The sequence below is a fragment of the Ovis canadensis genome, chromosome 1 (assembly GCF_042477335.2).
Source record: "Ovis canadensis isolate MfBH-ARS-UI-01 breed Bighorn chromosome 1, ARS-UI_OviCan_v2, whole genome shotgun sequence".
In the NCBI taxonomy this organism is placed as follows: Eukaryota; Metazoa; Chordata; class Mammalia; order Artiodactyla; family Bovidae; genus Ovis; species Ovis canadensis.
In genome coordinates this window covers 146,836,595-146,980,773 of record NC_091245.1, presented here as the reverse complement: position 1 = coordinate 146,980,773, position 144,179 = coordinate 146,836,595, and the positions used below count along the sequence as shown (strand labels likewise).

Sequence of the window (144,179 nt, the reverse complement as noted above, 5' to 3'; positions counted from 1 at the left end):
TTATCACTTTAATGAATGAATCATATGTGAAAATGATTTTGTAAAGCCAATATTCTACACAAATACATGTATTTGCTGGCATTGTGCAAACCTGCGTGCCCATGCAGAAGACATAAGAGATGAGGGTTTGCACCCTAAGTTGGGAAGATCCCCCTGGAGGAGGGTATGGCAACCCACTCCAATATTCTTGTCCAGAGAATCCCTTGGGGGAACTTGGAGGGCTACAGTCCACAGGGTCAAAAAAAGTTAGACCCAACTGAAGCAACGTAGCATGCATGCATGCCATCTGTGTTGATTCTTACTCACTGATGCTTGTTAGGGGTCAGTGTAGCATCATGGATAAGAGCAACCCCTGTGGACATACATCTCAGCTCTCCTATTGACCAGCTGGTTGTCTTTGATCCACTTTCTTAACCATTCCCTGCCTCCTTCCTCAACTATAAAGTATAGATAATAATTGCATCTAATTCATGAAGTTGTTGTGAATGTTAAAGAAATGAATCCATGTAAAGCACTGAGGGAATGATGTGGTTTAGACCATTTCTCCAGTTACATCTCAAGCTTGGTAAATCATCTCCAGATATGCAGTCAGGCCATGTTCCTTCATCACACTCAGCTTACTTGGTTAGTGGTCTCAAAAGGGATCCTTCAAACTCTCTAAGGTCCGTCATGTTCCTCGTCTGCTTTTCCCCTTCTCTTTATTCCTGCTGTTGACTTTGTCTTTTTGTGGATGTCAGACTTTCCTAATGGCCATTTCGTTTCTGCTCCACTTTTTGCCCCACACAAAAACACTCTTCTGGCCCTGACTCACAACTCATAAAAATATCGCTTTCTGAGGGTCTTCTGAACCTACCTGATGTGGCTTTTAAAGCACCTGTAGGTCTGGTTTCACATATAGAGGCAGGGTGATAAATAAACAAGTAAGAATATATATTTTTTTATTACCATGTATTTTATAGCCTGTTCTAAAAATCATCTTTCTTTTGCTATGATAAATGCTTTTAAAACTGGTGACTGGAATTGAGACATTTAAAATACTTTGTTCTGACTAGTTTTAAGAAATGTTCCCATTGCAATTCCCATCTTGAGAATTACTATTGTTGTTCAGTTGCTCAGTTGTGTCTGATACTTTGCGACCCAATGGACTGCAGCACACCAGGCTTCCCTGTCCATCACCACATCCTGGAGTTTTCTCAAATTCATGTCAATGGAGTCAGTGATGCCATCCAACTATCTCTTCCTCTGTCATCCCCATGTCCTCCTTCCTGTCCTCAATATTTCCCAGCATCAGAGTCTTTTCCAATGAGTTGGTTCTTCTCATCAGGCGGCCAAAGTGTTGGAGTTTCAGCTTCAGCGTCAGTCCTTCCAGTGAATATTCAGGACTCATTTCCTTTAGGATGGTCTGGTTTGATTTCCTTGCAGTCCAAAGGAGTCTCAAGAGTCTTCCCCAACACCACAGTTCAAAAGTATCAATTTTTCAGCACTCAGCCTTCTTTATGGCCCAACTCTGACAGCCGTACATGACTATTGGAAAAACCATAGCTTTGACTAGATGGACCTTTGTTGCCAAAGTAATGTCTCTGCTTTAAAATATGCTGTCTAGGTTTGTCATAGCTTTTCTTCAAAGGATAATCTTTTAATTTCATGGCTGCAGTCACCGTCTGCAGTGATTTTACAGCCCAAGAAAATAAAGTTGTTCAATGTTTCCATTGTTTCCACATCAATTTTCCATGAAGTGATGGGATTGGATGCATGATCTTTGTTTTTTTGAGTGTTGAATTTTAAGCCAGGTTTTTCACTCTTCTTATTCACTTTCATCAAGAGCCTCTTTAGTTCCTCTTTGCTTTCTGCCATAAGGGTGGTGTCATCTGCGTATCTGAGGTTATTGATATTTCTCCTGGCAATCTTAATTCCAGTTTGTGCTTCATCCAGCCTGGCATTTTGCATGATGTACTCTGCATATAAGTTAAATAAGCTGGGTGACAACACACAGCCTTGAACATACATATAGTTTCTTTTTCAATTTGGAACCAGTCTGTTATTTCATGTTTGGATCTAACTGTTGCTTCTTGACCTGCATACAGATTTCTCAGGAGGCAAGAAAGGTGGTCTGGTATATCTGTCTCTTTCAGAATTTCCCACAGTTTGTTGTGATCTACACAGTCAAAGGCTTTAAGGTAATCAATGGAGAAGAAGTAGATGTTTTTCTGGAACTCTCTTGCTTTTTCTATGATCCAACGGATGGGGCAATTTCATCTCTGGTTCCGCTGCCTTTTCTAAATCCAGCTTGAACATCTGGAAGTTCTCCTGGGCTTAATTACAGTTATGGCAATCTTCTAAACATCTTGCGGCATCATACCCCATGGCCTAAACAAGTAATATTCGTTTGAAAGGTTCAGTGCCATAATGCATATATCTTTGTCCTTTCAGCAAGCTAAATAAAAATGCCTTTCCACAGTCTATTCAACTAGAGATTTGATTAACACATTTTTCATTGCATTGCTATGAGGACAGCAATGGCTCTTCCTGCAGTTTAGCATAACAGATGAAGAGATGGGTCATACAAATATGTTGGTTAGTTTTTACCTCCAAAAATTGGATATCCATGTGTTATGAATTTATTGGACACATTTTTAGTACATATTGCAAGTATGTTGCTGAAATGTATTCCTGAAAAATCTACCCTTGTGATTTCATTTCTGGTTAAAGCACTGCTGCTGCTGCTGCTGCTAAGTTGCTTCAGTCGTGTCCGACTCTGTGCAACTCATAGAGGCAGCCCACCTGGGATCCCCGGTCCCTGGGATTCTCCAGGCAAGAACACTGGAGTGGGTTGCCATTTCCTTCTCCAATGCATGAAAGTGAAAAGTGAAAGTGAAGTCACTCAGTCGTGTCCGACCTTTAGCGATGCCATGGACTGCAGCCTACCAGGCTCCTCCATCTATGGGATTTTCCAGGCAAGAGTGCTGGAGTGGCTATTTTAGTTAAAATGGTCTCTGAGTGATGTGAATCTCACAGCGACACTATTCATGTGAGAGTATTGCTCTGTTCTTGGTATATTATTTCCAACTTCTAATTTTCATTTATTTTGAAGATTCACTATTATTTTTCACATTTTGTTTCATATTTCTATGGACTTTGGTACGGATTCTGCTCTAACTTCTCTCACAGTGATGCAATCATCTTTAGTCACCATTCATTAAATTTGCAGAATGCCAAAGAAATGAATTAACAGATAAGGCCCCGGGTACTTCCTAGATGTAGTTGAACAGGTTAATGCACAAAAGCAAACACAATATGTGATAGCTTGGAGGTGACAAAGGAACTGAATTTATCATTTCCTTCCCAGAATCTATTTGTCAAGTGTTCAACCAGGAGTTATGTATAATCTCATTTACAGATGAGGACATTTTAGGATTTTACTGTGTTTAAGTGACTCCTCCAGTGCCACACAGAGGCTTAGTGACAATTCATGTTTATAGCTCACAGTCTAACTTTTCTTTGCTATGCATGTTGGAAGCTTCCAGTTTCTAGGACAGATAAAGGGGGTTTGCCAACATGGCACAGAGACAGTCACAATTAGGAATGTGTCAAATGAATGAATGAATGACTAATTGTGTCAAGGAAGGAATTTTTTGTGTGGTAATTTGTGGAAGTATTTCTGTATATCACTTCACATTTCCTCAGGCAAATGCCTTAATATTTTAGCCCAAATCTTAATAATACAGGGTGAACATTCTTTCTGTTGTAGCTGGCTGGCTAGCTAGCAGTTATTTCTCAATTCTAACATCTTGACACAAGCACACGCTCACACGGTAGAAAGAAGAACATGTAACTCGCGATCTGATAGCACAGTTGACTCATTTGCTCCCCTTGGGTGGACCAGGGAGGTGAGACTACTTACCAATTGTCTTAGTCCCCTAGGGCTGCTCTAACAAAAATTCCAGAAACTGGGTATCTTATGAAGAACAAATCTTTATCTCTCACAGCACTGGAGTTGGGGAAGTCCAAGATCATGGAACCTGAAGATTCAGTGTCTGGTGAGGACCCAATTTCTAGATGGCCATCTTGTTGCTATACCTCCTATGGCAGAAGGGGTTGGTGAACTCTGTGTACTCTATTATATAAGTGCACTAATCTTACTCATGAGGGCTCCATCCTCATGACCTAATCATCTTCCAAAGGCCCCACCTCTTAATATTTTCACACTGGGCGTTAGGTTTTAACATATGAATTTTGAGGGGGCAAAACATTCAGTCCTTAGCACAAACTGGATGAGAAGTCAACGTTAGTAATAGTTGGTTTTTCCCAATACTATATAGCCAGCAGCCAATAAGAAGGGATCCTTGACATCCCACTCACACTCCAAATCTATGCACAGGACGGATTCCCTTCTTTCATTAAAACACTCTTTCCAACATCCTCCTGAATTCAGTGAGATTCATTTTTATGATCTTGTCTTATGTTTATAATGGGGTTATTTCCTGCTTCTCTAGTACTCACATTCAGATGTTGGAGAGCATCCTTTTGGTCCTACCTCAGACACCAAATCCCTGTTTTGCCTTATGCCCTTGGGATTCAGCATACTTGCTCTTTTCCTCATAAACTAGAGAATGGGCATTCTGTTGCTACTGTCAGAACAAGTAAAACTTTACCAGTGGCTTGTGCATTTTAAGCACTTATCAGGTGGCTCAGATAGTAAAAGGTCTGCCTGCAATGTGAGAGACCAGGTTCGATCCCTGGGTTGGGAAGATCCCCTGGAGAAGGAAATAGGGACCCACTCCAGTATTCTTGAATGGAGAATTCCATGGACAGAGGAGCCTGGCAAGCTATAGTTCATGGGGTTGCAAACAGTCAGACACGACCGAGTGACTAACAATTTCACTTTCACACTTGTGCATTTTAATGCTTAACAAAAGCCTGGTAGGCTGCAGTCTATGGGGTCGCTGAAGAGTCAGACACTACTGAGTGACTTCACTTTCACGCATTGGAGAAGGAAATGGCAACCCACTCCAGTGTTCTTGCCTGGAGAATCCCAGGGACTGGGGAGCCTGGTGGGCTGCCATCTCTGGGGTCGCATAGAGTCAGATACGACTGAAATGACAGCAGCAGCAGCAAATATGATAAGATTTTTTTTTTTCTAAAATTTGTGGTTTGTTTCTGTCCTAAGCTGAGCATCAATATATAAACTATTGTTTTGGTACTTGGATTCTGAAAGATACTCATTTTAGTAACTAACAGTATTTCATTGAATAGAATTGAAATAAGAAGTGCCATCTCCTTCCAGAATAAAAAAGAGACCAGAATAGAATAATACTTTAGAATAATAAACTATTAGAGCACATCTTTTAATCAATTATATTTATTATTTCACCTTATTTTCCGGAAATTCTGGAAATTAAAAAAAGTTTAGATATTAAAAACAGACAAGAACCCACTAACTGCTGAAAGATCCTGCAAAATTTACACATTTATACACACATTCTCTGGTTTGTCGTCTCTGTGTTTAAACTCAGTATTTAAATTCAGCATAACATCTTAAAAACTGTGCTGTAGATTTATAAGTTTCTCATTTGTCTCTTGATGTAAGAAGTCACTAAATTTAATTTTAGGATAGTTTTAGAACAGACGTGGTATAAGGAATCTGTAGCAGAGATGCAGATCTAGCTACCAATATTCTACGTGCTCTCAGATTCTGTTGTTTTCTAAAGTTACTTATTTTTAAAAATATATTTATCCTATAACTGAAGTAATTTTTTATCAGCATCCCCACTTTCTCACTTTTGTCAGTTTATCTGTTTACTATTCAGGTGGCTTGGATCAAAGTCTCTCTCCAATATTAGAGGAAGGAAGGGTATAGAGAAATGAGACAAAAGAGGAGGCAGTAACAGAAACAATTTCTCAGGTGCTCAGTGAATTGGTGCCACCTGATTCTATTAAAAAAAATTGGAGAAAGATGAGAAAACACAAAATGGGGATACATCAAGCATGCTAATATGACAATGTCAACTTTCAGAATTTTCAAATCAGGCCTGTAACCTTGGAAGAGGTCTTGTATGACTTGTATTGAAGGTATATTTGCATAGATATGTATGTATTCTGGGAAGATGTATCTATTCACATTTTACCAAAGACTAAAGAGAACACCAGCTGTGTATAGTACAACATTTTTGTTACTATATTTAAAGAAAGATAATTTGGATTTTGGGTGGAGTTAACCTTAAATTCTCCTCTACCCGTGATTTTTTTGGTAACCACAATGGCACCCCACTCCAGTACTCTTGCCTGGAAAATCCCATGGATGGAGGAGCCTGGTGGGCTGCAGTCCATGGGGTCGCTAAGGGTCGTACATGACTGAGCAACTTCACTTTCACTATGTTATAGGGCACAACCAGATATGCTAGTTACTAGGAATTAGTTTCATCTAGTTCCAACTCTTTCAAATGGGCAATATTCATTTCAGGGGACTTCTGATGAGATAATTATAGTCAGTGCTGTTACATAACCAATTCTGCAAAACCCACTTTACTTTGTACACATTCAGCAAATCTGGTGTGATGAGTACAAGTACTTACATTCTAGAATGAAAGATTCTCCTACTTTAGTAGCTTATATTGGGATTGTTGATTTTGTAACTAACTGCATTTCAAAAACTTCTGAAATATACATTCCCCTGTTTTTGTTTATAGAGGGAATGTTGTGAATTACACATTGGAAAACAAAAAGGAAAACATCAGATATTTCTGGATATGAGCAAATAAAATATAAGCATTCCATCTGAAAAGGCAGTAACTTTTGACTAGATTTTCACAATTGTTTAAATAGCAAAAAATCTTAGATAAAAGTAATAAAACTTTTTAGATCAGTTGGGAAAAAGTATTTTCTTTTCAAAGAGATATAAAATGACATAGCTGATAAGACCTTGATTTGCTTTTAAAAACTGAATTGATAAAAGTGAATATTTTCATCTTAACAATCGGCAAGGACGAGCGGGGAACTAGAAAAGCACAAAAAGATAACCCTAGTGAATAAAAGGATTACATATCAAATAGAAGAGGCAAACATTTTATCTGACCCATTTAAGGTTTGGAAATCATTTCAGGTTGAGTTTAAAACAAAAACCTTTATTTCTTCTAACTTACATTAACTCACATACTGTATAATATCTTTCTTTCTGTCCCAAAGGACTTAAAACTATGACTGCCATAATATATTCAAATAAACTAATTAATTTGTAATCATCAGTCATTTCTGCCATTTTTTGGTATCCATTTATGTTTCTAGATTTAGTTTCAGGATTACAGCCAAAATTCACACACATCAGAAAAGAATATTAAACAAGGAAAAATATCCCTTAAACCACACAAGGATTAATTTCACGTTCAGAGACACTATTTGCCTCACTCCCACCGCAGAAATAATTAATACAAGCAAATGGGAAAGCATCCCCTGAAATGTATTTCATTTGCACACCACACTCCTCTTACATTTCTCTTCCCTCCAAATAGAGTCCTTCAGTGTTTATGACACCTTAATATAGGTCTTTCCTATGAGTTTTTTAATCAAATAAAACAATCCTTCAAGGAAATTGAAGCTTAGAAAATGTAAATTTTATTAGTTATGCACAAGGATTCTTAGCTATGTATTAGCAGTTTGAGGGATTAGAGAGTTGTTTCATCTTCTTATAAATTTGAACTGCTACGATATGACAGTTGATGTGAGAAATTTCAGAGCAGCCGTCATCTGCATGCTAACGCCAGTAGCTTTCATACTTGAATAATACGCCTATCTGGGGGCATAGCTAAGCAGTTCTCTTTATCCTTTGCATCCTGAATACGTGGGACTCTCTCACTCTTTCTGGAACTGTTAGACACAATCCATTTAGATTTGCTCTTTGAGGTGAGCTACAGAGCTCAAGCAAAGATTTTGTATTTCAATAACTGGCACCTAAATGCAGAGAGGGTTAGGTTACAGTGTAGAGCAGCTCAAGTTAAACCCCTTAGTCAGTAGGTTCAAGAGAGGAATGCAAACTAAGGAAGATGAAAGAGGTAACAAGCAAACTGTGCTTACCTGTGCGTTTTTCAAGTTGGACAACCTAGACTGATAAAATGAGAAATACACCAACTACCTCTAAAAGTGTTTTGAGCCCTTTCCAACTCCTTACAATAAAAGTATATTAGGAGTCTAGGTGAAAATAAGTTGTGAAAGAGACTGCACTGCCTTCTGAGCTAGATGATGGGTAGATAATGTTGGCTTTATTATTATCCTTACTTAAACCACACATGCTATGTGTTTGTGCCATTTGACCTTGTAGCTGCATTGGACATATTTTTCCACTTTCTCCATGAAATGCTTTCTTCTGCCTCTTGTTTCTTTCTTTCTTTCTTTCTCTCGTTTTTTTTTTTTTTGTACTTTTTTGCTTCATTCTTTGTTGATATCACTTCCTCTTCTTAATCCAGAACTCATCTCTCTGACTCTATGCTTTGCTGTCTACCCTCACTCACTAGGTGATTGCATCCAGGCTCAGCTTCTAGACATGCCCTTTACACTTGAGACTCCCCAGGTCATATTTCTAGCCCAGGTCTCTCCCCAGATCTCCAAATTTTTACATCCAACTTTCCTCTCACATCTTCACTTCAAACTTAGCACATGTAATACTGATGCTTGACTTTCTCCCTCAAAACTACTCTTCTGACAGTGTTCTCCATTTCAGTAAATGGTGACTCCATCCTTATAGTTACTCAAAACAGAAACCTTAGAATCCCATTCTTCTTCTTCCAATCGCTTTACAATGTTGTGCTTGTCTCTATTGTATAACAATGTGAATCTGCCACACATATACATATGTCTCCTCCCTCTTGAACCTCCCTCCAACTGCCCCATTCCACCCCTCTAGGTCACGACAGAGCACCAAGCTGAGCTCCCTGTTCATCCCATTCTTAAATTTTTCTTTTTCTTTTTTGTTTAATAATTTCCAGACCTACCATCAAGCTATGCTGGCTGTATGTGAAAATAGATGTGATTTGAGGTATTTCTCACTAATTCCATCTTTCAACTGGATCATTTCACTGGGTCAATAGCCTGCCTTGATATTTGCCCTTTCCTCTCAGTTTTTTTTTTTTAATTTAATATAGAAAAGACAAATGGATCCTTCCAAAAGAATAATATTTTTCCTCTACTCAAATCCCTCTAGTGACTTCCCATTGCACTCTAAGTAAGGACCAAGGGTTTTATACCAGCTAACAAAGTCCTCTATTATCTCAACCACACCTCCTTACATTAGCACAAATCCCATAAAGAATATCTCCTTTATTTATTCTGTCATACTGACTTCCTTGCTGCTCCTCAGATGTGTCAAGCATATCAACGCTTCAGAGCCTTTGCTCTGCCAGGAGAGCCTTTTCCTTAGTTATCCACAAACTCCCTCCTTTACCACTTTCAGCTCCTGCTCAAATGTCACCTCATTAATGAGGCTTTCCCTTACCACTCGATTTACAACTTATTACTGAACCTAATTCAGGTTTGCTTGCCCGATGCACACACAGAAAAGCCAGTCTACTGATGCAGGCTTGTGGTGCACGAAAGTACAGTCCTCACTGCATGGAGCCAAGCAAGCCAGTGGGAGACCTGCCTCAGATCCATTCTAACTCGATATTTAAGTTAGGGATTTTTAAAGGGAAAAAGCAAAGAGCGTGAGAAGAACCACTGTCTTGTGACATTTCTTAATGATACTTTCAGAAGTCAGGAAGCCTCTCATTTACATTATCAGGCCAGGTGAACCATGGCTGGAGGTCTGTTAGCTTATCTTTCCCTGGAAAAGCCAGCTGAGTTTGTAAACTAATGATAATATCTACAATGGCAATTTTGGTACATTAATGATATTATCCACAACAGCAATTTCAGTCATCTGACTCTGGTTGATGAGTGTTCATTTAGCACTGGATTGAGGTCAGAGGGAATAAGAAAGGGAATACTTTTTTTATAGAGAGAGTAATCATAAACTCAGGAAAGGAACTCAATTTTGAAAAGTGAAAGTGTTAGTTGCTCAGTTGTGTGTTTCTTTGCCACTCCATGGACTGTAGCCTGCCAGGCTCCTCTGTCCATGGGATTCTCCAGGCAAGAATACTGGAGTGGGTTGCCATTCCTTTCTCCAGGGAATCTTCCTGACCTAAGGATCCAGCCCAGGTCTCCTGCAGTGCAGATGGATTCTCTACCGTCTGAGCCACCAGTAAGGAGTAAGGGAACTCGATTTGGGGAGGACTCAATTCATATCTCCCTCTTACTGCATTTTCATAATTGCTTTACACTTAATTGTTTCCTCATTGCACTTGCTACCATTTGACTCAAGTTGTTTTTCTCTATTTGCTTATTTATTTTCTCCCATGCTCCATGAATGTTCCATAAGAAGAGGTATTTCTGGCTTTGTTTATCATAGTAATTCCCTGGCTTAGAACAGAACCACACTTAATATCTTAACAAGCTATCAAATGAGTACATTTCATATACTCTTTATATAAATATTTCACAATACAGACTTCAAAAAAGGAAGGCAGTATAAAAATAATGAAAAAATAAGGGAATTGGCAGTTTCTCCACAAAGGCCTATTTGAGAGGTTTCTTACTTCTCTTAGAGAGAAGGCAATGGCACCCCACTCCAGTACTCTTGCCTGGAAAATCCCATGGATGGAGGAGCCTGGTGGGCTGCAGTCCATGGGGTCGCTAAGAGTCGGACACGACTGAGCGACTTCACTTTCACTTTTCACTTTCATGCATTGGAGAAGGAAATGGCAACCCACTCCAGTGTTCTTGCCTGGAGAATCCGTGTATGGGGTCGCACAGAGTCAAACACGACTGAAGTGACTTAGCAGCAGTAGCAGTTACTTCTCCTAATAAAAATAAAATGTCGTTATATAATGAGGAGTTTGATTAAAAGTAGTGTTTCACAACCAGCTGTTTTTCTATCATGTAGACAAACTAGGATATCCAAAATTAATAGATCAAGTTATATAATTTTACTTGAAAAGAAATGAGGCAAGGAGATGAATTAAGGCAACTTCATTAAGTGGATTATGATGAGAGAAGATAAATAAAAACTGATTATTAGAAGCTATAGTATTAGAAATGATTTAGTATTGCATTAGTAAACTTGAAAAATGTTCCACTTTACATTATTTATTTTTCTTAGTGATTGGACTAGTAAACAAATATCTCTTAAAATTTATCTTCCAGACACTACGGTTTTATGTCTAGTGGATATTTGTGTGATGGCTTCTGGGTAGTCAGCACTTTTGAAATACCCTATCTATGGTTGGGGAAATTCTAGGTTTATGAGTTAAGAAGGAGGAAGAAAACCTGGATTGCCTCACACCTTGGAGGCTGAGGTTCAGTCATGTGCTACCAAGGAGACACCTGTATATGGTTTTGACCTGGACGGAAGCCAGTTGAGAAAATAAGCACGCCTTGCCCAATTCTGTTCTTACTCTAAAGTGAAATTAATAAATGTAGGTTGTATATAAGCAATCTTTATATCTTATATTGCTTATTAAAGTTTATGACACATACAATCAGATCTTATAAAACAGTTTCAAATAGTGGTTTAAATGAATAAATTAGCAGCTCTTTTTCCTGCAACAACATCTATAGTTCTTTCAGGTGAGAATTTTCTAGTGTTCAGTCGCTCAGTCATGTCTGTTTGTGACCCTATGGGCTGCAGAACAGGGAGGACCGTCCTTCACCATCTCCCGGAATTTGCTCAAACTCATGTCCATTGAGTCGGTGATGCCATCCAACCATCTCATCCTCTGTCGTCCCCTTCTTCTCCTGCCTTCAGTCTTCCCCAGCATCAGGGCCTTTTCCAATGAGCCGGCTCTTCACATCAGATGGCCAAAGCATTGGACCTTCAGCATTAGTCCTTCCAATGAACATTCAGTGTTGATTTCCCTTAGGATTGACTGTTTTGATCTCCTTGCAATCAGGTGAGAATACATAAATTTTTCTTTAATGGAGAGAGCCCAAGTCATATGATTTTTGTAAAAGTCAACAGCTCATTACACAGTCTTGGGTAAGTGTTCAGTAGAGAATTGCTGACTGATTAAATAAAAATATTAGCTGTAGTAAATTTATACTCACTAGAAATTAAGTGAGACGCTCTGCCATCATGGACAGAGGAAGTATTTCAGAATCATCCAGCCCTACTGTACGATCTTGAAAGTTCCATTAATTGCTTTTACTTTGCTTTCCCCTTCCATAAAATGGGGATAATTATGTCTTCTTTTTCAGAACTAAGATAATTAAATTAAACACTACATTTTAAACCAGCTGGCATCTAATAGGTACAAAATGGTATCTTATGCTTATATAGTTACAGATTTCAGAATAACATTTGGTCTAGATATACACATATAATCCTTTCTGTTTGAGGCTGAAAAGCATGTCATATATAATTACCTAGAAAGATACTTCAGAACATAGATTGGACAAAACATGTCAGGCAGGCAAAATGTGTAAATTGTTGAAAAGTGTTAGTCACTCATTGCATACGACTTTTTGCAACCCCATGGACCGTAGCCCACTAGGCTCCTCTATCCATGGGATTTCCCTGGCAAGAATATTGGAGTGGGTAGCCATTCCATTTTCCAGGGGATCTTCCTGACCCAGGGGTTGAACCTGGGTCTCCTGCATTGCAGGTAGACTCTTTACCATCTGAGACACCAGGGAAGTCCATGTAAATCTTTATGAGAGTCTGAAATTACTGGTGTATATTAATAAATACTTGAGACTTGGGCCTAAATGTTTTCATCTGTACTATGATATAAACAATGTAACAGAATGCAAATTATTTAACAGCAATTTAGCCATGATTTCAGAGTAATAATATCTATCTCTACCAAGGTTACTCTAATTAGAACCAATGAGACTCATTAAAACTCTAAAACTCATCTAGTGCACCAACACCTTAGCAGACAAAAACAAAATCAAGCATATTGTAAGATCTCTCTTTTTTTCTCACGTCAAAGTTAGATGTTTCTACAGTTTCTCTTTAGCAATTTGCATCCCTCAGTATGCTCAACTACATGTATAAAAATGCTCTAATCAATATCCATATTGAAAAAGTGTTTAAGCCAGAATTTTTTTTATTCAATTGCAAGAGCAAAAATCAGTACAGTAGAAAAGGCTATAACTCTATTTTATGCTTGAAGGATTTCAGACAGTACATAGATTGATGCTTCAGTGGTTTTTCAGTGAAGAAAGTGAACAGTATCAGAGGAATGAGAAAGGAACGGTGAGATGGCAAGGTCTGTGGAGCACGGCAGCATGTCACAGTGGGCCTGAATGGGGGAAGGAGGGGAGGGATGCCCTTCAGCTTCAGAGGAGCCTGTCACAGGTTGTCAGGACCTCAGCACCTGCCTGGGCATTGATGGTAGGATTTCCTTTACTGACAGCTTCCTGGAACACATGCAGTCTCCTAGCATAGTCTTCTGGTAACAGGAATCTTATGGCTTACACAGAAGCTTGGCAGGTAGAAAAGATAGAGATTCTAGGCAAAGGAACATTATATGTGAAGTTCTCAGAGGTTTGAAAGAGAAACGTTTTGGGAATGGTTAGTGGTCAATAGCCAGAGCTGAGGTGGCATTAAGGAAAGGATGGGGAATGAATCCAGAAAGATAGACTTGGGTCAGATAGTGAGGAATCTTGAATGCTATGCTCTCTGGATCCTTGGCTTTTTGAGTGATGTGTGACAGGGGACAGGAAGGTTGATAGATCTCATTAAATGATATCTCTTTTCTCCATGGAGAAAGATGCAAGATCAGAGGATAAAGGAAATGATCAGTAGCAGCTCTTTAAAGATGAATGGTTTGAATGTGTAGAATAGTAAGAAAGAAATGAAAGGGGGATTGTACCAGAAGAAAGGAGTTATGTGTGGAAGACTCAGCCTGTGGTGATTTCAACAGGTATATTTGTATGAGTAATATTTGACAGGCATTTCACCATAATTGGCAGCTTTGTTTTGTATTTCAATGTTTTATGGTCAAATTATGAAGTTATTTCTCTATGTACATTCTGAATTAATAAAACAATTTATAAAGTATATTTATAATGATTTTACTTTGAAAACCCCTCAGAATGAAAACTAGTAACTGTGATAATACTTACATGGCACCTATTTTTAGGCACAAAGTGCTTTGCAAATACTGAATATTTAAATTTCATAGCAAGTCATACAAAGTCATAGAGATGAGGAACTTGGGGCTCAGAAAGGTTCAAAAAATTGTCCAACATTCCATATTTACTCGGTGTTGAAATTAGGATATGAATTCAAGCAATCTATCCATTAGTTCTTAGCCACTAAAAAGCCCTTACTATGTAATAGGGTTTAAAAACATCCAGTTAGTTGGAACCACCTAGACTAGACACCATTTTCATCCTGTGTTGTGCTGTGCTTAACTGTGCTGTTGTGTCTGACTCTTTGTGACCCCATGGATTGTAGCCCACCAGGCTTCTCTGTCCCCAGGGATTCTCTAGGCAAGAACACTGGAGTGGGTTGCCACGCCCTCCTCTAGAGGATCTTCCCAGCCCAGGGGTCAAACCCAGGTCTTCTTCACTGCAGGTGGATTCTTTACCATCTGAGCCACCAGGGAAGCCCAAGAATACTGGAGTGGGTAGCCTATACCTTCTCCAGGGGAGCTTCCAGACCCAGAAATTGAACCAGGGTCTCCTGAATTGCAGGCAGATTCTTTACCAGGTGAGCTATGAAGACTATTATATTCTTAAACTTAGTACACACTCAGGAGCAGTATTTTGTTATTTTCTATGTATAATATAGGATTAGAACTGGTCTCTAAGGTATTTATAGGCTAATTGACAAGCCATAAATTTGCCACTAGTCGTAATGTATATAAGTATTTATACAAATATATAATATAAGTAGATATGTTTTTTTATCACAACTTTGTATCTACTGGTGCACTTAATAGTAGTCACTAAAAAACGTTAGTATAGAACAGATAAAAATTTGTGTTAGAGAATTAAATGATGCTTTTGGTCAGCTTTATTCTCACTTTTATATTCCTATACTGACTTAGGAGCTGAAATACCCTCAGCCATGTAAATCACAACAACTACAAACCCCCAGACTAGGGTTCAAATGAGAGTTTTATCTTCAAACACATTCTTTTTTGCTTTGCAATAAGCCTTTTATTTACAAATGGGTTTTCATTATCCATAGAAAATGCAAATGATGCAAGTTAAACTCATTCAAGATTAATTTTCATTTGAGAAGTGCAAGATTTGTCGCTCTTCCTTTTCACAGGCAAATATCCATAGCATACATTAATGTTTCATGAGAATAAACAGCATATTAAATGAACCCTCCTGGACAAATGGCATTTGGTCATATCATATACAAATAATTCTGACATTTGGTAGGACAAAGAAACATCACTTTGACATTACCCTCAGTTAAGATTTTAAAATAAAACATGGTGTTGTTATCTCTTTAGCTTCATTTAGATAAGTTCGCTCAGCTTCACTGATAATCTCCCCTATGTACTCGTGGAAGCGTTATGCACAAAAGTATCCAAATGTTCAATTTCTACAACTCCAAATGGTTTATATTTGGACATCTTAAGTTGAGCATCACTGAAAATTATAATTATTTTTATTATTATTTAATTTGTATGAGTTTTGCCTGAGCTGACGTAAGATAAAATTCCTTGGGAGCTTTATTTGAACTTCTATCTGAATCAGAAAACAGAGCTGTTTCTCACAGAGTAAATATAAGCATGGAGAGCTCAAAGTGCTGTTGGGTGCCAATCATGGGGTCTGAGTTCACCTCAGCTGAACGATTTAACAATTTTGAGTTATGTTACCCAGGAGGGCCAGGATGTTATGAATATATCCTCCCCAGTAGGATCTGCAGTTGAAGCTCCTGTCTAATGGTGTGTGCTAATACATAATGATAATGTCCTTCACTGAGCCTCTCTCTAATGGTGTGTGTTACTTTATAACGATAATATGTTGGAATGAGACAATCACTTTAATATCCCTCCTCTATTGAGAATATACTCCAAATATTATAGCGCTCATGAATGAGCTCAACTGGTGGCTCCTTCAAATTGGAAAACAGCGAACAAAACACACACCCAATATCTCTTTTTAAATTCACAACACAAGGAGAAGAGAAATCACCCCATGGCATTTCATTAGGATACATAGTAGTCTGAAAGACTAGAAGTGGATTTTTATTTTGTCTTTTCTCTCACTTTCTCTTTTAACATAGATGCTTGGGGGTGTATGATCACTGACTCTCCAAGCGGCCTTTGAAAATGTTTCTTTTTCAGGGAACAGATGTTAAGGGAATGACTGTGCTGAATCACTCCTGGGGGTGAACATACCATAGTTTTCCTTGTAAGTTCTCCCATCACCCTCTTCAATTAATATAGTAGCATACTAGAGGTAAAAACAATGCTATTTTTATGCCAAAGTATTTAGAACTTTATTTACATTGGAAAAGTCATCTAATGAAAGTACTCATATCTTCACTTTTTATTGTGGTGGTGGTTTAGTCGCTAAGTTGTGTTTGGCTCTTGTTACCACTTGGAATGTAGCCCACTAGGCTCTGTCCATGGAATTTTCCAGGCAAGAATACTGGAGTGCATTGCCATTTCCTTTTTATTAGGGTCAATTTAAATATAATATAGTATGAGTGTCAGGACCCAATACATAAAGATAAATACTTAGGTTAAGTGATGGTAGTTATTTTAAAGGAATATATATATATATATATATATATATATATATATATATATATATAAAGGAAAACACTTATTTTATTCCCATTGGAGCATTATGTCATAGGAGTTAGCAAGTGAGCATGAAGACTCAGATACTAAAATATTAAAAGCTGTCAGAAATGTTAGCAGCCATATATTTTATAGTGTAAGGGGAGACTTAAGTAATTATTTTTATGTAAATATATCCAAGTCTTTATTTCCTGATTTTTTAGCTTCCATTTTCTTTATATAATGGTGTCACTGCTGCTGCTGCTAAGTCGCTTTAGTCGTGTCTGACTCTGTGTGACCCCATGGATGGCAGCCCACCAGGTTCCCCCGTCCCTGGGATTCTCCAGGCAAGAACACTGGAGTGGGTTGCCATCTCCTTCTCCAATGCATGAAAGTGAAAAGTGAAAGTGAAGTCGCTCAGTTGTGTCCAACTCTTAGCGACCCCATGGACTGCCCCCTACCAGGCTCCTACATCCATGGGATTTTCCAGGCAAGAGTACTGGAGTGGGGTGCCATTGCCTTCTCTGAATGGTGTCACAATACCTCAATTAATAAAATAGTGTTTGTGAAAATCATTGTAAATAATTAAGCTTTATTATAATGTGTAATAATAGTAAAAAAAAATAGCAGCTACTTCCTGAAAATTTATGAAGTACTTCCCTGATTGCTCAGTTGGTAAAGAAGCTGTCTGCAATGCAGGAGATCCCAATTCAATTTCTGGGTTGGAAAGATCCACTGGAGAAGGGATAGGCTACCCATTTCAGTGTTCTAGCCTGGAGACTTCCATGGACTGTATAGTCCATGGGGTTGCAAAGAGTTGGACACAACTGAGAGACTTTCAATTCAATTCAAACATAAGTAGTACTTTTATATTTATTATTTCACTTAAATCTTAAAAAAATTATGCTATCAATACTGTTCCTGCTCTTACTTTAGCTTAGTATCATGCTCAAGGTCAAACCATTAGTATAAGTGAAACAGGGGTGACAAACAGCTTATCCTGACAGTCTCTGTGTTGTGAGTCCTTACTAAGAAGGAAACCAATATAAAGACATTCCTCCAGGAAGTCTTTTAAGGTGTCTTTTAGGCTCAATTTGCCACACCTCTTGTGTGGTCTATAGATCTATCTATCGATCTTTAATCATTTACAGTTGACCAATGGGTTCTGTGTCTGTGAATGCAATCAACTGTAGATCAAAACTGTTTGGAAGAAAGCTTTCCAGAAAGTTCTAAAAATCAAAACTTTAATATTCTGTGCACTGGTAACTATTTATATAGAGTTTGCAATGACTCATAATAAAGCATGTAAGGTGTTTCTACTTATAGGACAAAAAAGAAGTATTATAAAGCAGACAATCCACACCTGACTTTTTATAGCTTCTAAACTGGTTTGACTTTAGTAATTTGCCAAGTTGCAGATATTAGGCATGACTGCAGAGAAAGAAGAAAAAATTACATTTGGGGAAAATCAGTAAAGTAGTGCATTTTTTGGTACTGTTTTATAAAATATATTAGGATGTCAATTGTCTTTTGAAAAGTTAATTTTTAAGAGATTTTGAGGTACAGTTGTTGAATATATGGTTTATTAAATGTTTATGTGTCATAGTATATCGGAAGAAAGGGACTCAGTGTTAAGAGATCTGGTGTCTAGCCTAAGCTCAGCAACCTCTTAACTTCAAACAGGGTGATTGAAAAAAGGTCTGAACTATATAAAACTTGGGAGGATTCATCGGAGACCTAACAATCCCAATTGTTAGTTTTGTAAATTGGGCAACTGATTTATAATCTGAGCCTGTAGTCTCATTCAAAAATAAGAAAACTTAATTGTATAGCCCATATGTTGTAAGTCTCAAAAATGGCAACATATATAAACCTGTTTCCATAGTACAAAGAAAAATGCAAATACATTAGATTGTTTTTACTGGAGAAGGAAATGGCAACCCACTCCAGTAATCTTGCCTGGAAAATTCCATGGACTGAAGAGCCTGGCGGGCTACAGGCCACGGGGTTGCAAAGAGTCGGACATGACTGAGCAACTTCACTTTCTCCCTTTCTCACTGTTAGTAAAGTAAAAATGTTTGGTTTAGTTAATTATTAGAAGATTATGAGATATCAAAGGCAATAACAAGGTTAAAGCATGCATCCACATTTATTGACAAGGTTGATTGCATTCTACCTACTCCAAAAATTTTTTTTTTTTTTTTTTTGGTCCTTGTCCATCACAGAGAAGATCTCACAAAGCCTTTGTTTTACACCTCTCTTGCAACAATATCTTACTTTGCCTTTCTATATTGTCATTTGGATGCCCTTACGTAAATTCATTGAGAACAAAGGCTGTCTTGGATATTCCCTGGGCACCTAGAACTGCAAGTTCAAAAGGCAGTCCCAAAACTTAAATGGGACAATTTTTAGTATTAAACAACCTGATCTCACTGACGAGCTAAGTAATCAGAACTCTGTGTTACAGCTGGAGTTCTCAATCTTGGCTTTCCACATATGCTTAAGAAGTTTAAAACAAAATAAAAAAACTTCAACTGATTTTTTTAAAAAGCAAAAATGTGACCCTAAACCAACTGATTCAGAATCTCTAGGATTGAGAAACAAGGCATCAGCCTTAAAAAAACAAAACAACAAAAAACCAACAAACTCTGAGTTAATTGTAATATGTGGAGAAATCAAAGAAACAACTATCTACAGTCAGAATTTTAGGTTAACTCCATATTGGTAGAAATTCTGAATGTTTAAAAAACAGACTTATGTTAAATGTATGGAAATTTAGTTAAATTTTGTTCAGAATCTTGTTAACAAGTAGAAATTATTTCCGAAAATTAGCGGGTCAGGTGGTGAGGAGCTCAGAAAGTCAGCAGTAAGTGAAGTATGACAGTTTCTAACTATGTCACCCCGATTTGTTTCAAATTATTTATGCACAGCCATAAACAAGCTATTATTGAGTACAGTTAATAACCCATGACAAGTTTCCTTAAAATAAATGCGGTCTCGAAATTCAATTTTATTTATTAGCCAATTTGAATTTTTTTCCTAGGCATTTATCCATCAAACATGGCACTGTTATTGCAGATTCGTTATGCAGCATGTCAAATTAAACCATTGTTGATAAAACAAACATTAGTTATTGAAATGATCCAAATGCCAGCTTAAAATGCTATATTGTAGCTAATAAATATGCCTAACTTCCAGGGCAGAAACATGGGCAAACATGATAAGTTGATTTCTGTGCCTGTATTTCAAAAAAAACTCAAAAAAAAAATTCTCACATAGGACAATGGTTTTGCCTTCTTTTTAGTGCTCAGCATATTGTGCTGACAGAAGTAACTGATAATGGTAACAAGGACAATGAGAGATACTGACAAGTTCTCTCATTTTGTTTCTTTATCTAAAAACACATTATCATTTTTTATCACATGAAAAGGCCTTTTCAGTGCTCAATTTCATATTATTTCTAAGGCCCACACTTTTGAGGACAAGGTAGATGGCTTGAGATACATGGATTTAGATCAATAATTAAAGAATGGACCAAAATTCCACATTTTAAAGTCCCTTATGAAATAAAGAATATATTTGTTATTTGTAATCTTTCTGAACTCATGCTGTTAAGCTTATTTCAAGGTTCTATTCTGCATTCTAGTAAGAGGTATTTGTTGAGGTCTAGAGATAAATGGGTTGAGTGTGGGATAGGTGTGTATGTGGCCAGAGATGAGGCAGGAAATCTGATCAGCATCAGCAAATCTGAATACTCTTCCATTATATGTTATTTCCCATTCTGTTCTTCCATTCTCAGTCTGAAGCTTTTAGCTGATCTGAAGCTTTTAGCATCAGCTGATCTGATCAGATCAGCAAATCTAAATACTTTTCCACTATATGTTATTTCCCATTCTGTTCTTCCATACTCAGTCTGAAGCTTTTAGCTAAGCCCCAGTCTTCCACAATCCTGTTCTCCCACTACACAAGGTATAAGAAAGGTTGGTGGAGTGATATGACAGTTCAAGAAAACAAAGAATCATTGTTCATGTCAAAACGGAGTGAGAATGGATGATATTAACTGCAGATTTGTATGCTGAGCACAGCACCCTGTGGAAAAGTGATAAGACAATAGATTGAGGAAGTGAAACTGTGTCCTTGGGTTTTGAAGAAAAAGGTTGACTCAAGGGTTAATGATGGGGACTTCTCTGATAGCACAGTGGATCAGAATCCACCTGCCAATGCTGGGGACACAAGTTTGATCTCTGGTCTGGGAAGATTCCACATGCCCCGAGCCACGAAGCCTGTGCACCACAACTATTGAGCCCCAGCCCTAGAGCCTGGGACCCACAACTACTAAGCCCACGTGCTGCAACCACTGAAGATCATGTGCCTAGAGACCATGCTCTGCAACAAGAGAAGCCACCTTGATGAGAAGCCTGCCACTGCAATGAATAGCCCTGCTTGCAACTAGAGAAAGCCCATGCAAAGCAATGAAGACCCAGTGTAGCCAAAAGAAACAAATAAGTAACATTATTAGTTTTTTTTTTTTTTAAAGAGTTGGTGATTGGGAAATGTGAAGATGGAGAAACAAAGAATAGCTGTTGGGCTGGGGAACTGGTAACAATTCAGACCATAAATCTGCCACTTACTCTCAGATTATATAGCAGAACACTAAAGACAGTTCTTAAAAGATAGTGATCAAGGCCTGACCACATTCCTAAATTGTTTCTACAAAATGCAGACCCCCCATGATGAAAGCTGCTGATGGCAAGAACATAGGCCCTAAAGTGGTTGGAACCAGAAGGTGGATGATGCTGACTCCCAATTATCTCACCACCAACCAATCAGAAGAATGTCCACAAGCTGATCATGCTTTGCTCCTTGAACCGTTACTATAAAGCTTCTCTTTCCCAGCTCCAGGGTGAGACACACAGACTTGAGGGCATTAGCTTACTGTGGGCCCCTTTGCCTGGCAAAGTTTAAAAGCTATTTCTGTTTCACCCAACACTCTGTGTCTGAGATTTAATCTGGCACCTGTGTACAGAAACTGAGTTTTGGCAACAGAAGTACACAGCAATTGGATTATGAAATAGCTTTGATATTTTTTTTAAGATGTTTGAATTTTATCCAGAAGTTTGTAGAACCCTATGGAGGATTTGTAAACAGGGACTTTCTCTTTAAAGAGAAACACTCTGACAGCTCTATTGGATTTGTAAAGCCTTTGAAGGAGCAGGAAATAGCTGGAAGCAAGAAACCCAGTTAGAAGAATAGGTTTATAATCTTAGCGAGAAACGTTGAGAGTCAGGGCTGCACTGGCCTGTGTGGATGGAAAGAGACAGATTTAAAAAGATTTTCAGAAGATAGCATGAATATTTGTTCATCACAAAAGTTTTAGACCTGGTGAAGGAGAGGGAGATGTCAAGATGATTTCCAACATTCACTGGGTGTTTAGCAATGTCAATCTCTAATTCTAGGAAATAAGTTCTGTAAGTATTAAAAGCTCAAGAAATTGTCTACAGAATGGTAGACAGAAGTTGAAGAAATAGAGATCATCCCATCAGTGTACTGCATGGGATAAAACATGAATCAGAGAAATATTCGGAATGGGTCACACTTTCTTTGAAGAATAAAGAACATCTAGAGAAACATATTTCAACTTTAGAAATGAATATTTTGTGCAATCATGGAATAAAACCTTATGAATGAATTGCTATTTTATCATCATATATTGTCAAAATTTTGTAAGACAAAGTAAATTGTTATGATAGTACACTAAACAAAATATTGGGGCAGATATTCCAGAAATAATCCTTTTGAAAGTTAAGCATTAATGGATCACATTAAAAGTGTCAAGGGATATAAATTCACAGAACTTCTAAGTTATCAGTGATTGGCTTGGTTTTTAATCATACTTAAATGAATCTTTATTTATTATACACTTAGCATCATATGGAAAATATATTGAAAATAACTAAGAACATACAATATGAATCATAATAATTTCAGCTAAAAGTTAATATTTATTTTCTTTAATACATAGAAGAGCCCTGTATAACATAAAGGCATCTGTTCAAACTTGGTAGATATTATAACATGAAATTTGAGAGTAAGCATGGTTTAATCCCCTCATTGCGCTCTTCTTTTCTCCCTCCCTTTCCTGTCTCTAGTTTTATAATTTTATTTTTAGCTAAAAAAACAATACACAAATAAAAGAGAAGAGACATCAAGACATAGATGCAGAAATAAAAACAAGAACAAGTTAATATTACTGTAAGAGAAGTCACTATTGCTTTCCCCCAGGTATGTCTGACTTTATTTTAGATACTGTGCCATTTCAGACATATCTCTGTTTTCCCCAGAGACTTTTGAAATAATTACATTTAGGTTGCCCTTCTTTTATCAAGAGACTGAAGATGCTATCAATCTATTCCTATTCCACAGAGCTTAGAAACCTTCAGTGGCATGTTAGATGTTTTATAGCAAATATCATGGAGACAACACACACCATAAAAAATGTTACTCCATTAATCATTGGAGTGTTTCAGTCTGGATTAATCATAGTTTTGAGAATGATATTACAGTGTGCTTACTGCTTGAATTCTAGTTTCTAAAAACTCATCCCTAGTGTTCCAGGGGATGTGGTAGTTCAGTGGATTTAGGGCAAAATTAGTTTTCACAACATAATAAAGCAATTAGTTCTAACCTAGGTTATGTACCTAGGAAAAAGATGATTGTTTTAAGAAAACTGAAGAAATCCTTTCATTTCTCCTATAGAATGGACACCCCTCTTTTCAGGAAAACTTATATCCTGCCACAAGGCACAAAATTTATAGACCATGTATACAATATATCCTAGTGAGTAAAAGATTGTGTTGGAAAGAACCTTAGAAGATATCTAGCCTAACTTCCCTCCAAATAATGGAATCCTGTCTACAGTGTCCTTGAAAGACAATGATCTTACTTAACACAAAGCCTCCAATCTATTGCTAGACAGTCCTAATTAAGATAAAGTTCTTCCTAATGAACCAAACTAAATCTTTCTATTTGTATTCTCTGCTAGCTGCCTCTCCCCCTCAAAAAGACAAAAACATCTATTTCCACATAAATATAATAGTTCTTTAAATACTTGAAGATAATCAGCATATTTCCCATCATTCTTCAATTCCCTGTGCAAAATATTCTAAATTTCCTCAGCTGTTTCTGTGATGTACAAACCTCTCCTTATCCCAAGTTCCTTTTCTGGGCAATTGATTACTTTAGACTTAACTCTTAATGTGTGGTATCCTGATCTTCCCATAGGACTCTCCTGTGGAAGACTTCTGCATATTAGAACATCCAAATTATACTGTTTGCTCATGCACAACTTGTATACAACTAACATTTCTGGGGCTTTTCATGTGACTAATCACTTTGACACATCTGTGAAATGGTTTGAATTATTTCCAGCTCAGTTTCATCATGATTTTGATCCTTGATTCCTCTGACCAAGATATTTAAAATCTAGTTATAAAGAACCTATCAGAATCATGCAGTCCCGGGGTTATTTAATCCTAATTTTGCATTGAGAGTTATGCTCTAAGAATGTGCTTAATCTACACATTTTATCTCAATCTTCATTGTCATCTGAAACCTTGATTTAAAAAATGTAAAAGAAGATAAAAATAGAGTACTTACAAACTTTGTATATAAATAATTTGGAAACACTAGCTCCATTATTGAAAATACACAGGTAACTTAAAAATTTTAAATCCACTTATTTATAGTTCATCAGCCACTCTACCTATCAGATCTAGTCCCTGAAATCTATTTCTCACTTCCACTGTATAATCATAAGGGATTTGATTTAGGTCATACCTGAATGGTCTAGTGGTTTTCTCTACTTTCTTCAATTTAAGTCTGAATTTGGCAATAAGGAGCTCATGATCTGAGCCACAGTCAGCTCCTGGTCTTGTTTTTGCTGACTGTATAGAGCTTCTCCATCTTTGGCTGCAAAGAATATAATCAATCTGATTTCGGTGTTGACCATCTGGTGATGTCCATGTGTAGAGTCTTCTCTTGTGTTGTTGGAAGAGGGTGTTTGCTATGACCAGTGTGTTCCCTTGGCAAAACTCTATTAGCCTTTGCCCTGCTTCATTCTGTACTCCAAAGCCAAATTTTCCTGTTACTCCAGGTGTTTTTTGACTTTCTACTTTTGTATTCCAGTCCCCTATAATGAAAAGGACATCTTTTTTGGGTGTTAGTTCTAAAAGGTCTTGTAGGTCTTCATAGAACCGATCAACTTCAGCTTCTTCAGCATTGCTGGTTGGGGCATAGGCTTGGATTACCGTGATATTGAATGGTTTGCCTTGAAAATGAACAGAGATCATTCTGTCATTTTTGAGACTGCATCCAAGTACAGCATTTCAGACTCTTTTGTTGACCATGATGGCTACTCCATTTCTTCTAAGGGATTCCTGCCCGCAGTAGTATATATAATGGTCATCTGAGTTAAATTCACCCATTCCAGTCCATTTTAGTTTGCTGATTCCTAGAACGTTCACTCTTGCCATCTCCTATTTGACCACTTCCAATTTGACTTGATTGATGGACCTAACATTCAAGGTTCCTATGCAATATTGCTCTTTACAGAGTCGGACCTTGCTTCTATCATCAGTCACATCCACAACTGTGTATAATTTTTGCTTTGGCTTTATCCTTTCATTCTTTCTGGAGTTATTTCAAGCTGTTTTAGAAAAGGCAGAGGAACCAGAGATCAAATTGCCAACATCTGCTGGATCATGGAAAAAGCAAGAGAGCTCCAGGAAAACATCTATTTCTGCTTTATTGACTATGCCAAAGCCTTTGACTGTGTGGATCACAATAAACTGTGGAAAATTCTGAAAGAGATGGGAATACCAGACCACCTGACCTGCCTCTTGAGAAACCTATATGCAGGTCAGGAAGCAACAGTTAGAACTGGACATGGAAAAACAGACTCATTCCAAATAGGAAAAGGAGTACGTCAAGGCTGTATATTGTCACCCTGCTTATTTAACTTCTATGCAGAGTACATCATGAGAAACACTGGGCTGGAAGAAGCACAAGCTGAAATCAAGATTGCCGGGAGAAATATCAATAACCTCAGATATGCAGATGACACCACCCTTATGGCAGAAAGTGAAGAGGAACTAAAAAGCCTCTTGATGAATGTGAACGAGAGTGAAAATGTTGGCTTAAAGCTCAATACTCAGAGAATGAAGATCATGGCATCCGGTCCCATCACTTCATGGGAAATAGATGGGGAAACAGTGGAAACACTGTGAGACTTTATTTTTTGGGGCTCCAAAATCACTGCAGATGGTGATTGCAGCCATGAAATCAAAAGATGCTTACTCCTTGGAAGAAAAGTTATGACCAACCTAGATAGAATATTGAAAAGCAGAGACATTACTTTGCTAACAAAGGTCCATCTAGTCTAGGCTATGGTTTTTCCAGTGGTCATGTATGGATGTGAGATTTGGACTATGAAGAAAGCTGAGCACAGAAGAATTGATGCTTTTGAACTGTGGTGTTGGAGAAGACTCTTGAGAGTCCCTTGGACTGCAAGGAGATCCAACCAGTCCATTCTAAAGGAGATCTGCCCTGGGTGTTCTTTGAAAGGAATGATGCTGAAGCTGAAACTCCAGTACTTTGGCCACCTCATGCAAAGAGCTGACTCATTGGGAAAGACTCTGATGCTGCGAGGGATTGGGGGCAGGAGGAAAAGGGGACGACAGAGGATGAGATGGCTGGATGGCTTCACCCACTTGATGAACGTGAGTTTGAGTGAATTCCAGGAGATGGTGATGGACAGGGAGGCCTGGCATGCTGTGATTCATGAGGTCGCAAAGAGTTGGACACGACTGAGCAACTGAATTGAACTGATATATTTCCAGGGATTTCCCAGGTGGTGCTAGTGGTAAAGAACCCACTTGCCAGTGCAGGAGATGTGAGAGACATGGGCTCAATCCTTGGGCCAGGAAAATATCCTGGAGAGGGAATGGCAACCCACTCCAGTATTCTTGCCTGGAGAATCCCATGGACAGAGGAGCCTGGAGTACTACAGTCCATAGGGTGGCAAAGAGTTAGACACAACTGAAGCAACTTAGCTCGTATATGTTTCCATTTGGCTTACATGATTGCATGTGATATGTAGGGTGACTTGCTGAAGTGCAAACGCAGAGAAACATGAAATTACACTGATTTCCTAGCCTCAGGAATCTTGCCAGTTAGCTCTGTTTTTTTCCTGAGTCCATGATGGCTTCTTCTATTCAACTTTTGCTTGTGTAAATGCAAATCCATCTATTTGATGGTTTACAGTTTTTCTAAGGATTAAAGTTAAGCCTTTCCTGGTCTATGGTTTTCAAAATGCAACTGTCTATCCCTGGTGGCTCAGATGGTAAAAAATCTGCCTACAGTGCAGGAGACTTGGGTTCTATACCCTGGAGGAGGGAATGAATGGCTACTCATTCCAGTATTCTTGCCTGGAGAATTCCATGGATAGAGGAGCCTGGAGAGCTACAGTCCATAGGATTGCAAAGAGCTGGACACAGCCGGGTGACTAACACTTGTACTTTTCACTCCTTCAGTACGCTGGTCAGTTCTCTTACTATTCAGTGATGCACTGATTTTATAATCTCTATAATAATGTGGAGATGGAAAGACAATATTTCTCTAAAACATACTCCCAAGTGAAAGTACTGAAACTGTTCAGCATTTGGACAGCATAACTGCAAAAAGGTTAACTGGAGTAGGCTGCTCCAGATTCTCTGATTAAAATGCTTCTTTTTGAAATATTTCTTATAAAATTAAATTTCTGATGTCTTGACTAATAGGAATTGATATAGAAAGTTATTTACCCAGAAGATTATCATTTGGTTGTCTTAAGATTCTAGTTGATTCACTGAGCATTAAGGTATCATGTTTAATAAAAAGAAAGCCTTGATTGGATATGTTATACTACTGCTCAAGCACAATATCCTCACATTGCTTTTTAAGTGCAAAGTGGTGTCTCCTTGGGTTTATTCCAACTGTCTTCATTTCTGTTATAATCATACAACAATTTCTTTCTGCCCTATCTTCCTCAACCTCAACATTCATACCAACAAACTGATTAATTAGCAATAATAGCTTTACAACATAGGAAGCAGATTTAGGTAGATGAAATGAGTCACAGAACTTAGCATCTACTTGTAAAATCAATCAGTTATTAAACTTTGGCCTTTCACACAGGAAATCAATCTTGTCTTAGTGCTGAGAGACCACCAGTGATGTCTAAGGTCACTCTAAGTTTCCTTGTTTGTAAACAACTGTTAATTATCGTCTGGACTAAGACCTCCAGTGCATTGTATGATGGCTTCCAGATATGCTGTATATGCTCCTGTTTAATTTGAGCAGAAACTATAGGAAAAACTCAGATTTCATAAAAACTTATTTGTTAGGAGTACCAGTGACCACCTGTACCAGGAGCAAACATCTTTCTTAGTGGACCATCACAGTAAGTGGGAAAATGGGTTGTATCTTCCCTTTATTAAAATAGAGCTTTAATCTAGGAGGGCTAAGTGACACTAGAACTCTGTCATCAAAGTCAGTCATTGATTGCCTAGTATGTTAAATCAACCTAAAATGGGAATGAGGGAAAAATGTATTTTGAGAAGCATCTGTGTTTTCTCAACTTGTGATTATTACTATGTTTTACAAATGATGAAACCAAGGTTCAGAGAGTTGAAAGATTCATCTCACACTTGTCTAATCAGTAAATGTCAGAGCCAGTTCTATCTGCTGCGAAATTTCTCCACTCTTTCACAGCTCAAAGTGCCTCTCATTGAATTCTTGAATGGCTTTCCTAATTTCTGAATGGGCTGCTCTTCATCATTAGTTTAACTATGGTGGTGGTTTAGTTGCTAAGTCATGTCCGACTCTTTGCCATCCCATGAACTGTAGCCTGCCAGGGTCCTCTGTCCATGGGATTCTCCAGATGGGAATACTGAAGTGGGTTGCCATTTCTTTCTCCAAGGAAGTCTAACTATATATACATCTGTGTGTCTGTGTGTGTATATACACACATATACATACATGTATATATAATTTCTTACAGGGATATTGGTACTATTGGTAGTAATTACACAATAACACTCTAAGGACTGTCTCATATAAATTTATATTTTTTCTAAGATTACTGATAAGAGAACACTGTAAGGATAAGAAAACAATACCATTTAAAAAGAGGTCAATTAAAAACAAATGCAAGATTTTGTATTTATTCTTACATTTATAGGGCTTTCCTGGTGGCTCAGAGGTTAAAGCGTCTGCCTCCAGTGTGGGAGACCTGGGTTTGATCCCTGGATCGGGAAGATCCCTTGGAGAAGGAAATGGCAACCCACTCCAGTATTCTTGCCTGGAGAATCCCATGGACTGAGGAGCCTGGTAAGCTACAGCCCATGGGGTGGCAAAGAGTTGGACACGACTTCACTTTCACTTATGTTTATAGTTGCCTTCTCTACGTAATGCTCTCTTACTGTTCTCTCCTTTTAATCTTGAAATGTTGTATCTTTTATCCCTAAACACTTTCAAGAAATTTATACTCTCTGCCAGAGCCTATGATTTGGCTCTGAAGGCAGGCTTTGTGTATATTACAGAAGCCAGAATGTTAATGCTGATTACCAACCTGAGCTGCATTCTCATAATTATAGAACACAGTGCATTTGTGGTTTTATGTATTTGACATTCAGAGATGAATGGAATACATGGCTTAAATGCATATTGAGGAAGAGTTGGTATTGAATTACTGAATTTTAAATGGATTGTCCAAACTTGAAGGATGTAATTTGCAAAGATAGCAGTATAATGTGTTTCTTTGGATACCTTCAGGCGAATAATGCCCCATACCTGCAACAACATTCTATGTTGACTTGATTTAAAATTCTTGCACTCACAAGATGGCACAAATAGTGTGCAAGTAATTGCATATCAGTGGTCTTGGCCATATGTATGATACATTAATTTTATTTAACTAAAAATACTGGTTATTCCATGTATAATCTATAAATGTTGTTTAAGTTTAAATCATTAATTTTTGTGGAAATTTTATTAACAATGGAAATATATAATCTTATACTTTCATTAAATATTGTCATCAAATCATCTGTTCTTTATCATTCTTAGCTCCCTTACTACCAGAAATCATACAGAGGTTGCCCTCACATAGGTATGAATGTAAATCTTAAAATGGATATTATTATTTTATGTTATGAATCAAATATACTTTTTGTGAAAACTTAATTCTTGAACAGAAAAAGTGCAATAATATACATAACATATAATTGCTATTTTATATAAACACATTGGACTTCCCTAGTGGCTCAGACAGTAAAGAATCTGCCTGAAATGCAGGGGACCTAGGCTCATTCCCTAAGTCAGGAAGAGCCCCTGAATTCCATGGACAGAGGTGCCTGGCAGGCACACAACTTGCTGACTAAACCACCATACACATATTCTCAGTTCATTTGCAAGGCAAACCATTCAGCATCACAATTATCCAAAGTCTATGCCCCCAAAACTGAGGCCAAAGAAACTAAAGTTGACCAGTTCTATGCAGACCCACAATAGCTCATAGAACTAATAGCAAAAAAGGATATCCTTTTCATTATAGGGGATTGAAATGCAAAAGTAGGAAGTGAAGAGATACCTAGAATAACAGGCAAGCTTGGCCTGGAAGTACAAAACGAAGCAGGAAAAAGGTTAACAGAATTTCGTCAAGAAGAACATGCTGGTCATAGCAAACACCCTTTTCCAACAACTCAAGGGACCACTCTACACATGGACATAACCAGATGGTCAATACCAAAATCAGATTGATTATGCTCTTTGCAACCAAAGATGGAGAAGCTCTGCACAGTCAGCAAAAACAAGACCTGGATCTGACTGTGGCTCAGATCATGAACTCCTTATTGCCAAATTCAGACTTAAATTGAAGAAAGTAGGGAAAACCACTAGACCATTCATGTATGACCTAAATCAAATCTCTTGTGATTATGCAGTGAAGGTGACAAGTAGATTTGAGGGATTCGATCTGGTAGACAGAGTGTCTGAAGAACTGTTGACAGAAGTTTGTAACATTGTACAGGAGGCAGTGGCCAAAACAACTCCAAAGAAAAAGAAATGCAAGAAGGCAAAGTGGTTGTCTGAGGAGGCTTTACAAATAACCGAGGAAAGAAGAGAAAGGTGAGAGAAAGATATAACCAACTAAATGCAGAGTTTCAGAGAATAGCAAGGAGAAATAAGAAGGTCTTCTAAATGAATAATGCAAAAAAAAAAAAATTTGAGGAAAACAATCGAATGGGAAAGACTAGAGAACTCTTCAAGAAAATTAGATATCAAAGGAATTTTCATGCAAAGTTGAGCATGATAAAGGACAGAAATAAGAACCTAACAGAAGCAGAAGAGATCAAGAAGAGAAGGCAAGAATGCATAGACCTATACAAGAAAGGTCTTAATGACACCAGATAACCATGACAGTGTGATCACTTACCCAGAAATGGACATCCTGGAGTGTGAAGTCGAGTGGGCCTTAAGAAGAATTGCTATAAACAAAGATAGTGGAGGTGATGGAATTCCATTTGAGCTATTTCAAATCCTAAAGATACTGCTGTGAAAGTGCTGGACTCAACATGCCAGCAAATTTGGAAAATGCAGAAATGTCCACAGGACTGGAAAAGATCAGTTTTCACTCCAATCCCGAAGAAAAGTAATGCCAAAGAATGTTCAAACTACTACACAATTACACTCATTTCACATGCGAGCTTGGTTTTGCTCAAAATCCTTAACTAGGCTTCTGCAGTACATGAACTGAGAACTTCCAGATGTGCAAGCTGGGTTTCAAAGAGGCAGAGGAACCAGAGATCAAATTGGCAACATTTGTTGGGTCATGGAAAAAGCAAGGGAATTCCAGAAAAACATCTAGTTCTGTTTGGTTGATTATGTGAATGAATAATTTGACTATGTGGCTCTTCAATTGTGTGGATAACAACAAATGTGAAAAATTCTTAACAAGATGGGACTATCAGACCACCTTACCTGTCTGCTGAGAAAAATGTATGGTAGAAACAAGAGTTAGAACTAGACATGGAACAGCTGATTGAGAAACAGGGTCAAGTATTTGTCACCCTATTCAGTTCAGTTCAGTTCAGTTGCTCAGTCATGTCCGACTCCTTGTGACCCCATGAATTGCAGCACGCCAGGCCTCCCTGTCCATCACCAACTCCCCGAGTTCACCCAAACCTATGTCCAACGAGTCGGTGATGCCATCCAGCCATCTCATCCTCTGTTGTCCCCTTCTCTTTCCCCCAATCCCTCCCAGCATCAGAGTCTTTTCCAATGAGTCAATTCTTCGCATGAGGTGCCAAAGTACTGGAGTTTCAGCTTCAGCATCATTCCCTCCAAAGAAATCCCAGGGCTGATCTCCTTCAGAATGGGCTGGTTGGATCTCCCTGCAATCCAAGGGACTCTCAAGAGTCTTCTCCAACACCACAGTTCAAAAGCATCAATTCTTCGGAGCTCAGCCTTCTTCACAGTCCAACTCTCACATCCATACATGACCACTGGAAAAACCATAACCTTGACTAGACGGACCTTTGTTGGCAGAGTAATGTCTCTGCTTTTTAATATTCTATCTAGGTTGGCCATAATTTTCCTTCCAAAGAGTAAGTTTCTTTTAATTTCATGGCTGCAATCACCATCTGCAGTGATTTTGGAGCCCCCGAAAATAAAGTCTGATACTGTTTCCACTGTTTCCCCATCTATTTCCCATGAAGTGATGGGACCAGATGCCATGATGGGACCAACTGCCATGTCAGTTTTCTGAATGTTGAGCTTTAAGCCAACTTTTTCACTCTCCTCTTTCACTTTCATCAAGAGGTTTTTTAGTTCCTCTTCAGTTTCTGTCACCTTATTAGCGTTAGTTGATTTCCGTCATCACTGCTCTTTCTTTTTCCTTCCTGAAAACGTGGAAAGTATATGAGAGCTTGGATCCAAAGTATGGCTTATAGTTTCAACATCAGCCATAAGTTGTTTCCTGTGTTTAGTTCAAATGCTTTCTTTTTGAGAGTGAAAGCAAGGCATTGTATAGAGAGAAACCAGGTTTTGATCTGATCGTTTTCTCAGCTAGCTCTGTGACTCTAGAAAAAAAAGTCTCTTAATATCTTGGCTTATCCTCCTGAGAAATAAAACCTGGAAATACTGAAGTATTTTTCCACTGGATGTTCTTAATTACTGGATGTAATTGCTTGTCACCCGGTGGTGGTTGTTTAGTCTCTAAGTTGTATCTGACTCCTGCTATCCCATGGACTGTAGCCTGCCAGGCTCTTCTGTGGGATTCTCCAGCAAGAATACTGGAATGGATTGCCATTTCCTTCTCCAGGGGATCTTCCTGACCCAGGAATTGAACCCCGGTTTCCTGCACTGCAGGCAGATTCTTTACCGACTTAGCTACAAGGGAATCCCTAAGTATCCTTACTTTAAATGATGAGTCCAGTCCAGTCACTGTTGCTGAATCACGTCTGACTTTTTAAAACCCCAGGGACTGTAGCCCACCAGAATCGTCTCTCCATGAGATAGCCCAGGCAAGAATACTGGAGTGGGTTGCCATTTCTTTCTCCAGGGGAATGAAATAGGATGAAATGATTTAATAGGATGAAACTATTCCTGTTAGATTTCTGATCAAATGTTTACAACAGTTTCTTATATGGTAATAGGCTATGCGGTTAACAATATTTGTATTGCTCCTTTTCTTATCCTTTTCTTTGTAAAAATTTCTTCATTTTTTAATGAAAAATGAGGCAGTTTAATCTTTGAACTCTACCCCTATTATTTTTTGTGTTAAAATTACAGTAGTTGCCACTATATATATGCACTTAAAAATAATTTGAAATGTTTGGTACAACATCTTCAGAAAAAAAAACAAAACAAAACAAACATTAAACTGCCATAAATACAAGAATAGTTAAAAGAGAGAAGCTCTACTCTTAAATTCTCCAATTCACGTTTATATCGTTAAACAGTCTTTAATATTGTTTCTGCAAGAATGTCAGACAATAAGTACATTAATTCATCATAACATCTAATTAATTGTTTCAATTCTGAAAAATCTTGAAACCATTCCTATTCTGAAAATCATTAGTAAATTATCTCGCTGATCATTAGCTCTTGTCATATATAATTTGCATATTAGGCTCATCCATTTCAAGGTGATTAACAGAATATTTAATTATCTGATTAGATTATTTAGGATGGAAACATCATCTTCTTCCAATTTCCTGAAGATACCATCAAGATCCTGGCACCTTAAATGCAGCTATTTGAGAAGTGCCCTTGGATCTGAATTGATGGTCTCATTTTTTTAGGCATGCTTGGAATATTTTCATATTCTCCAGATCATTAGCTACTCTCTATCTATCAATGATTAAAAACACCAGATTTGGAAAGAAAGCTGGGATTAAATACATTCTTAATGTTACTTATAAAAAATAAAATATATTGTTTAGTTTGATAATAATCTGCTGTAAAATAGCCATGGCTTTGTTTTATAAAAAGTTAAGAAGTGAATCATTCAGATGTGTTTTCAGCATGTAACACAGTGAATGGCACATGGTGGTTTCACAATGAATGTGTTGAAATATAGTCATCTGCTTCACTCAGATGAAGAGTGAAACGTGTCTGACTCTTTGTGACCCCACGGACAATATTGAGTTTACTGCTGATTATTATTAATGATTGTGATATATCTGTGAAATAACCTGTTTTTCAGAGTAGTGAATGTGTGTTTTCTAGTGCACTTATAATGTTTGGAATGATAACTGGTATAAGGCATTCTTTAATGCATGTTTAATTGATGAATTAGTGAGTATATAAAATGGTTTCAACATCTTTTTTCCTTACTTAGCTGAGAGTCATGAAGAAAACATAGATCTCACCTAAGAACTGCAAGGAACTGGATTCTGACAACTACCTGAATGATTTTGGAAATGGAGTTTTCCCAAGGTCTTCAGAACAAGTCTGTCTGGTGAAAATTTTGAGTGTGGCAGCTTGAGTAGAAAACTCTGTGAGTCTGCACTTGATCTGAGCTACTGAACTGAGAGGTATTAAACGGGCGCTTTTGAAGCCCTTGATTTTGTGGCAATTGGCTACATGGTGACAGGAAACTAATACAGGTTTAAAGAACTGGGGGAATATTTCTGATATTTTGATAAAATTTTTGATGTAATGCTGATTGTGCTCATATCTCAAAGCTATTATCTGAGAATTACATTTCCTCTCTAAAGTCATGTTGAGATCGTCTTTAACAAATCTTAATATGAAACAACAGTTAATATGTATGAGGGCAATCTTTCTGTTGCTCTTTCTGGAAATGTGCTCTCTTGAGCCTCATGGGGAACTGGTGAAAATTAGTGAAAATTAGCTGTACTAGAAAGACTACCCTATACTGGTGTGTTCTGACAGTTTACTCAACACTTGAAGGGCATATTTTCTAGTCCATCTTGCAAAACATGTTTTACTTTAATGTAGGAGAAGTAGGGGAAGAGAAATAAAGCATATGGGTACTTTCACCTTTTCCTCAGTTTCATTTTTATTGTGTTTTAATCTATTCCTTAAAAATGTGATGGTTTCTTATTTTTAATTATATGTCCTAAGATATTAATTGTTTACTGCATTCTCCATGTACGAAAGGGCTTCCCTGGTACCAGTATAGCTGGATATCGTAGAGTACAAAGCTCTGAGTAACACTGCTCAGATTGCTAAATCCTTAGAGTATATGGCCTGGCATTTTGATTAATACTATGAATTCAAGAACAATTTCAGTTTCCAAAGCATGTTCATGTAGCATCCACATATATTTTGCTAAAATGGTAAAAATAAAATTAAAGGAAAGTTACACATGTTCCCAATCCCAAACTCCCCTCCCACCTCTCCCCCTCACACCATCCCTCTGGGTCATCCCAGTGTGGCAAAACCAATACAATATTGTAAAGTAAAAAATAATAATAATAATAATAACAATAAATAAAAAAAGCTTTAAGAAAATATGAAAAAAAAAGAATCACAGGAGAGTAAAAAAAAAATTAAAGGAAAGTTACATTAAAATATAAATACTTTTTACATTATTTGGTTAGAGAAAATATTCCCAACTGTTTTGCCTGGTATAAACTGAATAATGCACAATAGCTTATTTTATTTCTGACATAAATAGACCAATAACTTGATTCTTAAAGAAAGACAAAATAGACTGATGGAAATGCAAGGCTTAATCTATGGCAGGAATTGTTTACCTTGGGTCTACAAATATCTGAGGAGCTTGAAGATAGAATTCAGAATGTCTGTGATACTGGATAGGGGAAAAAATCATTTTTACTTTCACTAACTGCTATAAAAGTGGGCAATAAGCTAAAGAACTATTAGGAGTATCTATGGCTTTTTTTCCTCATATTTTCCTATTATATTACAATTGTTGCAGTTATCTCAACGTATTCCTTATGATCACCATTATTTTAATATTTTATAAGATCTGCCACTATGGAGGAGCCTGGGAGGCTGCAATCCATGGGGTTTCGAGGAGTTAAGCACGACTGAGCGACTTCATTTTCACTTTTCACTTTCATGCATTGGAGAAGGAAATGGCAACCCACTCCAGTGTTCTTGCCTGGAGAGTCCCAGGGACGGGGGAGCTTGGTGGGCTGCCATCCATGGGGTCGCACAGAGTCAGACATGACTGAAGTGACTTAGCAAAAGCAGCCACTGTGTCTTGGCATTTAATGTGTTAACAAATTCCATGTACTTTATACCACATAGGTAATGTAATAAAAATTTGATAATTTCAATATAATTTTTTACCTAAAGGTATTTTATTTTATGTATTTTAAAACATTATTTTGAGAAGGTATCTGTAAGCTGTACAAGACTTTCAGGGTGGTTGCTGGGCGACACAAACAAAGATGAATACTCTGTGAGTATTTATTAGAAGAAAACAACAATAACACCAACTGGAAAAGAATTTCTGCATCCTCAAGTTCACTGCAGCATTTGGCTATTATTTATAATAGCCAAGACCGTGGAACAACCAAAGTGTCTACTGAACAGATAAAGAGTAACTGATGCGTGTACATACACACATAGATACATACACAAACTGGAATATTATTCAGTCATAAAAAAAGAAGGGAATCTTGTCATTTGTGACAGCAAAGATAGACCTTGAGCACATTATGTTAAGTAAATGAGTCATAAAAAGAAAGATGAAGACCGTATGATCTCCATTGTGTGTAAAATCTAAAACAAAAATCAAACCAAAATAAAACAAAATCAGGAAGATTTTAGATACAGAGAAGGATTTAGTGGTTGTCAGAGACAAGGGATGTGGGTAGGCAGATGGGTAAAGGTACAAATTTCCAGTCATAAAATAAGTTCAGTTCAGTTGCTCAGTTGTGTCTCACTCTTTGTGACCCCATGAATTGCAGCACGCCAAGCCTCCTTGTCCATCACCAACTCCCGGAGTCCACCCAAACCCATGTCCATTGTGTCGGTGATGCCATCCAGCCATCTCATCCTCTGTCGTCCCCTTCTCCTTCTGCCCTCAATCTTTCCCAGCATCAGAGTCTTTTCAAATGAGTCAGCTCTTCGCATCAGGTGGCCAAAGTACTGGAGTTTCAGCTTCCACATCAGTCCTTCCAATGAACACCAAGGACTGATTTCCTTTAGGATGGACTGGTTGGATCTCCTTGCAGTCCACGGGATTCTCAAGAGTCTGCTCCAACACCACAGTTCAAAAGCATCAGTTCTTTTGCATTCAGCTTTCTTTATAGTCCAACTCTCACATCCATACATGACCACTGGAAAAACCATTGTCTTGACTAGACAGACCTTTGTTGGCAAAGTAATGTCTCTGCTTTTTAATATGCTGTCTATGTTGGTCATAACTTTTCTTTCAAGGAGTAAACATCTTTTAATTTCATGGGTGCAATCACCATCTGCAGTGATTTTGGAGCTCAAAAAATATATTTCCAGTCATAAAATAAGTAAGACCTGGGAATATAATGTAATGTACTATAGCTAATAACACCGTATTGTATATTTGAAAGTTGTTAGGAGATTGGATCATAACGGTTATTTCTCATCATAGAAACAGAAAGGATAACTGCATAGTGATGGATGTTAATTAGATTTTATTGCAATGATCATTTCAACATATATGAAAGTGAAAGTGTTAGTCATTCAGTGTTCTGATGCTTTGCAACCCCATGGACTGAAACCTGCCAAGCTCCTCTGTCCATGGAATTCTCCAGGCAAGACTACTGGACTGTTAGCCATTTCCTTCTTCAGAGGATATTTTATATATATATATATATATATATATATATATATATATATATATATGTATCAGATCATTATGTTCTACATTTGAAACCAATAGAATATTATATGTCAATTATATATCAATAAAAAGTAAAGAACAAAGAAAATAAATTAACAGTCTTTATTCTATGGGCTTTTTTCCCTTTGAATTAGCATAACTGTGATCTTTCTGAAGGAGTCTTGAGGAAATTTCACCAAATATATAGTCTCCTTTAATACATAAATATGATGCAAACTTCTGTCCTCAAAAGTTGAAGTTCTTTTGGGAATCAACTGAAACATTTTACCCTGTCATTTAGCTGATATATTGCTGTCTGATATGCAGATTGATGGTTGACAGCACTGATGTCATATATTATGCATGTGAATTTAGTGAACACAATTAAACTGAGGCAGTATGGGTAATTTAAATAATTACATGTATAAATAGTATTATTAGTCTTGTCAAAATCTGCACCTATACTAAATGTCAGCATTTAATATATCAACAAAGATTGTTAAGGATTCAGAATTTTGCATCAGTATGGTTGGGAGATTGATTTCAAGTTCAATCACTTGTTAAAATAATAATAGCATACATTTGTCTGACAACTTTTGTTTTTGGCTTTTATCTGATGTACAAGTAAGAATATAAACTCTTTACGATTTTGCTTTTGTCTACTAAGCCAAATGGCACATACAAGTTAAACATCAGCCATCTATAAAACATAGATATTTCTACTCATACTTTCATATGATTCTCCTCAATATTCATGGCATTTTATTGTATGTGGTGGTTGGTTTAGTTGCTAAGTCATGTCTGACTCTTGAGACCCTGGGGACTGTAGCCTGCCAGGCTCCTCTGTTTATAGGATTCTCTAGGCAAGAATACTGGAGTAAGTTGCCATTTCCTTCTCTAGGGGATCTTTCCAACTTGTAGGAATCGAACCTGGATCTCCTGCATTTCAGCCAGATTCTTTACCAATTTAGGTATAAGGGAAGCTCATTTTTAAAAAAATGTATATGTGTGTATAGTATTATAATATCAATTTAAAATATATATGTTTTTCATTATTCAGAGTGTATCTTTTACTGCTGTTTTTCAGAGAGTCTATCATCTACCTAAATGTGGAGGATAAAGAATTCTTTAGCCAGATTTAATTTTTTTATTCTAATACATCACAACTAAATTTTTAAACCAACTTCTGAATGTTGGTCATCACTGTGATTAGCAATGAGTCATGTTTCAGCTTTTGGACTACTATGGAGTGGTTAGGATGTGTTGATTTTGAATTTAATACTGATTTGGACTTAACACTAAAGAGTTAGCCTATTCACAGAATATTTTTAAAGGTTTTTGTAACATTTTCAGAACTGAACAGTTGAGGCAAAATGGCTCAAAATTTAGATAATATAGTTGCTGCTACTGCTAAGTCACTTCAGTCGTGTCCGACTCTGTGACACTCCAGAGACGGCAGCCCACCAGGCTCCCCCATCTCTGGGATTCTCCAGGCAAGAACACTGGAGTGGGTTGCCATTTCCTTCTCCAATGCATGAAAGTGAAAAGTAAAAGTGAAGTCACTCAGCCTACCAGGCTCCTTCATCCATGGGATTTTCCAGGCAAGAGCACTGGAGTAGGGTGCCATTACCTTCTCCAAGATAATATAGTAGTTTGGCTTTATATATCTAGGGAAATCATAAATTCTTCCATTGTAATACTATGTTCTTCTCCCAATGATGGGTGTATGGAGGACATGGTTTAAGAGATTTAAGTCATGTGTGTCTCAACTTATGCACTGCAGTGCTCCAATGTACTTAGGGCAAGATTCTTAGACTAAACTATCTAGTCATGAGAGAATATTTTAATGTTTTAAAATATGTATTTATAAACACTAGAAACTGACCTCAGAAGAGTTGGAGCTATAAGATCTGTTAGTTTCATTCATGTTTTCTGATTTATTTAAGGTGAAATACCACTAAAACAGTAAGTGTAGTTTCTATATTCTAAGAGTTATTGTATAAAATAAAATTCACTTTCAAATTAGGTGACAGTAAAAATATGTTATTAGCAATTTTCATTCATTTAATTGATACAAAATGTCAAGTATATTTTTAATCCAAAGCTATATGCATATTAATCACATAAAATATTCTGGGCAAGAGAGTTTGATCTTAATACAATTTGTAACAATTTCCAAAGTACACTTTTTCAAAATCAGAATTAAAAATTAATATTTCCCTTGATAAACATTTTGTTCTTATATTCTTTCTGCCATAATTTTCAAAGAAGCTTTACACTTATTTATAATTTAAAAATAAAATTGTAGAATCAACTATGAAAATTATTATTTCCTAATATGCCCTCTATAAGACTTTAAATAAATAAAATGATGAGAAATTGAATTCTGAATCACAGTGAACAAGGTAGAGAATTATTTGAAGCATAGAAACAGATATATTAAATGGGATTTTATTAGATCCTTCCTTTCATCATAGTCTTGAATTATGCCCATCAAGGATTTTCTACCACATGGGTAATTATATCTATATATGACACAATCACAGACTGTTGCAAATTTGCATATAGTTAAGTTTTCAAATGAGTGATACAGACAGAAAGTTATATATCTTTCTCTCGAGACAGGAAAGATCATATCTAACCTGGAAACAAGGTTGACCATGCAGATGGGAATACTTTAAAGGATGAAGGAAGAGTCTTGTCTGTCCAAAACCCATACAATTACACAGACACACACACACACACACAGATACACACACACACACAGACACAGACACACACACACACACACACATACACACGGTATTTTGAAGCATTTGTATTGAGTTGGTCAAAAAGTTCATTTGGATTTTTCCATTACATTTAAAAAATATATATTTAATTAAAGTAATATACCAGGGCTGGTATCTCAGAAGGTAAAGAATCTGCCTGCAATGCAGGAGATCTGGGTTCAATCCCTGGGTCAGGAAGGCTCACTGGAGAAGGAAATGGCAACCTACTCCAATATTCTTGCCTGGAAAATCCCCATGGACAGAAGAGCCTGGCTGGCTACAGTGCATGGGGTTGCAGAGTCAGACACAAATAAGTGACTAACATTCACTAAAGTAATAAAAATCACAAGCAATAAAGAAAATAACAGTATTTAAGGGTGAATTGCAAGTTTTCCCCATTTACTCCTTATGCCCAGTTACACATCCTAGTCATTTTGTCTTTTAACTCTTTTTTCCCTTTTTAATTCCGATGATTTTAGAATTTCAGAAAAAAAAAAAAAAAGTGAAAGTCACTCAGTCATGTCTGACTCTTTGTAACCCCATGGACTATACAGTCCATGGAATTCTCAAGGCTAGACTATTGGAGTGGGTAGCTGCTGCCTTCTCCAGGGGATCTTCCCAACCCAGGGCTCAACACATTTCACGTGGAGTCTTTACCACCTGAGCCATCAGGGAAGCCCAAGGATACTGGAGTGGCAAGCGTAACCCTTCTCAAGGGGATCTTCCCGATACAGGTATCAAATTGGGATCTCCTGAATTGCAGGTGGATTCTTTACCAGCTGAGCTAATATAGTCCAAGTCTAGAATTTCAGAAGATATGCTCATACTTCTAGCCTGATTTATCAACAATTTATTAAATTTATCAGTTTGTATATATATTGATTCCTTGAGATGAAAAACGGACATAACGCACCCAGTTTGAGAATAGGGGGACATTTTCACCCTCATTTTCCTTTCCTCTTCTTGGGTGATATTTATCCAAATTAAAGTTTTCTATTGTTGCCTTTGCAATTTTTAATGTATTTAAACCTCTACATTTTGTAATAATTTTTTTTCCTTTATTTTAATTTACAATACTGTATTGGTTTTGCCATACATTGACATGAATCAACCATGGGTGTACATGCGTTCCCAAACATGAACCCCCCTCCCACCTCCCTCCCCATAACGTCTCTCTGGGTCATCACCGTGCACCAGCCCCAAGCATACTGTATCCTGCGTCGGACATAGACTGGCGATTCAATTCTTACATGATAGTATACATGTTACAATGCCATTCTCCCAAATCATCCCACCCTCTCCCTTTCCCTCTGAGTCCAAAAGTCCGTTATACACATCTGTGTCTTTTTTGCTGTCTTGCATACAGGGTCGTCATTGCCATATTTCTAAATTCCATATATATGCATTAGTATACTGTATTGGTGTTTTTCTTTCTGGCTTACTTCACTCTGTATAATCAGCTCCAGTTTCATCCATCTCATTAGAACTGACTCAAATGTATTCTTTTTAACAGCTGAGTAATACTCCATTGTGTATATGTACCACAGCTTTCTTATCCATTCATCTGCTGATGGACATCTAAACCTCTACATTTTAATGAAAAAAACACAAATTTTGGGCCAACTTGGTAATTTTATAAATTACAATATACCAAAAAAATCATTCTAACAACTCTATGAAGTAAGTAAATTTGGTCATCTCTGTTAGCAATATATTGGCTGAGACATGGAATTAGGTGGAAATTTCCAAGAGACCTGAGTAGAGAAAAAAATGACTGTCTCAACTGTGTTCCTATACACTTTCTACCACACAAGGCCAGAAGAAAAGATGAAAAAGAGAATGTGTAAAGACTGTAAAAGAAAGATTGTATTTAAAAGGTATACTTGAAGAAAAATATTTTCTGATGTCAGAAGAAATCACTCAGTTTAAATAAATCTATTGTTTATTCAATGGGGCGTCTACCATGTAGCAGCACATGTATTAGGGATAGAGCAGTAAATTAGAAAGTGAAAGAAAGTCTCTAATCTCACGGGGTTTATATAAGTGGAGAAAAACAAGTCAAGAAGTAAAGAATATGGTTTTACATGGTAATAGTTGTTATGAAATTGATGTAGAACTCAAGGGAAGCCATTTTAAATAGGGGCATCTTGTGTAATAACAGCAAAAGCTTACAGAAGTCTATTCAACATCCTTCCTTGCGTGGTGGCAGATGAAGGAGCGATTGTATTTTATATTTAAACTCAGAAATTTAAAAGGAATCAGACATTCAGTTCTACAAAACCATAGACCTAACTCAAGCAAAGATGGCTGAAATCACAGGGTGAGGCTTGTCAATATGCATGCCCCTCCTCTACCTGAGAAGTAGCCTCCCTGTTCATTTTCTAGGTTGCTCTCTGTCACTATGTTAGAGACTCTACAATTTGGGGCCATTTTTTTTTGGATTGGTGCTCCTGTCTTAATAAGTGCAACTTAAGCTAAAAGTAAAATATCCCATAGTCCATAACAAATGCTTACATTTTTCCTTTAAAACAAATGCATAAGAGGAAATATGATCTAATACTGTGCTGTCCGATATAGAAGACACTGGTCAGGTGTGGTTATTGAGCACTTCAACTGTAGCTGGTCCAAACTGAGAAAGGCTGCAAGTGTAAAATACACACTATAATCTTAAGACTTTGAAAATATTGGGTTAAAAACAATCTTAATTTACCTATTTTTACCTTTTTAATTTAACTGTCACTTGTTGTTTAGTCATTAAGCCATGTCCAACTCCTTTGCAACTCCATGGACTGTAGCCCACCAGGCTCCTCTGTCCATGGGGATTCTCCAGATCAGAATACTGGAGGGGGTTACCATGCCCTTCCCCAGGGGATCTTCCTGACTCAGGGATTGAACCCGTGTCTCTTACATCTCCTGTATTGGCAGGTGTGTTCTTTAGCACTAGTGCCACCTGGGAAGGCCCTAAGGTGCATAAACTCTATGTTTTGTAAAATAATAATTTTTTCTAAGCACCACTCTCATTTTGCAATTATCTTGAACACTTACAAAAATACTGGTACTACCTTAAAGGGACATGTGGATCCCTTTGATATACTTATAATTCACTGTTGAGTATATCAAATATAAGAAGTTTATCTGTTACTATGTTTTTCTTCATTTTATATGGGGGAGTAATTGATTAACAATATTGTGTTAGCCTCAAAAGTACAACAGGGTGAATCAGATACACATGCATCTATTCTTTTTCAAATACTTTCTTACTTAGGTTGTTAAGTAATTTTGAGGGGAATTTCCTGTGCTATACAGTAGGTCCTTGTTGGTTACCCATTTAAAATATAGTAGTGGGTATATGTCAATTTCAAATGCCCTAACTATCCCTCTCCCTCACTCCTCATAACCTTAAGCTCATTCTCTAAGTCTCCTAATCAAAAAATGGGCAGAAGACCTAAATAGATATTTCTCCAAAGAAGGCATACAGATGGTCAAGAGATACATGAAAAGATGTTCAGTATTGCTAATTATTAAAGAAATGCAAATAAAAACTACAATGGGATTATTGCCTCACACCAGCAAAATGACCATCATCCAAAAAATCCACAAACAATAAATGCTGGAGAGGGCGTGGTAAAAAGGGAAGCCTCCTATATTGTTGGGAATGCAAACCGGTATCTGTTACTTTTCATATACAGTTAAGAACACTAGGGGGAGACTGAGAGAGTAACAAAGTTTTGAGAAATCCATGTCTGCCAACAGAAGGCAACTTTTCATAATTAGGCTGTTTATCTTCCTCAATTACTCAAAAAATGTATTTAGAAATAAGAATGCTCCATTAAAAATAGGAATGCTCCATGTGCTCTAGTAATGCTCCACATAAATAGACCCTCAAATTTATGTATTAGATTGCTGTTGAGAATTATTTTCAATATATACACACTCACATATAATAACGTATACAGACCACACATGCATTTTCCCAACTAATGATAAATTCTGCCAAATAGTCCTGAAATAAAAATAAATAACCACATGTGCAAAAACAATGAAAAAAACAAACAAACTATGATCCTGGTGGTTTTTCTAAATACACCAACTGATTGAACATTTATAATCAGTCTTATACTCTTGTTTCCTCCTCTTGGCAACCTTCTGGAGAATTTTGTCACATAAGGGAGTTGTTAATTGATGATCATGGATTCCAGTTTTCAGTTAATGCTTCTCGTTTCAATCAGTGGCTCTCAAGATGTGGTCCCTGGATCAGCAGTAGCAGCAGCATCTGTGAACTTCCTAAACATGCAAGTTCAGGTTCCCCTTCTCCCAGACATAGTGCATCAGAGCATTTGGGAATAGTACCCAAGAGTCTCTTTTAACTAGCCCTCCAGTATGACTCTATTTCTTACTAAAGTCCTAGAACAACTGGATTCGAGGAAAACTTCACAATGTGGATTTGTCTAAGAAAATCTGCAGTGTGCTGAAACAAAATCTGTATTTATCAGGTTAATGTGGCACTGAAATCCAAAATTAAAATTTACAACATGCCTGAAGAACATCTCTGCGTTAATTTTTTCCCCAGGGTACTAAACACATCATAGAAAAATGGAATCTTCCTCAATTTCTTCTTTTATGATTTTCCCTCCTTGGAAGCATCTTCCTTACTCAGAAGAGACATGACCTCAGTCCATGAAGAGAAATATCAGTGAGGTCAGCAAGCTCAGTGATTCTATCTGTGCTTGGAAGAGCATCTGACCCATAAGAAGTAGCATGAGATTGTTAGCTACTAATACCTAATACTATTTCCATAGCTTTTTTTGTTGTTACTGATTTCTTTACTAGATGGCAGATTCTTTACTAGATGGCATAATGAATAGATATAATTCCTTTTATTACAAATTACTAGTGGTAAATTACAACTGGCATTGCTGTTTAATGAGAAAAGGGTTTTCTGATGAAGTAGTTTTCATTCTGTGATATGATGTGAAATGTGTTGGCTCATGGTTAAAACATCAGTCTCTCAGACTCCTGAGGACTAAAATCCTACAGGAGGACCGTTTGGAAATTTCCCCTGCGGCTTCTGTACAGATAGCACATTATTAGCAAGGCAGCGTGGTTAACAGTATGCGCATGTGTATGTATGTCAGTGGTAAAAATGGGAGTCATCTTAGTTTCCTAGGACTGCCATAACAAAGCACCACAGACTGGGTGGCTTAAACAACAGATGTTTATTGTCTCACAGTTCTGGAGGCTAGAATTCTGAATGAAGATTCAGTAGAACTGGTTCATTTCAAAGGCTGTGAGGGAAAAATCTGTTCAGGGTCTCTGTCCTTGGCTAGTAGATAGCTGTCTTCTCCCTCTTGTTCTACATTATTATTTTTTCCCCTATGCTTTCTCTGTGTCCAAATTTCCCCTTTTATAAATACACCAGTCATGTTCGATTAGGGTCCAGCCCAATGACCTTATTTTAACTTTATTACTTCTCTAAAGACTTTATCTTCCGATATCTCCATTCTGAGATCCTGGGAGTTATGAGTTCAGATTATGGATTCTGAGGGTGGGAATAAAATTTGACCTCTAATAGACGAACTTTTTGTGTAATTATATTGCATTGAGATCATACACATCTCATATACAATGTCACATTTATACCTCTTCCTGCCGAGGATAATGCATCATTAGAGGATTTTAAGAAGGGGGGTGATATGATGTGCTTCTGGGAGCCACAGGGAGTAAGGATTAAAGTGGGAAGAAACTAACATAGGCAAAGGCTTGAGTCAACAATCACATCAAATGTCAGCTTAAAGACATGCGAAGAAGACATTTTAAAGAAAACAGTCGGAATTCAAGAGCTAAATCTCCGGTAAAAAAATGTGTTTAGGTATTTTTTTTTTTTAATAAAGGAATAAAGAACAGGAAATCATTTTAAAGTAATTCTTAGGATTTTAGTTGGGATCATTATTGGATGATGATAATAGGGAAAAATCATGATTCTTTAAAGTACATATGAAAATAGATATGGAGTAGGATACAGGTTCAGTGTGTAGTTAGAGATAAAAGCTAATGGGCTAGAGGAGGTTTGGGGCTAAAAACATCAAGTGAGCATAGAGTAGATATAGGAACCATAGGTGCATATAAGCATATAAACACTCAGCAGAAACTTGGAGGAAGAGGGGAAATGTGTTGAGTGGAAAACACTAAGGAAACAAATATCCATTGGGAAGATTGAAAGAAAGAGAAACTGATGAGAAAGATGAAAGCTGGCCAGATATTTGCATTGTGGAAACCCCAAAAGAAGAGCGTCTAGGGAAATAAAGATTCTGAAATGCTGTGAAGTCTGGTATTTTAACGCCTGAGAAGGGGTCACTGTAATTGATAATTTGAATTCTAAAAAGAGCAGTGTAGAAGAGTTTAGGAGCTGTCTATGTAAGTGTGTGTGTGTGTGTGTGTGTGTGTGTGTGTGAATGTGCTCTTTATATCGGATGTTAGAGCTACATAAAACTCTGGGGAAGTTTCAACGCAATATTCCTCAGTCCCTGTTCTACTGATGCTCAGAGCTGGCAACCTCATTTGCTAATTCATTTGCTTGACCAAGTATCTATCATGAGCCAGACACTGAGGCAAACTCTAGAGATACACAGTTAAAAATACTACAGCCTCTATCCACAAGGAGCTCTCAAATTCATGTGATCCCCACGTTAACAGAGGGGCATATTGATGTTCATTTGCTGCTTCCTGATGCTGTAGGGATCAAAACTTACTTTTTAAATGTTTTCATGTAGCTGAATTCTATGCTCTAGTAAATGAATCAGGTTTTCTTTTAAAAAAAAAAAAAAATAGGTCCCAGGTAAAATTTTATAATGGATTGCTGTAATTGTTCTTGACATTTTAGGAACTATCTGTTCTAAGTCCACTACAGAAAGGGCTCTATACTGAGGAAGTGGTCATCAAATAGTAATCTACAGCTACTAAATCTCAAAACAGAGTCACATGTTAGTTACTAGACAATGTTTATGTTATCTGGAGTGAAGTGGTTTACTCAGATTTTGAACATACTATCTACCAGTTAATCCTGACACTACATCAATGCTGTGTCTTAGATATGATTCAAACTGTAATAATTTTCACCGTTTGTTAGAGAAAGTTGTTGTTTAGTAACTAAGTCATGGTCTGCTTTTTTTCGACCACGTGGACTGTAGTTTACCAGGCTCCTCTGTCACATAGGATTTCCTAGGAAAAAATACTGGAGTGGGGTTGCCATTTCCTTCTCCAGGGGATGTTCCTGACCCAGGGATTGAACTCCCGTCTCCTGTATTGCACGTGGATTCTTTAAAACTGAGCCACCTAGGAAACCAAAAGTATAAAACCATATATATAAGGACTCAAATATCTTACATTATGAATTGGAAAGCATCTTCTTGAATATATATATATATATATATTCTGAAGTGGATCAAATTAATCTTGAAAACTGTTCTAGTCAGATATTAGGTTTTTTTCCTTTTAACTTTTCTCTGTATATTTATCCTTTCCTCTTTTTGTGTTTGAGGAGGGAGGATTTTGAAAACTACGAGTGCTGTCATAAACTGTGTGCATGCTGCTGCTGCTTATTTGCTTCAGTTGTGTCCGACTCTGAGTCCTTATTTGTGGTCAAATGTTTCAATTAAAAATACATTGCATGACAGTCTTCTGTTTCATAAAGTGTTTTTTAAAAATCAGATTTGCCTGTGAAAACTGGCACAGTTCTTCCTCCTTGAATATATATCCTTTCATAAATATTACTAACTGGCCCAAAGCTGACATTTAAATATCATTACTATAAATAAACCATAAAATCTGATGCCTGACTTGAAGGTTCAGTGTTACTGAGTAACTAAAGAAGAATTATTTTTAAAGGAGAGGAATGGTTTTGGATTTATGGAACCAATAATTTCTCTCTTTATAGAACTCCATCAATTTAATTAAGGGTTAAGGATAAAAGCCAGGCTAATTGTGTCCTCAGAAAGGGTCAATGGTACGACCATTTTCCTGGTCACTTTGACCAGAAACCTGGGAGTCACCTTTGACCTCTCGCGTGCCATCAATCACCAAAATATATGTCTTCTTCACAACTCATTTCTGTACAATCAGTCTAATCCAGGCCATAGTCGTCTTATACCTCAATCACTATAATAGGTTTTAACATCAATTAAAATTAGAGGAGGGGCTTCCCAAGTGGCTCTGGTGGTAAAGAATTGGCCTTCCAATGCAGTAGATGCAAGAGACAAGGGTTAGATCACTGGGTTGGGAAGATCTCCTGGAGGAGGGTGTGGCAACACTCTTTTCCAGTATTCTTGCCTGGAAAATTCCATGGACAGAAAAGCCTGGTGGGCTACAGTTCATGGGGCCACAAAGAGTCGGACAGGATGAGTGACTTCACTTTCACTTTTATTATATATCTTAGGTCATAACAAAAACATTGCAAATTTTGTATTTTTTTTAAACTGATCTTTCACTGATCTTCCTCATCTTCTTCCAGCTAATCTGTGGAAGGACAGAATACCTCTGCTTTGTGCATGAACCGGGTAAAACTCTTCGATATAATATTTAAAATACTGGTTTAGCTGCTTGTATCCTGCCCAACTAATAATTTTTCTTCTACATTATTTCCTATAGCTAATTCTCTACTGGTTTCATTTCCTGGAGCTTCCCTTCTCACTGTCTGGGTTCCCATTTTCATATAAACTATGTGTGTTTAGAAGCGCTTGCTATTTTAAAATAAAAGACTTTTATTTTCTTATAATGATGAATTTACTTCTGAGGGCCAGAGGGTGGTTGTTGGGCCAATAGGAGGGAAAAATTACTTAATTTTTCTCCCAAATGCTTCTTTATTACTGACTTCCTGCATGTCATACCCTTATAACAATAGACTACCTTCAAAAGAAGTAAAATATTTGAGATGAATTACTTTAGCTTAATGAGGGTGTCCCAGGTGTAAAGAGGCTGCCTGCCAATGCAGGAGGCATAAGAGATGTGTGATTTCAATCCCTGGGTTGGGAAGATCCCTTGGAGGAGGGCAAGGCAACGCACTCCAGTACTCTTGCCTAGAGAATCCCATGGACAGAGAAGTCTGGGCAGGGTACAGCCCATAGGGTCCAAAAGAGTAGGACACAATTGAAATGACTTAGCTGGCATTTTAGCTAATGAAGCTGAGCAGATCAATCACATGGTATGATCAGACAGTAAGCTCCAAAAATAAGTAGTGAAAAATAAAAGAAGAAATGAAGATACAAGGCTGAAGAAAAAAGGAACAGTAACTAGACTTAAGTAAACAACTATTTATAAAGTTAAAAGTATAATAATCTGAATGAGGACTTTGATAAGATTAAAATAAAAAAAAAATAGATGAAAAAAATGACACCACACCAGCCACAGAGAGTGGTCTTCTGTCAATGTCTTGGGAAGCACAGTGCAGAAGAGCTAGGTAGATACTGGAGTCAGCCTGCTTTGAAGCATCCATCTCCCAGTGTTGGGAGCCTCTGCAGGTAACCCCTGAGATCCCAAGATCAGGGCTGTGAGCAGGTTCTGACTGACAAAGGTAATGAGGTTTGTTTTTCAGGACCTATCGACTGTTGGGCTTCCCTGGTGGTTCAGACAGTAAAGAATCTGCCTGCAATGTGGGAGACCTGGGTTCAACCCCTGGGTTGGGAAGATCCCCTGGAGGAGGGCATGGCAACCCACTCAAGTATTCTTGCCTGGAGAATCCCCATGGACAGAGGAGCCTGGCGGGCTACAGTCATGGGGTCGCAAAAGTTTGGGCATGACTGAGCAATTAACCACAGCACACATACATCGACTATTTATGCCACATATAATTTCATTAAACCAGCTGATTAAGGTAGATGCTATTGATTTTCTGTTTTAGAAAGCAGGCACATAGAGTTTTTTGGTAACTTAATTGAAATCTTACATTTACTTGGCAGGATCATTAAAAGCGTATTATGCTCTATTTTATCAGTTTCCACAGAGTTCCAGAAAAACATCTATTTGTGCCTTATTGCCTATGTCAAAGCCTTTGACTGTGTGGATCACAACAAACTGTGGAAAATCCTGAAAGTGATGGAAATACCAGACCACCTGACTTGTCTCCTAAGAAATCTGTATGCAGGTCAAAAAGCAACAGTTAGAACTGGACATGAAACAACAGACTGGTTCCAAAAAGGGAATGGAGTACATCAAGGCTGTATATTGTCACCCTGCTTATTTAATTTCTATGCAGAATACATCATGAGAAACGCTGGGCTGGAAGAAGCATAAGCTGGAATCAAGATTGCTGGGGGAATTATCAATGACAGATATGCAGATGACACCACACTTATGGCAGAAAATGAGGGAGAACTAAAGAGCCTCTTGAAGAAAATGAAAGGAGAGTGAGAAAGTTGGCTTAAAGCTCAGTTCAGTTCAGTTCAGTTCAGTCGCTCAGTCGTGTCCGACTCTTTGCGACCCCATGAATTGCATCACGCCAGGCCTCCCTGTCCATCACCAACTCCCGGAGTTCACTCAGTTCGACATTCAGAAAACTAAGATCATGGCATTTGGTCCAGCCACTCCATAGCAAATAGATGAGGAAACAATGAAAATAGTGTCAGACTTTACTTTTTGGGACTCGAAAATCACTGCAGATGGTGACTGCAGCCATGAAATTAAAAGACACTTACTCTTTGGAAGAAAAGTTGTGACCCACCTAGACAGCATATTAAAAAGCAGAGGCTTTACATTGCCACCAAAGGTCTGTCTAGTCAAAGCTATGGTTTTTCCAGTGGTCATGTATGGATGTGAGAGTTGGACTATAAAGAAAACTGGACACCGTAGAATTGATGCTTTTGAACTGTGGTGTTGGGGGAGATTCTTGAGAGTCCCTTGGACTGCAAGGAGATCCAACCAGTCCATGCTAAATGAAATCAATCCTGAATATTTATTAGAAGGACTGATGTTAAAGCTGAAACTCCAATACTTTGGCCACCTGATGCAAAAAACTGACTCATTGGAAAAGACCCTGATGCTGGGAAAAATTGAAGGCAGGAGGAGAAGGGGATGAGAGAAGATGGGATGGTTGGATGGCATCATCTAGTCAATGGAGATGAGTTTTAGTAAGCTCCAGGAGTTGGTGATGGACAGGGAAGCCTGGCATACTGCAGTCCATGGGGTTGCAAAGAGTTGACTGCAACTGAATGACTGAACTGAACTGAACAGTTCATACATACAGCTCCAGCTGACCTTCATCTGGTCTTAAGAGGCAGATAAATCAGCCATAAATCTCTCCTTCAAATGCAGAAACCCATAATTTAAAGAATTTCAAAATAATTAATGTAAACTTCTATACCTTCTTCCGTAATATTTGAAGTATGACATACTTGATGAGAGTTTTCTGTGGAAATAATTCTGGAAGTTTTTTCAATAATTTTTCAACTAGAAAATTAGTTATTCAACTAGAAACACTATGGTTTTAGTGAACAAATGTTCTGTGACTTTGTGGTACTTTACAGTTAAAGAGAAAAAAAAGTAATTAAAAATAAAAGCATAAAGAAACATAGCTGCCAACTTTAAAACCATCATATAATATAAAACAGTAGGGTATGCTTGTATAGTAGGAACAAAAAAAACTCCAGGGTTGAAGATATCCTCTCTTATCTATTATGGCTACAGTAAGAAGCCAGTGTAAGTGTTTTGCACAGGTAGAGTAGTATGATTCCATTTCTATTTTTAAAAGACTAGCTCTTATGGAGGAAGGTCCCAAGGGAGTAAGTAGCAGCATTAGGAAGAGAATTGAGGAAGCAATTGCAGTGATCCAGGAAGAAACAGGATTATGATAAGTTTCTACATGTTCACCCATACAGATTTGTTTCATACCCAGGACAATCCTCTGAAATAGTTACTGCTATTTTACATTTATGGGGCTTTCCAGGTGGCACTAATGTTAAGGAACCTGCCTGCCAATGCAAGAGGTGTGGGTTTGATCTCTGGGTGCAGAAAATCCCCTGGAGGAGGTTATGGCAACCCGGTTCAGTATTCTTACCTGGAGAATCCCATGGATAGAGGAAGCTGGTGAGCTACAGTCCATAGGGTTGCACAGAGTCAGACACGACTGAATTGACTTAGCACACACGCATTTTACATTTATAGAACAGGAGCACAGAAAGGTGGGCTGGTCCAAGGTCTTAAGCTGGTAAGTGACAGAGTGAGGATTTAAACAATACCACTCTAGTTTCGGCTCTTACTGTTCTGCAATGCATTTGTTTCTCAAGTAGACAGAAAAAGTTGAAAGTTTAGAAGAGAGAGGAAACAATCCATGAAGTCCATGGGACAGCAGGAGAAAAGAGGATCTACAGTGAATGCGGCGGGATTGGATATTGAGACAAAGGTCCTGCACTTTGTTGGATTTTGAATTGTCTTAATGAGCTAGATTTTTTTTATTATTATCTCATCAACTGTGACTCAATAAATCTTCAGATAATAATAGTAGCAAACCTTTCTTTTGAGAAAGAAAAGTGGATTATGAAAAGGCTTAAGATTCCCTAAATGAGTACTAATGGTTTTCACTTTCCCCATCCAAGTACTATACTTTAGAAATTGAAACCCTCAATCCAGATGTTTCCTCAGTCCCCCTGGTAAGTGTTAAATTGCTTCTAATTTGACAAAGTACAAAAGCCATTATGTGGTGTTGCTGGCTACATTTCAGGTGTGGTTAAAGCCTGTAGAAAGTGCTTTTGGGTATGCTAACAACTCAACAGTGTTAATTAAAGGCAATAATATGCTTGGCTCTTTGATAGAGAGGGTTCCTGCTAGGATAGTGTAAACACTGAAATGCATGCACACAAAAGCTGAATTTTGAGAATTTGCCTCAGATCAGCAGAATATGTTGGCTTCCAACGTCAATTCATGTAATCTATTTTACAAAAATGAAGTTCCTATGAAGAAGATGATGAAGATGGATATGGAAGATGAAAGAAATTAGAAAGAAAAGCAAATCTTTTCTTTTTACTGATAAAGAATTTTTCCAGCAATCTTTGCTAAAAATCACTAACCCATTTCTTCAAAAATGAGGTATAGTTTTTAGGTTATAAAAATATACCATGTAGTAATATATAAAGATATGAGTGTACAAGTAGTACATCTGATATTTGTTAACTATATATTCTGATCATAGATGAAGCCTTTAAAATATAATCCACTTGGGAGAGAATTATGCCAATATTTTGTTAGAAAAGCTAGCAATACACTGCTTTCCACCTCCTTAGGATGGGTAGAAAGAAATTATGTTTAGTTCCTTCTATTCCAAACTTCCTCCTTTCTTCCAAGATTACTGAAGATTTACATGCTGTAATAGTCTCAGAAATGTAAAAGATACCAATTCCCTTTTTACTGTGAATTACTTTTGAATAATAATTATCAAAGAATTTTCTAGAATTTTAAAGAGAAGAAAAATGATTAGTGTTCTATATAATAAACAAATCCAAAAAAAAATAAAGTTGGGAATTTTTATTCAAAAGTATACTCCCATAACTTTTGGGGGGGGGGCACAAAATAGATTGGAATAAGACCGGCATAAGCTGTTATTCCCCAGATTACAAGGAAAAGAATACAGGCCTTCTTGATATTTTAAATTGTTCCATCCTTACATTTTGATGTTACTGTTTAAATCAGAATAAAAAACAGAAATAGGTAAGAGAAAAATGTTGCAATGGAAATTTTGAAGCTATTCATTCAGAAAAATGGAAGTAATACTCTATCATAAGAAATAAAAGAAAGAAGGAATATTTGGTTGCTTAATGGCTTCCCTGGTGGTTCAGACAGTAAAGTGTCTGCCTGCAATGCGGGAGACCTGGGTTCGATCCCTGGGTCGGGAAGATCCCATGGAGAAAGAAACGGCACCCCACTCCAGTACTCCTCCATGGATGGAGGAGCCTGGTGGGCTACAGTCCATGGGGTCGGAAAGAGTCAGACACGACTGAGTGACTTCACTTTCACTTTCAGTGAAAAACTACAAACCAGAAATTCTGGAAAATTAACTCAGGCATAAAGAATAAAAGATTTCCTAAGAAACTAAGAGCAAATGACGATCCCATTTCTTGAATCTTCCTTAAAGGACAACCCCTTCCTTCAATAAGGACCCCCTGGCCACAAGAGAGTACCTCAGTGATCCCCACTTGTTCTAGGGAGCACGTGTGCTTAGTCATTCAGTTGTGTCCACCTCTTTTTGATCCTTAGGACTGAAGCCTGCCAGGCTCCTTTGTCCAAGGGATTTTTCAGGTAAGAATACTGAAGTGGGTTTTCATTTCTTCCTCCATGGGGTCTTCCTGACCAGGGATTCAACCTGCATCTCCTGTGTCTCGTATATTGCAGGCAGATTCTTTACCTGCTCTGCCACCAGGGAAGCCCTATTCCAGGGAACTGAACACTAAACAATTCTTTTGAAATGTCCCCTGATCACTTCCTTCTCCCCTTTGCAACCAACTAGAGTTCTAACTGTGCTAGAAGATCCATTAGAAACTCTGTCCCTGCTCCCAGACTTTCTATCTGAAAAGAACACTTGACAATCAGAGACTCTCTAGGTATGTCCCCTTTTACTTTATAAAACCAACTCTCCTTTGCAATACCTTTTACAGTTAAAAGAGTGTTTTGTGTGAGATCATATGAACTATTTCAACATTTAATTTAGGGCTTTGATCTCTACTTCCTCCTAAATATTTTAACTCACAGACCCACTTAGATCTTTTATCTCAGTTATTAATTCTGGCCAAATCAAATAGAACTAATGTCATGTAATTGACTATTCTAGATACCACTGTAGACCAAGATAAAAAGCAGTGAAAAAAAAGAGTATGTCTTGCTCCCAGGCTAATCCCTGGATCCAAGGTGAGCATCCTGCTGAGGCTACAACTATTTGAGAATGCTTTCATTCTATATTTTGACAGATGAATATTAAAACCCAAAGGCAGAATTGAAGTAATAGTTTAACATGAAAAAGTCAAAGTTGGTACATGCAAATGATTTCTGAGACCCTGATTAGTGTCTCTGCACATCTGTACACACACAAGTTGTATAAAAGGGAGATGGAGGAAAGAATGAACAGTGGGAGGAAATATTGGAGTTCCTTAAAAGGAGAAAGAAATTAGAAAAACGGTTAGCTGAAATGAAGGGAGGAGGTCTTGCTGAGGGGAAAAATGTACCTAGAGAAAAGAGGAAATGACATTGCAAATAAACACTTTCGGAAATTTTAACTGTGCTCTGAGGTTGGTTGTGTCTCTTTTTGCCCCCATGGACTATTGATTTGATCTGGTCACTGGATCCTGCTGGTGGCCATTACAGGCCTCCTTTCAAGACATCCTCTATCCTGAAGCCGGTTGTACTCTTTAAAGCTCAAAGCTGACCACGCCTCTTCCCTGTTTATTTATTTATTTACTCTATTTTACTTTACAATACTGTATTGGTTTTGCCATACATTGACTTGAATCCACCACAGTTTACTGCTACTGCTACTGCTAAGTCGCTTCAGTCGTGTCCGACTCTGTGCGGCCCCGTAAATCTACTTCCTGCCTAGCATTTCCCCAGTATCCTCTTCCTCTCCTCAAACTCTACCTTGATTTCTCTTGTTCTTGGGTCTCTGCATCTGCTGTTTCCTCTGCTTGCGTTGATGACTGCCTCAGTTAGCCATTTCTTCCCCTAATCCGATTACTCTTTTCAGTTGCTGCTTAGAAATCCCTTTCCGGAAGACCTCTGACAGCCATTTCCTTTCAAGTACCCTTGGTGCTCCAGTAGCACTGTCCAGCTCCAAGATTTATATGGCGCTCGGCTGTATCTGAATCTGCTTGCTTCCTGTTCTATAAGACCCCCTAGACTGTGAGCCATGCGATGACAAGGTCTATCTCAATTTTCATTATACAACTAGTAAATAACAGAGTTCATAGGGCTTCCCAGGTGGCTCAATGGTAAAGAATCTTCCTGCAAGGCAGAACAGAGAGGAGACACACATTTGAAACCGGGGTTTGGAAGATCCCCTGGAGGACGGCTTGGCAACCCACTCTAGTATTCTTTCCTGGAGAAGACTATGGACAGAGGAGCCTGGTGGGCTACAGTCCATCGGGTCACAGAGTTGGACACAGCCAAGAAACTAAACACAGCACAGCACACAGTCACTAAATGTTAAACTAATACATGAATACATTTGAAAGTAATTTATGAGAACTGTAAACATAAGAAGCAACACATTAGGATTAAGGGTTTCAAATCTTTTTCTAAAAATAAGACTTTAATGCTAATTAAAAAAACAAACCTCAACTAGCTTTTGAAAACTTTTAAGACCTCAGTAACATAGGCTTCCTGATTTTTGAGTATACCAATAGTACACTGGTGATATGTGGTCCAGTGACAAAATAAAAGACTTTGTACAGTTAGAAAATTAGATTAAAACACAACAAACTGATTGAATTTAAAGATTAGATGGGGTCACAGTCTCAAGATTCTTGTATTTGAGAATTTCCAGTAGTGGGTATTATATCATCCATAAATCAATCCTTCATGTAAAGAAGTACATGAACGATGTGAGCCAGGCTGATACTTTTGCAGCTCAAATCTTCTAAGAAGAGTTCCTATCAGTGTATGATATGCTAATACATGCTATTGCATATTATTTGTGTGCTATATTTGAATTTACATAGTAACTCAAAAAGGAATTAACATGGAGTGGGATGTTTATCATGCCAGGTAATTTTCAACTATAATAATTTTTCCACTCAAACATAATCCATGCATGGATTAAGAAGGACTCTGGTTAACACACATATGGCATATTCTTAACTGGTAGAATTCTAGTGAGATGCCCTTAAGTGTTTATGTAAACTCTATTTTATCCTGAAATTCTTATCATTTATACATTTATTTTAATGCATTATGAATTTTTCTGCTTCTTACATTAAGGATTTGAAAATATTTCATTAAAAAAAAAAAACCTGTAGCATATTATAGGTAAAATGAGGAGTGTCTGTTAGAATAATTCCATGAACACACACACTCACACACACCCCAAATCTAAAAACTCAACTAAATTAAAATTTCTCAGAAATTTTACTGCGGAGCTTATTGCAGAGATTGCTATATGATTGACATTTTCTAGGTTAAAATATGAATTTTAAAATAACTGCCTGTAGCATACTAACATTCGGGTTGAATAAATGAATTATAGACATGATCATAACATAATATTTCTTTAATTTTAAAAGACAAAGATAAAAGTGAATTGTCTGCTTCTCTATAAAATGCAACTTACAGTTGTTCATCCAAGATTGGGGAGGGGCAATTTCTTTTAAACTTCTTGTTTGTTGTTGTTGTTCACTTCTTAAGTTATGTCCGACTCTTTTTAACCCCTTGGACTTCAGCACGTCAGGCCTTCCTGTCCTCCAGTATCTCCTGGAGTTTGCTCAAATTCATGTCCATTGAGTCAGTGATGCTATCTAAGCATCTCACCCTCAGGAACTTCTTACTTATTATATTTTTACCTCCAGAGAAACAAAGATATCTATCACAAATAAAATATCATTTTATAATTTCCTGCTGCCCAACTGAACATTTAAGTGATATTGTTCAGTTCAGTTGCTCAGTCGTGTCTGACTCTTTGTGATCCCATGGACTGCAGCACACCAGGCCTTCCTGTCCATCACCAACTCCCCGAGTTTACTCAAACTCATGTCCTTTGAGTCAGTGATGCCATCCAACCACCTCATTCTCTGTTGTCCCCTTCTCCTCCTGCCCTCAATCTTTCCCAGTATCAGGGTCTTTTCCAGTGAGTCAGCTCTTCCCATGAGGTGGCTAAAGTATCAGAGTTTCAGCTTCAGCATCAGTCCTTCCAATGAATATTCAGGACCAATCTCCTTTAGGATGGACTGGTTGAATCTCCTTGCAGTCCAAGGGACTCTCAAGAGTCTTCTCCAACACCACAGTTCAAAAGCATCAATTCTTTGGCGCTCAGCCTTCTTCACAGTCCAACTCTCACATCCATACATGACTGCTTTGAAAACCATAGCCTTGACTAGATGGACCTTTGTTGGCAAAGTAATGTCTCTATTTTTTAATATGCTGTCTAGGTTGGTCATAACTTCTCTTCCAAGGAGTTAGCGTCTTTTAGTTTCATGGCTGCAGTCACCATCTGCGGTGATTTTGGAGCTCAAAAAAATAAAGTCTGACACTGTTTCTACTGTTTCCCCATCTATTTCCAAAGAAGTGATGGGACCTGATGCCATGATCTTAGTTTTCTGAATGTTGAGTTTTAAGCCAACTTTTTCACTCTTCTCTTTCACTTTCATCAAGAGGCTCTTTAGTTCCTCTTCACTTTCTGCCATAAGGGTGGTGTCAAAACAATTTAGTTACCATGGTTATCACAGGGTAGTATGAAAATATATGGTCAATTGTTTTAATATCATTATGGAACTTATACACATCATTTTGAGAGCTGAATAATAAAGCACTGTTCACTGACTAGAGATATTTTTCAATTAGATAAAAATTATTTTATAGAATTAGGAGAGAAACAAATATTGGGATTTACCTCTAAGAATTTCCCATTTTAAAATTATTTTCTCCCGTTTAAAATGACACTGCATATTGAAGATGTAAAGAAATGAGCAAAATTAAAATAACTAAAGATAAAATCAATTTAAAATGTTGAATTTTTAAGGTTTTCATGAAATATCAGGAAAAGGGCTAATATTTGTTTGATAAGTATTCTTTTTCTTTCATTTTCACTGAAAAAGAGATGCAAAGATATTTTTCTACCACTCTAACAAATTTATAGAATTACAATCCCAAATTTTGAAAGGTTAGAATAAAACTGACTTCCAAGAAGTTCGGTTATTAAGTTTTTTTTAAACCCCTTGCTCCTCAAATTATGGTGAGAAATGCAGAATCCCTGTCTAAATTTGAATCTGCATGGTGACAAGATTCCCTGGAGATCCATATACATATTAAAGTTTCAGAAGACATAGTCTGTTACACAGGTGTGTATAATTTATTTCTCCTTGAAGCCCAAGGAGATTTAGCACAGCTCATATTCATAATGCTTTTCTGTGATAGAAAGGAGGTAGGTTTTAATTTTACAGCAAAAAAATAGTGTGCATCCGGGATGTGACTTATCACATATTAGACTGCCAGTAAAGATAAAGATAAAGCAATCAATATTAAAATGATTTCTTTATATTATTCTATAATGTGAAGCTATAAAGGGAATGCTTTTTAGATAATAAAAGCAGACTTGCTAACATCTTTGAGTTTTCATGCAATTAGAAACTGTAGGCTCTGTAAAGAGAACAGTCTCCAGAAGGAATTTTCTTTCTATGTTCTCTTTCTTATTATTTCACTATTAGTAATTGGGGCTTTATAAGTCTATATGATTGCATAGTAAAAGAACTTCTGTACATTTTTACTCTCTGTGTTTGTTGCTTAACTCCCTGATTTTATTATAGCATGCATCCCCCCCAGTCTGAATAATCTTGTTATTTTAATGTTTAATTGATTCATTTCATTTCTTTTCAAGCCTAATTCTAATAAACAAATATTTATTTTTCTACACTTGGTAGGGTAAAGCGCAATGTGGGGGATGGTGTGTATGAAATGATAAGTACAACATAGTCTCTTCTCTGAAACACTCTCTAGTTCATCAAGTTTCATCAACCAATAACCATGATTAATTTTAATGACAAAAAAATTGCTATAGGGGCACAGTTACTTCTGATTTGTGGTGGTAGTTAAGACTTCCTAAAGCAGAAGGTATTTAAAACTAGGCCAAGGAGGATGGTTGGGATAAGAAGAAGAAAAACTTAAAAGGGGCATTTTGTGTGTGAAGAGAACGAGAGTATCTCCATGTGGTGGATTATTACAAAACATGCCTGGGAATTAAGTTATCAAGCAACTTTTAAAGCACTTACTTGGCTGTTTTTATTAAAGTATACAAAGTTAAAATAGGCTGCTTAACATAAAGCAGTTATGGAAGTTTACCCACTTCCCAGTGGGTAAAAATAATCTCAGGAGTAATTTAGCAAAATAGATACAAAGTTGGTTAACATCCTACAAGATGATACACATGCAATCTTTAGGATTATCTTTTCCAGTGGACAGAAAGTATGGGTTACTGATCAATCTTTGAAGAAGTGAAGTGAAGTTGCTCAGTCATGTCTGACTCTTTGCGACCCCATGGACAGTAGCCTACCAGGCTCCACCGTCCAGGGGATTTCCCAGGCAAGAATACTGGAGGGGGCTGGCATTTCCTTCTCCAGGGGATCTTCCCAACCCAGGGATTGAACCCAGGTCTCCTGCATTGCAGACAGACGCTTTACCGTCTGAGCCACCAGGGGAGCCCAATCTTCTAAGAGTTAACATCTAACTTAACAGTCTAGCTCTAATCAGTAGTGAGTCAAACACACAATTCTCTAGGACTCCAGCTGACTCTCAGATGGAGTTTGACAATGCTCTGATAAAACTTCAAAAAGGCACTTCTAGATACTTTTAAAATTGATTTGTCAACAGTACCCTCTTGGGCTTCCCAGGTGTCACTGGTAGTAAAGAACCTGCCTGCCAATGCAGGAGACATAAGAGACGTGAGTTTGACCTCTGGAAGGAGGACATGGTGATCTACTCCAGTATTCTTGCCTGGAGAATCCCCTGGACTGAGGAGCCTGGCAGGCTACCGTCCATAGGGTCGCAAAGAGTCACACACGACTGAAATGACTTAGCAAGCACGCACTCAGTTAAATAGCTTTATCATACCCAGTTTGTAAAGGAAACTGAGTCTTAGCGATATTTGGCAAAGCTCACATTACATGACTGATACCAGGAAAAAAACAAAACTGAACTCTTAAATCCTGATTTATTTGATTTCAAAACCATAGGCTTTGAACTGCGTAAAAAGGATTAACAATTTATATTTATCCTGTTCCAGGCAATATCTAAGTGCTAAACTAATTAATTCAATACTTGAACAAAACAGCCCCATCCAAAAAAAGAAAAAGAAAAAGAAAACAAAAATGTAAGATTGTTGGGTAGATTTCCACTAAACAAATGAAGAGACCAAGATGGGAAGGAGTAAGGGAGGGAGAGGGAGTCAGTGCTTTAAGACCCAGGAAAGTAGCTAGGATTCAGCCTTCTAAGACTGTGTAGTGTTGTTCAATAACAGGATTCAGCCTTCTAAGACTGTGTAGTGTTGTTCAATAACACACTTCAGTGTGTCCTGAAGACAGGACAGACAAAAGCTACAGAAGGGAGGGAGATGCTGCTTGCAATCTCCCCTGAAGGAGCTGAAACTTGCTTTCTGTGGTCTTAACCATTTGGGGATCATATATTAATCTGTGACTAAGAAAGTTATGGTAGTTCTTCTCCTAAAATGTGCATATCTGTGCTTATGCACAACATTTTGCAATCCCCTTTAGAGGTTTATTCATTCTTTAAAGATGCTAAGTATTTATTTCTGTATGAGGATACCAATAGGCAGTCAGAGAGAGGACTCCTATCAACTTTTAAAACAAATATCATAAGATACTGCTTGTATATTGATCCTAAAATGACATCTTCAGCAACATGAATGGACCTAGAGATTAGCAAACTAAATGAAGTCAGACAGAAAAAGACAAATATATGATATTACTTATATTTGAAACCAAAAAAAACAACAACATGCAATGAACTTATATACAAAACCGAAATAGACCCATGGACATAAAAAACAAACTCATGGTTACTAAAGGGGAAAGGGAGGATGGGGATAAATTGGGGATAAAAGGAGTTTGGGATGAACAGGTACACGCTATTATGCCTAAAATAGGTAACCAACAAGAGTTTACTATGTTGCACAGGGAAATATACTTAATATTTTGTAACAATTATGAGGAAAAATAATCTGAAAAAGAATATATATATAAATATTCATTCATATGTATATATGTACAAATTACTTTGCTATATACCTGAAACTAACATCGCGTTGCATCCAATACAACAACTGTACTTCAACTCTTTTAAAAAAGGACATCATATTAACCTATCTGGGTATTATTTAAGCACACTGTGCAAATAAGTAGAGTTTTGACCAAAATGTGGAGGATAAAAAATAACGTAGTTCTTACCTTCCTCCAGTTACCACCAGGACCAAATCCTCTAATTTACTCTAATCTAGTTCCAACCTCATGATTTCATGAAAATCCACCTTTTCTCAGGAAGGGATAATGAGATGTGAGCATGAAAGAGGAGTTAAGAGCACATACTCTGATTTAAATATCCCAGTTTAAATACCAGCTTTCCTAGTTTCTAGTTGTGACTTTTTTTTTTAACTTCCTCATGCTTTAATATCCTTATCTGTGAATTGAGGATAACAAGAGTACTAACCTGTTATGAGGCTTCAATAAGCTTATATGTGTATTTACACAATGTTTGAAGCAATATTTGGCACCTAGTAAGTACTATATAAGCATTTGTTCAATAAATAGTTGGCACACATCTGAAATCCTTCTCTTTTCTTTTGATTGAATATATAGAAAACATATTATCAAATATTGAGTCTGCAATAGCACTTCTTAAGATCTGTAACATTTCTATGACTCTGTTTTGGAGGATATAACTCTGCCTCTAGGATTTTGAAACTCTATAGTGTATATAAATGAGACTCACTGATGATTTAAAAAATACGAACTTTCTGCAATATGAAAAAAAAAGATTTTTTCTATTCCAAAAAATGGAGATATAATTTATAAATTACTTTTTCTCTCTACAGGTTAATACAATTTCACTTAAAGTTTTCTGGCATTTCCTGACTAATTAATGATGTAATGTTAAATATGAGTTCACTGGAGAAATATGTAACTAATGTATATTCTTAACAATGAAGCTTTATCTTGTTGTACTTCATCTTTTGAGTTATTGAACTGATGAACTACCATTATCTTAATTGGGGCTTTACACCATGAGATAATTTTATCTCACAGAATTATCATTTTGTTTCTTGGCATCTTACTACAACAGATATTGTTGGTATTTTATTGAAAAGATATTTTATGACTTTTCATATTTTATTGATTGTGATTTAATCACAATCAACAAAATTTTACATATCATTTTAAGTAAGGAACATTCTGAAATTTACACATTGCCTCAAAAGTAGGAAATCTTCTCACTCACTATGCTAATTCTGATAGGGAAACTGTATCTTATAACGTCTAACTTGACCAAGAGCTTTGAGAATATTTTCTTTGGTTAATTTAATGCTGTGTTAGTATTTCTGGGTTTCTTTTTCCTAATCCTAGATAATATTTAACATTTGTTTAACTTAATCATAAGTTGTGAATCTTCAAACATTTTAAAGATGAAAAGACCTTACATAATTTTACATCATTTATGCAAACATGATATTTATGCTCACCTTCTAGAGTTATGAAGCAATAATATTTTCAGCTTTCTTTAATTTACACTATGTAAACTTTACAATGTTTCTTATTATTATATGCCATTTTTGTCATAGATGGATTAAGAAATTGTGATGTTTACAGATAGAGTGGTGACAGATAAAAATTTTGAAATGTATTTATATATTCTACTGCACATCAATTTTTATTATTTGAGGAGCATTGCTTAAAAATAATACAGGTGACTTTAAACTGACACAGAGGAGCATTCATCTTTTTGACTGAAGAGAGCTTTCTTACTCAGATTATAAATATATCTTCAGCAAGTTGTGTATCGAAATCAGATTACCTTGCTTACCTTAGTAAATTTTCAATGAGCATGCTCATATTTGAACAGTAGAGGGAGCTCTAAAAAAGCTTAGTGAATAGAAAAGTTGAGGTGAAAAGCAGTAAATACAAGATTCAAGGTAAAAATTTACTAAAAATGCACAAGTCAGAAGTCAACAAATGAATTTCAGAATCATATACATCTAAAAATCCTTTATATAGTTAATATGTTTTCTTCATTGTTAGTATCTTTAATAACTTTTATTTTGAAGGGCTCTAGATATACAAAAGTCATTTGTTATTTTTGTGTATGTCCTGTCAAGTTTATGTATAAGTTACTTAAGCATATCTGGACTAGGCTCTTTTGTGTGACTTCTCCGCTACATTTTATGCATACTTCAGCCATATTAACAGTTTGTGAACACTGACACTTTTAAAAACTTTGTTATTCAAAAGACTGGCTTACTGACCCTGTGTAAACAGGGACAAATGGCTCTATAAAAGCCCAGAACTGCCTAATGGCTGTAGCTAGTTGATGAACAGTTGATATTTACTGAGTATTTATTGGACACTTCATGCTGCTTTGGGTCTCTAATAAACATAAAAGGAATACAACCAAGTGGAAGTATTCTCAATGGCATGGGGTAGCTTTAAATGGCACATGAAAATAATTTAGGACTTGAACTTGGTTCTCAAGGGGGTCTCCCACTTTTGAGATGAATAACTTATTCAGATGTAATGACCCATGCATCTCAGGATTGACTTGAGAGTTACATGACATACTAAAGGGAAATTTCCTTAAACTATTACTGAATCACAAGTATTTAATAAGTAATCCCTTTTTCCTTGCAAGCACATCAGAGTTAGTAAATGTACACCATCCATTGTCCACATTCTCCAAATTCAAAATCTCTGAAAACTGATATTGTTTTCCATATAATTGACTTTGTGTAAAAACCTAGCCTGAGCCAAACTAATTCAGTAACAAGGGGTAACCTTAATTGATAGAAGTTACATAGAGTAATTATATTTTATACTTTACAAACAAATGCCATTTTCCTCAACATCCTGTTTGATTATCAGGTTCTCAGTACAACATTATGCAGGTGTTATAGCATATCTTGAATATGCATCCCATAAGTTTCTAGGCTCTAGAAACTTCTGAACTTCTAAAACATTCTTCCCTGGTGGCTCATATGGTAAAGAACCTGTCTATGATGTGGGAGACCTGGGTTTGATCCCTGGATTGGGAACATCCCTTGGAGGAGGCCATGGCAACCCACTCCAGTATTCTTGCTTGGAGAATCCCATGGACAGAGGAGCCTGGCGATCTGCATGGGGTTGCAAAGAGTCAGACACAACTGAGCAACTAAGCACAGCACACACACAGCACGGTGTTTAATTTATCAGGTAAGAAATTAAAGATGAATATTTATCATGTAGAGAAGACCTAAGCAATAATCTGTCATTGCATAGGCTGCTATGATCTGACTGTTTGTGTTCCCTCCCTATTCATTAGTTGAAATCTTACCCCGCAGTGTGATAGTAGTAGGAAGTGGAGTCTTCGAGAGGTGATTAGAATTAGATGAGGTCACGAGGGTGGAGTCCTTATGCATGGGGTTAGTGCCCTTATAAGAGTCAGGAGAGAGACTTTCTCTCTCAGCTTCCTACCATGTGAGCACACATTGAGAAGCTGGCAGTCCACAGCCCGGGAGAAGGCCCTCAGCTGAACTTGATCATGCTGGCATCCTCATCTCACACTCTGAAGTGCCAAACCTGGGAGAATAAATCTCATTGTTTATGAGCAAGCGAGGCTAGGTACTTTGTTATAGCAGCCTGAACTAATATATCAGCCATCACACATTCAGGGATTTACATCTACATCAAGCCCCTTAATAACTGACATCTATATTACATATACATCATAACAGCATTATGTGGAACCACTAAATTCTGGCTAAGCATAGAGACCACTTCTACATGATGTGATGACAACCTAGTTAGTTTCAGATTTCTCCCCAAAATCCTGGCATGTATTTACATCGTTTAGTTGAACACAGCATCTAGGGATCCATATATTTAGAAGCATTATAAAATTTGTTAGTTAACAGATGACCAATCAAAAACAAAACTATTAGGAATAATTATAAAGAGAGGGCTGATGATGAAATGATTTACAATATATTTAATAGAGTTAAAAATAATCCTGCTTCTGTACCTAATGATTTGATAGGTGGAATGCCAGAAATACTACCAGAATTTATCCTAAATAAATATAAACAGCATATTTAAGAACAGTAACATGAACTCTTTTCTATGCCTGAAAATAAACATGAGAAAATTGAAGATGAGAAAAGCATAGATGTGAATGAAAGTGACCCACTTAGAATTTAAGGAAAAGTTTTTCTAGTAGTTTAGCATTAGGTGTATACTCCTATTGGCCAAATATCTTTGAAGTATATGTAAGCCAATATATCCCGACAGTTTTAATGCAGCCTTGTATATACAAGAGACCCCTCCCCTTCCAGAAGTTTTCAGTGTCAACGCTAAATGCAACTGTGAATTCAGTTTCAATTACTAGGAGGGGAAAACTGTCTTTAGATACTTTCCTAAAAATAACTGAGATATTACACTTGTAATATCCAAAATAAGACCAATAGTCTTATGGTCTTACATAAGACCATAAATTTAATTTTTCCCTGTGTGAACTTGTAGTCACAGACAGCCCGTGTAGATGGTGATCAAACTTGCTCAAGACCAGATTGGTCTTACATTTCCAAAATAAGATAAGTGTAGCATGGGCCAAATATGAGGTGGCATGAAGAGAATAGCTTATTAAAGCTATTGAATATGAGTTCAAAAATCCCAGACACAGAACACAATGCTTGTAAGTAAAGCAACATGCTGAATAAATATTTTTGCCTAAGAGCACAGTTATGTAATTTTCAAACAATATAAAAACTGCAGCTATTTTCAAGGATACCACTACTTTTCTTCTCTTTTTAATGATAGAATGTTTTTGCTTTTTCCTGTCTTAAGTTCTTTTCCCACTGTGGGGCTTGTTTATTTGTTAGCCACAGCTTTATTTTGGTTTTCCCTGCTGTGTTGGTGTTAAAACAAATTAGTTTAATATATTTCCCTAAAGGTAGTTGATTTAGACATTTTCTCTCCTATGGTAAAGATATAAATGGCTTAATAAATTTATTTTAAGCTAGCTGCATTTTAGTGTCTTTGTGACTTACTTCCTGCTGAGGAATCTCAGTATGCTGCTGAGAAATATTTTGAAAGCTTCCTGAAGAGTTGGGCTGTTGTTTCGTCTGATCGTCACACTGAAATCATGCAGAGCTTTCTTCCCTTTTTTGTTTTCCTTCCTCTCTCCCCTTCATTCTCTTTTACTTTCTCCATCTCTCCCTTCCTTCCCCCTTCCTTTCTTCCCTCCATTGCGGTGATATTTGCAATGCATTTTGTAAATATTAATGATTAGAATAATATTTTATGAATAAAACCACATGTGTTGGCCTTTTCTATCTGGCTTTACTTCTTTTATAATAAAATTACCCTCAGTGAAAATCATATGAGTTTTTTTTAACTGGTCTACATTCTTTAGTGAATTTTTAGTTCTGATTAGGCTGTCTTGGGAGTTTCTCAAGATAGAGGGTTTTGAGCAATAGGAAAAGAGACAGCAGAGACTCTAGGCTCTGTTCCAAGCCTGAGGAGCAAGAGGCTTAAGGAATTCCCTGGCCCAGGCAGCAGGTACTTGGAACCAGAGGTCTGATGGGGAACGCACACTAAACTTCATCCTGCGGCTCTGCCTGTGCTCTCATTACAGCCCAAGTGAGTCCAATTTTAGAAACCCCTTGTTTATTACATTTCTGTGTTGGGCAAATAATAGGTACTCTCTGCACATATGATTAGGAAGTTTTCTGGGGAAACTATTGGTCTTCAGACCTTTTTGCTTCATTGTTTTGGAAAGTCTCTTAGTATCCAACCTTCTACTGTGTCTGCTAGTGTCAAGTCCTCTTGAGTTGGCCACAATGCAGAATCCACTTACAGGAAGGCTTCAATGGTAGTACAACTAGTAAAGAATCCACCTGCAATGCAGGAGACTCCGGTTCAATTCCTGGGCCAGGAAGCTCTCCTAGAGGAGGGCACAGCACTCCAGTATTCTCTCCTGGAGAATCTCTGTGGACAGAGGAGGCTGGTGCACTACAGTCCATGAGATTGCAAAGAGGTGGACAGGATTGAGCAACTAACCACAAGATACACTTAGAGGAAAAGGCATTGCCTTTAAGAAGCCCCACCATACCACCCCAGGCAATTCATTGCCTGTAGAAACTTGGTAGACAAAGAAATCTATTTTCTTCAAAAGAAAATTTAATTTTTCCCTGTGTGTACTTGTAGTCACAGACAGCCCGTGTAGATGGTGATCAAACTTTCTCAATCATTTGATAATAGGGGAGCAGGTGATAGACACAGACCAATAGTCCTGTGTCTACCTTGGAAGTGGATGCTGCCATTCATTTTTCTGGATGGTCTGAAGTTATAGTTAATACTCCTTCTCCACTGTATTTGATTACCCACTAGGTGAGACCATAGAGAATACTTAAATATGAATCAGTGGGATTCCCAGGTGATGCTAGTGGTAAAGGTCTGTGTGCAGTGCGGGAGATGTAAGAGACTCTGGTTCCATCCACAGGTCAGCAAGATCGCCTGGAATAGGGAATGGCTACCCACTCCAATATTCTTCTCTGGAAAATTCCATGGACAGGGGAACCTGGCTGGCTACAGTCTATATGGTCTCAAAGAGTCAGACACAACTGAGCACACACACACAAATATGTATCAACACTATGTAGTCAGAAAAAGACACCTTTCATCATTTATTTCCCAGAAACAACAGCAAAAATAATTTCCTTTTTTTCATTAGGAGAAAGTTATGAACTGAATGCTTGCATCCCCCCTCAGATTCATATATTGAGATTCCAACCCTCAATGCCACAGTACTAGGAGGTGTGGCCTTTTAGCTTCCACTACCTGAAGATTTTAAGTGCAAATACACAAATTTTCTTTTGTATGTAAACTCCAGAAGGGGGAGAAATGGGGATATGCTGTGGTCTACTTATATTGCAGATTAAGTACATAGACACTTTATTAAACTTGATGCCATAAAATTGGAATTCAAAAATCACAGAATTTTAGAGCTACTATCTATGCTGTGGATAAATAGTAATGAAAATTTTCAGGATTCTGTGGCTATTATTATACCAATAACTGCATACAGACATACCTTAGTTTTGAGTTAGTATGAAATATTTTCCTATATCAATACACTATTTCTATTAAAGTTATGATCTATGAAAATGGAAAAGCAATTTATTTCACAAATATATCATATTACATGAATTGAACGTGTAATAATATATCAGAAGTCAATGTGAAATTTTTCTCTGCACCACTCTCAGACAGCTTAAGGCAACAGAATCTCATTAGAGCAAAGAGGATGAATACTTACTAGAGTCGAGTCTCTGCATCCACCTTCCCACATTTGGGTAATTTCAAGTCCATTTTGGCTTTCAGTGGCTGATTATCAGGGTCAGTAAATGTCTCAACTTACTTGGGGTGACCATGATTTACCCAATGGTCCTGACTTAATATTTTGCAGCTCATTTTCCCTTTCATTCTCAAAATCCTCCAACTCAGAAATACAGTATATGATCACCCTATATATGTGATCCATTTTACTACATAAACATAAAAAAAGTTGCAAGGCAAATATTCAGGCCTAAGTAAAAGGCAAAATACCCCACTGCCAATATTTCATTCTTTGAAAATAACGTGAGAAAACATGATCTATTAAATACACACTTTTATGTTGTGAAGATAAAGAAAGGTTATCACTTTTTCTGTATTTTTCACTGTTCTATAATTTATTGCTAATTTCATCTACTTAGGCTTATTGTAAAAATGACAGCTCTGGCTGGAGAAATGTGAACTATGTAACTAAATCTGTTATATTCCCACCTCTGTGTGCCTGGGAGATGAGTTAATAGTTCCAGGCCAGAAAGGTTCCATTTTGGTACCTTTCAAAAGGTCATGGCATTGCAGAGCTTGAAAAGATTAACATGCATTCAAAAATCTGAACGATTAACTTCTTGCCCTCTGACTGACCTGTGCACCACATAAACACAATTTGAATAAAAATGTGAGGGCAACATTCTTTTGATAGACCTGTGGTTGTCTTCCTTGTTAAAATTACAGGGTCTTTACAGGATAAGAGAAGGGTGGTAAATTACTGCCATCAGCTATGCATAAATGGAGCCCAACTGTCCATGGCAAACAAGATTACTCTTTGTGTATTCATAAATAAAATTTTTTCTTCAGTTCAGATCCTTTAAAAATACAAAGTAAAGCAAATTCGTCTGTATTTAAAATATGAGAATTTATAAATATATGTATATCATAATTTTCAGATGACAGCATAGTTTTGTATATTTACATTCCAAACATTTTTGAAAACAGATTGCTGTCTTTTTAATAACCTGGATTTTAAAATATCTTTGTATATTGTTACTGCAGTATACTTAAGTTTAAAAGTCATTGCTTGAGATATAGCAATGAATAGTGTAGACACAGCATTTACATTCTTATTATGATAATATATATTATGTCATGTGGAAAAACTGATAATTCTCTCTCTTAGGAATACACTAGCTGTGTTCAAAAGTTTAAGCTGATCTACAGTCAAGATATGAGTCCTGAGGTATTTGATACCAGGCATATCACAAACTATAACATCAACATCTGATAAGCTATTGATGACTAAGAAGAGAATAATAAGGATATGGGGAAATAATTAGTTTGAATCCCCATATCAAAACTAGCCCAACAGTAACATGGTTTAGCATTCAACAAGCATTTTTTTTTCAGGAACGGACAAGAATAATAATCTTAAAAAGCCCACTTGGTCCTTCTGAAAACATAGGCAGAGGCATTTTAAAGGTTCTGAACAAGCAGCAAACAGAGGTTGTGAGTTCCTTAACACGGTAAAGGCAGTGCTCTCAAAATTATCATTGTTATCGCCCCATAAAATCCATTAATGTATTCAGCAGCACTGTTAATAAAATTAGCAAGGAAAATCTCACTCATAAAAGAAGGGATGGGCAGAGGCTCTGATGACGGAGCTTAAACTCTGTTTTCCTTAGAGAAATGTGATTATTCATTGACTGTATCTTCTCCAAATTTTCCAAAGTATTCAACACAACTTAATAAAATATCCTTCAGATATAGGGCTTCCCTGGCGGCTTAGCTGGTAAAAATCTGCCTGCTATGTGGGAGGCCTGGGTTTGATTCTTGGATTGGGAAGAGCCTATAGAGAAGGGAATGGTTACTCACTCCAGTATTCTGGACTGGAGAATTCCATGGACTGTATAGTCCATGGGGTTGCAATGAGTTGGACACGACTGAATGACTTTCACTTTAGATACAGGAAGACTTTTAGGCAAACTTTTAAAGATCATGCCAAATGTTTCTTCCTTTTCTTATAATTGTCTAACCCAAGAAACCATTGATTCAAGTCCAAATAGAAAGGTAGAATACTTGATAGGAGCGAGGCATAAAGAAGGAGAAAATAGAGATGAATTCTGCTCACAGTGCTAATAAATCCTCCATTAATAACATACATTCATCAAATTGAAGATTTTTGTTGAAAACGTGTATTTCATCATATACATAGAATGTAGGTAAAATTAAGACAATATTTTAGTCTAAAACCTCATTCTTAGTAAAAAGTATAAAGGAACATAAGGCAAATGTCATTTCAGGTCTGGTATGCTGGACAATAAAATGGTGGAAAGTATAGTCCACAGGATAAAAGAAATCTGCTGAATTAAATTGAGGATGGTGACTTTCATTCTCCAATTGTTCTGTAAGAATAGAATAAGAACAGTGGAATGGAGAGAGGTAGCTGAGCCTAAAAAAAGAGATCTGACCAGAGAGATAGTCCACACTCTGTTGATCTCTGTAACAGAGAGGATAAGGAGAACACAGAAGATAAAAAGATCTGTGTGCCTTACAAGATACACCAGCAGGAAGTTTGAAAGGCGAAGCAATCCTAAAACATTTATGACCACCATCAGGGAGTCCATTCATTCATTCTGATCATAATATCGATGGCTATCAATTATCAAGTATCTGCTACAATTCTGACATTATGGGAAATATTATTTTCAATTTTACCAAGACTCCTATATGGAAGGTAGAATTATGCTCAGTTTAAAGATGGAGAAACAAAGCCTTATAAAAGTCAAATATCTAATCCAAGCAAAAGCCAAATGTGAATGTGAATCTATAATTGAAAATGTGGTCTGTCTGTCTCCTCTATGATACGATCTGTCAGCATTTATTCTGTGACTAGATACCGCAGATAGTCAGTGAGATATTGGGCTCAGAGGATAAATAAAGCATGAATTAAAATCTCAAGAGAATCCACTCTAATAGATTTAAATGACAAGCACAGATGTTGCCAGGTCACTGAGATATATTAAAGGAAGATGCCAGCAGAGCTCTCGGAAGTTTCCCAAAAGGGATGTGTGTTATCCTAAGTTATGGAGAAGGCCTGGCAAAGTAGAGGGAAGCGAGGATTGAAAGACGAAGGTTCTCAGGTGAATGGATAGCATGGGGGAAAATGACAAGGTTTTGTGTGAAGTGTAAGAATCTTACCTTCTTTGGACCAGGGTGGACTGCATCCAATGATAGTGAGTTAGAGAGAAGGCAGGGCATTTTGAAGGTAAATCACATTTTCACTTATTTTCTGAATTCTTGTCTTATCTCGGCCACGTCACAATAATGTACCCTCTGAGCTGAAGTGCCTCCTGCGTCTACCATGCGGCACACACACGCTTCCTTGTGCTATCTTGAGATGACTTTTGACCAAATTAATCAGAAATTATATTTCATATTTTTCATATTCTTAGGTTTACATTTAATAGGTGCTTAACAATGACCAGGTATATATGCCTGTGATAATAAAGCAGCAGCATTTCAGTTCAGATTGATCCTACTAATGCAGAAAGGAAAGATATTTGTTTAATATTTGTTGATACATGGTATTTTTCTAAAAGTTATAAGCCTGAGGTAATAATTTAAAGGAAAATTATTTTATCTACATTTAATCTACATTTTAGATTATTTTTTATAGAAGTATGGTTGATTTATGTTTATGATATATAGCAAAGTGATTCAGTTACACAAATATACCTCTTCTTTTTCAGATTCATTTCCATGACAGGTTATTAGTAGATATTGAATATAGTTCCTTATGCTATACAGTAGGTCCTTGTTGTTTGTCTGTTTTATTTATAATATTATATTTCTGTTAATACCAAACTCCTAATTTATACCCCCCATCCCTTTTGGTAACCACAGGTTTGTTTTCTATGTCTGTGAGTCTATTCCTGCTTTTTAAATAAATTCACTTGTATCATTTTTTAAACTATACGTATAAGTGATATATCGTGTGGTATTTGCCTTGTCTGTCTGGTTTCTTTCACTTAATATGACAGTCTCTAGGCCCATTCATGTTTCTGCAAATGGCAATATTTCATTCGTTTCTATGGCTGAGTAATAGGCCGTTCCCAGGTGCTCTTATAAGGAGCGCACCCCTCATGGTACTAGTAATACAATAAGAAAAGAAGTTGAAATAAACAGTAATTAGAGGCATGGTCAAGTATGATCTTGAGTAAAAATCAGGGCAGAAGTTAGGGAGAGATCTATGTTCTGGCAATGGAATGAAGATGCAGTGAAGTTTAAAAATAACATAGAAATTACTGTATAAAACCTCAGATCAGTATAGATAATAAGTTCATAGTTGCTTATCCATGTTATATCACCCATTTTACTGATTTACATTTTATAGAAGAGGGAGTCTTAGGAACATCCAGTTCTAGATGCATTAGCTTCCTTTATCAGTGAACCTAGAACAGCAGGAATTATTCCAGTCTGTGATTGTACTAATTATCCTGCACGTACAACTTCTGTCTACAGCTGGGGTGAACAGAACTTGAAATAAACACTCTAACAGTCATATGGTTCTTGATTTTTAAAAGCCTGTAAATGATGTGTAAAATAAGGGAGGAGAAATTTAGAGATGTTTAGTTACCTCTACTCCCCATGTGACTATCACTCATTGACACAGAAAAATGTATATGTGTGCATTAGAAACTCAGTCATGTTCGACTTTTTGTGACCCCATAGATGGAAGACCGTCAGGCTCTTCTGTCCACGGAATTCTCCAGGCAAGAATCCTGGAGTGGGTTGCCATTTCCTCCTCCAGGGGATCTGCCCAACACAGGGATGAAACCTGAGTCTCCTGCATTGCAGGCAGATTCTTTACCATCTGAACTATATCATGCAGCAGAATCAAATATTTCTGGTTCCTTTCTAATCTGTGCCTTGCATTGATAGCTTAGGAGGTTGGGAGGCGGGGGGCTTAAAACTGAAAATCTCCATGGAAATGCCCTGTATATAAATATCATCTAAATTGTTTGCTGTGTTTAAAAATAAGGATTGAGGATGCTTTCCTGGATTTGTAGTCTTTAAGAACATGGACCTTGCTTTGTGCATTTTATACCTTTGCAAAAATCCTGAATCTGCAATGTCAAATATGATCAGTACCATGACAATCTGCTGAACTTAATTTATCCCTCTTAAGTGTTTAAAGAGAATCTTGGCACACTTGGCAGGGGTGTTCTAAGAAGTTAAGTTTGTTTCTTCCAAAGAAATTTTGATTTTTTCATAATCACTATGGCTATGTCTTTGCAAGATTCATGACTGCTCAATATTTTCAAAGTATCTTAGTGTCAACTTGCAGGCCTTGCTTGTCCAAAGTGAAGAACCTTGGTAGCATCAGCCTTAATATGAGAGGAAGAGGTGCAATCCATTCTTTAACACATTAAAAAAAAAAAAAAAAGAGTTTCTTGGAGGAGAACCAAAGTGTAAATTTGAAAATATAAATATAATTTTATCTTATATAAAACGTATTTAGAAAAAGAAAAATACTTCATGGTGCTTGTAAGAAATTATTCTTAAAGAAGAGGCATCATTATCCTAATGATTCATTGTGCTATTATAACATAAATTATTTTAAAATTGGTATTGCCATAGCTTGAAGCAGCTTATAACTTTGTTATGACATTTTCCTCCTCACAACACAGGCAAAATGTTTTTTCTTTTAAGTTAAGTAATTTTGAAATTCCCTGAATAGTACTTGAAGATTTTCACACTTCTTGGAATAAATTATATTTCCTTATTCTTAAACTATGTATGATGAAGTCACTGAGAAATGTCAGAAGAGATGTAAAACCCTAGGGAAGCTATTAACAATTTAGCATTTCCAGTTCACATGGGAATGTGAATTCCAGAAAATGCAACTATCACAACAGAGAGAATTGATCTTTTTAGCTGGGTTTATCTTGAATATATCATCTTAAATAGCAAAAGGTAACCCATTTCCTCAATTTTTGGTGTTTTCTAATAGTTGTTTTTAACAGAAATTCATCTGAATTGTGTCTACTTCTCCTTTTTCAGTGTACCAACTATTTTGAAACTTTGAATTTCAATCACCATATGTAATCAAAGCAAACTAGTAGAGTTTTAGAAATCCAGCAGAATAAAGTTAAAAATCAAGAATGAAGAAGGTACGTGGTGTTAATACATGATAGAACTAAAGCAGGAATTCTTTAAAAGAAACTTTCAGATGACAGAAGCACTGAGCAGTAAGTCTAAAATACGATCAGTTCAAATTAGAATGAGAAGTCAAGCTCTAAGAATGACTCAAAGGGATTCACGTATTAGTTTCAGTTGGAGGATATCAGCTTAGAAGCAAAAGCGGAATTTTTTTTTCCCCCCCTTAAAGTAAGAAAAATGGTACGACTTACAAACTTAAAAATCAAAAGCCTCCCAGAAAAATCCCATTCTAGTTTAGGGCCAAAGTGATTGAGATAAGATTTAAGCAACTAATGATATATAAGGAAGTATAAGGAAGAGAATCCATTTGATATTTACATTAGGGTCCTTTGAATGGTATTAAGCCCAGACAGAATGAAGCAAAATCTTGGTACACTTTTTTGCTCTGCAAGGATAATAATTAAATGGTTATAACTCTCCAGAGGCAATTTGATAGATTCCAGTATTTAGATTCAAACTCTGAGTCAATAACTGCAAGCTTAAATAGGCTACCATAGATTATATGGTATCAACCTTGAAAAATAAAAATAAGAATATACTACAGAAGTTGGAAATATTTGGGAGAAAAGATTGTGAGCTAGATGGAGCAATAGGGTGCCAGTAGTGCCATTCTACATCATGTGTGATTTCAGATACTTGGTTAAAAATTCAGACAGAAATATAGGGTCTTTGTTGTATTATTTAGAGCTAGTAATATTCAGTGGAAGGATCAAAAGTACTAACATAACTATGTGAACCTGGATAGGAAATGGAAGTGTACATAAGCTAAATGCTCATCTTTTAATACAGGAAACAAAAAGTTTAAAAATAACAGTAAAAAAAAGCATAGCATATAGTTTAGAATCATAGAGATGACTATGAGAAGAACAAAGATACAAAAGGTGAAGAAAATTTCCTACTGGGAAGGATGATGGGGTGTTAGGTTGTTATACTATTTCACTTACCTACACATGATGTACTGGAGGCAAATAAGAATTATATATAATAGCAATAAAGTTATGTGAATTAGTATACATTATATCACAATATAGATCTGTAACATACATCCAAATTCTCCACATACTAAAACCACTGCCTGTGCCATTTCCTTCTGAGATAACTAAAGCTTTTGGAAAGAAAGAAAAGATTTTTTATACAGGATCATAATGTCAGTCATGGAAATAACTAAATTTACATATACAAAAATCTAGTCAATTAGAAATGCCTGAATATATAACTAAGTCTGAAATCTAACACTACCAATTTACTTTACTGACAGCTTATAATATGCTTTTGTATTGACTGTCAAAATAGAGATATAGTCACTGACTCTAGTACACTGAATCACATATATGTTTTGGCTTTATTCCCTTTAAAATCAACAATAAAAACACCCCCATCTCCTTTTTCTTTTTTAATACATGGCAATATACTAGTTATATGTAAATATATATTTTAAACACTCCAACAGAGTACAAATATATAATCCTCTTTCCTTTCTGAAGGTTAAGAGATATAGGGTTATATACTGATGTGCCCTCTCATTTTTTTTTTTCATACCCCGGGGAAAACAAATGGAAGATGAATTTCTTCATCAGTATCTGGAGCTTGGAAAAGTGCTACTAAGTACAGTGGTGAAAATTTCTCATAGGAGATCCTAGTGTCAGGATATCAAGCTTAAATTACTGGCTATGTTGATCAAACTGAAATGGTAATTACCTCAAAAACATTAATAGTATCCTTGGTGCTGAAAAAACAATGCTCAATAGAAACTCCACTATTTAAGTAACAAGAAATATAAATAACCTCAGATATGCAGATGATACCACCCTTATGGCAGAAAGTGAAGAGGAACTAAAGAGCCTCTTGATGAAAGTGAAAGAGGAGAGTGAAAAAGTTGGCTTAAAGCTCAACATTAAGAAAACAAAGATCATGGCATCTGGTCCCATCACTTCATGGGAAATGGATGAGGAAACAGTGGAAACAGCGTCAGACTTTATTTTTTGGGGCTCCAAAATCACTGCAGATGGTGATTGCAGCCATGAAATTAAAAGACGCTTACTCCTTGGAAGAAAAGTTATGACCAACCTAGATAGCATATTCAAAAGCAGAGACATTACTTTGCCAACAAAGGTCCATCTAGTCAAGGCTATGGTTTTTCCAGTGGTCATGTATGGATGTGAGAGTTGGACTGTGAAGAAAGCTGAGTGCCGAAGAATTGATGCTTTTGAACTGTGGTGTTGGAGAAGACTCTTGAGAGTCCCCTGGACTGCAAGGAAATCCAACCAGTCCATTCTGAAGGAGATCAGCCCTGGGATTTCTTTGGAGGGAATAATGCTGAAGCTGAAACTCCAGTACTTTGGCCACCTCATGCGAAGAGTTGACTCATTGGAAAAGACTCTGATGCTGGGGGGGATTGAGGGCAGGAGGAGAAGGGGATGACAGAGGATGAGATGGCTGGATGGCATCACTGACTCGATGGACATGAGTCTGAGTGAACTCCGGGAGTTGCTGATGGACAGGGAGGCCTGGCGTGCTGCGATTCATGGGGTCACAAAGAGTCGGACATGACTGAGTGACTGAACTGAACTGAACTGAACTGAACTGAATGAGAAATTTACAGTGCCATCTTACGGAATTTTAAGATTTTTATGTTAACTTTCCACAAAGCACTTGAGATTTTATTCCAATTGACATTAAGCTTACTTTACACAGGACCATGTTCTCATTTTTGGCCATTTACAATCAGAAATGGAAAGCATCTTTTATTCCTTCCTCCCTTCCTGCTTGCATCCCTCCCTCCCTCCCTCATTTCCTTCTTCCCTTCTTTTTGGGGGGAGTGAGGGGGTGAGGTACATGTTCTTGGGTTCCTCTCCATGTCCTTATTTTACAAAGCTCATATGATCCCTTAATATGTCATTATTAAAAAGTACTCTGGAAAGGTTGCAAGCCTTTGTCATCCCATCCTCCAAATTGTTCACATACTTCCTAGAATAGAATATGTATTCCATACCATGTCAACTGAGTTTACTTCATTTCACAGAAAATCTAATTGTAGTGACCTTGATTTATTTATTGTTCATTTTGGCTAAAGATTTTCTATAAAACAAACATTTTACACATTTTAAAATAGCTCATTTTTGCAGGCAACAAAATTAGATCTGAACCACCTGCTTGTTGTGTGCGTGAATCAACATCAAATTCACAGTTCATCGTGCCATAAATACTCATGCCTTGGGAATTGCCAGACACATGCCTTCTTCACTAATGTGATTTCACCCCGATTCCCCACTATAGAATTGCAACTCAAGGAAGCAGCGAAACCATTCAGAGCACACACTTAGAAACGGTGCCTTTTGATATTGACTTGCATAAGATCAAGGTCCTGTTCATTTTTAAATCAAATCAAGTCAATTAAATACTGCAAGCCTATCATTCTATAAAAGAAGTTTCCCTACACAGTTGTCAGTCTTATTTCAGGTGAATGATGGATGATGGGGCTTAAGGAAAATGGGGCATACTGTAAAGCAGGAGAAGATAAGGAGGCAGCCTCTAAGCAGTTTACACAGTGCTGTTTGCCATTAGACACACACTTGTAATATAGGGCAGCAAAGTGGGACACGGATCAGGAAACAGTGAGAGATTACTACAGAGTTTAAATAAAAGCATGTGTGGCCAGATATATATCTTCAGTGTTTATTTTTATTTTCATTATTGCAAAAATAATATATCCTTATGTTTTTGTTTTTGTTTTTTTTTTTAAACTACAAACAAGTGTAAAAAAGCACACAAGGAAAATCAAAACCCCCCATGGTAACTCAGAGTTCTTTCCATGGCTGAGTCCCTTTGGTGGTTCAGGCAGTAAAGAACCTGCCTGCAATGCAGGAGACCTGCGTTCAATATCTGGACTGGGAAGATCCCCTGGAGAAGGAAATGGCAACCCACTCCAGTATTCTTGCCTGGAAAATTCCATGGACAAAGTAGCCTGGCTGGGTACAATCCATAGGGTCACGAAGAGTTGGACACAGATGAGCAACTAGCACTTTCGCTTTTCATGGTAACTCACATCTACTCCTGGATATATACAATAACTGTTGTTAAGGAATTCCTCCCTGAAACTTGCTGGTATATGTGCATATTCATATTTCTTAAGTGAAAAAAAGATACTCATGCTCTGTAACTTCAATTTCCTTCAGCATTCCTCTATATTATGTACATAGATTTTGCTCTTTCTTTTAAATAAGTTATAACACATTTCATTGTTTGACTCAACTCTCTGAATAGATATCTAGACTAATAGCATTTTTTTGGGTATGTGATCACAAATCATGCCAAAATATAATGTTTGTCCACAAGTTAAATTCCTTGAAGTAAGATTTCTGGTCTCCTGATGTGCATAATTTAAAATGTACTAAACATGCCAAGTTCTTACACTAAGAAAGTCTAACTGCTTCACTGTGCTCCAGTGCCTGCTTCCTGCAGCCATGATGATAATGAGTTTATCAAACACTGCCTGCCAGTCTGATATAGAATTTCACTGCTTAGATAAATAAGGAAAAAAAAAAACAACAACAAATTTTAAGAAGTTATAAAGGTTCAGTAAGATTTATATATAACCACCTCCATCGGATCTATCACGATAAACACTATAAATAACCTCACAGTTATACTGTGACAGAAAGTTCTTAAAGAAATCTACAGACTAACTTGCTGACGGTCACAGATTTATTCTGATAATTTTAAATGTCTCATAATTTTAAATGAGTGATTAATGATTTGAACATTATTTCTCATAAGAGTAGTAAGACTTAAGTTTTTCCCAACCCTGGCCAATGTTAAACAGCTAATTAAGACAGTTTAAAATTATGGGTCTCTTTAAATTCAGAGATATCTTGCTTTTACCCCAACACACTAATGAAACTCCAAGCTCACAATGATATTCTTATCACTAACTTCATTGGTCTCTTTTATACTCTTATTATAAGTAAAATGTGACAGTATGGGCTACTGTCTCCTTGACAGTCACCTGTCCTTGGCTTCCATCTTCCAGTCCATATTGCTGGATTTTCTCCTAACATTTTGGGTTTTCCATTTGGGATTCCCAGTAGGTCCTGTACATTTTCACATACAATTTTTCCTACTGAACTCATCAGTTTTCCACTCTACCATTTGCTTATCTCTACTCAGGGAGTCCAGAATCAAGTCATCCTTCGATGATTTCCTAGTGCTCTTAAAGTCCAAAGTTCAGTTCAGTTCAGTTCAGTTCAGTCGTTTAGTAGTGTCGGACTCTTTGCGACCCCATGAATTGCAGCACGCCAGGCCTCCCAGGGATGGCGGAGCCTGGTGGGCTGCCGTCTACGGGATCCCACAGAGTCGACACGACTGAAGCGACTTAGCAGCAGCAGCAGACCTCCCTGTCCATCGTCAACTCCCGGAATTCACCCAAACTCATGTCCATCGAGTTGGTGATGCCATCCAGCCATCTCATCCTCGGTTGTCCCCTTCTCCTCCTGCCCACAATCCTTCCCAGCATCAGAGTCTTTTCCAATGAGTCAACTCTTCGCATGAGGTGGCCAAAGTATTGGAGTTTCAGCTTTAGCATCAGTCCTTCCAAAGATACCTAATATATTTTACAAGACCTGACATGATTTGTTTATAGAGTAATATCTCATCTTTCCATTACTAAGACTTAATAATACAGCTAATCAAATAGAACCCAATGGAACTATTTTAGTACCTTGAAAACCCTTTCTCTGTTTCATCCTTCAGGTTAGATTGGGATATCAGGTCCTCTGGGATCCACTCAAATATGAGTCATATATTCCACATGGGTTCAAAGTAGAGTTTATTAATATGATAGTTACCATACTGTATTATAATTGCTTGCTTAACTGGGTTCCCCACACCCAGCTCTCAGTAGACTGCTAAGTCCATGAGGAGCTTATTGTTTTTTGACTCTCTATCATAGCATGAAGCAGAAATGAGTTGTTCAATAATTAGTAGTGTATTAAATACCAAAAATAGAAAGCTGAAGCTGAAACTTGGCACTCCCAACAGTTATTGGCTACTTCTTTTAAGCTAATTACCCTGTATACAAATCATTCTACGTTTGTAGTAGTATCAATTTAAGGGCCTGAATAAATATTGTTACCTCCTGAAATCTAGATAATATAGCCCTTCAAATCTGGATTATTATTTATCAATTATTTATTACATTCTAATAAATAATTGAATGTAATATTTAGGAGACATTATTAGAAAATGTTATTACTTTTAAGTTTTCCCCATGTATGCAATGAATAAATTCTTGAAGACTGTAGGCATTATCAGTTCAATTCAGTTCAGTCACTCAGTCATGTCCAACTCTTTGGGACCCCATGGACTACAGCATGCCAGGCTTCCTTGTCTATCACCAGCTTCCGGAGCTTGCTCAGACTCATGTCCATCGAGTTGGTGATGCCATCCAACCATCTCATCCTCCATCATCCCCTTCTCCTCCTACCTTCAATCTTTCCCAGCATCAGGGTCTTTTCCAATGAGTCAGTTTTTTGTATCAGGTGGCCAAAATATTAAAGCTTCAGCTTCAGCATCAGTCCTTCAGTGTATATTTATGACTGATTTCCTTTAGGATTGACTGGTTTGATCTTCTTGCAGTACAAGGAACTTTCAGGAGGCTGCTCCAACACCACAGTCAAAAGCCTCAATAGTTCGGTGCTCAGCTTTCTTTACAGTCCAACTCTCACATCCATACATGGCTACTGGAATGCATGCATTATACATCTCACATATGAGAAGGAACTAGCATTTGAAGAGAGATTACAATGTTCATTTTGTAATGGAGACAGATGATAAACCTTCATCAATTACTATAGGTGGCAAGAGTGATAAAGAATCCACCTTCCAATGCAGGAGATATAGGAACCGCGGGTTAGATCCCTGGGTTGGGAAGATCCCTTGGAGTAGGAAATGGCAACCCACTCCAGTATTCTTGCCTGGAGAATTCCATGAACAGAGGGGCCTAGAAGGCTATAGTCCATGGGGTCACAAAGAGTCGGACACTACTGAAGCAACTTTTCATGCACACGTGAATATTGTGATAGACAAAATAAAATACTGAAATACAATGAGAAGAACAAAACAATTCAGGCAGACTAAATCAAGAACTTTATAAAGATAGTTATATATTTATTATCTTGTTTATATTAAATGTCTAAAAAATCCTGTTAGATTGTCAGCTACTTGATGGCAAGAAACATTCTTAAACTATAAAAAGGAAGGAGGAGAGAAACATCTGGAGAGTAAGAGAAAATGAAATTGTTTTTACACATTGGGAGCTTGAAGTAATGATGGTAGGACGTGGTGGATGTTTTCAAATATTCGATAACTGCCAGGTAGACAGATAGTCTATGTCTAGGACTAACAGGAATGTTTTAAAAGGGCAAATGTTGATTAAACCTAAGGAAGAGTTTCCTCTTAAATGAATGCGTTGGAAAATGAACATAGGCTGCTGCTGGAAGAAGTGACGGCACTATTACTAAAGATGCTCCAGGACATTATTGATGGCCACTGATCAAGGATGACACAAAGGAAACAGGATAAGCTAGAATAAAGTGTATCCATGGAATAGTCTGAGGTACAAGGATATTTCCTGATCTACTTGTTACATTGAAAGATCAACTTGGTTACAGTCACTAAGTAATTTAATTTTAAAATTCAAGGGGAAAATGGAGACTTTTCAGAGATGAGCTGAAAGCTTCCTTCCTGCTGTTACATTGGGCATTGTTTCAGGAAATAAATCTCTATAGAGATTATGAGATTGAAATTCATTTCTAATAATTATGTTTAGAGGCAGTACAATTTTATACCATAGCTACTGTGATCTGTACTGTAGGACTAAGACTAGGGGAGAAGGTGGGCATCTTGATTAAATATTTTGGGAGAAAAGTTTCAAGATCTTGGTACATTTGCTCATGAAATTTAAGAGTTGGATCACATTTCTATTTCATGAAATAATTTTTTAAAAGTTCTAGTAAAAATGGCATGAAAACAGCATTTTATAAATAATTTGGCATTATTAAATATCCCATGTTAAGTGTCAAGCTCCAATTTTTAATGTTCATCTCACACCTCAACCCTTAGTAAAATCTTGAGTTTGAAAAATAAAAAAAAATTTCTAGGAACCATTTTGATATTTTAGTGATTAATAGTGTTATGTGCTGTGTTGTGCTTAGTCATTCAGTCATGTCTGATTCTGCGACCTCATGGACTGTAACCTGCCAGGCTCCTCTGTCAATGGGGATTCTCCAGGCAAGAGTAGTAGACTGGGTTGCCATGCCCTTCTCCAATAGTGTCATAGACATCTGTAAAACTTAAAAAAAACATTTTTAAAAAAAAATTCACTCTTAAGTGGCTCTATTGCTACGTTGATAATTATATACCATCTATATCTTATACCATAATCTTTTTACACATTAGAAAATTAAGAATCACACAAACAGTGGATTTGAGTGGGCACTGCTTCCGTTGCCAGATCTCACAGCAGTTGAATGGCCTTATTTAAACACTTTCCTCATCTTTCCTTTGTCATTGATGGTATCCTCTCCACTTTCCCGTTTCCAATTTCTCAGTGTACACAGAAGCCTAAATTTGGCTGTGGTGAGAAACAACTGTTACTTACTCCATTTTACTCTTCAACTGCATTACGTTCTCCTTGAGATCTGCACTGAAGTTTACAAACGCCTCCCTTCAGGGACTTCCCTGACAACCCAGTGGTTAAGACGTTGCCTTCCAATGCAGAGGGTGTGGATTCAATCCCTGGTTGAGGAGCCAAGATTCCACATGCCTCATCAGCGTAAAATCAATATATATATTTATATAAAATAATGGGAGCAATACCATAAGAAAACTCAACGAAGACTTTAAAAATGACCCACATCAAAAAAGTCTTAAAAAATAAACAACAAAAACTTCCCTCCAGTTCCCAGAAAGAAAAATGACAGATGATGGAATATTTCTTTCTGTGTTTATTTCTCAATATTTCAATATACATTACTCTCCTTCAGAAATGCCCACTCTTCACCACCACCACTGATCAAGGTCTGAGATCCTCCTTTGTCTTCTCTGTTCTTCAATGTTCTTCTGTCAGCCCTCAAATGCAGGGCAAATTCTGCTTTTGTGTTTCAACTCCTAAACTGCCTCTCAGGCCTCTATCAAATTTTACTTCATTTACAAGGGTGAACACGATATGTGTCCAGATTAAGTTAAAAAAAGAAAAAAAAAAACAGAATAAATATTGACTATAAAATTTCATTTTGTTTTCAGTGTATAGAAAATGCCAGACCCACAGTAAACTCTCAATGAGTGTTTGTTGAATGAATTGAATGTGAATAACCACTATCCTTTAACTACTATTTCTCTTCTCCTGGGAGATGGAAGAATCAATACCAATTAAAAGAAATATTCTGAACATATAAACACAACATGATAAATTTACTTAGGCCAATAATAAGGTAGTGATTTTTATATACACAGTATTCTGAAGAAGTGAAAAGGTGATTGATTTAGGAATATGAAATGCTATTAAAAAGATACTGATCTCTATCATGTGACTTGCTTTGCATGACATTAAAACAAATAATCCAATCTCACCAGGACTGTAACAGCAATCATATGATGTCCATCACAGAAGATATGCAGTTCTTATCCCCATAGCAACATCTGTAGTACTTATGCAAATCACTTTAAATTAACCTTGACATAAAAAAAAAAAAAAGTACCCTAGGGATGATGCTGCTGTTGTGGCAGTTCAGATGAGTAACATGATTTTCTAATAAAACTTCACAGCAAAAATTAGGATAACAAGATCCTGTTAGCAAATTTTCTTAATATGCATTGGTTAAACCATACTGTCAGTGCTAGCATAGGGGTAATTAGAAGTATTACAGATAATGAGCTACCTTATTGATCGTTGCCCTTTTGTAACCCAGCATAGTTCATGTAGTGGAATGTGTTCTGAATAATTTGCAGTTTAAAAACATGAGATAATGATATTTTTACGCTTACAATTTTAAATTTTGGTATGAATTTAGTGCTCTTTTTCTTTCTCTTTTTAGGAATATTTTCCATAGTCAGCAGAACATGAAAAAAAATATTACCCACCTAGACATAAATCCATGTTTCAAAGAAAAAAAACCCTCTTTTATAAAACATGCAGTGTTGTACAAATAAAAATACAGAGGCTTTAGGGCAAAGTCACATATTTCCATCATGAGTCTATTGAATTAAGATAGTGCTTTACTTATAAGAATTGAAAGCTTATTTGAAATTTTATACCTAAGAGAGAAATAAATATGCTATCAGTTTTCACAAAATCCCAAAGTGGAAGACCATTTAACTTTAGTGCAAGTAAATTATGGAATTTCCTATTAAATATCATCTTTATCTTAAAATATGTTTTATGTGTATTGTAATAAAATACAAAATCAGAAATCAAAGTATGTGTAGCTGAACTGTAGGAACTAAATTAGGAAGGAAGAGTATTTTCTGAAAATAAATGTAACTGCTTCTGTGTATTGAATTTTGAAGATTCCCTAGAGTAATTAAGTAATTAGGTTTCTGCTTCTGAGCTGGATTACTTAAATATGGGGTAGCTAATTTTCAAAATTGTGAATTGAGTGCTGCTTGGCCCAAGGGATCAGCCCTTGAGATAGAAATATCACCTTTTGGTGGTTTGGATTTGGCCCAGAGCAATATACAAAAGACACAAATGTAAAATTGTGTATAGAGTAAAGCCAAATTGTTAGAATTCCTTTGGTAAAAATAAAACTAATTTACCGTCAAGTGCTTAAGATGGTGGTGATGTGGGGTTGTATATTTATTTCCTAGTGCTGCTGTAACAAATCAACAAAAACTTAGAAACTTAAAAACATATTATTTTATAGTTCTGTCCAAATGGGTCACAAGGTGTGGGCAGAGGCTCTAAAAGAGAATCCTATGCATCTTTTCTAGATTCTAAAGGCCATCTACCCACTGTCCATGGCTCATGACCCAAGTCTTCCATCCTGGAAGCTAAGCTAGGAGCAATGGCCCTTTCCTGTTGTTCTGATTCTCTTCTGCCTTTTCCTTGCACTAGAGGCCCCTTTGATTATATTGGGTTGACCTGGTTTGAAGGTGAAGTCGCTCAGTTGTGTCCAATGACCCCGTGAACTGTAGCCTACCAGGCTTCTCGGTCCATGGGATTCTCCAGGCAAGAGTACTGGAATGGTTTACCATTTCCTTCTCCAGGGGATCTTCCTGACCCAGGGATCAAAGGAGTCTCCCACATTGGAAGCAGAGGCTTTAACCTCTGAACCACCAGGGAAGCCTACAGATCTGGTTTAATCTAGGCTAAAAAAGTTATGACCAATCTAGATAGTACATTCAAAAGCAGAGACATTACTTTGCCGACTAAGGTCTGTCTAGTCAAGGCTATGGCTTTTCCTGTGGTCATGTATGGATGTGAGAGTTGGACTGTGAAGAAGGCTGAGCGCTGAAGAATTGATGCTTTTGAACTGTGGTGTTGGAGAAGACTCTTGAGAGTCCCTTGGACTGCAAGGAGATCCAACCAATCCATTCTGAAGGAGATCAACCCTGGGATTTCTTTGGAAGGAATGATGCTAAAGCTGAAGCTCCAGTACTTTGGCCACGTCATGCGAAGAGTTGACTCATTGGAAAAGACTTTGATGCTGGGAGGGATTGGGGGCAGGAGAAGGGGACGACAGAGGATGAGATGGCTGGATGGCATCACTGACTTGATGGACGTGAGTCTGAATGAACTGGAGATGGTGATGGACAGGGAGGCCTGGCGTGCTGCGATTCATGGGGTTGCAAAGAGTCGGACACGACTGAGCGACTGAACTGAACTGAACTGAATCTTCTTAAAGTCAGCTGATTAGCAAACTTAATCCTATCTACAATCTTAATTCTCTTTGCCGTGTAAACTTATTTATTCTCAGGTTCTGAGAATTAGGACATAGACATCTTTGGGTAGCCATTAATATTGCCTACTCTAAGTGAAATTGTCAAAAATCACGGGGTGAGTAGAGAAGAATTCATTAGGTCATATGCTTTGCTGGATGATGGGAAATAGTACAGTTATTTTCCACTGAACTTAGTGAAATTAAATAAAAATAGAGACTGGACTTGAGTTATCCTAAGCAGACAAGGCCATTTAAACCATGTAAGTAAAACTAAATCTAGCTTATTTTATAAATGTAAGTGAAACTTAGGTAATAGCCTGTAATAATCATAAAAGGAACCTACCTTATCATCTTAAAAATAGTATGAGATAATCACTTTTAACCAATTACCTGCCATCTAGACACCAGATGTAATAACCAATTGCAATAACCAATCAACCAATCACTCATTGTAAAGGTAAACAACTTCCTCATTTTCACTTTATAAGCCTACTTGTAATTCTTGTCCCTGAGCTTCAAAACTCTTTGAATTTGGAAGCTTGTGAACTGTTGTTATATAAACACTAAAACCTTGCTGCTGCAGCTATTGCTGCTTAGTCTCCTCAGTTGTGTCTGCCTCTGTGCAACCAAATGAACTGTAGCCCACCAGGTGTCTCTTCCGTGAAATTCTCCAGGCAAGAATATTGGAGTGAGTTGCCCTAATCTCCTCCAAGGGATCTTCCCAACACAGGGATGGAACTGGGATCTCCTGCTTTGCAGGAAGATTCTTTACCACCAAGCCATCAAGGAAGTCCAAACTCTTACTATATGTTACTTATTGATCTGGTGGCTTTAGTTGCATTTCTGGATTTTTTGACAAAATACATTTCATTTGTAGAATTACACTGAATTAAATTTGCATAATGAGCCATTCCGTGTAGGGCCACCAAAGCAGACAGGTTATGTTAAAGAGTTCTGACAAAATATGCTCCACTGGAGAAGGGAATGGCAAGCCACTTCAGTGTTCTAGCCTTGAGAACCCCATGAACAGTATGAAATGGCAAAAAGATAGGAAACTGAAAGAGGAACTCCCTAGGTCAGTAGACGTCCAATATGCTACTGGAGATCAGTGGAGAAATAACTTCAGAAAGAATGAAGAGACAGAGCCAAAGCAAAAACAACACCCAGTTGTGGATATGACTGGTGGTGGAAGTAAAGTCTGATGCTATAAAGAGCAATATTGCATAGAAACCTGGAATGTTAGGTCAGTGAATCAAGGCAAATTGGAAGTGGTCAAACAGGAGATGGAAAGAGTGAATGTTGACAATGAGGAATCAGTGAACTAAAATGGACTAGAATGGGTGAATTTAACTCTGAAGACCATTATATCTACTACTGTGGGCAAAAATCCCTTAGAAGAAATGGAGTAGCCATCATAGTCAACAAAAGAATCCAAAATGCAGTACTTGGATACAATCTCAAAAGCAACAGAATGATCTCTGTTCGTTTCCAAAGCAAACCATTCAATATCACAGTAATCCAAGTCTATGCCCTGACCAGTAATGCTTAAGAAGCTGAAGTTGAACAGTTCCATGAAGACCTACAAGACCTTCTACTAACACCCAAAAAAGATGTCCTTTTCATTACAGGGGACTGGAATACAAAAGTAGGAAGTTAAGAAATACCTGGAGTAACAGGCAAATTTGGCCTTGGAGTATAGAATGAAGCAGGGCAAAGGCTAACAGAGTTTTGCCAAGAGAACGCACTGGTCACAGCAAAAACACTCTTTCAGCAACACAAGAGAAGACTCTACACATGGACATCACCAGATGGTCAATACCAAAATCAGATAGATTATATTCTTTGCAGACAAAGATGGAGAAGCTCTATACAGTCAGAAAAAGAAAAAAAACAACAACAACAAAGACCGGGAGCTGAATGTGGCTCAGGTCATGAACTCCTTATTGCCAAATTCAGGTTTAAATTGAAGAAAGCAGGGAAAACCACTAGACCATTCAAGTACAACCTAAATCAAATCCTTCATGATTACACAGTGGAAGTGAGAAATAGACTCCAGGTATTGGATCTGATATACAGAGTGCCTGAAAAACTATGGATGGAGGTTCCTGGCAAGGTACAGGAGACAGGGGTATTGACCATTCCCAAGAAAAAGAAATGCAAAAAGGCAAAATGGTTATCTGAGGAGGCCTTACAAATAGCTGTGAAAAGAAGAGAAGTGAAAGGCAAAGGAGAAAAGGAAAGATATACCCATTTGAATGCAGAGTTCCAAAGAATAGCAAGGAGAGATAAGAAAGCCTTCCTCAGTGATCAGTGCAAAGAAATAGAGGAAAACAAGAGAATGGGACTAACTAGAGATCTCTTCAAGAGTATTAGAGTTACTAAGGGAACATTTCATGCAAAAATGGGCACAATAAAGGACAGAAAGAGTATGGACCTAACAGAAGCAGCAGATATTAAGAAGAAGTGGTAGGAATACACAGAAGAACTATACAAAAAACATCTTAATGACCCAGATAAGCACAATGCTATGATCACTCACCTAGAGCCAGATATCCAGAAGTGTGAAGTCAAGTGGGCCTTAGGAAGCATCACCTCAAACAAAGCTAGTGGAGGTGATGGAATTCTAGTTGAACTATTTCAAATCCTAAAAGATGATGCTGTGAAAGTGCTGCACTCAATAGGCAAACCATTTTGGAAAACTCAGCCGTGGCCACAGGACTGGAAAAGGTCAGTTTTCATTCCAATGCCAAAGAAAGGCAATGGCAAAGAAGGCTCAAACTACCGCACAATCGGACACACCTCACACACTAGCAAAGCAATAGTCAAAATTCTCCAAGCCAGGCTTCAAAAGTACATGAACTGTGAACTTCTAGATGTTCAAGCTAGATTTAGAAAAGGCAGAGGAACCAGAGATCAAATTGCCAACATCCGTTGGATCATCAAAAAAATGAGAGTTCCAGAAAAACACCTACTTCTGCTTTAATGACTATGCCAAAGCCTTTGACTGTGTGGGTCACAACAAACTGTGGAAAATTCTGAAAGAGATGGGAATACCAGACCACCTGACCTGTCTCCTGAGAAATCTATTTGAAGGTCAAGAAGCAACAGTTAGAACCGGATATGGAACAACAGACTGGTTCCAAATAGGGAACGGAGTACGTCAAGGCTGTATATTGTCACCCTGCTTATTTAACTTATGTGCAGAGTACATCATGAGAAACGTTGGACTGGAATCAAGATTGCAGGGAAATATCAATAACCTCAGATATGCAGATGACAGTACCCTTATGGTAGAAAGCAAAGAAGGACTAAAGAGCTTTATGAAAGTTAAAGAGGAGGGTGAAAAAGTTGGCTTAAAACTCAACATTCAGAACACTAAGATCATGGCATCTGGTCCAATCACTTCGTGGAAAATAGATGGGAAACAGTGGAAATAGAGGCTGACTTTATTTTTTGTGCTCCAAAATCACTGCAAATGGTGATTGTAGCCATGAAATTAAAAGACACTTACTCCTTAGAATGAAAGTTATGACCAAACCTAGACAGCATATTAAAAAGCAGAGACATTACTTTGTGAACAAAGATCCATCTAGTCAAGGCTATGGTTTTTCCTGTAGTTATGTATGGATGTGAGAGTTGGACTATAAAGAAAGCTGAGCACCGAAGGATTGATACTTTTGAACTTTGGCATTGGAGAAGACTCTTGAGAGTCCCTTTGACTGCAAGGAGATCCAACCAGTCCATCTGAAGGAGATCAGTCCTGGGTGTTCATTGGAAGGACTGATGTTGAAGCTGAAACTCCAATATTTGGCCACCTGATGCAAAGAACTGACTCATTGGAAAAGACCCTAATGCTGGGCAAGATTGAAGGCAGGAGGAGAAGGGGATGACAGAGGATGAGATGGTTAGATGGCATCACCAACTCAACGGAAATGAGTATGAGTAAACTCTGGGAGTTAGTGATGGACAAGGAGGCCTGGTGTGCTACATTTCGTGGGTCCTCACAAAGAGTTATACATGACTGAGCAATGGAACTGAACTGAATTAATGTCAAAGAGCAGATTTTCTGGTGGGAGAAAGAAGGTTTTTTCAACATATGTTCTTTACATGTAACTTTGCAGATGGACTACTTTTGAAAAATCTGCTTAGTTGAGAATTCAGAATTGTTCTACTATGAAACCTGGAGATATATCCAATTGGAATATTATACTACATTTGCAGTAAAATTATAAATAAGAAATTAGCCACTGTCCCTTACTTGACTTTGTGAAAGATCAAGAACAACAGTAACAACAAAAATAACTCCCTCTATTATATGTACTTTAAATCCTTTTCAGAACTTTGAAAGAGACTTTTATAATAAAATGAATTTTACCTTAATCCAAATGATTTTAGTTGGATAATAATTAAGTATATGTATATATCTCCCTAACATATTAGTAGGTAAAACTAGGTGATTCATTTGAAAGAATTAAAAATTATAATACAGTTTTTTAAAGAAGTAAAATGAGTCATTAAAATATACAGAACATATTCAATAAGAGAACTCAGTATAACCTTGCATAAATGAAATCATTTTCTACTATGAATTTTAATTTACAAAAGTAGAAAGATACTTTGTAGGAATATATTTCACTAGAGTCAAATTTAAGGCTATAACTGAACACTATTAGGACATAAAAAATTAACAATTTTAGAACCATTAATGGGAGGCCTATTGAAGACAGCATACATAATTCTTAAGGTTCAAGGAGAATCATTTCAGTTTCACCAGTAATTACTTATAAGTCTTATCTTAAGAAAACTTTCACATTTTCAAGTGAAAATGTATATCACTTTGATGGAAACATGAAAATCTCTTTTGTCTAAAAGTTGTAAGAGATGACTTAACTGACAACTTGTATGTAGCATTAAGATTTTCTACAATCCCAATCAAGTCAGGTCTTTATTTGTTCTATAGAGATAAAAATAGACCCTAAATTTCATTTTACTTCTCATTTCAGGATGTACACATCTGCTCAATCATTTTACAAGGCCAAGTGTCCTGAAAGAGATCAAAGTATCCACTTGAAATGTGTCTTTTTTCGGTATTGCTGTTATGGCAATACTGAACAGAAATAAGAGATGGATAAGTTCAATCAATACTATTATTTAACATAGTATGGGAAAGAAAAATCAGTTTATTTGGTTACATTTCGCATATAAGTGTAGGCCTGGATCCTAATATCCACTCAGTATGTGGGATATGAATGCCACGCATCACTTGTCAATGAACTTCAGACAGATGGACTTGTACAGTTGTAGATGCAAAAGTTGGTGTTGGAGAAGACTTTTGAGAGCCCCTTGGACTGCAAGGAGATCCAACCAGTCCATCCTAAAGGAATATTTATTGGAAGGACTGATGCTGAAGCTGAAGCTCCAATACTTTGACCACCTGATGCGAGGAACTGACCTGATGCTGGGAAAGACTGAAGGCAGGAGGAGAAGGGGACGACAGAGGATGAGATGGTTGGATGGCATCACTGACTCAATGGACATGAGTTTGGGTAAACTCCAGGAGATGGTGATGGACAGGGAGGCCTGGCATGCTGCAGTCCATGGGGTTGCAAAGAGTCAGACATGACTGAACAACTGAACTGAACTGATGTGCAAATGTCTGAACCAGGAATGGAAGAAATTGCTAAAGGGTGGCAGTAAAGGCTTTTAAACTAATTGAATAACCAACGTTAACTGAGCTTTTACTGTGTACCAGCCACTCTTCTAAGAGCTTAATATCTTTTCACTAATCTAATGGCTGCCTTGGTACTGTAATATTGCTAAAGAGGAAACAAGCACAGCAGATTGAATTATTTACCCTCAGTGACAGCTGAAAGTGAAAGTTGCTCAGTAGTGTCTGACTCTTTGCCACCCCATGGGCTGTACAGTCCATGGCATTCTTTGGGCCAAAATACCAGAGTGGGTAGCCTTTCCCTTCTCCAGGGGATCTTCCCAACCCAGGGATCGAACCCAGGTCTCCCGCATTGAAGGTGGACTCTTTATCAGCTGAGCTAGCAGGGAAGCCCTGCCAACCCCTTAACATCTCCCCAACTACTTACACCCAAGTCTGAAATCCTCTCCACTAGGGAAGCCATGCTGCTTCTACATACTCCACAGTGCTGATGGGATCTAACAGTACCTGAGCTTCCCTGGACTTACTCCTTCCTGTTTGCTTATTGCAGTCTGGAACTCTCCTAAGGCAGACCCCTGCCTTGCTTTATAAAGCTGACCTCTTTCATAAGGCCTCCCTGGCACAGATCAGGACATCACACAGATGGGTGAAATAACTGAATAAATAAATAAAACACTCATTTCTTCATCAAGTTAAAGGATTTAATGTGTTTTGCAGAAGTGGGAGCATTAATACTGAGGATAAGATCTGCCAGGGAATTAAAATATTTCCAAATGTTTATCAGTTTATTCACAGAATGATAAAGCATAGCAGTGTCATAAATCCCCACATATGTCTGGGAAAGGTCTTAAATGGAAACTAATTTAAACACGATTAGATTTTGAGCTCTTGAAGAGAACATATCTTATATATTTATTTAACCAACACATAATAAATAGTTATTCAGTAATTATTTATTGAAGGAATGAATAGCAAGACTTAATTAACCTGATTTCCATGAATGGCATTGATATTTATTATATAAATTTAAAATCAAGCTAAATGAAAAGTTGAACAAAATATTAAAATTCCTTATTTTTCTGCTCATCATGGCAGATAGCAAAGTCCTTCTTTGTATTCCAACATTCAAAGAAAGTAAGAAAAATGACTACTTCTTGGACATATTTTGAGCCCCCTGCTTAATGCTTAACCTTGTCTTGAAAGAAAATTTCATGTATGAAGGATATAGCTTAAGAATTAAAATTTGTTCAGTCTCTCAGTCATAATTTTATGAGGTTTTTCATTTTCCCACATTGCTTACCTGTGCACCCTAGTACTTCTGAAATGGAAGTCATCTGATAGTAAGAAGTAGTTTAAGATTTGTAAATGAACAAAAAGAGTTGGAGTAAGGTAAGTAGATTCTGATTACCTGTGGGCCATACCATTGCTGAATTCAAAAAAATAAAATGACTCCCTTTTACCTACTGCATTAAGTTCAAACACCCCTCCTTCCGTTCAGTTCCATCTTTACTGTCTATCATATATTTCACATAATCGCAAGGCATGACTTTGTTCCAGCTGCCACGTGGAACTCTCTTCATCCCCTGTAGTCGCCACATCGGAAGTCATTCCTCTTGGTCTTCCCTGATTCATGGCTTTCCTTCCTCTAAGGGCACGGAGTTCCCACCTGAGTCCCACCTCTTCCAAAAAAAACAACAAAACTATTTTATTGAAACTTTATGTCTACTCCACTCGGTTACAGAATATTGTTTTATGTGAATAAGTACTATTAGACTGAATTCTTCGAGCATCATTTAAAAGGGAAATATCTATATTAAAAAATCTTGGCTGAAATTCAAGGTTAGCTGCTCCCCAGCAGTGTCCAAAAACTGGGTACAGACCTCCTCAGGTATATTCAATTTTTATGATGCTTTTTATTACAATTGGGCGTTTACTTGAATGCCTTATACCAAATGCTCCTCTTTTCTCACCTAGACAGAGTTCTCTTATCCTCTTGTGGATCGTTTGCCCGATAACTGAAACTCTGTCAGGAAATTTTTGTTGGTTAAATTTTAATGCTGTGGACTTTGTCATATATGAAAGTAGAAAAGCTTTAATAAAGAAGAATGAGGATAGGTAAATCCAGTTACTGTCTGACCCACCAGTCTGTCTTTATATATAGACTTTTTCACAGACTATTTCGAGTGCAATTATTTTACCTCACATTCTTTGAACAAGGAACAGAACCAGATAATTCTAGGTTATTGTAAAAGGTTTGGATGTCTACATTTCTATACTTACTACTTGGATAGGATGCTGCTAAGTCACTTTAGTTGTGTCCGACTCTGTGTGACCCCATAGACGGCAGCCCACCAGGCTCCCCTGTCCCTGGGAGGATTCTCCAGGCAAGAACACTGGAGTGGGTTGCCATTTCCTTCTCTAATGCATGAAAGCGAAAAGCGAAAGTGAAGTCGCTCAGTCATGTTTGACCCTCAGCGACCCCATGGACTGCAGCCTTCCAGGCTCCTCCATCCATGGGATTTTCCAGGCAAGAGTACTGGGTAGGATGAGTAGTGTACAAATTAAGCATTTTTATGTCAGGTAAAAAATTCTGTGGAAATGCCACTTGATTTCTTTAGTCTTCAGTTTTGTGGCCTCCTATTTATGAATGAAAAATGCAGTTTCTTTTTATTATATCACACTGACAACCTACAAGATCTAGTGTAGATATTAAAAGGTAAAAGATTGGTTTTCATACCAATATGAATCATAGTTCATGGGTGGCCCTTGTTTTACACATGTCCTGGCTCAAATTAATCACAATTTATGAATAGTATGTGATGATAATAGGTATTTGCTTTAATCATATATGAATGAAAATCTTAAAGAGTGGTACAGGTGATTCATATTGTTAATTTTAAAAAGTATGAAGCAAAATTTTAGAAACAGATTTTGTGTGTATTGTAATCTTAACGGACACGAGAGAAATTGCTGCTATGTAAAAGAAAAGGGAGGGTAATGAAGAGTAGGCAATTGTTTTTCTGTGAGTTTGTATACAAGTGAGCTAGAATCTTTTTCTTTTTCTACGTACATACACTGATTCAAAATTGGGAAAGGAGTAGGTCAAAGCTGTATATTGTCACCCTGCTAATTTAACTTAGCGCATCATGAGAAATGTCAGGCAGGCTGGATGAAGCACAAGCTGGAAACAAGATTGCAGGGAGAAATATCAATAACCTCAGATATGCAGATGACACCACCGTTATGTCAGAAAGTAAAGAGGAACTAAACAGCCTCTTGATGAAGGTGAAAGGGGAGGGTGAAAAAGTTGGCTTAAAACTCAACATTCGAAAAACTAATATCAATGGCCTCTGGTCCCTCACTTCATGGTAAATAGGTGGGGAAACAGTGGCTGACTTAATTTTTGGGGGCTCCAAAATCACTGCAGATGTTGACAGCAGCCATGAAATTAAAAGACACTTGCTCCTTGGAAGAAAAGCTATGACAAACTTAGACAGAGTGTTAAAAAGCTGAGACATCACTTTGCCAACAATGGTCTGTGTCGTCAAAGCTATGGTTTTTCCAGTAGTCATGTGAGAATGTAAGAGTTGGACCATAAAGAAGGCTGGGTGGCAAAGAATTGGTTCTTTCAAACTGTGGTGCTAGGGAAGACTCTTAGGGGTCCCTTGGACAGTGAGAAGTTCAAACCAGCCAATCCTAAAGGAAATCAATCCTGAACATTCATTGGAAAGACTGATGCTGAAGCTTCAATGATGCAAAGAGCCAACTCATTGGAAAATACCCTGAGGCTAGGAAAGATTGAAGGCAGGAGGAGAAGGGGACGACAGAGGATAAGATGGTTGGATGGCATCATCGACTCAATGAACATGAGTTTGAGCAAACTCCAAGAGATAGTGAAGGACAGTGAAGCCTGGTATGCTGCAGTCCATGGGGTCACAAAGAGCGGACACAACTGAGTGACTGAACACCAACACTCACTCACAGGTGAATGAATTTATGCTGTGTGTGTGTGTGTGTGTGTGTGTGTGTGTGTGTGTAAGTATGTGTGTGTGATTTCCCCTCCTAACCCTTTGATTTACTTTTGCTTATGTCTGGAAGATCTTCTTTAAGAGTTTAAGACTTAAGGTATATTTTAATCTGTGTGTGATAGTTGCTCAGTTATGTCCAGCTCTTTGCAACCCCATGAATGTAGCCCACCAAACTCCTATGTCCGTGGAATTCTCCAGGCAAGAATACTGGAGTGGATTGCCATTTACTTCTCCAGCAGATCTTCCTGAACCAGGGATCGAACCTGGCTCTCCCATATTGCAGGCATATTCGTTGCCATCTAAGCCACCGGGGAAACCTATTTTAATCTACCAAGTGTGAAATAAACTATTCACAAGATGTGCACCTCTCTTGGGAGAGCTGTAGGTACATTTTACTCCTGGACTTAAAGACCTGTTTCACATTCTCAATAAAATGTACTTTATAAGAACAAAGAATAATTCATTTTAGCCCGTTTAAAAAAAATTCATTTTACTCTAAATACCACATGTATTTTGAGATGGGAAGCTCTCTTCAAAGAAGTAAAAGAGAGACATGCAAAACATCTTCTTGAATTCATACTGCTGGCATGCGTTGTATCTAATCTTCTCGTCCCAACAAGCTGGCATTTCTCTATATCCATGTCTAAATTTTGTGGCATCTGCAAGGGCTAAAGAGATTTATGCCTTAAAAATTATTTTATTTAAAGGCATGCATAAATTTAAAAGCATGGAAATTCATTATTTAATACTTTCCTCTGATGAAATCCTCTTTTAGTAGATTTTGAATATTTCTTTAAAACATGATTCTAAAACAAGTTGAAAGTGACTCGATACCTTGCAAGTGAATAGGATAGATTATTTTCTTTCAACTCATATCCAAAATGTTCAATAGCTTCTTATCTTCTCAACTATATGTTGCATTTTAAAAATCAGTTCAACTTTATTCTAAGAATCTAATATAAATAATGACCCTACCTCAAAGTCTATAATGAAGTACATGGAGATGGAATGATTTTTATTGGCTTTCTTCATCAGAATTATCAATGTAGTAGTTTTTCCCTCTTAGTTTTATCAGAGCACAGAGGCCTCTTTGCTCATAATATGCATCTTTTTTAGTGAAAGGGGTATGTCACTTTTTCACACGTCAATCACGTCACAAAAATTACTTTGAGTCCCTAGAATCATTGCCTAATTTGGAGAGAAGAAAATCACCTGTCACACTGACAGAGACTATAAAGTGTTAAGGTCACAATGGCACATTTTTCTTATAAGACAAATTATCTATCAGAGGCAGAAAGTTAACAAATTACTAAGAAGGCTTAATGACAAATTCTTACTATTTTCTTCAGACCAAAGTACCATTTAAGGTATAGACAATTACGACATTTTAAAAAATTGCTGATTTTCCACTCTTAGAAGGTGGTCAACTTGTTTGAGCAACTGTTAAGGAACTGAATGTTTGTGCCACCCCCCTTAAATTCTATGTTGAAATCTAATCACCAATGTGGTGGTACTTATAGGCAGGGCCTTTAGGATCATTCGCTCCTGAGAGGGGAGTTCTCAGGAATGAGACCAGGGCTCTTGTGAGAAGAGGAACCTTGTTATCACGAGAAAACACCAGATGAAGTAAGCCTCCTGCAGCCCAGATGAGGGTTCTCACCAGAACCCCACCACGCTGGCACGAAGATCTCAGACTCCCAGCCTCCAGAACTAATGCCAAACAAACCTCTGTGGCTGGTAAGCCACCCAAGGCACAGTATTTGGTAATAGCAGCCTGAGCTGATTAAGACAGCAGCCTCCAAACACAAGCTTGTACAATTAAAGACTATGTTTTTAAGGCTGCTTCAGATCTGTCATGATTAAACTGGGACACAAATGACTGTGCTTTGAAATCATTTGCTTTCAATTAATTTGGAAATCAGGTAATGACTTATTTATTTATCGATTTTTTGCCATAAGGAGAGATTACAAATTTAGCATTCAGTGATGAGGCAAAGATTATGAATTCAGCATTTCAGCAATGAGGTGAAAAGAAGAGAGCAGAATAAAAGGCCTACAGGAGAGAAAGAAGGTAATAACACGGGACAGCAAATGTTTAGACACAGCTGTGTCTGGTTTATGCATGGTCGGGGAAGTGGTGTGTTAGAAGGAAATAGTATTCTTTATTTTCTAAGAGCTTGGGCTCCAGTGTCCAAGCTAAACTAGTTTATCTACTGCCTGAATCCTTACTAGCCATATGATACCAGGCAAAATACTTATCTTCTTTGGGCCACAGTTTGATCATCTGTAAAATGGGTATTATGATAAACCTGTCTTGAGAGGTGGGAGAATTAAATATGATAATGCAGGTAAAATGTTATCTATAGTCCAATGTGTAATATCCTTTCAGTGAATGGTAACTTTAATGTTTATCATTAAAATAACATTTAAGTATTTGAAGATATAAAAGCTAAGTAAATAGTAATTTATTTTTCAACAAATAGAACTAAAAACCCTGAAGCACTATGCAACAACTTAATTGAATCATTGTGGCATTATACAGTTGACAAGAAGAGCACATGCTTAGGACACCAGAAATGAAACAGCACACACACACAAAAAGAAGGAGATCAGAAAGGCTATAGAGCCATTGTTTTACCTTTTTCATGATGTAAATTTAATGTACTATCTTAGAATCATATTATAAATTAATGTATCGACAAATATACAGGGAAAAATAATATTTTTAATATTTATCTCTTCTAAAGATTTTGACTTCGAATGGGTTATGAATAGCAGATTACACCAAAAGATATTCACTGAATCTAAAACAAGAGAAATTCAAACCAAAGCCTCTTATCCATAGTAAGAGGAAGTGAAGAATGCTACTCTCAGAATTCCTTCTAAAATATCCATGGTATGCTATATGCATTTGGTTCAAAATGTAACATAGTTCTCATTTTAGAATAAACTTTCATTCATTCTCAATAGACCTTTTATCATTTTTACAATGTCTCAAGTTTAAGAACCCCATTGATACAGATCGAATTCATTTTGCCCAAGGCAGAGCAAAAAGCAAACAAAAACGACCTATTTTGTATTCATTAGAATTTCTAAGTTTCATTACTTTATTTGCTACAAAGAACCAAATTCTATTGGGAGGCCAAATTTCCTACTTCAATAATAAGCTTTTATCTTACTGTAAATGAATTTATAAGCTTCTCTAATGAAGAAAGGATAGATGTGAAAAATACAAGCAAAGGAAATGGAGTCTCTTCAGGTGGGAAGGGCAGTATCCCTAAAAGGAAACAAAAGTAAAAAGGAAGACTGAAGGTACTTTACAACAATTCTGTGGGCCAGCTCCATGACTCTCTTCATTCTTGCAGAACAATATTTTTTCGAAGAGTATCTGATGTATATTTTATTTTATTTCTTAACATTTATCATTTTCCCAAGGGCTTTCCAGGTGGCACTGAAAAGTGAAAGTCACAGTCTGTCAGCTGTGTCTGACTCTTTGCGACTCCATGGACTATATAGTCCATGGAATTCTCCAGGACAGAATACTGGAGTGGGTAGCCTTTCCCTTCTCCAGGGCATCTTCCCAGCCCAGGAATGGAACTGAGGTCTCCTGCATTGCAGGTGGCGTCTTTACCAACTGAGCTATCAGGGAAGCCCTAAGGGTGCTAATGGTAAAAATATCTGCCTTCCAGTGCAGGAGATGCCAGGGACATGTGTTCGATCCTTGTGTCAGGAAGTTCCCCTAGAGAAGGAAATGGCAACTCACTCCAGTATGCTTGCCTGGAGAATTCCATGGACAGAGGAGCCTGGCAGGCCACAGTCCATGCAGCCACAAAGAGTCAGACATGACTGAGTGACTGTAATTTATTTCACTGGAGGCAGAGTGGATAGAGATTGAGTTAAAAGTGAACATGAACTCCAATTATATAAACAGGACTTTGTGTGTACTCAAACTAAGGACTGCTTTCATGTGCAAGAACCAAGTACTTTTGAGAAGAGGTTTTCAGATTTCTGAACTCTATGGAGGTTGACTATAGAGCAAATTATGATGGGAAAGTGAGAGGTCAGGACATGACACGGGGAAGTGACTATGATGATCAAGTGAGTTAGATATGCGAGTGCAGCATTTTTAGGTAGAAATAGGGTCCTGAATTGGTTTTCCTGGTTATCTGTGGTTCAAATGTGGCATGGGCAGAATCTAGATGACAGAGTATCTGCCAGGTAATCATCAGAAGAGTCTGTTATCTCTGCATTCAAAATATTCAGTATTAGAACCCTTTCTACCACCTTCTGTTTTACCTACTTGGTCTAAGCTACTATCATACCCCTATGTGTTATTGTAATTTTTCCTGACTGTGACTTCCTGCTATACGTCTCATCCCTCTAAGACCTACCCAATAAAGAACATTACTTAAAAGGCTTCTGTTAAAGGTTAAGTCATATCAGGTCCAGAGAAGGCAATAGCAACCCACTCTAGCAATCTTGCCTGGAAAACCCCATGGACGGAGGAGCCTGGTAGGCTGCAGTCCATGGAGTCGCAGAGTCGGACACGACTGAGTGACTTCACTTTCACTTTTCACTTTCATGCATTGGAGGAGGAAATGGCAACCCACTCCAGTGTTTTTTCCTGGAGAATCCCAGGGAAGGCGGAGCCTGGTGGGCTGCCATCTAAGGGGTCACATAGAATCAGACATGACTGAAGCGACTTAGCAGCAGCAGCATATCAGGTCACACCTCTGCTCAAAAGTCACTAATGATACCCCATTTATCTCAGAGTGAAAGCTGAAATCTTTTTGTTTTAACTTTTTATTTACTATTGGAATATAGCAGATTAATAATGTTGTGATAGTTTGAGGTGGACTGCAAAGGGACTCAGTCATATATTCATGTGTCCTATTTTCTGGAAACTCCCCTCCCCTCCAGGCTGCCAGATAACATTGAGCAGAGTTCCTTGTGCCATACAGTAGGTCCTTGTTAGTTATCCATTTTAAATACAGCAGTGTGTACATGCAGATTCCAAATTCCCTAACTATCCCTTCCCCGATCCTTCCCCATCCTGGCAGCTATGTCTGTTCTCTAACTCTGTGAGTTTTTTTTTCTGTTTTGTAAATACATTTATTGCATCATTTCTTTTTACGTTCCATATACAATGCATGCCATAGGATATTTTCTTCCTTCTCTGTCTGACTTGTGTCACTCAGTATGACAATCTCTAGACCCACCTGTGTTGCTGGAAATAGCATCATTTCATTCTTAACAACTGAATAATACTCCATTGTATACATGTAACACAGTAGCTGAAGTCTTGAATTTATAACATATTTCCTCTGACTTGAGCAATATCTGGAACCTCGTAGGAAGTCACTAAATGTTTGTCGGGTGAGTTTAAAATGAATAAATAAATTCCTACCTCATTGGAAGTAAATGGTAAGGTCTTTTTGGTTGGCTGCAAAGCTTTAATTGGTTCCCCATACCCCAATTTCATCAGCAACCTCTCTTTTCCTATCCTTCTAACTGGACAGAATATCCCCTACACTTAGCAGGCATACTTGCCTGAGGACTGAAGCCTGGCCATTCCTTCTGCCTGAAATGCTCCACCACAAGCTAACTGTGTGGTTCCCTTACTGTTTGTCTTTGCTAAAACCTTTGTGAATCTTTCCCTAATCATCTTATTTAAAACTACAATACAGATACATCTCTCTTTTCGCCTTCATTTTCTAAATAATATTTATCTTTATTAATATGCTATATATTTTACTTTTTAATACATTACTCCCACTTCCTAAATGTGTCAGAATAGTGAGTATTTTCATCTCATTTATTAGTGTCTTTTCTCCCAGTGTCTCGAACACTGGTATCTGACACAGAGTAGGCACTCAAAATTCTTGTGTTCATTTATTGAGTGACCCAATTAGTTTTATGAAGAAGGCATGGTTTGGGTTATGAAGGAGCAGGAGATGGAAAAAAAAAATAGGAGCTCAGCAGAATAAGGTAGAAATGAAAATATTCAGATATTTCTCTGAATATTGATACTAATGGATTGTATCACCTTAAAATACTCTTTGTACTCCTCTCCATGTCAGTGTCTCATCTACAAATGAAAGTGGAATATGATATTTTACAAGATCTTTTGCATCACTGATTTTTTTCAGCTTTCATGATAGATTCTATAGTCCATTTTTTGTCCAGTTTCAGAACACATGCTTATTATTTAAGTCTCTATGTATTTGCATTAGTCTGGCCTTTGTCAGGATTACATGCAGTATAGTATTTTTTCAAGAGTTTTCCTCAAATAGAAATAATTATCCCCAAATTATAATTTTTGCAGTTAATCTTTCCAAAGTGATGATGACAGGAAAGAGAAAAACCCAACTCCACACACACACAGAACTGAAATTTATCAGAAGAAAATATAAAGCTATCTCCTCTTCCAGGCATTTTCCTCCAGCTGGTTTTAGGACATATATCATTGTGGCTTCTCAATTTTAATTTACAAGCAACAAATGTGCTAGTTTTATAGGCTTCTGACCATTGCAAAATCTCTGATTGCACAGCCTGTCTTCTCAAAAAACTAATCAAAAGGTGACACATTCTGTTAACTTCCTATTATACATTCATAACATCATCTTTCAATTCAATGTCATAAAGAATTTATGTAGGACATTAATCATGCAAGACCACTAAATTGTTCTCATTTCAGTGATAATTGTTTACTCCTTTAAATGGTTTGTGTTGATTTCCAACAATTCAACTGAATAAAATATACCCTCCACTCACCCTGTGCTAGGAGAGAAAATTAACCTATAGCAAGGAAAAAACAAACTGAACATATAATATTAGTAGAAAAACTAAAATTGTATAGAACTTTTCTCTTTTTAATGACAAATACTAATGGCATCAGGGATAATTCTACGGCCTCCAATAAAAGAAATCTTGAAAAGCACAATAAAATTAACAACAACTAAACCATGCATAATCAGCAAACATGGAAAAATAAACCCTCTTCAACAGCTGCATGACATGGTTGACTCTGAAACCAACTAATGTGTCTCAGCACACCTTGCCAATCAATGAAGCTAAACCTAATCAAAGTGGTGTCGATCATTTGCTAGGAACAAAAAAGAATAGAAATCTAATGGTAAATTATTCAGTAATGTTTGGCAAAATAGGCATGAGAACTGCAATTCTTACAACCTGACTTCTAACCCTAGGTCCACTAATACTTCTGGAACCTTGAGATTGACAGCTAAACTCCTGTCTCCATTGGCTCACGTATTAAACGAGAGGACTGGACTTGATCATCCTGTAGGTTTGTCCTAACACCAACATGGTATGAGTCTGCTAGGAAACTCAGCTAATCAAAAACTTTGCTTAAAAAAAAAGGCTTGTCATCCATTTTTAGCTTTACCCACAGCCTACAGGATAGAATAAGAATGGGATAAGTTTGAGACAGCTCTTTCAGCCCAAAGGTGCTGTAACTAATGTTACCGTCTATTCCTGCTTTGTAAGCAGAACGCTGCTCTGTGTGTGTGTGTGTGTGTGTGTGTGTGTGTATCTATACATATATACATATATATATTCCCACCCCCCTCCCTCTCCACCCCCACCCCTGCTGCTGTGGTAAAGTGTCTACTTTATGAGCATAATAAATAGCAATTGCCCTGTAATGGCAACTTTAGCTGTGACCGTTATGGCTCAGTCTAAGTGCTTAAAAACACTAATGGGAGTGATACAATGTTAATTATACTAAGGATATGAAGGCTGTACACAAGAACTCCTGCAAAATTAAGTAAAGCCCTAGCTAATTCTAATTACAGTCTGTCTAAAAGAGATAAGAGAAATTAAGCACCCCCATTTTTAAAGTGCCTTTCTAATATAACAGCACTATTTGCCCACATGGGTTGAGAAACAGTGAAAGTAATTCAGAAAAATGGGATTCTGAAATAATTTTTTTTCAGCTTAAAAGAAAAAGAGATGAATTACTTACATAGAATATGTGTTTTTACTTGAAACAATGCTTACTTTCTTGTGCATAAGCCTAATTTAAATCACTTTTAAATAGTCCATTCATTAAACTTCAGACACCAATTTATATTACGGGAATTTAAAAATATATTTTATGGATTACTTAGAAGATATATATCTGAAAATGAAACTACCAAGAATCTTCTCTGCCTTATCATTTATTGAAAAATTTAACATTTTACCAGTGGCTAATTCAACTATTTTTCTCTCCCGGCACCCCAAATATCTATCTATTCTCTCTTTTTCTTTTCCTCATTTACTGAGTGCCTTCTATGTGTAGGTAGTGAGCATATAAAAATGGGTAAGATAATCTTACTGCCCTTAAATGGTTTATAGTCTAGCAGAGAAAGACAAATTTGCAAAAACAAGACAATTCAGGTTTACACTTTGTTATCTGCTATTGAATAAATATTTTTCTTTCTTTGTCTTCTCACCTTGTTTATCCCTCAGATTCTCTTGCTTCCCTCAATATAAATTGATTTATCAATACATAGATCTCTAACTGAATTCAATTGGAGTAGTAGAAATCAAGTTATTGATTCATCTGAACTTACTAATTTGTTAGAAATAAGAAGTTTGTAGGTTTTCTGCTGGAAAGCCTGGCTTATTTCAGAGTGCAACCATTTTAAAACTGAAGCAAGTGACATTTCATAAATAATGAAAACAATTAGGTGACAGCTTATAATTTTCAATATATACATTATTTTAATGGATCATAAACCAAGTAAACTAACAGGAGGATACGAAAAATTCACTCATTTTAAGTAAATGACAGTCCTAACTACCTGAAATCATTTATTTCTATGGGAAAGTGTCCCATAATCTCTAAATTATAGGTATTTGTAGGTTAATCCAAATATTTATCGCAGGTATCTAGGTACTTATAAATTGTCATCCTCACTTCAAATCGTTATCCATAACAGGCTTGCTACTTTGTCCATATATCTAGTTTCAAATGACCCATAGGTCATATGTCAGAAATCTGTCTTGGAAGCTTATTTGTCATTTCTGCCCCACAACTTTTACAGTGTTAGGATAGCTTCTGTGATATTTTATCTGTGTTTCCTTTGAAAAATAATTATATGGCTACTCCTAAGTATATGTTTCCAAATACTGGATACTTTGCATACTCTGTTTTTCTAATATATATGGATCCTCACTCTCTCCTGCAGCCCACAGGAGAGAACTAAACACAAAGAACTTATACAGAAATCCAGGTGATTTCTTATAATCATTTTCTGAAATTTCTTTTTTTGTTTCTAATTTGTTTCTATTTTTAAGATTTATATTAAAATTAAAATCTATTAGTCAAGACTTGGACATAACTTCTCATTCTCTTCAGATTATTCTTGGAATTTTCTCTGCCATCTGAAGATATACACATAGACACACACATATACACACAGTAAATCCACTTATAATTTTCTCCCCATTTTCACTCATAGGTGTGGAGTCAGTGCTTTTCAAATTGTTCCTTCCTGATAGACAATTCTGCTACTGATTATATTTCTTTTGCTATTTGCCTCTTTTTGTCCGCCATACCAGAGAAGACAATGGCACCCCACTCCAGTACTCTTGCCTGGAAAATCCCATGGACAGAGGAGCCTGGTAGACTGCAGGCCACGAGGTCGCTAAGAGTCAGACACAACTGAGCGATTTCACTTTGACTTTTCCCTTTCACGCATTGGAGAAGGAAACGGCAACCCACTCCAGTGTTCTTGCCTGGAGAATCCCAGGGACAGGGGAGCCTAGTGGGCTGCCGTCTCTGGGGTTGCACAGAGTCGGACACGACTGAAGCGACTTAGCAGCAGGAGCAGCAGTCCACCATACTAGATGTCATCATTATAGTCACCTATCTTATATTTTAAGCCTCTTCACGGATAAATACAGTATTTTCTATTTAGTATTGCCAGTATTTCTCACTAAACTTATTTACCCCTCTAATAGATGATTACTCTATAGGAGCATTCCCTTCCTGAGTAAAGAAATAGATTTTAAAATAAACAACTTAGTGAAAGCATCAAGGATAGAAAGAAGGGTGAGATGATAAGAGAGTGGAAGCCACACAGGAATGGACCATGTGTTGGAGAGCTGGAAAACCATAACTTATTTCATATAACTTTTTTCATAGTGATGAAGTCACTATGCTGATCCCATATGCTAGATCCCAGAAACTTGAGATATGTCTCTGGAGATAGATGGTAGATGCCTGAAAGAAAGCAAGAGAGAACCAAATAATCTAGGACTTGCCCCTTAGATTTAATTCTATCTTCTGAGAGCAGAGTGGACTTCTTTCTGTAGTGAAGTGATTATCATGTTCGCCTCACACGTGAAAGGTGGCAGGTTCAAAACTCAGCTGAAACAGACTCTTGGGGGCTTCCTGCATAGCTCAGTTGGTAAAGAATCTGCTTGCTATGTTGGAGACCTGGGTTTGATTCCTGGGTTGGGAAGATTCCCCTGGAGAAGGAAATGGCAACCCACTCCACTCTTCTTGCCTGGAGAATCCCATGGAAAGAGAAGCCTGGTGGGCTAGAGTCTGTGGGATCACAAGAATCAGACACTACTTAGCGCTATCTTTATTTCTTTCTCTGAGAGTGGAAAGTAATGGGGATCTGGCTTCTAGTCTTTATTAGAAATTATTCAGTTTAGTTTGTATCAGGATAAAAATAGGAAACAGAGGTTCATGGCAGAACAAACACACCACTTGAGAATCACTTCTTACAATTCACGAATTCATCTTTTGCCAATAAGTGGTACAGTGAATGTAATAAAAGTGGATGAATTACCCCAGCTAAATGGAGTTAGGACATTCACTAGATTCCTAGTTTAATACTCCATGAATGCTTGTCTAAATATATAATTTCTTTCGGGTTGTTGGTATTACAGTGACTTTTGCTTGTTAGTCTTACACTTGAAAATGCTGCAAAAAATCTCCATAATTTTAGAATTCATTATAATCAAACAAACAAAAAATCTTATTAGATTTTTAACTTTAAATTTCACTTTTAAAATTAATTTAATTTTTACAAATGTAGGCTTGAGTCCCCTTTCTGGTCAGATATATTTTCTTACATAAGATAGAAACAGAAAGTGATGGACAGATAGACATACATGGGACAACAACCGTGTTAGCAAACAAGCAATGGTGCGAATAATGCCCCAAATTGGATAATTTCAAGGAAAATTCCATTTGGCTTTTGAATACACAAAATGAGCTGGAGAGAATAGATTTACTTCTATAATTGCTTTATGTTGTACTTGGGCCAATATTGAAATGATTTTACATACCCTGGGCACATACCAACTGCTGGAGGTGAGAAGAGACCTAGAAACATACAGGATATAGAGGAAAAGAAAACTTATTTTACATATAATCCACAATGCAAAATGCTATTTTTAGAGCTGTGTCTGCTTTATGACAAGACTGGTTAATTTCTGCAGTTTAGATAAGGAGTTAAATGAAATTTAAAAAAGAAAAAGAAAATCATGTTGACTAATTTTTTATGCTAAATTGATCACTCCAGTCAAAACAGCTAATTTCAAGGCCACAAGCAGATGAAGACAGAGTCAAAGTAACAACAAATTATATTGCCAAGTGGCTTATAAATATTGATCATTTTTTTTAGCTCTATAAAAACAAAATTTAAAAAATGAGTTTTTACCATATTTGTAATAGCTTCCTATACAATCTGCAAACATAGAAAGATGGGATTTTTTAAAAGTCAGTGTCAAAGGAGAAATGCAAAGAAGGTAAAGAGACAAGAAAATACATTAGGCTACCATTTCTCCAGTTATTATGTGCTGAGTATTGTCCTTATCAACGTGAAGTGAAAGTTGCTCAGTTGTGTCCAATGCTTTGCAATCCCATGGACTCCATGGAACCTGCCAGACTCCTCTGTTTATGGAATTTCCCCTTCTCCAGGGGATCTTCTCTACTCAGGGATCGAACCCCTATCTCCTGCAGTGGCAGGCAGATTCTTTACCACTGGGCCACCATGGAAGTTCTTTCTTATAGCATTTTGTTGTTCAGTCACTTAGTCGTGTCTGACTCTCTGTGACCCTATGAACTGCAGCACACCAGGCCTCCCTGTCCTTCACCATCTCCCGGAGCTTGCTCACACTCATGCACGTTGAGTCGATGATGCCATCCAACCATCTCATCCTCTGTCGTCCCCTTCTCCTCCTGCCTCAATCTTTCCTAGCATCAGGGTCTTGCCCAATGAGTCAGCTCTTCACGGCAGGTGGCCAAAGTATTGGAACTTCAGCTTCAGCATCAGTCCTTCCAATGAATATTCAGAGTGGATTTCCTTTCAGATTGACTAGTTTGATCTCCTCACAGTCATAGGCACTCTCAAGAGTCTTCTCCAGCACCACAGTTCAAAGCATCAGTTTTTTGCCACTCGGCATTCTTTATGGTCCAACTCTCACATCCATACATGACTACAGGGTATAAAGTCCATGATTGTCAGTTTTGAGTTTTTAATAGCATAATATGCAAATTCCTTGGTACAGCAAAGTGAGGAAGGTAAAATCTAGGACACTTAGCATTTTTAGATGGGGTTCAATGGTAATTGCTCCTTTTAAGACACCAAGACGGTTTATTAAGCTCTCCTGACTGTATTACATTTACCACCTTTAAGCTTCCACCTTGCTTTGCTTCGTAGCTACATCCAGGGAATTTGGGATGATTTGTTATCTACATTTTGATTCATTCTTGAAACAATCAGATCATTCTTTATACCCGTGCAAATGTTTTTAATCTAGATCAGGAGTCAGCAACCTTTTTCCACAGAAGGCCAAACAGGGAATAGTTTTCTCTCTGTAGGCTCTACTGTCTCTGCAGCAACCACTTAAGTCTGCTGTTGAAGCGTGAAAGGAGCCACAACCAATATATAAACAATGGGTGTGGCTGTGTCCCAATAAAACTATATTTATCCAAAGCAGGCCGCAGGTCAGATTTGGCAATGGGCTGATGTTTAATGACCCTGATCTAGATCCTTGCATTTTTGGCCATCCACTCACATCATATTTTCAAGTATTGAACTGTTGTTACATTTTGAACATAAATAGATATGCAAAGAGGTTTCGGAAATCTGTTACTTCTGTCTGTCTTGTTCTCTTCTTGATATACAGTGAAATCCTAAATCTCAACCTTCTGAGTCCAGATCAACTTTCAGTGCCTCTGGGGAATTTTTCCAGTACCTTCCCCTGCCCACTCTGTATTTACATGGCATTTCCTTATCCCTTTCTTCTTCACTAAACTATAGATTTTTGAGAGAAGGATAGATAATAATTCATCTTTGATCCCTGTGGCCAAGGACTGACTTTAGATTGTAACTAAGTATTCAGTGAGTGCTTGTTTAGTTGTGTGCATTAGGGACTTTAAGTCTATTTGTTTATTTTACTTTATAAGAGAATTTGATCTTTTTGAATTCAAAGAAAACAGAATGGTAAATATTATTTGCTTATATATGAAAAACAATGTTTAGACAAGATGTGAACTGAAACCCCAGCCATAGAACATATTTCCTTTTATTTGTTAATAAAAATTTGACTATATCAATCATCATATGATCACAGATGAAAGACCACAGTTCCCAACTCGCCTTGCAGGCACGTGCTGTCATGTGACTAATTTTCTGACCAATAATATAAGAATGAAAAATGTGTAGAACTTCTGGGAAGACTTCTTGGAGAGGACTGCTCTTCTTATGCCAGGGCTTCCCAGGTGGCAGTAGCGGTAAAGAACCTGCCTTCAGATGTGGGAGACACAAGAGATGCAGGTTTGATTCCTGGATTGGGAAGATCCCCTAGAAGGGCATGGCAACCCACTCCCATATTCTTTCATGGAGAATCCCTTGGACAGAGGAGCCTAGCGGGCTGCATTCGTGGGGCTGCACAGAATCAGACACAACTGAAGTGACTTGGCACTTATGCATACCGTACTTGTGAGAAGTACCTATCTTGATTCCCTATCTTTACTTCCTTTCTTTCTTTTAGGAATATAGAGATCATGAGTCCCAAGTAGGTATTTCGAAGCAGACATATCAAAAGTACCTAGGTGACATGCCAGTACTTCTGTATTGCTCCTCCAAAATTCTGCTATGTACCACTATTATTTCTTCTCTATTACAGAAGCTTGTCTGATAATATCTAACTAATGCAGTTCTATATATTTCCTTGAACAGTGATTTCAACCTATTCTAAATCTCATGTTGATATTTCTTTGCCAAATATAAAAACAAAAGAGGACTGCTCTCCCTCAAGACTGATGAAGAAAATAAACAATTCAAATAGAGAACTCTTCCTGAAATGATAAAGAAGATAAACTCCAAGACTCTCCAAAATGACAAAGTAAATTTTTATAAAATATAATATTAAGGATCATTTTAACCTAATGGGATGTAAAATGTGAACACAGTCCTCTCTCATCTCTCCAAAATGATTTCCCAACTCAGGCAAATATTTAGGGTCTATGTCATGGCAGGAGAGCAACATGTATGCAGATTGTATAAAACAATTCAGGCATAAGTCTGATTCCTGGTTCTGTATTTGGCAAAATATGTGACTGTTGATGCCTTTGTGCCTCAAAGTCTTTTTCAGAAGGATGATCCTGACCATGGTGAGGGGGAAAGTGTACCTATTTTAGATAGCAGTGTAGATAAGTGATTTTAAAGTTAGATACGTAATCTCACTAAAAAGGAGTCCTTTGTTCTCATCTCTATTTCTTTAACTGTGTCAGAAACCCACAGTCCCTTTAGAGGAGTATTTCTTTTTAAAGTAAGAAGAGAAAACCTAAACTTGACTTGGAGATTAAGCAATATGCCAGCTGCCTAATTACCTGCAAGCCCTTGCAGACCATTCCAGAATATCATTCCGTCTGGAAGCTCGCCTCCTAATCACATTCATATTTCTTATGAACACTGTGTTTAGGTCACAATACCTTTGAAATTGCAGAAAACCAAGTCTCAGTTCCATCTCTGAAATAAAGGGAATGGAAAATGTGATCTCTTAGGTCTTTTCTTGTAATTTTCTATGACTTTATGATAGTCTGGAGATTCATTCACCAGGAATTGTTGGGAAGAGAGGATGAAAGAAGATACAACAGTGCAGAAGAGAATGCTGGTACATTTTAAAGAGGAATGAGAGCCAAGTTCTCAGTCCACTGACACACGGAGAAAAATCTTATAATAGATCATATTGCTTTTTTGTTACAGGCTCTCCAGTAATGGAAGAAAATCTGCAACTGAATATTAGAATGTTTTGGGTCACATTTTGAACTTCACACTCACTAATGCAATTTTTGTGGGCATTTGTGAACACTGTGGGATGGCCATAAAAAGGAAGATATTCACTCCTTGCACGCATGTAGATTCATTCTTGGAATGAGCAAGGCTGGTAGTGGACTTGGAGGTAGGAAGGGGAAAAGGGCACTGGGGGCAGCTGGTAGGGTTGCAAGAGAACCCTTCTCACAGCTCTGTTGCTGATAGTCTCCCAGTTATATGTCCCCACCATGAAGCCCACATCAAGAATGCAAAGTACCACTTCTCTCTAAGCTGCACAGAATACAATTCTGATTCTTAGGTATGTAATCTTGTAAAGTTTCAAACATATTGCAGAGAAAACTCCATGAGCAGCTTTGTGTATTTTTGGCTTTTCACTTTCTTCAGTGCCTTGTGGTTCTCAGGACCACACACCACTGATCAATTTAAAACCTGTAAGTGAATCTGAGAGCAAATAGGAGGGCATAAATGAATAATCAAGAAACTACACGTTCCTTTAAAGATATTTTAGTTTTTCTACAAGCGACAGTTGGAACAAATTGTGTTCATTGCAAAAGAGATGGGAATGAATGTTTGACAGAAAGTAGTTGTCTGTTCATTTGTTAACTCTTTGTAGAGTTCAACCATATTTAAAGATTAAAAAAAGAAAAGCTTATTTCTCACTCATTGCATACCTAACACATAATAGAGTGTCTGACACAGAATAGGTAATGCAATAAAATTTTTTTGAGCTTGTTAAGTAAAGGAGAAAAGAAAAGCTTGGGTTTTAAGTGAAAATATATATGCTGCTGCTGCTAAGTCACTTCAGTTGTGTCCAACTCTGTGCGACCCCATAGATGGCAGCCCACCAGGCTCCCCTGTCCCTGGGATTCTCCAGGCAAGAACACTGGAGTGGGTTGCCATTTCCTTCTCCAATATACATATATAGTAGGGAGCAAATGCAATGCATATATATTTAGTTGGATTTAAAACTCCCAGTGTACAACTTTGTCTTTTTAAAAGAGAAATAGTTCAGAGTTTTTTGTTTGTTTGTTTGGTGATTGGAAACAAAGGAAATATATTTAGGAATGAAATAATAAGCACACTGACTTCTTTAATTCAAAATAGCCCCAAGAATATGGAAACAAAGCAAGCGAACTTAAGCCTCAACTTTTCCCTTTCATCTGAACATTTTGTTGAATTGTAAAGACTGCTGAGGGATACAGAGTCACAGAGGGGGGAGGTATGAAGAAATCAAATTGAAAACTGAGTTAAAAGAAGGATGGTAATTATCCATAATTAAGGAAAACTACTTATTTGAACATCCTAGATTAGAAATAGTTGATGTCATAGAATGTAGTTCAATTAGTAAGTGTCTATTATTTTAAAACATTAGGTCAGGGAGAGAGAAATATCACAACAGAAGAGCAATTTTGAAAAAGGCAGAAATGAACAACCATGTGACGAGAGAGAAAAGGCAAATTTAGGTGCTTTTATCCCTATCACATTTTTAGGAAAAAGATGAAAATAATAAAACTATCTTGACTTGTATGTGTCTAAAAACAGAGGGCTAATATATGCTGTCATTAGTCAGCAGTTACTATTGAAACCACTGAGGAAAAGAGAAAAAAGGAAGGTTAATAGTCCATTTCAATTCTCATCTGTTTATCCTCTGTGTTTTCTCAATAATAACAAAAAACAAATTATAAAATATCCCCTTCCTGAAGGAGAATATAGTCTGTACATCAATCAGATGGTGGAGAAACTGAGTTGGAGGTAAGATTTTAAGGAAAATTGACACTCAGAAGAAGTTTATGGAAGTTTACAGAAGAGAGAAGTCAGAATTAAAGAATAGCATGACTCTCTAAAGGCATCAACAACAATTATCTATGCTTTTTTGGTAATAGAGTTTAAAAGGCCAAGGATAGCAATTCTCAACAGTTTAATTTTGACCATTATACCGATAACATTTTCCAAACGAATATTGGTTGTGATAATGAAGACATTAATGAAACATAATTACTGGGCTTTTTTGCAGACCCAGCTGAGTGAAGAGCTATTGTCAGCTGCTCTCTGAATTTGCCCAGTTTATTTTCAGTCTGGGATAGCATCTTTTGCAAAGGTTAAGATTCAGGAGGTGAGGAGAGTTTCAGATGAGCACAAGTCCATAGGAGAGAGTCTTAATTATGACTGAGTACCCCTAAAATTTGTATTCAATCTGATCAAACTCCTAGGCATAACTTCCAGTTTACAGAAAATAAAGGAAAAAGAGAAATAGATGATAACCACGAATATAGAAAGGTCAAAATCTACAGTGTGGGGGATAACAAGGCAAAGGACACAATTTTGTCAATAATAAATTGAAATTAAAAAGAGAGAGAGAGAAAAGAATAACAAATAAATTGAAAGAGGCTGCTGCTGCTGCTGCTAACTCACTTCAGTCGTGTCCGACTCTGTGCAGCCCCATAGACGGCAGCCCACCAGGTTCCCCCGTCCCTGGGATTCTCCAGGCAAGAACACTGGAGTGGGTTGCCATTTCCTTCTCCAATGCATGAAAGTGAAAAGTGAAAGTGAAGTCTCTCAGTCGTGTCCGACTCTTTGCTACCCCGTGGACTGCATGCTGCCTACCAGGCTCCTCCGCCCATAGGAGGAGGCAAGAGTACTGGAGTGGAGTGCCGTGTCTTCTCCTGCAAGAGACTGTAGCATACCAAAATAATGCAGTAAGAAAACCATTAAGATACTAATTCAAATAAACCAATTCTAATAAAACGTTTAGGAAACATTTGGTGAAATTTGAACACTAAGCATTTAATTAAGACATGGTTGTTAATATTTTTAGGAATGTTAATGATATTATGTTACGTTTCAAAATTTTTTACATTCTGAAGTTTTTAAGGATGCAATGATATGCTGTCTGGTAATTGTTTCAATGTTACCTGGGATGGAGTTAAAGTGGGAAGGGTTACAGATGAACTAAGGTTGGCAGAGTTTGATTGTTGTTTATTCTGGCTAATGAGAAAATGGAATTTATTACAATAACCTCTCTCTTTTTAAAAAAAAAAAACATTACTCAAATTAAAAAGAAAAAAAATTAAAAAGTCAGTGGGAGCTATAAAGATGAAATTAAATAACAGAGCAATTCATTCCATGTCATATAAAATTATACTAAAATATTTGATCCATTTTTAATTGTTATAGTTTTCCCATTTTAAATTATGCAAAACAACTTGACCATTTGTTTCTTCATATTAAGGAGGCTAAGTCTGAGAATTGAAAACTGGAGAGTTGGACAACAGAGTTCAAAGAGAAGTTAAAAATCATGGAGTCTGCCCTCCCACCATGTGTTTTCAATTTCTATTAATAAAAGTTTCATATTTCTTATCATAGTTTAGAAGAAGTTATGACCTACCACACTTACTGCACAAGTTGTCAGAAAAATTGATCTTCCCAAATTGTCCTTCCGAATTTCTTCATCATGCTTCATTTTCCCTTGTAACACTTATCCCTAAACTATGTCTGTTTATTTCTGTTCACTGGTTTTCTTATTCTCTGTCTAGACTATAATATTCACGACAGTGTTTTGCTTGTCCATGGCTATGAGTTTAGCAATTAAGACATGAGTTAGCCCATATTAGGCACTGAATAAATACTTGCTGAAAATGGATTCTGAAATCCAAACATGTGTTTGTGACAAATAGTTACCTGGGTTTCCCTGGAATTATTTTTGTGATAGGGAGTTCACAGTTTCATGAAGTGTGCATTCCATTGCTGGACAGCAGTCATTGTTGGAAAGCGTTGCGCCTTAGTTTAGACTAAATATTTCTTCTATTTTTCACTCATTTGCTCCTAATTATCCCTTTAGGAGCTATATGGACATGCTACCATCTGCTGTTGAATAAGGATGAGCTCCTTTCCTCGGTGAATGTTTGGCCAAAGGTGATCTCTTGCTTGGAGTGCCAAGTCTGCATACTACCGTTTATTTGGGATCCATAAACAGTTATCATCCAAAGTCAAGCTGCCATTTTGGAGTGCTGCCAGAACCAGGACTGGAGTCCATTGAATCTCTCTGCCTTTCTCTCTCTCTTTCTTTCTCTCTTGCTGTCCCCACTGCATCAGGGGTGGGTACAGTTTTTCTGCAAACCCTTAAAACAGAAGGGGTATGATAGAATCTCATTTCCCAGAGAGTAGAATTCTCCACCATAGAGAGTCGGATGTTTGAACAGAAGGAGCCCTACCTAAGATGAAACCACTTTGCACTTTGGCCCACCTCCCCTCCACCCTTTTGTTGTTTGAAAAAACCTACCTTTAATCTACAAAGGCAACTTTCCTTCTAAGAATAAAATGGTCACTTTCTGATACCAATCTCATTAGGGACAGAAATAAAACAAAAACTCATTTCACCATACGGATTTTTTATATGACTTCAATATGAGCCTTAACAGAAAAAATACAGCTGTTCATCTATACCTCTTACCTTTAAGAAAAGGGCCATTTGTCTCATGGTGAAGAATCTAGACAAGACTAAGGTAACCATAATTGGAACTCTGCCACTAACTTACTATGTTAGTAAAATCAGGGAAATTATAGCAATTTCACAAATGAAACATTTTCTGTCTCTAAACATTACACTTTTCTTTGAAAATCATCAAATATCATGTATTGTATTAATAAATTCTATGAAGAACTCATAGAAGCTCATATTTAGTAAGCATCAATAATTATATGGCTAGGGTAATATTCTAAACTTATAAAATCTAATTCAATTTTATAAATAAACTCACATTAATTCTGTTATTTATATTTAGATTTTCCAGACATCTAAAAAAGTATTATCTTCATGGAACTGAAAACAGGATTCCGTTTCCATAAAATAGTTCTCTCTTCTCATGTAAAACACTTGTCTATTTAATTTATGTACTTTATACAATTTTTACTTGTGTTGTTGTTGCTGTTGTTGCTGTTTACTTGTGTTGTTGCTCAGTTGCATCCGACTCTCTGCGACCCAATGGACTCCAGCAGCCAGGCTTCCCTGTCCTTCACCATCTCCCCAAGTTTGCTCCAACTCATGTCCATTGAGTGGCTGATGACATCCAACTATTTCATTCTCTGCTGTCCCTTTCTCTTCCTGCCTTCGGTCTTTCCCAGCATCAGGGTCTTTACTTATGCTGACTTGTAATTATTTGCTAATTTTTATTAAGTAGTAAGAGTCACATAAACATATGTTCTGTTCAGTTCAGTTCAGTCACTCAGTCATGTCCAACTCTTTGGAATTGCATGGAAAAAGTAAGAGAGTTCCAGAAAAACATCTATTTCCACTTTATTGACTATGCCAAAGCCTTTGACTGTGTGGATCACAAAAACTGGAAAATTCTGAAAGAGATGGGAATATCAGATCACCTGACCTGCCTCTTGAGAAACATATGTAGTCCAAAGTAAAACTTTGTATACTATCATGTAAGAAATGAATCGCTAGTCTAGGTTCGATGCAGGATACAGGATGCTTGGGGCTGGTGCACTGGGATGACCCAGAGAGATGATATGGGGAGGGTGGTGGGAGGGGGGTTCAGGGTTGGGAACTCATGTACACCTGTGGTGGATTCATGTCAATGTATGGCAAAACCAATACAGTATTGTAAATTAAAGGAAAAAAAAAAGAAAATTAGTATTTCCTTGACATCAAATAATCTAATTTAAATCCATATTTCTTTAAAAATAAGCTTTCAAACCTTAATATTATGACTTTTATTATAATGTTTCTGACTAATATTACCAAAAATTAAAATAGATATCCAATTCTTTATTTTTGGATCATATTGTAAATTACCACCACATTCAGTTTTACATCCATTCCTCATTCAATAATTTATTCACTCTCTCATTCATTAGTCACTGATCAAACCTTCTCAGACAGTGATGTGTGTTTCAAATTCTTCAGGTTTTTGTAGGACAAAAATGTTTCATGTTTACCAGTTTTCAGATAGCCAGTATATTTTACTTTTAGCATCTTATCTGACAAACTTAAGGTAAGAATATGCATAACGTAGTTATAAATTAAGAGCATTGAATTAAATGCTTTAATGGAGTTTCAAAGTATGATGGGAATAGTGATAGAAAAAATTACAATGAAGAGAATTGGGGAGGCTTCATGAAGAAAAGTTGCATTTGAGCTTATCTTTGAATGACTGGGATTGAGTTTTAGTCACTAGAGAACAGAAGAAACAGCACAAATTAAGATTCAAAGGCAAATAAGTACAAGATGTATTGAAGAATGATGTAACGCAGCGCAGCTGGAATATAGACGCCATTTGAGCACAACACAATATGAGACTAGAATATTAGAAATAAGTCAGGCTGGGAAAGCGCGTGTATGCCATGCTAAAGAATAGAGAGTCACCCTTCGGTAAGCAAAAAGAAGTCAGCGAAGGTTTTTTAACCAATACAGAGACCCTTGGAAGATTATTTTAGCAAGATGACAGCTGTGATCATTAAGAATGGATGTGCTCACATACACAGAAGTCAGTATCTCTCTCCAGTCCCTTACTATTTCTTTATCAGTGCTTTTCTTTTGAACAGAAAGTCTGTTTCTGTGACTTACCATGACACCCCCCACAGGTCACCCACAAATGCATAAGTATGTAAAGTGTAAATATTCATTTACATCCATTGGACAGAAAACAATTTTTTTGACCTTTCTTTTATTGATGATATACTGTAGTGAATTCCTAAGGTTGCTGTGACACATTACCACAAATACAGTGGGTTAGTACAACAGAATTTATCCTCTCACACTGCTCGAGGCTAGAAGTATGAGGTCAGGGTGTTAGCAAGCTATGCTTTTTTGCGAAGGCTCTAGGGAAGGATATTCTTCCTTGCCTCTTTCTAGCTTACAGCGATTGCTGAAAATCTTTGGCACTCCTTGGTTTGTAGATTGCAGCTCTAATCTCTGTCTCTATCATCACATGGTGTTGTCCTTTCTGTCTCTGCCCTCTTTTTATAAGGACACCAGCTTTATTGGGTTTAGGGTCCACCCTGCTCCATCTTGACCTCATCTTGACCTGATTACATCCTCAAAGACCTTATTTCTAAATAAAGTCACATTTACAGGCATGAGGGTTAGAACCTGAGCACATCCTTTGAGGGGCATGATTCAACTCATACCACATACCAGAAACATTTTAAAGTGTGAAATTCAGGACCTTCTGTAGTGAAAAATGTTAAGCTATCTCTAAGAGCCTTGTTAAAGTTACATCAGGGCTTTCCAGGCGACTCAGTAGTAAAGAATCCGCCTGCCAATGCAGGACACGTGGGTTCAATCCCTGGATCAGGAAGATCCCCTGGAGTAGGAAACGGCAACCCACTCCAGTATTCTTGCCTGGAAAATTCTATGGCCAAGAAGCCTGGTGGGCTACAGTCCATAAGGTCACGAAGTGTTGGACACAGCTAACATGTGCGCACACACACATAAGCTATTAACACACATATTACTGAGAAGTGGTTGGTAGGCAGTGTGACCGTGAAGGAAGAGCAGATGACTTTTGCTGTCTGATTCTTCCAGAAAATCTGTTTCATATGTGTTGCTGCTGCTGCTGCTAAGTCATGTCAGTCGTGTCCTACTCTGTGCGACCCCATAGATGGCAGCCCTCTAGGCTCGCCTGTCCCTGGGATTCTCCAGGCAGGAACACTGGAGTGGGTTGCCATTTCCTTCTCTAATGCATGAAAGTGAAAAGTGAAAGTGAAGTCACTCAATCGTGTCTGACTCTTAGTGACCCCATGGACTGCAGCCCACCAGGCTCCTCCGTCCATGGGATTTTCCAGGCCAGAGTGCTGGAGTGGGTTGCCATTGCCTTCTCTGAATGTGTTATACCTTGCCAAAAGATCACATCACCAGTTGTGCTTTGCTTATTAGTTTATTTAAATATCATCCTGTTTACCACAGTTATAATCAAAGAAAGGATCATTATCAAAACTGTTGTTTGATTCTTTCTTCATACTGCCTTTCAAGTGATTCTTGTCGCCAATTTCCTCTTTCCCTACCTCCAAATCATCAGTTATTCTGTTTCTCCACTGCTGCCCATTTATCACACACAAAGATAAAGCTCAGTGTCAATTGCAAACATAAAAAATGTGTGTGGTGTCCCGTCTTCTGAGTTAATGACGAAATGTAAAGCAATACAACTCCTGTTTGCCTAAAATAAACGCCATCATCAATAGCTATGTTACAAGGTAGGCCTGCACTAACCAAACTGTCTCCACAATTTAAACAGTATTTTCTAAACTTATTGATGAACATTTAGTGAAAGAGATAATCAGAAGTGATGATAAAGTATGCCTACCCAATTTCAATCTGCCAGGACCGTCACTTTCAAATGAGAGTGGATTGGTTTGACGGCTCTCATAATTCTTCAGAATTATTAGGGGCTAGCCACTGCTTTCTGCCTCATAGCCTCTCCCTCTCTCTGATGCGTTCCAAATTAATTCTTATTTATGTTTCTTATCAAGTCATAGTTTATTTTTCTGCCACAGAATAGTGCACTCCTACAAATGCACAACTATATAGTGAACACTATAAATAACTGCCCAGTGTTGTTTTCCATGGCAAAACAGTGTAAAGCAAAATGTTTATGCTATGCACACTTTCATTACTTTCTATTGATAATTGAAATCACTGTCATTTGTCAAGTTAGCAAATAGAGATGATGATATGAAAAAAGAACTGCTCTTTTTATGCATCATGATAAGTCAAATCATATTTTCTTTTGCAAGAAACAGTAAACTTGAGCTTAACTTTGGTTCTAGACAGTAATGATTTTCATGATGTTTTTGAATAGAAAAGAAGAAAGTAACAAAAACTCAATGGGTTGAGTGAATTATTTAAAAGCTAGAATTTTTAAACAGACTGCTAGAGAATGTATTGAAATCAATCATTTATATTTCACTGGTGAAGTTTTGCCATTTTTCAGTGGTTGGTTTGATTCATTTTGTTGTCATTATTTAGAAATCCCATGTACCTCTCAAATAAAGATTTTGTTTTTCTTTGTAGTTACCTGCTTTTTTAAAGAATCTGCTGTCTTGTTCAAGTCATCACAACACTCCTATTTTTCAAATATATAAAGCATATCTCCAGGTTTTCCCCAAGCAAAATGTCAATTCTGGACATTAGTTTCATTTTATTTATACAGCTAGAGAATTTATTACATGTGTCATAGTAAATACGTTTAAGCCAATAAGCTTAAAATAGTCCTAATTCAGTAGTGCGCAGGGAATTTATATTTTAGTACCAAAAAAGGTACACTCAGCACATATTGCCATAAATTTGTTCAGGTGGAACAGGATCAAGTGACATTAACAGTCAAGCAGCAGGCATGGTGTGACAGCTTATAGACAGACAATGGAATGGAACTTTGAAGATAGGAGCAGCTGTATCATATTGTATCCTGCAATTAAAGCTATTAAGGCAGAAGAAAATCATCTTCACTTTCATGATTCGGGGCTCTCTCTCTGCTTTGTCCCAGTGAAGCCTGATATATTATATATTTCATCATGACAAAACATAATTGATGTCATGAATATTTTAAAATGATCACTGTAGAATATATGCTTTTGAGAAACACTGTATTTATTATTATAAATGTTTCAACACTTATTTTGAATTATATTGGAGATCATGACAGTATAGTTTAAAAATGTTCTCAGTGGCAAATGAGTCATTGTGAAGACTACCTTTCTAATTAACTCCACAATAGTTGAAGTTTCTTTTTAATCTCTTCCAGAAATTATAAAAATAATAGCTTCTCCCTTGGAGTTAAGAAAGATAAAACCACAATAAGTCAAACAATGTACAGTGTTCAGAAGCCACTTCTATCTTCATGAAAATTAAAGTGTAAAAATTCTAGGGGTAAATGTAATAGACAGAAACCACTTTCACTCCCTCAAGAATATATGTCCCTATAGTACTCTTTGGAGACTTGTTAACATAAAATATTAGAAAAATTAGCCCTATATTTAACTCAGAGGTTTGAGCATTTATAATTAAACCTACGCTGTTCATTAAGAGGAGTATTGTTTGGGATAAAGAAAAGAATTAACATAAAGACCCTGAATTCTAGACAGATCAGGGATCAAATTCTGGCTCTGCCACTTATTAGCTGAGTGACTTGAACTAAAATGAAAAGATTGTCAGTGTTAGCCTTGAGGCTATTCTTCCATTATTTCCCATGTGCTAAGAACAGCGCCTGGCATGCTGGACACTTAATACCACTTGTTGAATAGGGGAATGGATGAATGAAAGCTCTTGGAAGACATTCAGCACAGTATTTGTATTCACCTAGATATTACATCCTTTCTGATTTTGACTCCTTCTCTCCTTCACTTTCCACAACAGTAGATTGGGACAATATAATCTACTGAAGTTGGTGTTGGAATGCATGCATGCAGGTTAAGCTGCTTCAGTCATGTCTGACTCTGTGTGACCCCGTGGACTGTAGCATGCCAGGCTCTTCTATCCATGGGATTTCCCAGGCAATAATATTGGAATTAGTTGCCACTTCCTTCTCCAGGGGATAGTCCCGACCCAAGGATGGAACTCGCATCTCTTAGGTTTTCTGCATTGATAGACAGGCTCTTTACTGAATACTTGTGTCCAATTATTATATGTTGCAGAGTCCTTCATTCTTTTTTAAAAAAGACTAAGAGCAGGGACCATATTTTTCTAAAGTGTAAGCAAAATAAATGATCCTCCACAAATTTTGAAAGACCGTTGAGAGAAAGAGTTCACATGTATCTTTCCAAAATGAACTCACCTTTCCAACTGATAAGATCAAGTGTAAAATAAAAAACTAATTCTGATACATAGAAGTAGGGTGAACAATTTACAAATAGGTGTGATAATAGCTTTTTGATACTCACTTCCAGTCTTTCTGTTATTTTGCAAGATAAGTTATGGATGGGTCTCATGACAAATATGCTTCCCAACTCTCCCTATGGTGTCCAGCCAGGCTTGCTAGAATTCTGAGACAGACTGGAAGCTGGTGTTTATAGCACAAATCAAGGGATGATTCATAGCTTCTTAAAAACACTATTTCTTTTAAGGAAAGTTATCCTGGATGGCTACCATTTAATTAAAAATATCATACTGCTTTTATTCTTTCCTTGTTCAGAGTTAAGGAGAAAGATGTATCAGACAATTTTAAACCATACAATCACCATATGAACATATCCAACCTCCGACTTTATCTTCCAAAACTGACTTTAATAAAGTAAAAATTACCTTTTATCTCATAGATTTTTTTATTCATATACAGAGCTTGCCAGAGATGTCATTCTCTCACACAAAATGAATGTGACTGCCTTTGTGAAGAACATAACTAACATGGTTCCCCATACCCCACGCCACCTCTATATGCCCCATCTCTCTAGTCTGAGAAATTCACACTTTACAGAAAAGCAGGGATCCTGGTGCTGACTTTGTTTTACAGGATGCCTCCCTAATTGGCTCCAGGGTAATTAGACACTTCCGAAACCCCCTTACAGCTGTCCTGATATAGCCATATAATGCTTTCCATATTTTCCAGAAAAGTTAACTATTTTTACTGTTTTCTCAATCGCTGGTTTTAATTTTTTTTCTGGATTAAAGGAAAACAAAACAAGACCAAACCCTGAGTTTGCAAACGTTTAGTCAAGACTTTGAGTAGATAGGGCTTCCCTGGTGGCTCAGATGGTAAAGCATCTGCCTGCAATGCAGGAGACAGGGGTTTGATCCCTGAGTTTGGAAGATCCCCTGGAGAAGGATATGGCAGGCCATCCAATATTTTTGCCTGGAGAATCCCTTGGGCAGAAAAGCCTGGTTGGCTACAGTCCACGGGGTTGCAAAGAGTCAGACACGACTGTGTGACTTCACTCACTTGAGTGGATAAGGATGTCTGTGTTCTTTGATAGAAGCATTGTGTCTGTGTTGCTATGAGTCTGCTAATAGGTTTTACTTATGTATCCATAGACACCTGGACTAAACTGGAAGCCAGAGCAAACAAGAGAGAAATCACAGTCTGCAAAACGACATGATATTCTTTGTGTCTTTTTTGTAGATGAAAGGTGGTATTTTTGGAGATGATGCTGATTTTAGAAAATTGTTTTTCTTCTTCAGTGTAGTGTGAAATATACTCTTTGAAACAGGTGTTGAAGTCCATGTGTGCATGAACACAGGTATACTCATTAACTCTAACCTCCTTCATTCAGCAATTTGTCTAATAGTTACCCACAAGAAGATGGTTGCTAAAGGAATGAACAATGCATATATTTGTTTAAAACTGGTGAAGAGGTCTCATGGAATGTTAAAGCCTGAAGCTGCTGGCTTCTCCTTAATGATTGTCTAGAATGAAGAACTTAGGACCTGAGAAATGTACTGTTGAGAGTCAAGTGATATATCTTCATGAGTATGGAGTGGGATGTATTCTCCAGATGATGAAGGGGTAGAAGTTTGAACTTTGGGATGGAAAATATAAGTTTAGGATAGAAGGTGTTAATAAGGGGACTTCTATGAAGGATAGCCTTTTTTTCCCCTGCTATCATTTTCTTTGGATTCTAAGAACAATCACTTTTAGCACCAAGATTTAAATGTTTTTCCTCCTATACCAATTTTCTCCTACTTTTCAGTAAATAACATTGCCCACACAAAGCATTATGCTGGAGGGAAATGGAGGGGAAGATCAGTTAAAGCTTGTGTGACCCTCTAAACATCAGTGTTCCAATAAGGCCAAGGAGATGGTTAATTTTGGAATTGCAAGGGATGCAGCAGAAGTAAAGCCTACAGAGCCCTGTGAGAGATGGAAAGAGAACTGGATGAGTAGAAGTCAATGGAGTTTATGCAGGCCCGTGCACATAAATGAGACAGACTCCCTTTATTTTCCTAAGGTACTAGCATGTGGAATGGGGAACAGATGTGTGCTTGGTTACAAATGCATTTTATTTATTATTAAAAACAATTTGATTATTTCATTATTTTTCCAGTTTTATTGAGGAGTAGTTGACAAAGGTTTACAATGGGATTTGACATATGTGTATATTTTGAGATGATTACTATAATCAAGATAATTAATGCATCTATCACCTCACATAGTCATTATTTTTTTGTGTATATGGTAAGAACATTTTATATCCACACTCTAAGAAAAATCCTAGTATATACTACACTATTATTAACTGTAATCAACATGCTGTACATTAGCTTCCCAGAGCTATTCATCTTATAACTGAAAGTTTGTACTATGTGACCAATATCTCTCTGTTTCCCTCACTTCCAAGCTCCTGGAAACCATGATTCTACTCTCTGTTTCTGTGAATTTAATGTTACTTTTCAATATTCTACAATGTGAGATCACACAGTATTTGTCTTTTTTTGTCTGGCTTATCTCAGTTAGCATAATGTCCTCCAGGCTTGTCTAGGTTGCAAATGGTAGGATAAATGAAATGTGATAAACAGACATATACACATCCATGTGTACATGCACACACATACATGTGTGTGTGCATAACAACCACCACACACACACACACACACACATATACACACAAGATCCTGATGCTGGGAAAGACTGAAGGCAAAAGAAGCGGGCAGCAAAGGATGAGATGGTTAGATAACTTCACTGACTCAATGGATGTGAAACTGAGCCAACTCCAGGAGATAATAGAGAGCAGAGGAGGCTGGAGTGCTGTAGTCCATGGGGATGCCAAGAGTCAGACATGACTTAGCAACTGAACAACAATATATGTGACAAAGATCTTTTAAGGAACTAGAGGTAAAACAGTGAAGACAGTGAACATTTCTTCCTTCTTGAGCTTATGTTCAAATTTAGGAGGCTGACAATAAGTGAGCAGAGTCTGTTAGTTAGGGTTCTCCAGAGAAACAGAACCAATAAGATAAACTTATACCTTTATTGACACTGATAGCAAAATAGATATTCTGAGAGAAAGATGTTAAGAAAATGGCTCATCTGATTTTGAGTGCTGTTCAGTTCAGTTCAGTTCAGTCACTCAGTCATGTCCGACTCTTTGCGACCCCATGAATCGCAGCATGCCAGGCCTCCCTGTTCATCACCATCTCTCGGAGTTCACTCAGACTCATGTCCATCGAGTCCGTGATGCCATCCAGCCATCTCATCCTCAGTCGTCCCCTTCTCCTCCTGCCCCCAATCCCTCCCAGCATCAGAGTTTTCTCCAATGAGTCGACTTTTCTCATGAGGTGGCCAAAGTACTGGAGTTTCAGCTTTAGCATCATTCCTTCCAAAGAAATCCCAGGGTTGATCTCCTTCAGAATGGACTGGTTGGATCTCCTTGCAGTCCAAGGGACCCTCAAGAGTCTTCTCCAACACCACAGTTCAAAAGCATCAATTCTTCGGTGCTCAGCCTTCTTCACAGTCCAACTCTCATATCCATACATGACCACAGGAAAAACCATAGCCTTGACTAGACGGACCTTAGTCGGCAAAGTAATGTCTCTGCTTTTGAATATGTTATCTAGGTTGGTCATAACTTTTCTTCCAAGGAGTAAGCGTCTTTTAATTTCATGGCTGCAGTCACCATCTGCAGTGATTCTGGAGCCCAAAAAAAATTAAGTCTGACACCGTTTCCACTGTTTCCCCATCTACTTCCCATGAAGTGATGGGACCGGATGCCATGATCTTCGTTTTCTGAATGTTGAGCTTTAAGCCAACTTTTTCTCTCTCCTCTTTCATTTTCATCAAGAGGCTTTTTAGCTCCTCTTCACTTTCTGCCATAAGGGTGGTGTCGTCTGCATATCTGAGGTGATTGATATTTCTCCTGGCAATCTTGATTCCAGCTTGTTTCTTCCAGTCCAGCATTGCTCATGATGTACTCTGCATAGAAGTTAAATAAGCAGGGTGACAAGATACAGCCTTGACGTACTCCTTTCCCTATTTGGAACCAGTCCGTTGTTCCATGTCCAGTTCTAACTGTTGCTTCCTGACCTGCATACAGATTTCTCAAGAGGCAGGTCAGGTGGTCTGGTATTCCCATCTCTTTCAGAATTTTCCACAGTTTATTGTGATCCACACAGTCAAAGGCTTTGGCATAGTCAATAAAGCAGAAATAGATGTTTTTCTGGAACTCTCTTGCTTTTTCCATGATCCAGTGGATGTTGGCAATTTGATCTCTGGTTCCTCTGCCTTTTCTAAAACCAGCTTGAACGTCAGGGAGTTCACAGTTCATGTATTGCTGAAGCCTGGCTTGGAGAATTTTGAGCATTACTTTACTAGCATGTGAGATGAGTGCAATTGTGCGGTAGTTTGAGCATTCTTTGGCATTGCCTTTCTTTGGAATTGGGAGGAAAACTGACCTTTTCCAGTCCTGTGGCCACTGCTGAGTTTTCCAAATTTGCTGGCATATTGAGTGCTGACAAATAGAAATTCGCAAGGAAGATTAACAGGCTGGACGTTCTTGCAAAAGTTTATATTGGGGTTTTAGGGCTGAAGGCAGTTGAGGAAGAATTTCATCTTCAGTTCAGTTCAGTTCAGTCGCTCAGTTGTGTTCGACTCTTTGCGACCCCATGAATCGCAGCACGCCAGGCCTCCCTGTCCATCACCAACTCCCGGAGTTCACTCAGACTCACGTCCATTGAGTCAGTGATGCCATCCAGCCATCTCATCTTCTGTCGTCCCCTTCTTCTCCTGCCTCCAATCCCTCCTAGCATCAAAATCTTTTCCAATGAGTCAACTCTTCGCATGAGGTGGCCAGAGTACTGGAGTTTCAGCTTAAGCATCATTCCTTCCAAAGAAATCCCAGGGTTGATCTCCTTCAGAATTGACTGGTTGGATCTCCTTGCAGTCCAAGGGACTCTCAAGAGTCTTCTCCAACACCACAGTTCAAAAGCATCAATTCTTCAGTGCTCAGGCTTCTTCACAGTCCAACTCTTACATCCATACATGACTACTGGAAAAACCATAGCTTTGACTACACAGACCTTAGTTGGCAATGTAATGTCTCTGCTTTTCAATATGCTATCTAGGTTGGTCATAACTTTTCTTCTTAGGGAGGCCTTAATCTTGCCTCTTACAGCCTTTGACTGATTAGATAAAGCCCACCTATATTATGAAGGGTAATCTGCTTTACTTAAAGTCTACTATTTAAATGCTAATAACATCTAAAAAATACCTTTCACAACAACATCTGGAATGGCACTTGACCAAGCAACTGGGCATTATAGCCAAGCCAAGTTGACACATAAAACTAACCCAAAAGAGAAATAAGGAATATCATTTTAGGAAAGGTAGTCATAGAATTCCTCATATAAAAGATGGGATATCTAAACAAAAGTGTGAAAGAAGTAGGGCGTGATCTTTGAGAATATATTGAGGAAAGTCTTTCCAAGCAAAACAAAGACTATGGACACATGTTCTGAGGCAAGAATATCATCTGGTGTTTGAAGAACAACTATATGGTGTCCACTATGGTTGAAGTGCAGTGAATTAGGGAGAGAAAAGATAAGATCAAAAAGCAGCAAAGGGTTATTTGGCCTTTTAAGGAGATTTTCTGTTTCTTTTAAGAGCAGTAACAAGCCATATAGAGTTTTGAGCGATAACTTGTATGACCTGACGTAACTATTAAAATGTTCATCCTGGCTATTATGTAATGAATAGACCACAGAGAAAGACAAGAGTGGAAGCTCAAAGACGAGCCAGGAGTCTCTCACCAAACAGTGGTGGTAGTTTGGGATGCCATGACGACAGTGAAGTTGGTGAGCAGCAGTCAGATTCTGGACATATTTAGAAAGTAGGCAACAAGATTTCCTGGTGTTTCAGGTAATGGTTGTAAAAGCAATAGTGAAATAAAAAACTGATTCTGTAGTTTTGAGACTTAGCAACTAGGTGAGTGGTATTGACATTTACTGAGAGGAGAGACCACTGGGATGGAATCTAGGGAGTCAAGATTAACATTGAGATGCCTATTACAAATCCACATTGAGAAATCAAACATATAGCTGGATATGAGTCTGGGGAACAGCTGAGGTAAATTTGGCAGTCATTAAAATATAGAGGTATTCAAAGATTTTACTATAAGAAGAAATCATTTAGAAACTCAAGTTGAACGGAGAAGATTATCGGTCTGAGGCTAGAATCTGAGACACTCACACACTATTCCGTTTTTCTACACAAAATTTACAGATGTCATCAAGATTCAGAAAAATTACTGGGCTTTTCATTGATACTGTATTATAGATTGATTAACATCATTCTGTATTTTTTAGTTCAACTTTTCACTTTTAATCTAAATACAATTATATTTACATTTGAATTTAAAGAATGAAGAGTAGGATTTTTTAGGTAAGGATCGAGAAATGGTTATGGAATTGGGCAGTATGGTAGACTTTATATATGAAATTATGTAGCTGTTACAACAATCTTGGCTTTGCATATCTTCCCCTTTTTATGGATAAGAAAAAACTGAGGGTTTGATGAGGTAAAATAGTTTGTCTATCATGTATCATTTTACCAGAAGTATAAACATAGACACCAAAGACAGTTTCAGAAGTGTTTCCATTATCAATGTTACTTTGCTGACTTCCTGGACTTTACAATATAGCTGTTAACCAAATTCATTATGAAATGTTAATAGGCACATACTTCATGAAACACTATAATTTCATAAAAACATAAAACCTTGGATAATTAAGAAATATCCATAGTTTTCCTAAATTCTTGATATGAAAGTAAAACCTAGACAGGGTCTGGATTTCACACATGGATTTCAGATTTTGTATTTGGATAGCATCAATGTTCTCCTTTACAGGCTATTTAAGAGACCTTCTCTAAAACCCATTATGTGATCATTTTTGCCCAATATTCAAGGACTTTTATAGCATAACTGGTTGACCATATGTTTCTTCCATATGTCTGATGATGCTTAAAAAGAAAAAAACCAGTACTTGCAATATAAAGGAAGTAGAAAATAGTCTATAGCCTAAATAAGATGTCCAATATTATATAAAATAATATCTAACACAAGAATGCAGGTTTATGATTGTCAGTGAGTGAATGATTAATCATTTAATCATATCTAAGGTAGTAGGTAAGACATTTAAGTTTTAATCACTTTTCACTAATTGAATGTGAGGCTGTTTGGCAGCATTAAGATACGACAGGGCATGTTTTACTACTCCATTAATACATAACTCAGGCACATTCAAATATCTTAAACAACTTAAAGCAGGTATTAATTAACCAATAAAACATAACCCAGAGCAAATGAAGGCTATTGCATTCTCCCCGTGTCATAAACTCTGGAATAAGGTAGAAAAGGAAAAGAATGAAGACAAAGTGCTACCAAATAAAGACAAATTCAGGGCACTGCCAAGGAGAAGATTCCGTAAGCTATTATTACGTCTTTATTTATAAATGTTGACCCCAAACACACACATGAGAATACTTTTTCCCTTTATAAACAAAGTGAGGTAAAATTTACAGAACATAATTAAATATGTATTTAAAGTGCATAATTTAGGACACAAAGTGGCATTCAGTACATTCACAGTGTCAAGAAGCCAAAATCTATATCAAATTCTACAATATTTTCTCATTCCTAAAGAAAATCTTGTACTCATTGAGCTCTGACTCATTTCTTACTCCTTCTAACCTCTGTTGTTGTGGTTGAGTCTCTAAGCTGTGTCCAGCTCTGTGCACCCCCCATGGACTGCAGCACCTCAAGCTTGCCTGTCTTTCACCATCTCCCATGAGTTTGCTCAAATTCATTTCCAATGAGTTGGTGATGCCATTGTAGCTTCTGGTAAACACCAATCTGTTTTCCATCTCTATGGATCCAACTATAATGGACAGTTCATATCAACTGAATCATACAATAACTGTTCTTTTGGGCCTGGCTATGTCAGTAAGCGGGATAAGGAAATGACAACCCACTCTAGTATTCTTGCCTAGAGAATCCCGTGGACAGAGAAGCCTGGTGGGATGCTGTCCATAGGGTTGCACAGAGTCAGACACGACTGAAGCGACATAGCATGCATGCATGCATTGTAGAAGGAAATGGAAACCCACTCCAGTACTCTTGCCTGGAAAATCCCATGGATGGAGGGGCCTGGTAGGCTACAGTACATGTGGTCACAAAGAGTCGGACATGACTGAGCGACTTCACTTTCACTTTTTCTTGTCACTAAGCAGTCTTCCCAGGTGGCGCTAGTGGTAAAGAATCTGCCTACCAATGCAGGAGACCCAAAAGAAGCAGATTTGATCCCTGGGTTGTGAAGATCCCCTGGAAAAGGACATGGCAACCCACTCCAATATTCTTGCCTAGAGAATCTCATGAACAGAAGAGCCTGAGGGGTTGAGGGTGGGCTATAATCCATAAGCTCACAGAGAGTCAGACATGACTGAGCATGCATGTCACTAAGCATAATGTTTTTGAAATTTTTCCATGTTGTAGCATGTATTAGTACTTTATTCCTTTTTATGTCTGGATAATACTTCATTGCATGTATATACCACATTCTGTCCATTTATCCATTGATACACATCTGGGTTGTTTCCAGCTTTTTGCTATTTGCAAATAGTGTTATTAAAAAATTCATATACAAGTATTTCACTTGTTTTCAGTTCTTTGGGGAGTGGAATTGATGGTCTTGTAGGTGTACTCCTAAAAGGTAATTTTCCTCAAAGTTTGTGTTAGTATCTCAATATTTTAAATTATTTTATTTGTGAAGCACACTCAAGACATCAACATTTTCATAAAATATACAGGAGAAGAATTAAAAGATATTTTCTAACTCTTCATAAGAGCTTCTAAATTGAAAGGAAAGAAGAAATTCATTTAGTATCTTACAGCTTAGAGAAGAAAACTTACTTTGGAAGGAGTGTTTAGGTCCAGCGATAGAAGTTTGTGCTCTTTAACAACATTATTTTGGGTTATAGAAGAATACGGGTCAGTAAATGGATGGGTCAGCATGGGTCGGTATATGGATGCAGATACAGCAAGAGTGTCATAAAGAGAAGACCTGAAGGCATCCATATGATGTAAGATGCAAATATAGAGAATATGAGGGCTTCCTTGGTGGCTCAGTGGTAAAGGATCTGCCTGCCAATTCAGGAGACGTGGGTTTGATCCCTGTTCTGGGAAGATCGCACATGATCCCGGATCCCAGAAGGTCCCACAGACTGCAGAGCAGTTAAACCTAAGTGCCAGAACTATTGAGCCTGTGCTCTAGAACCCAGGAGCCACAACTACTGATCCCAAGCACTGCAAATACTGAAGCCCGAGCATCCCAGAGCCTGTGCTCCACAGGAGACGCTGCCACAGTGAGAAGCCCTCGCACCACAGCTAGAAAGTAGCCCCTGCTCGCTGCAAGGAGAGAAAAGGCCACGCAGCAATGAAGACCCAGCAAAGCCAAAGTTAAATAAAATAAATAAACATTTGAAAAAAGAATGTGGAATTTTAAAAAGCAAGGAAACATACATGAAACAACTATAATGTATTTAGTATATATTTAATATTTATTAGAAAAGGATAGAGCCTCCTAAAAGAATAGGATATGGGGAAATAAAACCAAAGCAATGATCTAAAGCGGTTGATATCTTGGCTTCAAGAAGATATCATTGGATAAATTTTTCTTATTATATATTTCTTAAATATATTTTGTCTCTCATTTGGATTTAGGTGCTAGGCTATATTAACATCACAGGTTTGTTTCAGAGAGACAGTGACAAAGTAGCAAGTGCCAAGTGTCAGGGATGCTTGTGTTGATGGGTGAGCTTAACAACTTGGAAATACCCAAAGAAACACAAGAGAGGAGGTATGTGCTATGGTTGACAGCAACAGTCAAATAGACTTCACCCACATGTAAATATTGAGACAGTCATGATACCCTGCACATGTGCAAAAACATGCCTCAAACATGCCATTCTCTTTTATTGCTGTTTTCCACTTTGAATGTACATATCCCTTCCAAGAATGCAAACACTCTTACTCTAAAACATAATATTTTACTATTTGCTTTAATTAAATTTGAAAAGTATGAAAACTTAAAATTCAAACATGTACACCCGTGGCGGATTCATGTCAATGTATGGCAAAACCAATACAGTATTGTAAAGTAAAATAAGGTAAAAATAAAAATTTAAATAAAAAAATTATTATACAAATTACAAAGGGTGATTTAAATTACTAAATATTTTAAAAGGCATATAACTATAAACTTGTGGTTATGTGCTTATAAACACATAAACATTAACTATCAACATATTAAAATGGGTGTAACTATAATATATAAATAAGTCATTCAGTTATTTCCTATTTCATGTGTTTGCTCATTTTAGTGGTAAAAGTTGGACAATTGGCCAGAAAATTTAAGTTAGTTGAATGGAGATCTTCTATTTACTCTAAGGAGAAGCAGCCAATGTTCTGGCTAAATTATACAGGAAAATTGATATAAATATGCAGGAAGAATGAAGACTGTATGACAGCAAAACTTAGAAACATAAAAAAGATCAAAATGATTATTTTTCTGTTCTTTCTTTCTCTGTGCCCTTTTGTAAACTAAATGTCAAGAGTTCTTGTCTGTGACAATCTTGCCATCTAAGACAGACCATGTGCAATAAATTTCCTAGAGACCTGAAGTGAAAAATAACCTTAAAAATAGTTGGGTTTTTTTTAAATGGTACCCTAAGAAGTCAATGGACCAAGTGCAAGTCTAGGAAAGAACATGCATAAAGAAGTGAACACATAAAACCCTTAATATCTAATATATTTAATATATCAGATCCTATTATGTTGATTAGTATGGTTAATTCTCATCTATTTACAATAATTAATACTGGAACCAATTGATAAAATGCACAGATTAAAAAGCCTAATATGGCCAAAAATTGAAACCACATTTATCCTTAAGCCTACATTTTAAAAGTACTAATAATATCTCACAACACTAGATAACTTTTTTCATTTGCTTTTATTTATAATCTCCAGTGCCACATCTGACAAACAGTGATGAGAGAAAACAGGGAAGAAAATAAGATTTTTCCTTGTCTGGAAGTTAAGGTTCTTATTTCAGAAGAAAGCAGTATTAACTGTAATAAATACATTCTCTTGAGTAATTTTTCAATATAAATATGGGCATAACACCTAAATAAGGATTTTAAAAAACACAGAATATCTTTCTGATTAATGTTACTTGTACCAGGAGTTCTTTAAATGAGTCCACACTGAGCAGTATATTTCTGAATTCCTTTCCATCTAATTCATTTCATATTTCCAACCCAAGTCAACTGACTAGTTCTCCAGTAATTTCCAAGTCCTTTGGGTAAATCAATCTCTCTCATCCAACTTAATATTAATTTTTAAGCATTTTGGCTTTGTATGTGGAATGTGTGGGTATGTGGGGGAAAGTACTGAATTAAAAGATGAGGGGAAGGCAGGGAATGGCATGGATATGGGAGAGCACATGCTGGTATGACTGATATATACCATACATTAATATTCATTAATGGTACATATAGTGATTTCGATTAAACTTCAGTAATCCAGTGAATTAATTCTACAATATTTCTAGTTTAATTAGGGCAATTGTTCTAGTCAATCTTCTTTTACTTTTCTGTTGCTTTTAACCTACTGATTCTTAAAATTTTAAAATCCTTAAAGCCAAACAGTCTACAGAACATAAACCACATGATACCCAAGGGACACACACACTAATGCCCCTGTTTCCAACTCTTTCTTCACTTCAATCTAACAGTTCCATTCTGTGACCTTCATTCTGGAACTCCCTCAAATTGGAGTTGCATTTTTTAAACAAAATATTATCTAAAATGTATATTTTTCTTCATGAATAACTTTAACATAGGGGTATATTAGTCTGGGAGGAATGTATTTTCATCTATTCTTATACTCCTGACAAATTTTAAGCACTCCAAAATAACTCTTGGGTGCAATTTAGTGCTTTCTTCTGGCAAAATGTAAATGTTTTTACCTGTGTAAATGACAATTGCTTTTGCTTTTAAACCTTAATAACAATGGAACCTTTAGGGATCAGGAAAGCAAATATATATTGATTAAAAATAAAAATAAAAAATATTGGGGTCCCATTGGGCCAAGGAGAGAGGACTATTAATGCTGTGGCTAACTTTGCCAAAACTGTTTGAAATTCATTCAATATTGTCATGATATACCACTGAAAAGTGGCTTAGGTTGTTACCACAAGAATGAACATCAGCCTTGACTTTCTTTAACCTTAGTGATGGAGACTCATCATCAGCCTTAAGAAATTAGATAAACACAATTTCTTTCTTCATAAAAAGTAGGAAGTGGAAGGTAAAAAAGAAGGAAACATTTTAAGGAAAACAGATCTCTGATGCTAGAAATGAAAGGTTAAACTCAAGCAAAAGCTTGTATTCAGTCTATCAGGAGAGCATTTGGAAAGAGGGAAAAATATTTAATCAGGAGCCTGGGATAATCACAGATGAGCAAGGCAAATAATATATGATTATTTCTGAAATACTCATTTCAGTTCGAGGCATGTGCTAATGTGCATTTTGAGAGCCTTTAAGAAAACATGCTTGTTGAAATTAATGTTTCCAAAGTTACTGGCTTCTTGTCTTCAAGCATAATTTTATCATAATTGAATTGGGCAAAAATATCTCATTACGATGTTGAGGATTTCTCTCATAGCGCAATTGGTAAAGAATCAGCCTGCAATGCAGGAGAGCCAGGTTCAATCCCTGGGTAGGGAAGATCTTCTGGAGAAGGAATTGGCAACCTACTTCAGTATTCTCACCTGGAGAAGCCCATGGACAGAGGAGACTGGCAGGCTACAGTCCATGGGCTTGCAAGAGTCAGACACGACTTAGCAACTAAACCATCACCAAGATATTAAGATGTTTATTAAAGAATATTTAGGAGATTACCTTTTATATTTAGAAACTTATCTTTATAAGGTTTTGGCAGTTTTTATAATTTAACTCATCTGGATTTACATGTGTAGAAATGAAAGTTATAATTTAATACAAAATTTGTTTTGCTAAAAGTAATAACTTAGAAATTTGAACTCAAATGACCATGTTAAAAGTTATAAATAAAACAATTGCTTTATTCATCATGAGCTGTGTCTTGGGTAATGACAATGTCTACTAAAAACTTTTCCTTGGAAATCTAGTTAATCATAATGCTTTAAAACTGAAAGATAATACATAATAATATGGTTTAAGTTTATAATTTTACACATGAAAAAAGTTCAAACTGAGAGAGGTTAAGACTCTGCCAAAATGTCCACCTTACTCAGGCCATGAGGATAAGAATGCTAGAATCTTACCTCTGATCCAGAACCTTCTCTTGTTTTGGCTTCTATTTATCCTGACTGACTTTAAAATAAGGGCAGATAATATCTCATTTTAGTAATGAACAGAGTCTAGGCACTTTTCCCCTTGTAAAACCCACCAGTTACCATTCTTCCTTTTTTGGTACCACTAAACCTAGAAAATCCCATGGACGGAGGAGCCTGGAAGGCTCCGCAGTCCATGGGGTCGCTAAGAGTTGGACACGACTGAGCGACTTCACTTTTCACTTTCATGCCTTGGAGAAGGAAATGGCAACCCACTCCAGTGTTCTTGCCTGGAGAATCCCAGGGACAGGGGAGCCTGGTGGGCTGCCGTCTATGGGGTCGCACAGAGTCGGACACAACTGAAGCAACTTAGCAGCAGCAGCAGCAGCAAACCTTAAGGAGACAAGTTCCTCTTTTAGATAAAATTATATGAAGTCAGTACTATTGCTCCAACTGTCAGACTCATCAACAAAAGAATAAAAGTGAGGACTGTGCCACAATTCCCACAATCAAAATCATCTTTCTAGATGATATAATAAAACAAAGGCTATAACTGACTTTAGTGACATTGATCTTCTAACTTTAAAAGTGGTATTTTTCAGTAAAATCATATCATATCACTCAGTCATATCTGACTCATTGTGACCCCATGGATTGTAGCCTGACAGGCTTCTCTGTCCATGGCATTTTCCAGACAAGAATACTTAGTGGTTTCCCTGCCCTTATTCAGGGGATCTTCCCAACCCAAGGACTGAACCTGTGTCTCCTGAATTGCAGGTGGCTTCTTGACCAACTGAGCCACCAGAGAAACTTTATATGAAGTCAGAACTAGTTCTCCAACTGTCAGATTCATCAACAAAGGAAGAAAAGTGAGGACTATGCCCTGATCCCTGTGTCAGAATAATCTTTCTAGATTGTATGATAGAACAGAGGCTACGATTGACTTTAGCGACCTTGATCTCCTAACTTTAAAAGCAATATATTTCAAAAAAATCATATCTAAGTTTTTTTTTTAAAGAAAATCCCTGACATGCTTGTTTTTCATCCTCTATCCTAATAAAACACTATTTCTCATTGACTCTGAGGTGGAATGAATTATAAGGTAGCCCTCAAGATATCCACCCTCTGGTGTACATGCCTTGTTTAATTTTCTTGTCTGGAGAGGTGATAGCTGTGGATAGAATGGGATATTACCCTAAGACTTATGTTACATTACTTGATGAAAATTATTTTGGAGATGTACTTAAAGGGAAATTATTTGTGTAGTTCAGACCTGATGACTTACTTCACTTAGTATGATAATCTCTAGGTCCATCCATGTTACTTCAAATGGCATTATTTAATTCGTTTTTATGCCTGAGTAATCTTCCATTGTATATATGTACTATGTCTTCTTTATTCATTCCTATATTGATGGACATTTAGGCTGCTTCCATGTCTTGATTATTGTAAATAGTGCTGCTATGAACATTGGATTACATGTATCTTTTCGAATTAGAATTTTCATCTTCTCTGGATATATGCCCATGAGTAAGATTGCTGGATCATATCATACTTCTATGTTTAGTTTGTTAGGTAACCACCATACTATCCCCCATAGAAGCTTCAATGTGCAAATTTACATTCCCACCAATAGTGTAAGTGAGTTCAAACATAGGGAAATTTTTGAGAAAGAGAATTGCATATAATTCAGTTGTACCCTGGTCCATGGCCCATTCATTACTAGAAAAAATACCTGCAGGACAAAGATAGTACATGGAAGGCAAGGGAGATAATGCCCCTTGTCCTCTTTCCTAGGATATTGCTGGCAAGAGCAAGGTGCATAATGTGAATTGACTAATGATCCCTGGACAACTTTGAAGATATTCACATGCCCTGGCATGCTTTTAAGAGGATATAAAAGTTGATGTGGCTCTTGATATATTGCATAGAGATAGCCCAAAGGGCTTCATTCCTGAAAGAATCAGTGTAAAGAAATGACAGAATGTCTTCAATGTGGATTCTACAACCCAAAAGAAAATTATGAAACCTGAAATTCAGTTTTTCTTTCAGTAAATATTTAATGGGCTTCTCTTGTGGCTCAGCTGGTAAAGAATTTGCCTGTAATGTGGGAGACCTAGGTTCAATCCCTGGGTTGGGGAGATCTCCTGGAGAAGGGAAAGGATGCCCACTCTAGTATTCTGGCTTAGAGAATTCCATGGATTGTATAGCCATGGGGTCGCAAAGAGTCAAACACCACTGAGTGACTCTCACTTTCACAACGTCAGGTACTATAATAGTTCCTGAGATCATAGCAGTTAAAAATAATTCCATATAGTTTTAAGTTCCTGTTATATACAGTATGGAGGACTTCCCTGGTGGCTCAGAGGTTAAAGTCTCTGCCTGGAATGCAGGAGACCAGGGTTTGATCCCTGGGTCAGGAAGATCCCCTGGAGAAGGAAATGGCAACCCACTCCAGTACTCTTGCCTGGAGAATCCCATGGAGGGAGGAGCCTGGTAGGCTACAGTCCATGGGGTCGCAAAGAGTCGGACACGACTGAGCGACTTCACTTTCACTTTATATACAGTATGTGTATAAAATGGCTAATAAATAAATGAAATGTAAATATATAATATATCAAATATTATGATAGAGGATGAGATGGTTAGATGGCATCACTGACTCGATGGACATGAGTTTGAGCAATCTCTGGGAGTTGGTGATGGACAGGGAAGCCTGGCATGCTGCAGTCCTTGGGGTTGCAAAGAGTCAGACATGATTGAGCCACTGAACTGAACTGAATATATCAAATGGTGATAAGTGCTACTGAGAAATGAAAAGCAGAGTAAAAAGATTAACACTTTCAGAAATTTCAGACTCATCATTACAACTTATCTTTCCCACTTAATATGTCCCCATGAGTGTCTAATAGACATTTCAAACTATTGAAACGTCAACCATACTGAAACTTAATTTGAGAATCTCTCCTTATGCTGGGATTTCCTTTCACAGCAAATGACTATACTATCAAGTCATAAACCAAAATATTATTCCTGATTTCTCGGTGTCACTCTATCAGCAGTCTCTTTATTTTTTTAACTTTTAATTGTACATTGGAGTATAACCTACTGACAATGCTGTGACAATTTTAGGTTCACAACATAATGACTCAGCCAAACATATACACATATTCATTCTCCCTGAAAACTCTCCTCCCATCCAGACTGCCACATAACATTGAGACATTGAGTAGAATTCCCTGTGCTATATGAGAGATCCCTGCTGGTCATCTACTTGAAATATAGCACTGTGTACATATCAATCCCAAGGTCTCTAACTATCCCTCTCCCACCCATCCCCCCAGTAACCATAAGTTTGTTCTCTTAAGTCCATGAGTCTGTTGTTTCATAAATTAGCTCATCTGTATCATTTCTGTTTAGATTCCACATATAAGGGGTATCATATAATATTCTCTTTCTCTGTCTGACCTATTTTACTCAGTAGGACAATCTCTAGGTCCATATCTGTTCCTGCAAATTACATTATTTCATTCTTTTTATGGCTGAGTGGTGCTGGAGAAGACTCTTACGAGTCCCTTGGACTGCAAAGATATCCAGCCAGTCCATCCTAAAGGAGACCAGTCCTGGGTGTTCACTGGAAGAACTGATGCTGAGGCTGAAACTCCGATACTTTGGCCACCTCATGAGAAGAGTAGACTCATTGGAAAAGACCCTGATGCTCGGTGGGATTGGGGGCCGGAGGAAAAGGGGATGACAGCGGATGAGATGGCTGGATGGCATCACTGACTTGATGGACGTGAGTCTGAGTGAACTCCGGGAGTTGGTGATGGACAGGGAGGGGCCTGGCATGTTGCGATTCCTGGGGTCGCAAAGAGTCAGACACAACTGAGCGACTGAACTGAATATTCCCTTGTATATATTTCTCTCTCTAAACATACCTGGCATATAGTCAGCACTCAGTGAGCGTCTGATAAATGTATGAAGAGAGGTTTGAGATTCTATTAATAATTACAGAATCATGAGGTAGAAAAATACATTGATTGTCCACTCCGACTTCTCTTTAGTGTCCCCCTTTTCTCTTCCTCATCCTTCTTCTCTTTCGGTCATCCAATAGTAAATTCTACATTCCAGAGTGTTTCCTGGGAATAATGTCCCTACAGTTTGTTTTCTACATTACAAAATTATAGACTTTCTTTACAGTTTTCATTTTTAGAAAATGAACTTTCATCTTGCTCTCTCTCTCTCTCACACACACACAGACACACAGACACACACACACACACACACACGTGCAGCTATGTGCATGCTCACTCAAGATTTTGTAGCCAACGTAGGATCTTAGGTAACCAATCCCTCTACATCCCTCACCTCTTTTTCTCCTTTCATCTCTATCTTTTTCCTTTTTTGCTTCCTACATTTTCCCTCTCTTCTTTCCTATTTTTATGGAAGTGATCTCTATCCTTCTGAGACTAAAGTATGTGCCTATAATTCATCTTTTTCTGCCACCCTAGCAATTTTTTCCATTAATCACTTCAGCCCTAATCCTAACCCTTTCTCAAAAAGAAAAAAAAAATCAAATTCAAATACCATTAATGAGTCAAACCTGAATTCTTCCAACCTTAAATTTCCTTCCAGACCTTTCCCTCTGTCACTCCCCCAGCTGTTCTACTGTGTATTCTTTCTATTTTCACATCTCTCAGTCACATCTCAATCCATCATTTTTTTGTACCCACATCAAGCCAGGAATAAATCCTTGTGAAGGCTACCAAAAAAAATCTATCCAATTTTTTTGTTTAACAGAAATTTCTCGACCATTATTTATTTATTTATTTTTACCCAATAGCAACATTTGACCGATAGCAAAGTATAACCTCCTCTCTCATTTTCTTATCCTATCTTCCAAAACTTCAACTTTTATGTGGTTAGATTTTTTTTCTCCTTGATACTTATCTCTTCTCAGCCTTTATACTCTTATTTTTGAGGCTGATCCAGTACCAAGTTCTCATTTCTAACCACATATACTTAGTCCTTACAAATCTGAATCTCCAGTCATATAGTTTCTTGAAAGCCGCAGACTTATGTATGTTATAATTACTTTCTGGGAAAGCTAGAACTCCAAAGGAGGTAAGACAGTACAATGGATGAGAGACAATTTCTTCAATAAATGGTGCTGGAAAACTGGACCGCTACGTGTAAAAAAATTAAATTAGAACAATCTTTAACACTATACACAAAAATAAACTGAAAGCATCCCTGATTCCTCCCTCTCTTTGTCTTCATTTCCAATCACTCTGTGAACATGACCTTATAAAAATGTCTTTCGGCTCCAGTGTTTAGGTTTTCTTAGCGGCCGCCCAAGATGAACCGATTCTTCGGGAAAGCGAAACCCAAGGCTCCGCCGCCCAGCTTGACTGACTGCATTGGCACGGTGGACAGCAGAGCAGAATCCATTGACAAGAAGATTTCTCGGCTGGATGTTGAACTAGTGAAGTATAAGGATCAGATCAAGAAGATGAGGGAGGGACCTGCAAAGAATATGGTCAAGCAGAAAGCCTTGCGGGTTTAAAGCAAAAGCGGATGTACGAGCAACAGCGGGACAATCTCACCCAACAGTCATTTAATATGGAGCAAGCCAACTACACCATCCAGTCATTGAAGGACACCAAGACCACGGTTGATGCTATGAAATTGGGAGTAAAGGAAATGAAGAAAGCATACAAGCAAGTGAAAATTGACCAGATTGAGGATCTACAAGACCAGCTAGAGGATATGATGGAAGATGCAAATGAAATCCAAGAAGCACTGAGTCGTAGTTACGGCACCCCAGAATTAGATGAAGATGACCTCGAAGCAGAGTTGGATGCACTGGGTGATGAGCTTCTGGCTGATGAAGACAGTTCTTATTTGGATGAAGCAGGAGCTGCGCCCGCAATTCCAGAAGGTGTTCCCACTGACACGAAGAACAAGGATGGAGTCCTGGTGGATGAATTTGGATTGCCACAGATCCCTGCTTCGTAGACTTTCATCATTCAAGTATATCGTGTAAAATAAATGCATATTCTGGGACTGGGGAATATTTATCTTTCCAAGTTTGCCATAACAGATTTAGGTTTCTTTCCTTTCCTTGGAGGAAAAGTTAATTATTTTGCTTTTTTTATTTTTCCTATAAGAGACTCATTGCTTGGAGGAGGCTTTCTTGATACTAAATTTTTATTCCTTTTCTCTTATGAAAGACTAACTTAAAATTATCATTGGATATGTCCGTCTTAATTCCTTAATAATAATAATTTTGAAATAAAACCAAGGAAATGGAAAAAAAAAATGTCTTTCATTTGTTGTCTTCTCTATCCCCAAGTATTGCTTGCCATCTTCTCATTTCCTTCTGCTATTAGTCTCTACTCTTGTTGTTTTCAGTATGTATATGAGAGTCTCTTGAAATTACCATTTTCATCATTTTAATTTCTTGCTGGAAATTCTTCAACATTTCTTGGGATATAGTTCATGTTATTCCTTGTGTT

At 37.3% G+C, this 144,179-nt stretch overlaps 1 pseudogene; it reads left to right on the top strand.

Moving 5' to 3' along the window:
* Window positions 1–142,990: 142,990 nt before the first annotated feature.
* LOC138430366 (charged multivesicular body protein 5 pseudogene) lies at window positions 142,991–143,977 on the top strand (annotated as a pseudogene).
* The last annotated feature ends 202 nt before the right edge of the window (window positions 143,978–144,179 follow it).